This window comes from Peromyscus eremicus, chromosome 12 (genome assembly GCF_949786415.1).
Source record: "Peromyscus eremicus chromosome 12, PerEre_H2_v1, whole genome shotgun sequence".
NCBI lineage: Eukaryota > Metazoa > Chordata > Mammalia > Rodentia > Cricetidae > Peromyscus > Peromyscus eremicus.
Genome location: NC_081428.1, coordinates 56,951,734 through 57,055,070, shown reverse-complemented (window position 1 = coordinate 57,055,070; position 103,337 = coordinate 56,951,734). Strand labels below are relative to the sequence as shown.

General features: G+C 42.1%; 2 protein-coding genes across 2 annotated transcripts; one reads left to right on the top strand and one right to left on the bottom strand.

Annotated features, from left to right (window-relative positions):
* Positions 1-1,322: 1,322 nt before the first annotated feature.
* On the bottom strand, positions 1,323-33,476 carry Gtf2e1 (general transcription factor IIE subunit 1). Its single transcript, XM_059276845.1, has 5 exons — positions 33,339-33,476; positions 28,590-29,062; positions 11,139-11,340; positions 4,516-4,757; positions 1,323-3,318 (listed from the first exon to the last, which is right to left on the bottom strand). Exons 2-5 carry the CDS (start codon positions 29,035-29,037, stop codon positions 2,894-2,896), a joined length of 1,317 nt encoding a protein of 438 aa, XP_059132828.1. The 5' UTR covers positions 29,038-29,062; positions 33,339-33,476; the 3' UTR covers positions 1,323-2,893.
* Positions 33,477-33,533: 57 nt separating this feature from the next.
* Positions 33,534-67,752, top strand: Rabl3 (RAB, member of RAS oncogene family like 3). The gene is made up of 8 exons (XM_059276846.1): positions 33,534-33,643; positions 37,413-37,504; positions 51,926-52,055; positions 55,045-55,159; positions 57,549-57,699; positions 61,934-62,005; positions 65,407-65,445; positions 65,993-67,752. The coding sequence occupies exons 1-8, from the start codon at positions 33,598-33,600 to the stop codon at positions 66,056-66,058; spliced, it is 711 nt and encodes a 236-aa protein (XP_059132829.1). The 5' UTR covers positions 33,534-33,597; the 3' UTR covers positions 66,059-67,752.
* The last annotated feature ends 35,585 nt before the right edge of the window (positions 67,753-103,337 follow it).

The window sequence follows — 103,337 nt, the reverse complement described above, 5'->3', positions numbered from 1 at the left end:
TGTGGGGGGGGAAACTTGAAGAAAAAAAAGAAAACACAGTTAACCTCCCATGCTGGTTCCTACATTAGGGAGCCATCTTGATAGGCCTCTTTGGGTGTTACAGATGCTTTAAAGGCAACCATTTGAAAGGAACAGGAATAACTTAAACACATGAAAACTTTCTCGGGCCTTTGGGAAAATGGATGATGTGGAAAGAAAAAAGAAAGCTGAAACTTTAGTCAAACTTGATGGCAGAACCTCTGAGAATGGCTGAGAGATTCTTAAAGAAACGGACATAAGCCCCTCCCCTCTTCCTGATTCCTCCCGCCTCCATCCTCCAGTGAAGATTCGCTACAACACAGCCTGATGTTAATGGAACCCAGGAGTAGTATAGATGGAGAAACCAGGGTAGCAGAGAGGTAGGGACAAAGAACAGAAGCCCCTTGCTTCCCTCCCCTCAAAGGAGAGGTGGTTTCCCAAAGAAATGATACTAGAAGTAGTCTTCCATGTTAAGAGTTCCGTGAGCATCTTAAGGGCAACGGAAAGGTCAGGCTACATGGACGGCTCACATGAGCATAATGATAAGATAGCCAAGCGCATTCAGAGAAATTGTGTTCCTGCCTATCCTTCACCATATGCCGCGGGTGGCAATAATTCCTAATATCCTGGGGTCCCTCTTTACTACATGTTACTACATGTATTTGCCACCTATGGGGCTAGCTTCGCCCTCACTAGAGGTTCAGTTGGCAGCACTCCCATTTTTGGTGTTCTGTCACTAACTGGCTTCTCTTAACAAGTTACTGAGCAGCTTGAGACAAACATGCCTGTCTGACAAAATAAGAGCAGGCTCTCCTGAGGTTACACACGTTATTGAAATACAGAGGCAATAGTCAAAAATTTACATGTTAAATTATATTCTTATTCTTTTAATTTGATTAATCTGGGCTTTAAATGAGAAAAAGAATGCACCTAAAAATCTTAGCATTCACACAGAATTTGCCTTTGTCATTCCACTATTTCTGCATATAATCCATTATCCATGTGCTATTTTCTAAAATGGAAATCTCTCTACTGTGTAGCACACTGAGATTACTGCAAATCCCATTCCCAGTATTTTCACTCACACACACCATCCCTGACTCATGTTTGTTCCAAATGCTCAGTCAAATAAAACAGCTAAGAAAGTGTCTTGCAAACAGTACCAGAAAATGTGAATCCTTTTACATGAAACTCAATATGGATGGATACCTTTTCTTCCTAATGCCTTCTTAGAAATGACTGTATTTTCCTTGGAAAATATTTAGTTCCTGGTTAACGCACATTTAGTGAGTACAAGCCATCTCTCTAGTCTAATTCAAACACTGCTTTAATGAGTTTTATTAATACATTTTTCCACAATAGAAAAGCACACTCATACACATACTCATATAAAATGCAACAAAGAACAGATTTTAAACATTAATCATGTTTTAAAAAGTAACATCTTTCTAGAACCATGAAAGTTTAAAAAAAATTAAAAGCTGAACAATTCATGTGTTTAAAAGATAAACACATAAAAGGTATTTTAGGGTAATTCATTGCCCCCCCCCAAAAGTTTAGTTGGCATCCAATTGTACCTATGATATTAGATGATGGCCAGAAGTCTCTGACATCTTTAAATGGGAAGAGTATACATTCTAGTTATGCTCCAAGATGTTAGAGCTAGAAATTAACAAATTTTAAACAATAATAAGTAGACTGTTAATATTCAGTCATCCAACAACCAGGTAAAGGAATTATCACTTTATACAAGGCTCAGATACTCTACAATGCTCTTTGTTTCACACATAGACTACAAAATGATAATTAAAAGTCACAATGGAAGAGAAAATACTGCAAAATGTAATGGTTGTAGACCTTAGATGAAAGCCCTTTATCTTTAAAGTTCTGCCTTCAGGGATAACACCATGCTCCATGACTACGATCCTTGAGGTACGATGCTCAACAACACAGGGGAGGCACTAGAATACAATGTCTGACAAAGGGCTCTGATGTGTTTAGAAGACCAGAGGGAGAGTGGAGCCATCAACAATTCTCTACTGCGTTCTACTGGAAGGGCTCCGTAATTGAGAGCACTGGCAAGAGGCCTCTAGACCAGGAGGGAAGTGCGACCAGGCTCAGCTTTACATGGCAGGTTTACAGAACACACTGGGGCAGTTCTAAGGCACTGTCCCCACGCTCTCAGTTCTTCAGTCCTGGACACAGACTCTTCGCCCTTGTGGGTGCTCTCCTCTCATTTCTTCATGAGGGTCTTCTACACAGCCTGCTCTGCTGTCTGTAAACCTGGGCACATGTGGGTGCTCTCCTCTCATTTCTTCATGAGGGTCTACACAGCCTGCTCTGCTATCTGTAAACCTGGGCACATGGGCGTGCTCTCCTCTCCTTTCTCTCTGTCTCCTGCACTCTCTCTCCTTTACAGGTTGTCCCCAAACTCAATTTGGAGGAAAGATGAAGTGTTTGGGGTTCCCCTAACCAGTCATCTGCTTCTTGGTAAACTGCTTTGGTTGGCAAGACAAGGAATTTTTTCAGATGCTTGACCTGAAAACACTTATACTAGGGTAAGTTCATCCTAGGGTCTGTAGGTAAACAGTGAGAGAAATAGGTCTTCAGAATGAAGGGAAAAATTAGATAAGGAATTACAGAAAAATATTAATACTTTAGTAAAAAGAAGGAAGGGAATACTTATAGCCCACCTACCTTTCTTGAAAGTTTCTGATATTAAAAAACAAACAAAAAAGCCAACTTTCTCTCCTATTATGCTTTTGTACTAGATTACTAGGTGCTTTCCATCAAGAGGGCAGGAAGCCACTTAAGCACTTGGTGGGGAGTTTCTCTCTGAAATGAGCTAACAGGATGAGGAGAGAGCAAGGAGAGCTCACTCAAAGAGGTCCTCAAACATTCGCTGCCCCATGGCTATGTACGCTTCCTTCTCCTCTGGTGTCATCTGGGCTACCAGCTCTGGCCGTTGGCTAACTTCACTGTAGGAGAATGGGCAGCCAGCCACCATAACAACGGGGTCATCTGCTACTTCCTCAAACTCACCGTCTTCCTCATCCTCGTCCCGATGATGGCTAGCCAGAGCTGCCGGCCGGGGCGGGGAGTCCTCATCCGACTCACTGGTCTCACTCTCCGAATCGCTGCCATTGGCAGCCGTCACCGGGGCGGCTGCTCCCACCGAGACAGCTGCCGCAGAAGACGTCTTTTTCTCATGAATGAGTAGAGCCCGCATGACCTCCTCGTTGTCATCGGGCCCTGCACGGGCCTCCTCACGCTCCTGAAATGTGTCCATATCGATGCCACCTGGAAGTCAAACCCAGAAAGTCACGATCCTTAAACACAAAGAGCATTCACCTGTAACTAGTGAAAAACAGACTTTTAATGTGGTATGTTTCAACGGATAAATAACATAACACAGACTTCACTGGTTCCATTTTCTGAGCTGCTGTTTTTCTACAGAATATCTAAAATGTTTCTTAAAAACTAAAGCTTACGTAGCACAATGACTAAGAACATGGAATTTACAGGTTTACTAAGTTCACATGGATGTGAATTCTCTCCCTCCCCCACACAAGCTGTACTATTTTGAGCAAATTTTTCAATTTCTAAATTTGAGGAGGCTGACAAAAGGTGTACCTTCTAAGACTCTGGGTAAGATTGTGTGGGATAATGCCAAGAGGACCAAGTATGGTAGCTGCTATAACAGGGAATGAGGTCACGGCCCTTCACCTGGCCCAGAGTAAAAGCTAGAAATGGCCTCTAATGTGCTCCCTCCTCCAGGCCATCTTCCTCTGACCCGTCCCTCCCGCCCTTACCCACGGCTCCAGCTACAGTTGGTGTTCCTCGTAAACACAAGGCGCACACTCCCTCGGGGGGTGTGTGTGTGTGTGTGTGTGTGTGTGTGTGTGTGTACTGCCTGTTGGCCCTGACGGGGTTCTGCTTTCTCACTTCCCTGTGTCCTTTATGTCTTTACCAACTGCCGCTTCACCAAGGCTCTGTCTTCCCCACAGCACTCATTTTATACCACGATGACTTAGGCTACTGCCTCTGTCACTGTCTAAGGATAAAGACTGTCACAACAAACTTCTCTTTCTTATTCACTGTGACCCCAGGCACTGGGACAACACCTGCCACCTATTAGGCACTGAGTAAGAATTTACTGAATGAATCAACAAATGGTAGTTTCATTTTCCTGAAGCAAATTACACCAACTTTAAACTCATTAAAAAAGGTGCATGTAGGACCCGTATGTATCTACAAGCAAGCACTAACACACATAAAAACAAATAAATCTTTTAAAAAGCAGATTTAAAACCCTATTTATTGTTTTCACTAAACCGAAAGACAGTGTAACATGTTGGCTGCTTTTAATGCTTATTGCTCAATTTCATACAATGAATTTTCATTAAAACCAGAATTATTCAGGCCTTCTCCTTCCAAGCAGATTTAATTTTCTACCAAATCCAGGACATACCCATCTTACTGACTTCTCACTCTTACCTTCCTTCATGTCTTCAGAACTGTATGCCCCTTGGACAGTGCTCTCTCTCAACCAAATGGGCCTTTCTTTGGCAGATTTCCCCTCCAGTGAGGTGCGATGAACGTCATCTTGGTCATCCATATTAATGACAACATTCTGAGTATATAAGTCCTCATAAGAGGGGCCTTTGCTGGTCCAGGCTTCCCGGTGGTGCCCACCTGCCAGACCAGCAGCTCCAGTAGCAGTTGCGGCTCGGTCCTTGCTGTAGAAAAAAATTAGAGAGGAACAAGAAGAAGAAAAGTTACGGTCTGGGCATTGGACATGAAGGACAGCTAGAGAGAGGGTTAATGCGGCAGTCATGTGAACAAAAGCTACCTAACAATCCAGCAGGCCTGCATCAAGAACTCTCAGAAAGCTCTTCTCTAACCCAGGGTGACAGCTGGATGGATTCCATCATACTTGAGTTCTGCAAACCCTGTACCCTCTCACATACACGAAGAACCAACGTTTCAGAGACTGTTACATGTCCATTAATTTGTATGGGGAGGAGAAGGAGAGTGAAAGTTACTAAAGACACCAGTTTGGCCATACAGCTCCCAGTCATACCTTCCATGAAGAGTTTGTTTAAAACTAAACAAAATCAAGATTGTATCTTAAAAAGATTTTCTGCAGTTTAACTTTAATCTAGGGTGGTTTTGTGTGACCATGGGCAAAGTTAGGCAATTACTCTACAGAGCCAGACCTCAACGTAGAATTAACAATCTCCCCCTGCCACTCAGTGAACAGAACACTCTTCAGAATGCAGTCCCTTTTCTATCCAGCTGCATCTTTCTATTTCTACACCTACACTGATGATCTGCCCAGCCGTGTTCCCCCACCAGGGGCTCTCATCTGTTTCCTGGTCTGGTTTGCTCTATGGCCTTCCTGGCCTGACAGAAGGTTCCTTCTTTCTCCAGTCACCCGGCTGCCCCATTTCTATGAGCTAAGCCAAGTTTGCCTTCTCCCTTCTGCTTCCTATTCTCCCTGCTTTCAAGTTTTCACTCTCGATCTACAGAGATCTGTCTCTAACGTGCCTGCTTAGAGGTTTCACCCCACAAGCCATCACGTTTCCTGAACTACCTGCTCATTCCATACCTTCTGTGAGGTTTTTCCAGTGCCCACACTGGACCTTATGATTTCCCTCGACTTCTCCCAGTTCTCTAAATCATTTTCCTGCATTCTGTTATCCTTTTGGAAACCAGCCCATCCTAAATCTGACCAACATTTCATTAATCTTCCTCCCTCATGAGCCACTAGGAACCACTGTCCTTGTTCTGCTAAGTTGTTCTCTCTCTCTCTCTCTCTCTCTCTCTCTCTCTCTCTCTCTCTCTCTCTCTCTCTCTCTCTCTCTCTCTCTGTCTCTCTCTCACCACTTCAAAGCTCCTTGGACTGTCCGTCACATGCTGAGCTGAGGTTCCTCTGATGTGTCTGTGTCCAAGAATCTGACTGGCTGGCTACACGTCTCTTACAACACCGTGTTTCTGACCATTCTCTAGAGGTAGTCTCAGGCTTGTCTCATCCCTCCTGCCCTGCTTCTGTACTAGACTTTTGAAACCAAGTACCAAGCTCCTTCCAGTTATTTAATGCACACTTTCCAGCTACTGCCTCCACATTCTTTTCATTATCCTGCCTGCACCCAGGGATACTCTCTACCATTCTTGCCCACAGCCTTTCTTCCTGGTTCTATGTGGTCTCAATACTTTTAACTCCTCCCTGTTGTCTCCTTACTCCCACTCTGGATCCGACCAAATACATCCACTCCATCTTTCCATCTCGCTTTCTTTGGTGTCTCATGCTACAGATGCAAGCACTTGTACCTTCTTCCTTCTGTTCCTTTCTGCATTCAATGACGGTACTTTTTGCATGGTTTACCACTCGTCTCAATTCGGCCGTATCTGTCACTAGACACTCTCCCTCCCTGATCGTGAAGCCGCCTTTACTGCGATCTGACTGTCTCCCTTAGCAATCACGTTCCTTTCGTTTTCCCATCCTGCTCCAGTTCTGGTTTCGTGCTTACGAACATGCTGAGTTCCCCCTGCCCATCTTGCTGTCTCCCCACCTCCTTTCAGTGCTGTGTCTAACCTCAGCCAACATCTTCATCCCGCTGTATGCAGCCTGCTTTTTCTACCTGCCTCCAAATGTTGCTTCCAGAGTCAGCTAAGTCCAGTCGGGAGAGAGAAGAAAGGCACACTGCTCTAGCGTGGACCTGTCTTTACTTTATTATCGTTATTATCTTTCTTTATCAACTCTCGGACACTGTTTCTCTTTATACGTACTCCTGAACACAGCATCATAGGACTAACTTTGAAGACTATCTCATGCAGTCAAAAGAGGTACTTTGAAGAAAGAAAGACAAGAAAAATAGAAATAATAACCAGAATGAAGACGACCACCCTTAAAATCTTATTTTTCAGTGTTTTTGTTTTTTTTTTTTAATAGAAATTCAAGGTAGATTTTATTTGGGGCATCAACTAAATAACAGGAAGTGTCTACACCTCATCAATGGGTTAACTTACTGAATTAAATATGAAATGCCTGTGATGTGGATGGTAATGTTTCCCTACTAATCTCGATTTTTGTTTATCATTGTTATTTAAATATTAATGGCTAGTTGCTCCAAAGAACTTGGAACTTCCCCAATCAAAGTAAAATTTAGCTGGTTTGAGTACCAATCACAAAATTTCATCCCCCTTACCAGATATTGGTTTAAAATAAATATACAAAGTAATTCTAGCCAGTAAGACATTGGGGAACAGCTAAGATGAAGGGTGTTTTCCAGGAATGTTTCTTTAGTCCTATTTTAAAATAAGACACAAGGAAAGAATGCCATCTTCTCTGCACTTGGATACTTTCATCTGCAGGTAATCAGAACACATGGCTGCCTTAGGGGAGTTCCCCCCCTCATAGTCCTAAGAGAGCAACAGGGGAGAACAGAGATGGAGAAAGAAATCTAGACCCTCAGTGTGCGACTGAGTTATGAACTGTACTAAGTCAGAGCCTCTGGTCACAGAAGACAAGTTAGCACGGCAAAGGCATCCTAACTGACACATGGGGTTAGGTTAGCCCACAATAACTGATAAAGTTACAGAATTCTCCGGACAACTGGAAGGAAGAAACGCAATTAGCTCATGACTCACTATTTAACAGTAAATAACAGAATTAAAAAAGAAAAAAGAAGAAGCTCCACTAGAAAAAAATCATGCTGAGGCAGGCAACCCAACCCAGACCCAAAGGACAACCATGGTATGTGTTCGCTTCTATGTGGGTGTTAACTGTTAGGTCTTCGGTAAGCAGCCTGCAATGACATAACCATGGAAGTTAGGGACAGAGTAGGGGACCGGAGGGTGGGGAGTACGAGCTCCCTAGGAAGAGGAAAGAGAACAGACAGTAATGGATGGACAGGGGAGTGGGGGTGGACTGAAGAGGGAGGACCAAACGGGGAGGGCAAGAGAAGGAGTGAGAAGAAAATACAGAGGGACAACTAAAACTAAGAGCCATTTGAGGGGTTGTATAGAAACCTAATACAGTTTCTCTCTCTCTCTCTCTCTCTCTCTCTCTCTCTCTCTCTCTCTCTCTCTCTTTTCTTTTTGAGATTTAGTTTCTCTGTGTAGCCCTGGGCTGTCCTATAACTCACTCTGTAGACCAGGCTGGCCTCAAACTCACAGAGATCCACCTGCCTCTGCCTCCTGAGTGCTGGGATTAAAGACGTGCGCCACCACCCCCTGGTAGCTTCTTAAAATATATCCATATATGAAAGAAGTCTAAATGGAGTCACCAAGTAACAGGGAGACAAAGCTCCAACTAGACATTCCTTGCCACCAAATGAAACTTTAGAGCTGAGAACAGGTTATATCTAATTGAGTTGACCAAAGGGGTCCCATGGGAACCCTCCCCCCAAACCTAGGCTACTGCCAACCCAGATTTAGGTTGCTCTCCACAAACTGACAATAAGGCTTTACTGCTGAAGACAATGTCTACAGAACTCACTGAACACAGAGGAGTCAAACTGGTACTTATCTAGAGCCTTGGTCACTACTGACTAGTGTTGATGGTGCTGGAAGGGACTCTGCACATCACCAGAGGAGAAAGGTAAACACCAACCCAGCTACAAAACCTGAAATCTACAACGGTGACAGCCTGCAAGATGCACTGGTGCAATAGTGGTACCTGAGCTGTGGAAGTAACCAACCACTACCTGATTGGATTGAAGGCCCACTCCATGAGATGGAGCAAATGACCAACACTGCCCTGATGGCCAAGGATCTGAGACTAGATAGGTCATGAGTCTAGCAGAAAACCAAATACTACTGCTCTGCTAAAGGACCGTAACAATAAAATGACTCCTAATGTCATTCTGCTATACTCAGAGATAAGTGTCTTGCTCAGTCATCATCAGAGAAGCTTCCTCCTGCAGCAGATGGGAACAAATATAGAGACCCACAGCTGGATAAAGTGCAGAGAGTGAGAGATCTTGGAACACTCAGTCCTAGATAGGTTGTCTTCATTAAACCCCTCCCCTCAGTGATGAGGGAACTCTGTAGAAGATGAGGCAGAAAAACTGTAAGAGTTGATGGGGATGAAAGACATCAAGAAAACAGGCCTTCTAAACACAGCAATACCAACTCACATGTGAACTCACTGAGACTGTGGCAGCATTCACAGGGCCAAGCCAGATGGGGTCTTAGTGCTGAGATGGGAAGTGGACACATGCCCCCATCTTTAATCCAGAAACTATCTCCAATTGATAATCACTCACAAAGGGAAAATTAGTTTTCTCCAATGGAATCTGTTTTTGTTTTTTGTTTTCCTGATAATGCTTTCTCTGGGCTTTCCCCCTACCCTCTTTTCCCTTTGCTTATATATCATGGTTTCCAATTTTGTTTTATGAATTTTCTATGTGTGAATATGTGTGTCTCAGCATCTGTATGTATTTCTTGTGCCTTTTCTTTGGCTCTTTTTTATGTTTGTTTTGTCCTATTCTGGTTTATCTGTTCTTCTATTATTATTATTATTATTATTATTATTATTATTATTATTATTATTATTTAGATGCCTATGTTTTCTACTGAGAAAAAGAAACTGTGGATTTGTGTGAGTGAGGAAGTGGGAAGGACTTAGAGGAGTTGGAGGAGGGGAAACCAGATCAGAATATAAGTATGAATGAAAATCTATTTTCAATTAAAAAAAAAAGATAGAACAAAAGCTCGAGAACCCCACACAAACACAAGAGCAGGTCGGTGGGTCTGAATTCACCTCGGTATCGGAAAGAAGGAAACAAGGACAGAGCAGAACAAGAGAACACTCCCTGACATCAACTCTCACTTAGGCATCTCGAAAAGTAATACAGTAACTCCTGTGGGCTAGAGAGAAGGCTCACAGGTTAAGGGTGGCTCACAACTATCTGCAATTTCAGTTCCAGGGGATCTGACACCTTTTTCTGTCCTCTGTGGGCACCAGCCACTGATGCAGACAAAATACTCACACATAAGCTAAAAGTAAATAAATCTTAAAATATAATGACTTTTCATGACATGGAAGAACTAAGCCTGCCTAGCAATTCAAACACTAAAGCACACTGAAGAAAGAGGAAGCAGCCACTGTTAGCAGCATTAGCTCATGGGTAACTATACCGTCACAAAGGCGCAGTAAAACTGAGTAAGACAAGAAGAGTGTGTTCAAAATGTTTCAGAAGAATAAAACAACATGCTCCATGTTCTCACTCATACATAAACCCTAGCTTTTAAGTCATGCATGTGTGCATGTGAGGGTATACATGTGGGTGCAGGTCATGGAATCAGAGAGAACAAAGCTAGGAAAGGGGAAAGGTTTTGAGGCATGAGTGGTGTGTGTCTGGGACACAAGTGGTGTGTGTCTGGGGTAGCAGAGAATGAAATAACTGTGACATCCAAGTGGGAACAGGACAAGGGACTGCGTGGGATGCCACGGTGTAAGGGGGGCTGGGAGTGGAGGCAGGGGGTATGGGGGAGAAATCAGGGAGGAGGACCAACAAACAAAAACAAAGTATGTATGCAAAGGCTATCACAAAATATACATGCTAATAAAAAAGCAAACAAAAATCTATAGGAAACTGTTGTACTCCTGAAAGAATTTTGGCCTTTAAAAGTTGACTACAAGCCAGGCAGTGGTGGTGCACACCTTTAATCCTGGCACTTGGGAGGCAGAAGCAGGTGGATCTATGAGTTTGAGGCCAGCCTGGTTCCAGGACAGACAGAACTACACAGTGAAACCCTATCTTGAAGAACCAAAAGAATTATGAAAAAATTAAAAAAAAAAAAAGATGACTAGGAAAACTCAAATATTCCCAAAAGGCACAACTAATTTCAGATTAGCTACCAATTGGCTGAGTGCTGCAGGCCCAACCAGGAGTAGCTGAGGTGAAATCTGACTACTTAAAGATTTTTGCCACAGGCCTACATTCTACTGCATTCAGTCCCAACAAATCTGATTATGGCACAAGTTAATAAGAGAAGCATGGCAGAACTTAGAACCTCTGTCTTTAGTCTCTAGAGTATTCACTTTAGCCCTTCAAAAGGAAACCAATGCAAAGGGTAAAAGATCAAGCAAGGCCCAGGCTTCCACTCACCTCTGCTTCAGGGCTGGGATTTCTGTGGGTTCTGGTTCAAGTATCTCATAGGCCAAGTTGACATCCTCTGTCTCTCGAAGCAATGCATAAATGGGCTCAATTTGTTCATTAAATCTCGCCAAAAGTGTGCGAGCATCTTTTTTGGGCATTGCTGACTCATCTTCTTCTACCTCTGCGTGGCAAAAGGTACAGTGGAAAGTTCCTACAGAAAACGTCAAGTCTCAGGTCAGAAGAGGGAAATCGTCCAGATAAGCCTCCACCAATGTTATAGTAAAACTTGCACACACACAAATCTACAATTTTCTGTCACATTTACCACAGATCTGTCCATCTTTATATATGCTCATCATTTCATACATTTCAAAATTTCATCCCTAATAGCAGTTTTTGAAAATCACAACATTTCTAATATAGTTATATTTATTTTAACTTACAGCTAATTATTTACACAAGTTAGTACTGAATTTGTACCCTTTTCCAAAACCTTTCTTCATACATTACACATTTGGATTATTATTTTAGAAATGGCAAAATAAATACCTAAAACTAAAAGCTTTTCAGGGTCCTGGGCATTGTCAAAGGGCTATTTCTTTATTTGGTTTTTTTTTTTTTTTTGAAGTTATTTTTTAATTGTGTGTTTGTGTGTGCACACATACATGTGGATGTGCAGGTGCCTGCAAGGTCAGAAAACAGTAAGGAATCCCTGAAGTAACAGGAGGCTGTGAGCTGCCTGATGGAGGTACTGGAAACTAAACTCTGACCCTCCAACACAGGCATCGAGTGCTCTCAACCAATGGCTACCTCTTTAAGGACTATAGTTTCATGTTTATAAATCAGTTATATTTAAAGATACCTATTCAAGTCAATCTCAAAAAAAAGTCCAAGAAACTTATTTTTGTTTTCATATCCCTTACTGTCAACATAGAACTGCAGTGATTTCAAAACGTCCACCTTTTCATCACTGCTGTCATTTTACTAAGTGTGGCCCCCACTGGAGCTTACAACAGCCTTTATAAGCATGCTTTTTTGATCTCTAGGCTCTCCTCCCCTCCAAGTCCCAGTACCACACTAGTTATTACCCTATCCTCCTGGTCTAAAGTCTATTTGATAGCCCAATCTATAACACCTGCAAAATAATATCAAGACACCGTAAAATTTGGTCCCAAAATATTATAATCCAGTCATAAACACCTGTGATTAACAATTACTTTATTTACACAGTGCTGCTTTTAAAATACTCCCTTGCCTTTTTTGATCTATACCCTAATTCTGGAAAGAGCTAGCAGAACTATGGCTTTCAAGGAATTCAAAATTTGTCCAAAGTCAGACAGCTAACACAAGAAAGTAACAGTATCTTTAACTGTTGTACCTTGAGTGTTTACTAAGTACTATGTAGCATCAAGGTCATCCAACTAGCTGGGGTAATGGGGAGGAATCAAATCAGGTCAACTATGATGTTAAACTAATGTCTTATTACATAAAGTCTACCAGATGTGCATTTCCAGTTTGGCCTTACTCCCAGACATGCATTCTTCCTTTCCTACAGAACTTACCTGAGGGATTAAGGACGATAATTAAGTACTAGTGCAGAGCACATAACAAGGACTATCCCCTCCTCCCCTCTCTTCCCCGGTAACAGAATAAACAAACTAGGCATTTCTATTTCAGTATGACATCAAATCCTCCAGACATGTTCCCAATTGAATACGTTTCCATGCCTCCCACCTCCATGGCCAAGAATAAGTGAATGCTTTGATCACATATCACTTCTAGAACATTACTCGTCCCAATTTTCTAGGGTAAGACAGCCTCTCAAAGCTAGGAGGCAGCCCAATGCTCAGAGCTAGGCTGGCTTGTTTGTCAGAAAGAATCTCACATCCCATGTAACTATCACATAAGTGAGTCAGAGCCAAGCTCTGCAGAAGCCTGCCTCATTGATAGGCATGGCCTCTGCAGAACCATGAACAATTTCCAGTGAACCTAAGCTACTACTAACTCTTTACCAATCAGTTTACCCTTTTGCTAGTCTAGTCATATATGTAAGATTTATTAAAACACCCAATCAGAACTACCCCCACTTTTCTTTAACATTTTAAGTGAGATTTACTCTAGTGTGTGAGTGTGTGTGTGTGTGTGTGTATGTGTGTGTATACAATCACATGTAAACACACACATACATAGTGTAAGTGTACAATAGTCAGCTTTCTCTTCCAACCCTGAGTGTAGGTCCCACGGGTCAAACTCAGGTTCTCAGGCTTGGACATAGGTGCCTTTACCCACTGGCCAGCCAACAAACATATAAGACCATTTTTTGAATCCTCTAGAAAATTGCCAAAGTTTCTCTATAGTAGAACAGGCCCATAGCATCAAGGAAATTGGCTCAGACCAGTAGCCAAGGCATGTACACAATGTACTCCTTTAAGAGCCAACCTGGAGTCTGCCTGAGGGCCTAGCAACAGGAGCTGTCAAGAGTTCCTGGTCAATGTCAGAGTTCCTGATCTTGCAGAGTCTGCCTGAAGGCCTAGCAACAGTCGCTGTCAGAGTTCCTAGTAGGTGCCGGAGTTCCTGATCATGCCCAGTCTACCTGAGGACCTAGCAACAGTCACTGTCAGAGTTCCTGATCATGCCTAGACAATGAGGGATGACCACACAGACTGGGTGCTGGGAGGAGGGTATATAAGGCCTTCCCTGTTGTTGAATAAATGAGTTCATTATTTGCTTTCAACAGACTCCCAGTGTCTGTGTTGTTGACACCTCACCTTCTCACCCCCTCCCCCGAGGGCGCCATTAGAATCCAAGCAACATCTCTCAAACACCATGCCACTAAAACAGTTAATCACACCTCTTGACATGTAGTTCCTCTTGCTATAGAAAGCATGCATAAATTGAACTGTCTGCTAAATGTACTTCTGAGTAGAGAGCAGCACAAAGATTCTGGAATAATCAGGGCTAGTAGGACAGCTCAGACAATAGGCAAAGTGCTTACATTGAAAACATGAGGACGTGAGCTCAACCCCATAACCCAGGTTTAGAAAAGAAAAAGAAGGGCGTGTAGCATGTACTTATAATTCCAGTACTGGGGAGAAAGGCAGATCCCTGAGGCTCAATGACCAGGCTGCCTAGCCTACTAGGCAAGTGCCAGGCCAGGGAGACACTGTGACTTTAAAATAAAATAAAAAGGACAGCATCTGAGGAACCAACACTACAGGTTGCATGCTCCTGCATACAAACCAACAAGTACACACAAAAGACATTAGAATAATCAACTGGACAAGGCTATCATTTAGCAACGTTAAAAAAATGAGTAATTTTCTTTTTCTTTTTAGATAAAGAAAATTGGTTGCTTTTGGATATTTGAATACATGCTATTCATTAGCTGTGAAAACAGATTATGTTTTAGAAGCCCACTTATTACAACGACTGAAAGCACAAGAGAGGCGATGATCAGACTAGAAAATTAGACGTGAGAGTACAAAACACAGGAGTGGTAACTAATGCCCAAGTAGATCACAGTATTCAAAGAGATTCAGGAGAGCAAGTATAAGAATCAAGGTACAAACTCAAGGCAAGAAAGATCCTTAAAACAAGAGATGGCAACTTCATATGGAAAAAACAAAACAAAACAAACAAACAAACAAACAAAACGCAGGATAACTAAAACAATCCTGTAACAATAAAAGAACTTCGGGAGGTATCACCATCCTGATTTCAAGCTCTATTGCAGAGCTAGAGTAATAAAAACCACTGGTGGCATAAAAACAAACAGGTGGATCAATGGAATCAAAGACCCAGAAGTAAATCTCCACACCTATGGACACTTGATTTTCAACAAAGAGGCCAAAGTTATACAAAGGAAAAAAGAAAGCATCTTCAACAAATGCGGCTGGTATAACTGGATGTCAACATGTAGAAGAACGCAAATAGATCCATATCTATCACCATGCAAAACTCAAGTCCAAGTGGATAAAAGAACTCAACACAAATCCAGATACACTGAGCCTGACAGAAGAGAAACTGGGAAATAGCCTTGAATACATTTGCACAGGAGATAACTTCCTGACAGATTACCAATAATGCAGACACTAAGATCAACAATTAATAAATGGGACCTCATAAAACAAAAGTTTCTGCAAGGCAAACGATACCATCAATAGGACAAAATGGTAGCCTACAGAATGGGAAACTATTTTCACCAACTCCACATCTAACAAAGGGCTAATATCCAAAATATATAAAGAACTCAAGAAACTTGACATCAACAAACCAAATAATCCAAAATTTAAAAAGGGGTACAGACCTAAACAGAGAATTTTCAACAGAGCAATCTCAAATGGTCAAGAAGCACTTAAAGAGGGAGGGGAAACTGAGGGCAGGATGTAAAATGAACAAACAAACAAACAAACAATTAAATAAATAAAAACAAGAGACGATAAAAGCAGAGGGCAGGCTGGTGTCTCAAGAAAATAATATAGGACCAATTTTTCAAAGTCAACCAGAACTGAAAAGCAGACTGCTAACAAAAGACAAGGACTTCAGAGGTTCTTGATGGTGTACCAGCTTTGATTACTAATTGTTCCCAGCTGTCTCCCCTCTCCACAAAAACATAATATATGCAAGATGTGTGAGGAGCTCAAGAATAAGCCATGCAAAGTAAAGTCATATACAGCGTCCAAATACCTGCTGAACTAAGAACACACACACCAACGCAGGCCTGAAGTTGACAGGTGGAATATGGTCATCTAGAGACTATCAAAGAGAACCAAAAGTGCTTTGGGAAGAAGTCATCTAGTTTAATAGTTTATAGAACTTTGCTTTAAAGGAAGGCATCTTACTCCTTACATGTTAACACAACAGCAAGAGGCACTGGTAGAATCTGGCAATGAAACAGCTAACAACCTCCTAACATATGACAGCTCTTTCCTATAGTCACTGCATCCCAGAAGGCTCTCCCTCGGCAACGTTACCTAAAATCTCAACACAGCCCTGTCTTTTCACTGACCTTGAGAGTGTCACTGCACAATATACAATTTTTATTATCAACTTACGTTTATTAGCTTACTTATCTTTAAAAATGTCATACCTAAATTGAAATAGAACTGTCCTCTCAAATCCTCCCATTTCTTTATTGAAGGCAACATATATTCAGATTCAAGTAGATAAATCAATATGCTTGCTAATGTAGCTCCTATAATAAAATTATGGGTTACTTCTGGGGGAAAAGAACATGCCTGCAAGCATGTGTGCAAACACACTGTTCACATCACCATTTTGTAAGAGAACCACAGGGTACCAGTCCATTAACTTGAAATAAATTGATTTTCATGAAAAAAAAAAGGAAAAGAATGATATATATATATATTATATATATATACAATATATATATATGAAAATCTGAATTCTAGCTAACCTCATCCAGATTTTGCAAGAGTTACTTAAAGAATGGCCATTTTGTAGTTTGAAAAGGGTGGTTTTTACATTACTGTCAAGAACTATGAAGAATTTGAGAGTTTACTCAATTTGTAAGCTAACAAGCTATTCGATAGTTTCATGGAAGCTGGCTTTTTTGAAGCCTTCAAAGGCAGAGATAGTTTCTGTTTGGAATGAAACTGCCCAGTATATATAAAAAAACAAAAAACAAAACAAAACAAAAAAAACACCTCTATGTTTATATGTTTATTTAATATCCAATATTGTAAAGATAACATCATCTCCCAGAACAAAAGATGGACATATTTAAGCCCATCATAAAAACTATAGTTTCTTTTGAAGTTTAAGGATTTCGTTTATTTGTTTGAGATAGGGTCTCATGCCACCCAGGCTGGCCTCTAACTCAGTACGTAAGCCAAGGCGGGCACTGAACTCCTGATCTTCCTGCCTCCACTTCTCAAGAGTGGAGATTACAGGGGAGCACCATCAGGCCTGGCTTTAGGGTTTCTTTCTTATTCACATACCCAGTGTATGCAGTTACCACCTGACCCTCTTGTATCACTGAAAGGAAACTGGAGTTTAGGAACTGGCTTAAGTACAGATACTAGCTAATATTACTTCCATGAATAATAATTACTTAGGATAGTTCCTTGAGCCTCAGTTCCTACATCGTTATAAGAGGACCAGGTGAAAATTGTACATGTAGTTGGTTTGTTACAGGAAAAGAAACCCTAAAGTTAAAAGGAACCCAGATCTTTTATAAAGAGTATAAGCATGCTCTTTATAAAGCTACTAAATCACCAAATACTGAGTATTCAATAAGCAAGCTCTAGAGAAAGATAATATTTTTATTATACTAAGTAAGCACTTTTTGCTCTAGAAACAATGATCTCTTATTACCTAAGTCTGCTTCTATATAACCATTCTTGAAAAAGGATTTTTAAAAGATCAGTCAATACCTCTACTTCTAAGACAGAGTGAACAAGAGAATCCTAGGGGAAACTGTCCCCTTTAACCATATCTGGCAAACATTTCCAGAGAAAGTTAGGCTGACGTCTGAGTCCTGTGTTACCACAAAAGCACAAGTTGTAAATAAGGAGCAGCCTGTCAAAAGCCAAATGTATAAATGTGACATTTTATGGAAAATGATGTCACACTAGTTTACCATACCATCATCATTTTTATGAATTTTACTATACATTATGAAGATGCAAATCAGCTTTTCCAAAATCAGAAGGGATGGTAGACTATGAGAGAGGGACCACGGAAATTCAGCACAAACTAAGAGCGGTGGTGAGATATTCACAAAGAACCTGTCACCAATAAGCTTAAGGTTTAACACAGAAGCAAGTTACCTGGAGATGGAAATGATCAGGGCCAATGCAAGAAGAAATTAAACACACTAGTGTTTTAGAGTCCAAAGAAGCTATGTGACTTCTGGCTGAGGCCTGAGAAGGCTTATCAGAAGGCCATGAAAAGCTCTGCTTTTCTGAGATAAGACTTATAAGATAGAAGTTTATTCCAGAGGACAAGGAAATATGGGGAAGGAAACAGGCTGTCCCAGATCATCATCAGTAGGTAGTAAGCTGCAGTTTCAGTCTGGTAGGAATGCAGTTATCAAAGAGAATGGTGGCCCTGGGTTTTATAAGACAAATGGGATCATAGCAAGAGTTCCTTAAACAGTAAGCTTTACTCTGACTTCAGTCACCGAAAGGTTTGGGAAAGAACATAGGGCATCGAAACTACTATTTTAAAATGTTGATCTGTTCTAGCAGCAGAAATACCCAAGCCCTATCCAGGAACACTGATCCAACAGGTCTGGAGTGGGGAACAGGAACATGAATTTTCAAAGTTCCACAAGGAATTCAATATACGGTTGGTGGAGAACTGCGATTAGGTCATTAATGACAACTCTTCATGTGACTAAATCACTCGGTACTAAGGTGTAAGGACAGACTGCCAAGTACAGGAGAAGACACTGGAATTGAAAACCCAGTGCACATTCCATCTTTCCCACAGGAAAGACAAGAATAAACCAACCAACCAACCAAACAAACAAACAAAAACAGGGCAAAAATACTGAAACCAAGCCGTGTTAGAGAGAATATGCAAGCCAGATCTTACAGTGTGGGAGCAGAGGGAACATGCAAGCCACACCAATTCCTTGGGCAAAGTTTGACAATGACAGGACTGACAAGCAAAGGGGTTATCTGGTCTCACAAACCATCAACGAAGAAAGCTACTTTATAAATACTCCCATGCACTCATCAGAGGCAAGTCTGAATAATAATATTGTCCAAGTTTAACACATATGAGAATAAAGGCTTAGAGACACTAAGTTTACTGGATTACATCTTGAAAACAAAAACCACTAAACCTGGATTCAAAACACAAATTTGTCTGATTCAAAAGACTAAACTCACTGTACCAATCCGAATCACACAACCTACTCCAACTTATCATCTCTGCCAACTCTGATCTATCAAACTTGCTTAAGTCCTCTTCTTAAGAAGGGCTAGAGAAAGGAAGAAATTGTATCAAAGAATTGAACAAGCATTAAGTGCTCATCACATGGCTGGCATTTACTTAGCTGACCATCAACCTATTGTGTTTGCTAGAAGGATCAAAGTAAATCCAGCTGCAAATAGGCATTTGAAGTAGGGAGAAAAAGATACTTTTACAAAGAGGCATTTCAGAACAATTTTAGGGCCATCTACTTGATAGTACAGCAATGTCCTCGCTCTGTAATGAAGGCAAGTCACACTTCAAAGAAAACGGGAAAGGAATTTCTACACCATGTTCACTTTCCAAATATAAGAAAAGGACAAAACTGAATTCAGAGTGGAGAAGGTGGGAGATAAGGACCTGAAAGAAAGGGGTAAAAGAAAAACAACAAAAAGGTCAAAAAAGCCAGGAAACAGAAGAAAATGTAAGTGCTGATTATGCTGGGCAAGGCCTGCACCTTGCCTGCCTCTCACAAGTTAACTTGCTTTAACTAATGCTACCCAGTTGAGTATTCAGTCAAGGAAATATTAAGCACAAACAAAACCAAAGTGAAAAGCCTGGTTAGCATCCTCGTTTGACAATGGAGTGCTTGGGACATTCATAACCAAGAAAAGGGGCAGAGATAGCAACTGATAACACTCAGGGACAGAAGGCCACAAGAGTCAAATCCCCAGACAATTAATTACGGAAGACCGCATGCCTCTCTCCTCCTTCAATGACAGGCAATCAAAGGGCTACAGACCGCTGTCCATGACTCGCTGTCAAAGATCTAGCAAAGGTGTCCATCAGACTGACATAGCATTTAGCCACTTTTCCTTCACTTTTTTAAAAATTTTTTAATTTAAATTTTTAAAAACAAACTACAAAGGTTAAATTTAAAAATCAAAATAGATCAGATCCAACTACTTTGATAAAGTGCAATGCTGCAATGAGTCACGATGCAGCCCACATCCTCAGGGCTGGACAGGGAGAAAGGAAGATCACATGACTACTGCACAGAAGCCTCTACCAGAAACAGTAGGTCTGATGTCCCACGGCTTTTCCACTTTATGCTTTCCTAAATCCAGCCCATCCTATTCTGAGCTATCTTCCTGATGCTCTTATTCACTGGCAGGTAGTCAAGATGAAATAAATAATAAATAAACAACATCGACTATGGACAAGTATCAGGAAAAAAGGGAAAGATAGACAGAAGAAACCGTGGAAGAAGGGGATACTGCTTCATTTCTTACACGAGGAATTCAAGGGAGTCATCTCTGATACCACAGTAACATGAGTGGATACTCCACAGGGGAAGGGAAGCCCCACAGGCACTTGGACAGTGATCCCTGCTGCTCACAAGATACAAGTAAGATGGCTGCTGTGAATGGGCGACGGGGCAAAAACAGTCCCCAATCTGAAAGACCTTATCAAGTCTGGCGCTCTGACCTTCCTGAGTATAGAGGTTTGGGGGCATTCCGAAGGAACAATTGCCAGGACCTGGTGTACTCTTTAGGAGTGGCTGGCTACTACTTACTTCTTCAAAACACTGTCCATTACTTTGTTACAAGCTTTAAGAGTTCATTTAGGGGGATACATATATCAAAATATTAAGTCAAATATTGATATCTCAAAAAGTCACTTATAATTCTGTCCGATTTTCAAACTACTTTCCTAACGCAAATGGCTTCAGTTTAATTGGATATGGGAAAGTAGATGAAAAAAAAATAATCACTATTATCTAACACACATGACAGGAACATAATTAGTGTACCTATTATAAAAATAAATTAATCCATCCCTTAACAAACAGGAACTGCAAAAATAAATGTGTACATAAAAGGCCAAAATACGGTAGGTTTAGCATTTTTTGAAACTGAGATCTTAAATGTACTGATGATGTACAAAATATAATCCCTCCCCCTAAACTGAATTTATCAAGGGAGCTAGCTGGCTTTTATCTGCCCACAAATGGACATTTAGCTAGTTTAACCATCAACTATTCCTAGGTTCTGGAACTCATCATAAAGAGGGGGGAATGTAGCATGGCTGGGGGCGGGGGAAAGAATAAAAAAATGGCACACTAACTACAGTACATAGATGACTACTAAAGCTTGCAATACATTTTCTAAACCAGGCTTCAATCAAGTTCATCTCAAAATACGGTGGACAGGCAAGAAGTCTGAGGTTTTGACATATTTGAAAGACAATAATCAACTGAATATTATGCCAGAATCAAAACTAAAAAGCAACTCTTCACATGTAAGTTAGTTCTTATGTCAGCATTAACACACAAAAATAAATTTTAAAAGTAGAGCTCTCAGTGCTGGAGAGATGGCTCAGTGGTTAAGAGCACTGGCTACTCTTCCAGAGGTCCTGAGTTCAATTCCCAGCAACCATATGGTAGCTCACAACCATCTGTAATAGGATCTGACACCCTCTTTTCTGGCATGCAAGTATACATGCAGAGCATTCATACATAAAATATAAATTTTAAAAAAAAAAAAGCTCTCAAACTGTCAAAATCAAAAGCCAGGCGTGATCACAAATCCAGGCATGATTATGAATGACTTAAATCTCAGCTCTCAAGAGGTAGAGGCAGGGCTGGTCTACATAGCAAGCTCCAGGCCAGCCAAGGCTACATAGTGAAACCCTGTCTCAAAACAAACAAGCAAACAAAAGACCAAAAGTATCAGAATTTGGGGGCTAAAGCTATAGTTCAGAGGTTCAGAGCAGTTACTGCTCTTGCAGAGGCTGAATTTGCTGTTAGCTTCCACACCACTGGGTGGCTTACAACCCCCTGTAACTCTAACTCCAGGGTTGCTGACACCCTCTTCTGGCTTCCTCAAGTACTGTACTTATGTGCACATACCCCACCTCCTACACACACACAGACACATATACACATAATTAAAAATAAAGTAAATCATTTAAAAAGTAGCAGAATTTTAAAATAAAAACTCTAAATCTTTGAGATTTCCCTAACTTTTGTGTGCGTGTATGTGGTGTATCTATATGTGTGCATGTACAGGTGGACACGCCCATGTGCACAAGCCCACATTCACACTGATGGGAGGACAGGTCATTGGATAGTCTACTCTGTCTACTCCTTATCCCCTTGAGGCACTCTCACTGAACCGAAAGTTTGCTGTTTGGGCTATGCTGGATAGCCTGTGAGTTCTCTGGATCTTCCTTCATCCTGCAATACTGGGTGGGTTGCAGACATGCATGACCAGCCCCAGCTTTTACCAGGGTACCTGGGATCTGAACCTAAGTCCTTGGACTTGAGCAGCAAATGCTCTCACCCATTTCTCTCATTCTTCCACTCTGTAGCTTTTTGGCATAATTTTCTAATTAATGCATCTTGCACACAATTCCTAAGACTGAGAACTCAGCAATTGAGCAAACAATCCTAGATTTCTTCTGAGTTTGTGCTTTTGAGTACTTCGGCAACTGCAAACATTGCTTATAAGACATCTCCTGCTCTAAGCAGTAAGAGATGAAGACAGGAAAAAGCAGTTTGTCCTATCAAGGCAAACATTGACAAAAGTTTCACAAATGTTGGACCCTAGTTTAGATGTCAAGTTTACCAGAATATTCTAAATTACTCCTAACTCATCAATAAAGGAGGTCTATTCCCATTGCTGCCTTTGAGACAGAATCTCACTCTTCAGCTTAGGATGGCCTGGAACCTACTAGTTTAGGCTGGCCTTGAACTCGTGGCACTCATCCTATCTTGGCCTCCTGAGGGCCCAGATTACAGGTGTGAACCACTATGCTCAGTTCCTGTCAGCTATCTTTGAGTTATTTAACTAAAGATTTTATTTAGCTAGTAAACATTTTTTTTATGCTAGTCCTAAAACTGACTATATCTTTTCCAGGGAACCAGAGAAAATAAGCTAAATCCCCATAAAGACTCCTATACACCTCCCTGATATTCTTTGCAGAGCATCCTAGCAGCCTTTACATCCCTAGACTTGTGCCATTACTGTAGAGCTTCTAAATCCAAGAGTACAACATAGGCATGTGGGTATGGCCCCCATACATACAGTATTTGATGACTTAACTACATCATCTCTAAATGTCGATGTTAAGATTTTATTAAGTAAATGTATCCCTTTAAGAATTTCTAATTACACCCTCACAAAGTTTATTTAAAATGAGTTTCTGAGGTCTCTAGGTAATCCATAATAAAGGCTTCCAATGTATTTCTAATCCCAACATTTGAGAATTTTATTCTACTTACAATAAAACCACAGTGCCACATAAGCATTTATAGAAGTCACAAAAACCACGTTCTTTTGGCATATTCTTACTACTGAGAAAAAAATTTAGCAAGAATAAAATGCAATATATACAAGAGAATACAAAGCATCTTATTTAAAACAGAGGGCAAAAAAACAAAGTACTCATGCTATGGCAGGGAAAACTAGACCTATTAACTATACTTTGAATACTATAAAATACTACATTAAGCAGTCAAAAGACCAAAAATATTCTTGGCTACAATTATAAATATAGGTAAAATATAAAAAGGCCGGTGGTTTGGGTGATTTCTTTTTTTTCTTCTTGAAAATTTTCTCTGAAATTATGGGTGCATATTTTTAAATTAAAAATGGAAAACAGCTATTTCCATTCCATCTAACCCTAACATATAAAAAGAGAATAACACATGTTGCTAAACTTAACTCAGAAGTGCCATTAACTACATCACATGTGGCTGAGAGTGCTAAGATAGAAATACTAAGTCTATTTACATTGTTAGAAAGCTTGCTAAATCTTAAAGCATGCACTCAGGAACCACGAGATGTTATTCTGCTCATCTGAGGGATTTCATGTCATGTCTGTTTTAATTATATAACCTCCCCATATTTCTGGAACTGAAACAGCTATTTTTGTCTGATTAAACTTCTGAAGCCCAGAACTGGTGGGCAAAGACTACCAGGCTTGTCCAACCTGCAGCCCACTAGCCATATGCTAACTATGAATGCAGTCCAATAAAAAAAAATCATACATTTACTTAAAACATCTTTAGGATTTTTTCTTTTTTCTTTTCAACTGTATTGCACAGTTCTCAAGCATGAACTGTGTGGATGACCAGGCTGTGTTGCTTGCTAAGTGCTGGTCACACTGAAAACTACTCAAAAGGGGAGTGGAAGAAGAGAAAGGATCTACATACACCAAACATTTACAGTTAGACCCAGGATGATCAAAGGTAAAGCATGAATGACAGATACGAAGAAAATCTACAGGGGTTGGGGATTTAGCTCAGTGGTAGAGTGCTTGCCTAACAAGTGCAAGGCTCTGGGTTCGGTCCTCAGCTCCGGAAAGAAAACAAAAGAACATCTACAAACCTGTAGGAAAAGGAGAGAGGGGTAAGGAAAAACTATACTAGAGTAGGAGCTCACTGGCCTATACATGAATTAACAGTGAAATAATACTTACTCATTAAATACAGAATCCCCTGCTCCTGAGGAGTTCATCTAGGAGTTATTCCTTTTGTTCAGTGGCAAAGAGCTGCCCACATTTGAGTTAAGAACTTTTACCAAAACTATCAAAGTCTGGGAGGCTCCAAATCCAATTACTGAATGTTCCCTGATGGCTAAAATAAACCACAGCTCAACCTAAAATTGCGGAGGAAGAAATAGAAAAAGGGAAGCTCTCTGGTCCATCAAATAGCTAGTGGATGACAGGTCTATATTCCTAGCACCTAGAAGGTAGAGGCAGAAGGATCAGGAATCAGGTCACCCTCAGTTACATAGTAAGTTCAGTCGGGGCTACCCGAGTCCCTTTCTCAAAACCTAACCAACCGAACGAAAGAAGCCCTTTAGTCATCTCCATCCTTAGACCAGAGACACCATTAATCTCTAGTATCGACTTGTGAGGAGTGTAGAGGACTGAGGTCAGACTGAAATCTACTGTGTACAAATTGAAAAGGTGCATAACTATTATCAGAGTAAAGACCAGCCTGCACCCCTGCCTCGTGTATGTTTACTTCCCATTTTCTCCACAGGAAGGTAGGAGAGATCAAAACTAAACAAAACAAGAAGGAAGCAAAGGATTCTAAAGAGGATGTGCAAATAAAGGAAGAATATCAAGGTATTAGTAGTTTAAGAATTAAAGTGCACACAAATGCTTATTACCTCTGAATTAACACACAGAATGGGGCCTAACATCAACCAATCAGCACATTTTGTTCGTCCATAAAGCCCAATAAAAGCCACATTATTATCAGGTGGCAAGTACATTCGAGAACAAGAGTCCTTAACTGTTTACAGATTTTCAGTTATATTAAGTCAGGTTACACCACAAGCAAAAAGTCACCAACTAAGCTTTAGTACAAGCTTCTGAGAGTGCTCTATTCTGAGTGACATCAAGAGTTAAGTGGCTTTTCTTGCTCTCCCACACCCCGTCTCCCTACATTCATGTTGACTATTGACCTCATACTGAAAATACAGTACAAAACACTCACCTCAGCTTTAGTTTTCTTTCAGAAAAATCTTTTCATGCCTTTATCCTATATCAAGTCATTTACGCTAACAACTCCAGCTATACTTTGTAAATCAAGACAACTTTTCCAAAGGCTATCTGTTGACTGCTGTGGGATGTCCTGTATGCTGTGAATATATGTTGCTATGATTGATAAATAAAACGCTGATTGGCCAGTAGCCAGGCAGGAAGTATAGTGTAGGCGGGACAAAGAGAGAAGAAGGCTGGGGAGAAGAAGGCTGAGTCAGGAGACACTGCCAGCCTCCACGAGGAGAAGCATGATGTAAGATACCGGTAAGCCACGAGCCACATGGCAAGGTATAGATGTATAGAAATGGGTTAATTTAAGATATAAGAACAGATAGCAAGCAGCCTGCCACGGCCATACAGTTTATAAGTAATATAAGTCTCCATGTGTTCACTTGGGGGACTCGAGTGGGAGAGATATGTCCCGATTGCTGGCAAGCTGGGACACAGGAAAACTTCAGCTACAGTTGATCACTAGTTTCATTCACACTAATCATGAGTGAAATTCAAAAAGCAGTATGAATCAATTGCCTCAATGACTTTTTAGAAAGCTTCACAAAAATTAAATAAGACTCAAATGATGAATAAGTGTAGAAGCATATTACTACAGATTATCTTTCTGAGGAACCAGATCACCTTTCACTGACATCCAGTACGATAAGACAAGACCACGGCAATATCAACAACAACAAAATCCATGAAACCAGAACCCCAAGCTTCTGTAAGAAATTAAATTTCTGTAATAAATTTCTATTAGAGTAAATGGCAAAAATCCCAAGACATAGGTAACCTATTTATGAAGAGTTCTAGATAAATTCTAGAATTTCCCCTGGTATACTCAAACAATGCTTATACCCAGGATAGATAGTAAGAGTTTCTTATGATCAAGATCCATAGCCAAGCATTGTGCCTCATACCTATAATCCCAGTTTTAAGGGGCCTGAGGCAGGATTACCAAGAGTTCAAGGCCAGACTGAGGGACATAGTGGGCTCCTGGTCATCTCTGGCTAGAGTGTAAACTCTTTCTTGAAAAAAACAATAAGCGAGAAAGAGTTCTAGTTAGGTGTGGACCTTTGAATAAAAAAACACCTCCCACAGGCTCAAGTATTTGAATACTTGACCTCCTACTGATGGTACTGTTTGGGGAAGGTAACCATTAAGAGGTGGACCCCTGCCAGAGGAAGTGTGTCACTGGGGCCAGACTCGGGCCCACTTACAGTTAGCTCCCTCTGCTTCCTGCATGTAAATAAAGACATACTATCTTAGCCTTGCTGCTCCAACCACCTGCCACCATGCCTTGGCCACCATTACGACTCTCCCTCTGAAACCCTCCCTCTGAAACCGTAAACCAAAATAAACTCTTTCTTCCAGAAGTCAGTTTGGGGCATGCTGCTTTATCACAGTAACAAAAAGCAACTAATGCACGAGGCATGGTGGTGGGGGTCTATGATGCCAACACTTGGGAGACGGAGGCAGAAGGGTCAACAGGAGTTCAAGGTCAACATAGTGACTTCCAGCCTGAGCATATAGGGAGATCTTGTCTCAAATAACAAATGATAATCAAAACAAAAAAACACAAAACCCTCTCCTAGATAAAATAAGCCCACTGCAAGGTAATAAGACAAAACTGTTCCAAGTATTTGATAAAAACTGTCCCATACCTAGTTTAATTTAAAAACAACCACTGAACCCAGCACGTCAATGTTTCTCATGTTAATGCCAGACATACTCTATTTTTGGAAAACACAGTTCATAAGTTGTGCTAATGAAAGTTCTTCAAAGTAAAATATCTGATTAAATGAGGCAAATCATGTATGATGTTAACAATTCTCTTCCATGAGTTGATCTAAATTATTGATCCATTTTTTAAATTACGAAAGGTTCCCCTCTGACTTGATCGGGCTAATTCTCACCTACTCTTTTAGGTCTCAGCTACTCCTCCCTCTAGGGCCTTCCCTCAGATGCAGATCACAGGCCTAGTCACACACTCCTACTGGTACAATGCACATCCACTAGCAAAGCATCTATGCATACTGTCATATGTGAAGGGACTCTGGCCAGCTCAGGCCTGGCAAACATGGCTCTGGCAGGCCTTGCTCTTCTCTCCCATCCCCTCTGCCTTGCTAAAAACCATTAGATTACATTCTAAAGCTAGTACCATGGTATATTCCCTTATGTGGCCTCCTGGGGCTGACTACCAAGGTTAAGCTATCAAAAGCCCCCTTTGGCTCACCTAATTAACACACCTAACTAAAATTAAGCACCTCATCCTAACACAGGGTTTCGGCCTTTACCTTTATAAACTGCCATTTTCCTATGTGCCACGCCTGTCTCCTCTCTATCCAGAGGCAGTCTTTGTCCCTCTGGGACAAATACCCCTACCCCCTTTCCCTTCTCCCTGGTCCCCTACCTCCTTTACCACTGCATCCTAGCCCATTCTAACACAGAATGGGCTTTTTTCTCCTCTTAAAAATTACACCAAGGTCATTTGCTGCTGTTTTCTGCCTGAGTCAGAAAGCAGTCACTTTAACTTTTCTTTTCTGCTTAATAAAGGATCTCTCTGTGAAAACAGGTGTTTGGGTGTGGTTTGTGCTTAATCTGGGGTCCAAGAGGGAGTCCCTGCGTCTCCTTCAATATACTTATAAGCTTGTTTGAAAGTGACAGACATAAACAGACATTAATTTGCTGAAGAATGAGGTCACATGTAAAGTCAGACTAGCCCCAGAGTGGTAGAGAATCAATCCTGAGATCAAGCTACAGCAGGAAACAAGGGGTGGAGGGCGGGGCTTCAGAAGAGCCATCAGTGGGAAAACTCCACGGATAAGTACACTTGCTTGTGAAGAAAAAAGGCAGTACAAAAACCTCTCAAAGTTATATGTCAGCCAGCCAAGACAGCAGGGCTGTATGCTGATTCACACTGTCTATTTACTCCTACAAAGCCTATGACTTAGAACAACTAAAAAATAATAATAATAATGAGTACACATCTTATTTTACTTGATTCATAAACTGGTTAAGTCTCACCTGTCATAGGTTCAAACAGCTGATTAGCTTCTAGGTCAGTGAAAGTACTGGAACAGACAGGACATTTGAAGGAGGCCCGATTGGTGGAGTTCCTCTCATCCGTTTCAATCCGCCTTCTCATGTGGTCCAGTTTATATTTTACTACGTTAACCAGAGTGCGATAATTGATGAAGTAGTAGTTATGGCGCGTGGTTTTCCCATCGGCAGCAGTCTCTACCCTCATTCTGCATTTGATGAACTTGTCTCCCTTTAAATTATTTAAAACAGATCGAAGTTGCTTCCGATCAAACTTGAGCAGCTCCAGCATGTCCTCTTCTTTTACACAGGGGTTGCGGATCAAGATGTCCAAAGCCAACACGTGCTCAATGCCGTAAAAGCCCCGGATTACATACTTGGCTAACCGCTTCAATGCTGCTGGAACCTCGGTGAGGACATCAGGGTCTGCCATCTTCAACAGCAAGCTTCAACTTCAACTATATGGATGGGGGGGGGGGGTTAGTAGGCATGAGGACATGATAATCATTTTAATCTACAACTACCTCTTACTGGTAGCTATCATTATTCTTAAAGTGCCACAAAAGCATTCAGACATTGCTTTTAAAGATCTCTAACACTTAAATATTTAACAGAAAGCCAGATGCAGATCACAGATCAAAAGACTACACCTAAAAAGTTTAACATAATCCTTAAATAGTTACTTTTATGATTAACAGTGTGCTCGACTCCAAAACATTATCTATTATTTCTGACAATGATATATTACATCAACTCCATTTTATTTCAAAAAGAGAAACAAAAAATCCCTTGAGAGTGCTCCCTATTCTTAATAGCATGCTCTCTAGGAACGGCTAGAAATCCAGAGATTGCTAGCAGTTACCCTAGATTTTATTTCTTTTCAGTAAAACTTCCCTGCTAAGATTCAAGAATGTTTTACATAGTCACACTTTCATGATGAAATCACAAAAAAAACTCCCCAAACAATAAACACGTAAGTAGCTGCCAGTTGGGATGACAAAGTTAAGGACTGTCATAACTGAAGGAAATCACTGCTAAAACAAAAGTGCTTTAGCAGCTTTGGGAGTTAAATCTGATCATTAAGTAAACACCTTCTAGATCTTAAAAGCTGGAGGGAGGGGGAGACGGGGGAAACAGATACCCTTTACTACCAGGTCCCTTCAAGAGCAAAGCAGAGCTGCCAGTGTCTAACTTCTCAGCCATAGCCCAGCAAGCTGATCTCTCCAAGTCTGACTTGTGACGTCACCTGGCTGCATTTTGGTTGCTGTATGAGCCTGATCAAAGCCTTAGATAAACTCAAGCCCTGCTTTACTCTCAGAAGGAAAATGAGGTACTGTGATGAATGAAAATGCTAAGTGGTACCTAAGAGGGCTTATTAACTAGGCCAGCTTCCACATAACTTCACTATGACCAAACTGAAACTAGCCAGCCCAGCCACAGACTACACCTGGAATTTCTGGATGATAGATGATTTTTTTTTTTTTTTTTTGGTTTTTCAAGACAGGGTTTCTCTGTGTAGCTTTGCGCCTTTCCTGGAACTCACTCTGTAGCCCAGGCTGGCCTTGAACTCACAGAGATCCGCCTGGCTCTGCCTCCCAGTGCTGGGATTAAAGGCGTGTGCCGCCGCTGCTGCCGCCACCACCCAGCTTAGAAAAAATTTTAATAGACGTCCTGCTGAACTATTTCTATGAGCAGTCATATTGTTATTAATACCATTTTCAATTGAATCTTTAATTTGAACCTGAAGAAACCAACCCTATTAATGCTTCTTTCTGTAAGAAATACTATCTGCAGCACTATACTATTAAGTCCTAGATAACCAATGTTCACACTTTTTACGGGGTGGGGGGTTGGGTGGGGAGGTGAAGGGGGTTAAGGCCATATCTACAATAAAGGAAAAATAAAGTTACAATATATATTTTAATCCACAGTACTCAGCATAACCATTACACACGTGAAGATAACAAAGGAGCATCTGGACTCACTAGGTCCAAACTGAAGTCTGAGAGCCTCTCTGTCACCCTAGATGTTTAAGAATGCCTGGGTTCACTACCAACTCAGAATCACAGCACAGAATCAGATACATTTTGATCTCCTTTCCAATTTTGTACTTAACCAGATTTTGCTTTTTGTTTTACATGCCCAGTTGCTGACAAAACATATGGGATCAGAAGCATTTGAAAGACTGAAGGTGCCGGGCGGTGGTGGCACACGCCTTTAATCCCAGCACTTGGGAGGCAGAGGCAGGTGGATCTCTGTGAGTTCGAGGCCAGTCTGGGCTACCAAGCGAGTTCCAGGAAAGGCGCAAAGCTACACAGAGAAACCCTGTCTCGAAAAACAAACAAACAAAAAAAGACTGAAGGCCAGACAAATGTCAGCATAGCCTATCATTTTCTGTCTTACCTTTCATTACTCTCCTCTGTCCCCATCCTCATACACTCTAAGATTCAGACCACTGACTGGGTCTCAACCCTGACTGTAAAGCAGAATCCTCCAGACAGCATTTTAAGCATACTAACTAACCCTGGGCCCCATTCCCAGCAGCTTTGTTTCAGCTAATACAGAAGGGCCAGATTAGGAATGCCCCTAATTTTAAAATCCCTTTAGATTAATCTAATATGCAACAAAGTCCCTGATCATCGCTCCAATCTGTCCCACGGCTATTTTGTGTACAGGAAATGAACATCCTGTATGGAGAGGCCCCTGTACTACTTGCTGTTCAGCCTGTTTCCTTTGTCTGATATACCTCTGGGGTCTTGATCAGTGCAAAGGAGTGACATCAAAACTTTTCTAGTCAATAGTTTAAAGCTTGAAAATCCCAGGTCAATTTCTTAATGTTGGCTCCAGAAAATCCACAACCTCAGTTTCTTCACATATGAAATTAAAGTGCCTTCCTCATACAGTTAATGTATGAATTAAATCAGATAATTAATATAACATGTTCTGCTTCTGGGCTGGTATATGGGTTCAACTGAACTATTGGCGTTAAGAACAAAACCCCCCATTTAACTGATTCTTATGCCAGGGAGTTGATATGAAGGTGGTGGCATTGTGGTTGTACCAGGAACTGTAGTAATAAAACCTAAACTTAGGAAGAAATGCAAGGACATGATAAATTAAATTTACCACAGAAACAAAATCAAAAGGACCCAACAATATACGAGGAAAAGATGGTAATAGCTGTTTTGAGCCATTGTAAGGAGGGAAAGTACCAGAAGCCCGTCTTTGATGAAATATCATGCTATTCCTCTGAAGACATACACAAGGTAGCTGAACTAATGAAAGCTCAGGTGGGCGACGTGGTTCAAAACTCTGCAATTTTAAATCCTCCTTCCTGACCAGGGCCTTCACCCCTTCACCACTTCCCCAGTCAAGATGAATCAAGATTGTTCGATCTCTGGATTTAAGCTACTTAGATCAAGTTCTGAAACTGGCAGCCAATGAAATGTTTTGAACATTTTATGAATTGGTTGTCAACATTTAAACATCTTGAGTGCATGTAAATTTCAACTTTCCACTCCTCTTGAAAACTGGAAGTCAGTGAAAAAAAGTGAGTCCACATTTCTACATTAGTTAGTTTCTATAGCAGCTGATACTTAGAAAGGAACTTCTCTGGTCTGTTAAGCCTTTTCGGTGTAATAGCTAATGGTCTTCACTCTTTCTCTGTTCACAGTAAGCAGGCATCTCCCAACTTCACCCTACCCAGTCCAGACCTGTACTCTAACTGGACAAACATTTAAGGACTACTGTGCCCCAGATGTGGAGTTGGGAGAAACAAGTAGAAATCACTCTGCTTTTGCCATAGTTAGCCTCATGTCCACACACCGTTTCCCTCGGCCCTCAAAGCTAAGCGCAAACCTTTCTCCTAACGTCCTCAGGCTTTGGGTGATGCTTCCTGGCCTTCCCAAATTCCCAACAGTAGCATCTAATACTCTCCTCCTTCACATTTCCTCATAATTTGTACAGTTTCTACCTACATCTCTAAGGTCGGAAACTTCATCTTGTTCACCAACACTAGTACCTAGCATAAGCTACTCAAGTACTTAAACCAAACTTTCAATGCATCTTCTGGGCACGTGTTCTTGTAGCACAGACATCCTTCCAGCTTCCACAGAATTAATTCACTTGTTTCACACCTGCATCCACAATAATGGCAGCAATAAGCCATCCTTTTCTTTTTAAACCTGTAACTGCTTTAAGCAAGGAGTTACGAGATTAAATTTGTGATTTTTAAAAAAGACTACGCTGGATGAAGAGTGGAGGATAAAAGAACAAAGTGGGTGCAGGACGCCCGGTTAGTTAAGACTACTTCCAAATACTACTTCCCAAGTTCTAGGAGAACTTGGATTCTACACAGCTTCTACAGTTTTTCTGTTACTGTACTTCAGGAACTCTCCATCTCTTCGTACTGTAAGGGGCCCACGACGGAGGAAGCTCCGGACCCTGGTGCCCTCCACCAGCTGTGCTCAGGGGTGTCCAGACCCCGAGACCCCACAGACCCTCAGACGCGCCCAGGGGGCTCCCGGGCCACAGTCGACGCCGCCGAGCCCGTCCTACCCGAGGTCTCACATGGGCCGCTCCCGGGCAAGGGTTCTTTGGAAGACTAAGAAGAGGACCAAGGCAAGAGGGTGGTCGACGAGAGGGGACTAGAGAAGGCGGGGGCGGACAGGAGAAACCATGAAATCAGACGCCAGGTCAGAAAACCGGGAACAAAGATCAGGGAATAAGGTTTACCCAAGCGGACGCTCGAACACTCCCACTACAGCTGCCTCAACTACCGGCTTCAGCCAGCCCACGCCACTCGCGAGACGCGGACACACGCCTAATTCCTGCGACCAGTTTGGAAACCGCCCGTTCCTCCGCACGGCGAAGCTTTCAATCAAACCAGTCATGCTCTGACCGACCAATGAGATGCTAGGCCCTGCCCTCAACCCCTGCGCTGATTGGCTGAGGATCCAGGAACGGGCGTTACCCTTAAGGAAATCGTGGCAAGATGGCGTCCCTGGATCGGGTGAAGGTTCTGGTGTTGGGAGACTCAGGTGAGCCGCTTAACCCACGTCTGGGACTCCCGACACGCCCGAGCTACCCGATACCCCTCACTCTTCGCTCTTTTACCCCAAAACTTCCTAGCGTTTGGGTTCATGGCCGAAGTCCTTTTCAAGACCTTAAAACTACACTTCCCAGAGGACTTTGCTCCTTTTGACGACGTGGTGGCGTGGCGGGAGGTGGGGGGCGCGGAGCCCGGGTCTTTCTCTGCCTTTGCTTTTCATTACGTCGGTCTCCCAGGCGACCCCAGCCGAGAGGATATTGTCCATTCCTTTATGGCTCTCGTTAGGCATACATAAGTTGATAAAACCGCGCCTTCAGGAAACTCTGTTCATTAAGTCAAATATACACTAAGAATACACTGACATGTATTAATTCCTTTAATTCTAGAATCAGACCTTTAACCCCATTCTACAGATGATAAAAAGTGAGGCGAGCTGGTTCGAACCCAGAGTCGTAAGCTGTAGCATGCAAAGTGGTGTTAGATGGTAGTCATGATTTCCTTTTTAACTTCCTTGTTCTCATCTAATAGTTGACTGCCTATTAGGTTTCGAGATGTACGAAATAAAGTTTTATAAGGGCCACAATCTGAAGCAGCTTAATGCTAAGCACAGTTTAATTTAGTGTCAAAATCTGTTCTCTACCTTGAACATTTTAGAACTGCTATTGAAGTCTTTATTCCGCTCTCCTGCCTCGTTATCCTTCTCCTTCCCATTTCCAGCTCTTAAGAACTTCAGTGTACCCTGGCCATGCATTGTGTAGATGCGCTTTTCTGGAGATGACAGTTTGTGCTCTAAACAGACATTTTGCTGGGTGCTTGGAAGTAGAGAGGACATACACCCCAAATAGCTGACTTATTTCATTCTAAGACTGAAATCAGTCGTAACTTCCCAAAATCCCCCCCCACTGCTTTTTTTGACATTTCACCCCTTTTATAATTTTTTTTCTGATTTTGTTTATTTTTGAGATTATAATTTTTTTTCTGAGGTAGAGTTTCTCTATGTAGTTTTGGTGCCTGTCCTGGATCTCGTGCTGTAGACCAGGTTAGCCTCGAACTCAGAGATCTGCCTGGCTCTGCCTCCCGGGTGCTGGGATTAAAGGCGTGCGCCACCACTGCCCGGCTGAGATTATAATTTAATTAGAATGTTTCTCCCTAACCTTTCTTTTCCTCTAAACCTTTAAATTTACCCCTCCCACTTTTCTTCAAATCCATGGCCTCTTTTTTTATTATTATTAACTGTTATTGCGTGCTTATCTGTATTTGCATATACATGTATATTCCTAAATATAACCTGTTAAGTCCATAGAATGCTACTTGTTTATATGTTTTCAGGACTGATTATTTGGCACTGGACCAACAACTGGTGTGTCCTGGGTAGGACATCCTCTCCCGTTCTCAGTTTTACTTAGTTGTCTGGTGTATGAGTGAGGCCTCATGGGTTTCCTCCCCCTCTCCCATCCAGTGTGGTGTGTTCATTGGTGTCGTCCTTGTTCAGCTCATGTTTGGGCAGTCATGTTGGTGAGACTTCATGGGTGTAGCTTCTGATGTTACTAGGAGACACAATCTCACAACAAACTCCCTGATCCTCTGAGTCTTACAGTCTTGCCTCCCCTTCTTCTGTAACGTTCCCTGAACATTATTATGGTGCAAGAGTGTCTTATAGATGTAGCCATTGGGACCGGCTCCATAGCTCTGCATTTTGATTGGTTGTGGTTTCTGTCTGTTGCACCATGAAGTTTCCTTGATGAGGAGTGAAGACTACACTTATCTGTGGGTGAAAGGACATCTGTTTATAGATTGATGTTAATGTTTCAAAATTCTTAAAGAAATGGATAGTTAACCACTTGCTGTTCCCTAGGATGTCATCTGTTCTTACTGCTGAGAGCTTTGTTTCCTTTTGGCTAACACACCCAAAGCATTTAGTTCACAGAGAGCTAAATAAACTATGTAATATTAATACATAGAGATGCTGATCCTTATATAGTTAAGCCAACTTTGGGCTTAAGCATGTATCAAGATGATAACTAGCCAGGCGGTGGTGGCACATGCCTTTAATCTCAGCACTCGGAGGCAGAGCCAGGCGGATCTCCGTGAGTTCAAGGCCAGCCTAGGCTACAGAGTGAGTTCCAGGAAAGGCACAAAGCTACACAGAGAAACCCTGTCTGGGGGGGGGGGATGATAACTAAAGCCCTAGGTAGCCTCCAACAGAAACTTACCTGTAAACCCAAAAATCAACAATATACTCTGAAGATGACAGGCACTATGCAGTAAGTGTAATGACAAAGATGATTTTGAGTGCCCTCAAATCTTAAAGTTCATATGTAAAAGGATATAATGGGAACCTGAGAAAATGTTTGCTTCAATTACATGAGATGTTTAATTTCTTTTAATATGTAAAGAGGTCCTATAGGGCTGAATGTTTCTCCACAGTAGAGCACTTCCGAAGCATGAGCAAGAACGTGTATTCAATACCCAGTATCTCAGTATGACACAAAAGGTCATGTAAGTTAATAACACTAAAACCCATTATTAGCTAAATGGGCGGAGTGCATCAGCAGAAAATTCATAAGAATGAGAAAAATTAATTTGCAAACATGATCATAATGTATATCATTGTGGACTTTTAATTACTTTCCACATAGCTGAGAACGGAAGCCAAGGCTCCTCAGTAAAAGCAACAAATGCTCTTAATGGCTGGACCATCTCTCCACCTCTTCCATCTTGTATTGCTCTTGTTGTTTGGGGGTGGAAGTGTTTGAGACATGGTCTCACTATGTAGCCCTGGCTAGTGTAGAACAAGGCTGGCCTAGAACTCACTACATAAACCAGGCAAGCCTAGAGCTCAGAGATTCACCTGTCCCTGCCCTCAACCTTCTTTTTACGACGACGACGACGACGACGATGACGACGTCTCCCCTTGGCCCAGAGCCCCTAAGCTAAGGCTGTCGGGCTAGCAAACCGGAGGGATTGCTGGTCTCTTCCTCCTCAACACCGGCATTACAAGCATGCTCCTCTGTGCCTGGCTGTGGTGTGTCGTTTTGTGGATGCAGCTCTGGTTCTCAGGCTTGTAGGGCAAGAACTGAGCCTCAGCCAGTTTTTACAGTTTCTAAGTAACTATGTATATGGTCACAATAACAACATGTTCGTAGAAAACCCCATATGGTTAGCAATAGTGGTCTAAGGTGATTTTTTCATTTTTATACTTTCTTAGTTGTTAGAAATACAGCTTTCATAATTAAAAGTAAACATGAGTTATAGGCCTATATATAATATCGCACACAGCGAGATTTCCTGAATCTTTCATACAATTAACAGTTCATAGCCAGTTAAAATGAATGAGTGACTCCACACCAGGATGTAAATAGATGGTTCATCCCTTTCCTCTCCACCTAGATCTTCAAGAGGTGCCCTTTAGTGTTAGTGACAAGATTGCCTGAGCACAAGAGATCTAGAAAGAGATAAAATACCGCTTCAAAATAAAAGGCCACAATGAAGAAAAGAGAGTAGAATAATAATAATAATTATTATTATTATTATTATTATTATTCAAAGGATAAATCTGGGGTGAAGTGGTTAGCTGCTTTTTAAAAACCTATGTGTGAGAACTAAAGTCCTTTGAGTATGGATCATGACGTCGTGAGTCCCGTCACTGATGGAATTCAAACAATTTTGTGACATGTTCCCTGGCTTACAGGCAGTGGTGTGGCTGTCCCATTTAAGGCTGTGTATTCAGCTGACTAGAGCCCTTGTATCTTCCACAGGTGTTGGGAAATCCTCGCTGGTCCATCTTCTATGCCACAATCAAGTTCTGGGAAATCCATCATGGACTGTGGGCTGCTCGGTGGATATCAGAGTATGTGTTCTTATTTCAGTTTTTTGTTAGTTATATTAAATTACAGGATTTACTTAAAATTAAGTAATAGTGATAACTGGGATTGATTTAGCTCCTACTGTGCATCAATACTGTCATTCCTTATTTAATCTTAAGTCATGAGAAAGTAAAAAATGACCAAATTCCTTCAACTCATAAAGCAAATCAACTCATGAACCCAGTTGTCTGATTGTACAGGCTTTTATTTTAATCACTATATTTTGAGAATTCAGTTAGTATTCTCCATAAATAATTCTGCCTAAACCTATAGCTCTAAGGCTGCAAACTTGTGCCCGGAAGTACAGTGTAAAAGCAGAAGCTTCCAGAGCCTCATGTAGATCACCTGTTTTGTGTCACATTTAGGTATTCAGTGCAGTTTCCCTGAATTAAGTGTTAATGTTTAATTCTGGGCAAGTCTGTCATCTGTTGGCACGTCTTCTTACCATTGAATTAAGAACAAATATGGGGCCTGATTAGAACAGCTCAGCAGGGCAAGGCCCTTGCCATCAAGGCTAAGGACCTGAATTCAGTTGCTACCAGATCACATGGTGGAAGGAGAGAACTGACTCCAGCAAGGTGTTTTCTGGCCTCCATATGTGCACCCTGTCACCCCGCAAACATACACAGAGGGAATGAATAAACATAAAAGAAAATGGGAGGAAATAGGAAGAAATGGTAGTTATAGTAATAGCTATTTTCTTCTGTTCTTTGGAGCTGTGGTGTAGGCTCTGACATGTCAATTAAAAATCTTCCATCCAGTTAGTTATTATTCCGTCTTAAGGAAATTGATTTTCTCCAGCTGCTTTTTAAAGACTTTTTGTCTGGTGTTTTGCAGTAATGCTACCTAACCTACATCTTAGTCCACCTCAGTCACACCCACTACCCTATCAGAAGACGTACTGCTCATATTTCATTTCTCAAATGATCCTTCTTCTGTTTGTCTCTCTTCATCCCTCTATTCCTTCCTTTTGAATTTCTAACGCATTGGCTGTTTATATCTTCATCCCCATATATCCTTTTTTTCCCCTCATTTTTCCTAGCTGCCTTCTGGAAGATGCATTCATCTCTGCCTTCCAATTGACTAAAACTTCTCAATTATACCTAATATAATGTTAATATATTCATTCTGTTTTTCAAGTAATATAATTTTTAACTTCTTGAAGTGTCTATTCATTCTTTAAATGTCAAGTTTTTCAAAAATCTTTTTTCATTGTGGATTTTATTTTTAGTTAACTTATTTTCTACATAGTCATTTTGTAGTTTATTTTGGATTATAGTTTTTTTTGTTTTTTGTTTTTTTTTCAAGACAGGGTTTCTCTGTGTAACAGCTCTAGCTGTCCTGGAACTCACTCTGTAGACCAGGCTGGCCTCGAATTCACTGAGATCCACCTGCCTCTGCCTCCCGAGTGCTGGGATTAAAGGTATGTGCCACCACTACCTGGCTGGATTATAGAAATTTTTAAGGTGAAGTGAACATCCTACTTGTTATATATGTTTTCCTACTTTACAGAACAAATCTTGTATGATTTGTAATTCTTGGAAAATGTTCTATCTTTTAGAGATTTTTCCTTGTTTATGTACATCAGTGTTTGCTTAAATGTACATCTGTGTACCACATGTGTGCAGTGCCTACAGAGGCCAGAAGAAGGCATTGTATCTCCGAGACTATTGTTACAAATAGATGTGAGCTGCCGTGTGGGTGCTGGGAATAAAACCCAGGTCCTCCAAAAGAGTAGCCAGTGCTCTTAATCCCTGAGCCATTTTTCCAGCTCCATGTTCATACTTTTCTTTAAAAAAAAAAAAAAAAAACCACAAAAAAAGTCCCACACCTTGTTAGGGAAGCCCTGTGTGCTATGTTGTGAAAAAATCCCGATTTGCTTTGTTTCTGTTGTTGCCAGGGACCTAGCAAGTTCAGTGGTGCTCAGAATTGCTATCTCAGACTTCCTGTGCCATCTAAATATCATGATTCCCCCACCACCTGATTGGCCACAGGCCTGAGGTTTGCATTTCATGTGTATCTTTTATGTATTCAATGGCAGCCCACCTACAGTCCCTGACAGGATTCCTTAATCGATGGACAGTTCTTTTGGCTGCCTCCTCCCCTGACTGAGGAGCTCATCCAGGGTTCACATTTCAAGATGGGGATGGCAATCTATTCCTTATCACTCACCCACACATGCTTTTTCCTTAAAAGCTGGAAAAGGAGTCCATCATTCCTGGTTTCCCACTGACATCCCGGGCACCAGTCCTTAAGCTGTGTCTGAGTCTGTGGCATTTCCCTCACCTTTAATTTTAAGGTTTTTCTTCGTTTCCAGCATCTATGAATATCTTTTCCTTTCTCTTCCTTGATCACTAGTTTATGTTCTCTGTCTTTCCCTCTCTACTTTCTGCCCTTCAAATATTTTTATAGCATTTCTTTGAGTTTGAAGTAGAAAAGGACTATAATCATTTCAACCTAATATGTGCTTATATTCTTAGCTATGTAAGAAAACAAGCTGGGCGGTGGTGACGCACACCTTTAATCCCAGCACTCCAGGAGGCAGAGGCAGGCAGATCTCTGTGAGTTCGAGGCCAGCCTGGGCTACAGAGTGAGTTCCAGGACAGGCTCCAAAGCTACACAGAGAAACCCTGTCTCAGAAAAAAAAGAAAAGAAAGAAAGAAAAAGAAAACTAGGTTCTGGGTAATGAATTCAATAGCAATTTTATCTAGGTTTGGGAGACCCAGTAACATATTCTTGACAAAATTTCCTTTAGACTTTTCTAACTCTCTTCCTGAGATGATCATAGCACATTAAAAAGAAACTTAGACCCTGGATCAATTGCCTTTTCTACTTAAAGAGTTACCTTAAACTAATCAATATACCTCCTGAGGCCTAGTTATATCATTTATAAGAGGGAAGAAAATTACATAGTTTCTGACTTGTGCACAATTTTCTGCCTCTCCTTTTATCCTTAGCCCATCCTTCATTTCCGTCCCCACCCAGGACCAAGGAGGCTCATGTTATCATTTTTTGTCTTGTGTGTTTTCCCCTCTGTCTTATTAAAGTGGCTAAAATCCACTGCATTTTAGAATGGGCATGCCTGTAATAATTATCTCTGTTTCGTTCCCAATCCCAGAGGAAGTATACCACATTAAGTACAGTGTTTGCATAGGAGTTATATTTATATATGGTGTTGGGGATTTGACCTAGAGCTTTGTGCACACCAAGCATGCACTTTACCACTAAGCTATATCCTCAGCCCCAGTATATGTACAGAATAATATAGATTTGTACGTACATATTATTTTAAAAGTTTCCTGTACTGGTTTATTGATGAGAGTTTGTATCCTGAATGGTCATTGAATTTTATTCATTCTGTCTTAATATTGATCATTATTTTCCTGCTTTATTCTGTTTATTAATTTTTAAACACTAAACACACCTTGCCATCCTGGACTAAATCCAAACACACACACACACGCACGCACGCACGCAACTTTACCTTTATTTTTATTTGTACAGGTGTTTTACCTGTATGTTACAGATGTGTACCACATGTTTGCAGTGCCCTCAGAGGCCAGAAAAGGGTGTAGGATCCTCTGTAACTGGAGTTTGTGCTGATATATTGTGTCTCCCAATATATTGTGCATTCTAATAAACTTTTCTGGGGTCAGAGGACAGAACAGCCACTAGATAGACATAGAGGCCAGAAAATGGTGGCACACACGCCTTTAATCCTATCACTTGGGAGGCAGAGAGCTGTCTGGATCTCTGTGAGTTCAAAGCCACACTGGAAACAGCCAGGCATGGTGACTCACTCCTTTAATCCCAGGAAGTGATGGCAGAAAGCAGAAACGCATATAAGGCATGAAAACCAGGAACTAGAGCTGGTTAAGCTTTTAGGCTTTTAGCAGCAGTTCAGCTGAGATTCATTCTGGATGAGGACTCAGAGACTTCCAGTCTGAGGAAACAGGATCAGCTGAGGAATTGGCAAGGTGAAGTGGCTGTGGCTTTTCTGCTTCTCTGATCTTCCAGCGTTGACCCCAGTACCTGGCTCCAGGTTTGTTTTTATTAAAAGACCTTTTAAGATTTGTGCTACAGGAGTTACAGACTGCTGGGTGGATGCTGAGAACCGAACCCCCGTCCTCTGGAGAAGCAGCTGGTGAGCTCTTAACCTTGAGCCATCTCTCCAACCCTGCCCTCTCCAAGCTTGACATGTTAGTCTAGACAGTTTTCTAGGATCTAGACTCAGTTATCTAGTATGTTTTTCAGACATTGCACCTAATTTCATGAGAAGTATTAGCCTATTTACTAATTTCATTGTGGGGTTTTGATACTGTGCTAACCTGTTCTTCAGAAGGACTTTGTAAGATTGATGCTATTTATCCTTTGAATTTACAAGTGAAACTAACTGTGATTTTCTATGTGGGAAGTTTTTTGTTTGGTTTGGTGTTTTTTTTTTGTTTTGTTTTTTTGAGACAGGGTTTCTCTGTGTAACAGCCCTGGTTATCCTGGAACTCACTCTGTAGACCAGGCTGGCCTCGAACTCACTGAGATCTGCCTGCCTCTGCCTCCCAAGTGCACCAACACCATCCAGTGGGAAGTTTTTAAGTTCAGTAAAGAAAAACAAGAAAATGATTGCATTTATTCCCTTGTTGATTTTGGAGATTTGTGTTTGAAAAAGAATTTGTTCATATCAAACAAATTGTTAAACATTGTTTCTCTGTCTTAATTTCTCTTAATAAGACAATTGAACAATACAACCATTACTGCAAATCCTATAGATTTTTTTTTTATTTTCTATTTTTTTAAAATTCTGATAGGAGTAATTTATAGCTTTTCTTTTAAAAAGTGGGTAGGGACCCGTATGTAGCATGGCACACATGCAGTGGGCAGAGGACCACTTGCACGAGTGTTTTCTTCTTCTACCTATAAGGTCTGGGAATGGGATTCAGGTTGTTGGGGTTGGAGGCAAGCCCATTACTCAATGAATGATCTTGCCAGCCTGGGCTCTCATTTCTTGATCAGTCTCGCCAATGGTCTAGCTAAGACACATTTCTGTTTTGGTTGCTTTTCTATATGTTTTGGCTTTGTGGGCAAGGTGGAGTGGGGAGTAATATGTGCATACCCGTGCAGGTGCAGGTGCAAGCGGGTATGGGTACCTGTGGAAGCCAGAAGTTAGCACTGAGTGTCGTTCCTCAGGAACCACCCATCTTGTCTTTTGAGACAGGGTCTCATCAAACTGGAACTCACCAAGGAGGCCAGGCTGTGTGGCCAGCAAGCCCCAGGAATCTACCAGCCTCTCCCTTCCCAGCTTTGGGATTATGAGCGCATGATACCAAACCTAGATTTTTTAAAACATGGGTGCTAGGCAGGGAACTCAGGCCCTCATGCTTGCCCATCAAGGACTTCACCAGCTGAGCAATCTCCCCGTCCCTATTTGTTTTGAATCTCACTGTGGTGTCCATACCTCTCTGGTTTTAATTTGCTCTTTTTCAAGCTTCTTGAAATGAGTAGTTACTTCATTGATTTCTTTCAGGCTTCTTACAGAGCTCTGAGACACGGAAATTTCTGTCTAAACACAGCTTTAGCTGCCTCGTTATCATTCAGTTCAAAACACTGTCTAATTTCCATTGTGATTTCTCCTCTGGCTCATTTGTTATTTGAAATGTGCTCCTTAATTTCCAAACATTTGACAGTGTTGACGATCTTATAATTACTGGTTTCTAACTTATTTTCACTGTGCTCAGAGAATATGTACTATATAATTTCATCCTTTAAAATTGCCGGAGATTTGCTTCATGTCTTGTTTTATGGTCAGTTTTGTTAAGTAATTGTTAAGTATTTCATATCTAGGTCAGAAAGAATGCACAGATGCATATTTTGTCATTGCTGTGTGCAGTCTTCTGTCTATTAAGTCAAGCTTGTTAATTGTCTCTGCTGGTTTGCTTTTCTTATCAGTTTGATCATTTTAAGGAGTTAATGTTGTAACCTTTCACTATATTTGTGAAAAGCTTGTCACCATCTTCTTCCTCCTCCTCTTCTGCTGTATTTGCCTGTTTTGAGATTATACACTAGTTTGAGATTGTTTCAATTGCTTGAAGGATTTCCCGGAATTGAATTCAGGTTTTTAGGCCTGTGCAGCAAGCACATTTACCCACTGAGCAGTCTGACTGGCCCCTGGGTTTAACATTTTATCACTGTACGTTTTATCACTGTAATATGTCCCTTTCCTGGTTGGCAATGTATTGTGCCTTGAAGTGTGTCTTCTCTGGTCCTGAAATAGTTTAAAGGAGTTCTTTGTAGTGTTTCTGTAGTGTGTCTTATTCCCGTCTTTCACTGAGCTGTTACATGCCATGTCTTTCTGGTGTGTCTCCTGTTAAGTAGGAAATAGACAAAGTTTATTTTAATGGTCAGTCTGATAGATTCTGTCCTTTAATTTGGTTATGGATCTTGCTCCAGATATTCCAATTTAGAGATTTATGTGGCACCCAGGAATCTGCATTTTAAGAAACATCTAAGGCGATTAAGTAGAGATGAATGGGATGTTGAATCAGTTTTCCAGATAAATGTAGGTCATCAGTGGCTAGTCCGGATGCTCACAGAAAATTGTTAGGGACTGCAGTAAGAACAGAGAGAAGGGAGTATAAACGATGGTCCAGACTCCAAACAACACTAGTCTCTAGGGTAATGGTAATTAATTGAATGGAACTTTGGGGACAAGCAAGGCATTTCATAGTTTTCAACACAAAAACAAGAGTGTTGAAGAATAAATAGCATCAGAAAGGGCATACCAAGTTGTGTGTTAGGGATAGAGATGGTTTTTGTTACTACAGAAAGGCGAGGCTAAGATGTAACAGGATTTTGTAATCATAGGGTAAGGCTCTATAGGGAAAGTAGAAATTCTTGGAGGAAGGAAATAACTGAGGTCAAATGATAAATAGTTTGAGGACCAGAATTCCAAAGTTCCAACAGAGCCCCTCCCTCATGTGTGTTCAGTGAGGAAAACAAGCGTATGAATGTCCTGAGTGTAGCTGGCAGCAAAGACTCCAAGCCACACTTTGTCTCTGCAGGCCCCCCCCCCCCCCCCCCCCCCGCAAAGGAGGCTTGATCATTTCTGCAGTTAATGCTTTCGTGTAAGTCCTAGAGAACACGTCAGCCAAACTAGATAATTCTTAAAGATCTGACATGCTGAAGTACCAGCAATTCCTTGAGAAAATCTCTGCTTTGGGGATTACCAAGTTAAGAGTTTCCTTGAAGTCCTGCAGGGCTGTAGGGGTGGTGGTTGTTGTTGTTCCCATTACAGAGTTCTAAGAACACTGTGTAGCATGAAACTGCCCCAAGGGAAACTGGAATACACGCTGGAGGAGGAAAGGGTCCCGAGAGCAGGCTAAACAGCCCCGGCTGTCTGCATGCAGAGGACCTATTCCTGGGAAGCCTGCTCTTTTCTGAAGGGAAACTGAGCAGCAGGAATGGGGGAGAGGGGAGGGGAGGGGTGACTGGGAGGAGTGGAGGGAGGGAAGGCTGCCATGGGGATGTATTGTGTGAGAGAAGAAGAAATGAAAAGAAAGGAGAGGGGAAAGTTATAGTAGACAGAGCTCATGGAATGGTGTGGCTGGTCTTAGTGGAACCAGTGTGGTGCTAGATGATTGATTCCCTTGAAGCCAGGCTGACAGAGTGACTCTGTCGAGGACTAAGGCATGTGGGCTGAAAGGGGCCTAGCTTTATTACCGCTCCTTGTTGATCTCTGGCTTCCTTCTCCGAGAAGCATGTGTCTCATGAGTGGTGACATAAGGAAAAGGCGTTTTGAAAGTATAATCTAAAGTTGTCATAGAAACGTAAATCACGACTATTATAATAAAATGAGCAGTTGTTCCCTGTAGAGAAATGATGTAAGTGTATAACGGCCTTAGGAATGTCTCAGAACAGTGAGTCCTGGAGCTTTCCCGGTACAATCATTGCCTCGTCTGTGGTGTTGGGCCTGCAGGAGGGAACTCTAGGACTAGATTCGAAATACCCACTCTTCAGAACTCTCGGACACAGTTGCCCCACTGAACTCACTTTGGGTATGTTAAGTAAGAGGCAGCTAAAAATAGAGATGGTGAAGGTGATAATGTGATTGTTTCAAGTGTCGCATGAAGTTAATGAATTTACTCAGCCATTATAACATTCTGGATCCTTCTTCTGTACAGAGGCCCCTAACTGAATTGAACAGGGAGTTTTATTTTGTGGTATTCTTCACTCCTGGTGTCTGACTTTGTTACCTCAAATCTAATGGACTAATAAGCACATGGCTACTTCTAATAATGACAACAAGATGTTTAGAGCTCAATCCCTTCACAGATTATAAATAAGGAAATTGATTTGTCGTTTCTAGTTCACTTTAATGGGATTTTAACTCTCTAACTTGTACATTGCATGCAATCAATACTTATTGAATTTCTCTTTGGGTAACGAAACAATGTGCAGGCACGAGGGGAAAATAAAAAGGCATCGTTTGTATCCTCACTAGGGATATGAGTGGGTTTACTTGGTTTATATATAGTCGTCGTTAATGTGACAGTGATAATGACGGCTGATGTTCTTCAGTGCTTGCTCTCGTTAGGAACCCATGTCCATAGTAGTTCATTGATTTCCCACAACTCTGTGAGGTGGGTATTGTTGGTGCCACGTTCAGCACGGGGAGCAATTGAGGCACAGAGGCATTGTGTGATTTGTCAAGGTCGTGTTGCTAGCGAGTGACAGAATTGGGATTCAAGTCCAGACAGCCTGCTCCAGAAGCCTGTGGTTCTTAATCACTTTACTGCCTCTTATTCCAGAACAATGTAAGGAAATCAGTACGCTCAATGTGGTAACAGCTAGCTTCATGTGGCAACAAGTTTGAATTGACTAAAATGAAAAAATTAGTTCAGAGTTGAATGAGCCATATCTGGATGGTTTGGTTCCATGTTGCTGGCAGTTAGTCCTGGACATGCGCGTCACTGAAGACAGTACCACAGGGCAGTACTAGTGAACAAGATGATCGCAATCTGAGAGAACATGAGTGATGTATAGAAGATGCTGATGATTGGGTGCTGATGATGGCCTGAGTTACTGGGTAGGCAGACTTAACCCTCCTCCCAAAGGCTTATACCATAGGGAAGAGAAAAGGAAATCAGAAGAAATGCAGTTCTAAACATGGTAAAGGATGCATCTTTGAGCTGTCTGATCATCTGAAGTTGATCAGAAAGCGTTTGATAACAAGATAGTAAAGTTCGGGGTAATTTGGAATTGTAATCATGTATATAGAAATCATCCTAAATCGTGGTAATCAATGAGTTCAAAAAGATGAAGGAAAACCTTGGGGTGTATTTAAAGAGTTGACGTTCCTAAAAGAGGGGTCATAGAAAAATGATCAAAGTAGAATATAGCTAAAAGGGTGGACTACTACATGAGCAAACCTGGGAAGTCCTGAAGGGAGCGGCATTGGACTTTACTATAAAATGCCCGAGCTACAAGGTGGGAAGAAAGAACAAACATCGGGAAGTTAGCACTGACCTCTGGACGTGTCATTACATACTAGTGGCAGAAACCAAATGGAGTGACTGGGCCACCAGGAAATAGACAGAGGTGTCCCATGAAGGTTAGAGCTGAAGAAAGAAAAGAATGGTATAGGACAGAGGGGGAAGATCTTTTTTAAATAGATAAAATGAGCTTGACTGAAGGCAATTGAGAAGTTACTAGAAAAAATGCAGTTGGCAGTAGCCTCTATCCCATTAATTCAAACATCCAGGACAGTTGTTGCATCTCTAGTTGCCCTGATTGTCCCACTTTTCTTTTTCTCCCAACACTCACCTAAGAATAATTCTATATATAGGCACAGTTACTAAATTGAACTTGTTAGCATCTGTTCTTTCTTGATATGTATCACTTCCTTTATTGAATTTATTTCCCTTTAAAGGTTACATTGAAGTCCTCAAGTGAACTGAACCCATGTGTGGTGGTTGTTTGTTGTTCAGGAGACATGTGAGAGGGGGTGGCACTGAGGAGTGTTGCTCATTGTTGATGACTCCCATCTAGTCCTGCTTCCTGTTGAGAAAGCCCAACTGTATTCTCATAAAGCACTGAATGTCTTTAAGTATCAGATCCTTGAGGATTTAGTTTAAATAAAAGTTTTTTAAAAGCATCTTATAGTTAAGCATTACTCTGCCTGTCATGTTAGACTCTTAATAGAACGGCAGATCCCACTTACTTGTCAAGAGCCATGCTTAGTATACTGTTAACTTTCTTGTAACCTACAGTTTTAAAGTCTTAGGACTCACTGCATATGGATTCATTTAGCTGAGTATTAATTAAGCAATTGGGAAGGAAGAAAGACACCTCTTCTAATTCTAGAAGGGAATTTGAAAACTGATTGGGAAGGTATTTGTGGTAGAGGAGAGTAGAGATGAGTCATCAGAGTGACTTAGGAGTATGTGTACCCAAAGTGACAGGCTAACAGGCTAGTGCATTACACGGCTAAGAAGGCGTGATCTGTAGGAGTTGTGTTACAAATATACAGAGTTTGATCCTGTCTCAGAAGCTTCAGGGATGGTCCAGGAGTCTATGTTTTTTTACCAAGTTCTTATTCCAATTTACTTCATCTCATAACTATACCTAAGAAAAACAGAAATTTAGTAAGCAAACTAAATATAATAAAACCTTGAAGGGTAACATGACACAAATATATTAACTTAACAAGCATGTTGTGGGTATTGAACTATTTTCTAGGGATTCAGAGATGAATAGCACGTGACCCCTGCTCTCTCAAGCTCACACTGTGAGAGAAGAGACCGTGGGTGTTCAGTAAGACAGAGCGAACAGTGAGATGACAGCAGCGTAGAGAGGGATACAAACATACATGAAGAGAACCTAACACGCCCTGGCTTGGGGTGTGAGAGAAGGCAAGCTCATGAGGGGTTTGTGGACGGGGCCAAGCTTTTTCATAGCAGATCACTCACTCCCTATTTAAATAGTTTTGCCTAGAATCTTTGTAAAATATGTCATATATTTCCTCACTTTCTTAACCTTTTTTTGTTTGGATGATTTGGAGTAGTTATGTGTTATCAGTTATTTATGTCACATAGCAAAATAGCAGTGCTTTTTATTGCAATTTGTAACATTAATTTTCATTCTCTAAAACAGTGTCTAACGTCGGTGAGTTTGCTGTCATCATTTTCCATCTTGTTGTCTTTGTCTGTTCCTTATCTCCTTAATGTCAATGTGACTATCTATAGAGTACCACATGTACGCAAACGCTTTTCTGGCCAAAGGATTTCAAACTAAACAAATGAATTCAGCAAAATACAAAACGTTCTGTTGAGTATAGTATGTGAAGTTTAGTGGATTTTATGACATCTTTTAAACAGTTAAGTTGTCTTTTTGTCATTATTATTTTAAAGCCAGTAGATGCTTTAGAGATGCATAATGTGTCTCTTTCCTCAAGAGGCTCAGCAATACCAAGGCTGGTTCATAGCAGAGATCTAAGCCTAAGACCAGAATAGTTCCATTCTGTAAAAACAGCAGCTCTCCAGTAGAGAGTTATAGCAGAATCATTTGGAGATGTATATGCCTAGGCCTCACCCCCAAAGAACCTGATTCTGCTAGCTTAGCATGCCTAGTTGTCTTTTTTGGAAGGGAGGAAAAGAATATGGAGATGTAGAGAGTCAAAGTCCCACAGTATAGCCAAGGCCAATTTCAAATGCATAATCCTCCTGCCTCAACCTCTCAAGTGCTGAGATTACAAGTATACAACCCACCTGGCTCTATATATTTATTTTTAAGTTCCTTTGAAAAGTCTGATGTCTATTCTACCCTTGAATTATCATACATCTGATTATTGTATATCAGAATTTGTTCCCAAATAGTTATATATTTGAATAGTTAAATAGGCAATCAAAACCTAGATCATGGGGGATAAAAAGAGATTGACATTTATTGTTACTGAGAAAACCATTGGACTTTTGTAAGTATAGGGTTGAGATGATCTCACTTGGATTTTAAAATAATCTCTCTAACCACTTTGTGAAAAACAAATAGGTGGGGACTGCTTCTAGTAGGCAGACTGGCTAAGAGGCCATGTTAGTTAGTTCAGGCAAAGAAGTAAATGGAGCCATCTCCCTAACGATAATATTGAGGTGGTGATCAAAGGAACAGAATTTGCTAACAGAGCAGTTGTGGAGTGGGCAAGGAGGCAAAGTTCACTCCTAAGGTTTTGACTCAGCTTATTGGAAAGATATCAAAGCTTTGTCAACAGAAGGATTGCCTTTTGTTAAGACTGTGAAAACTGGAAGAGGAATGGGTTTGGGAAGAAGGCAAGGATATCACTTTTTTTGATAGATTAACTCTGAAGTGCCTATTAGACATTCCTAGTGGTAGCCTGGTTAATGTGGTAGTCGAAAATTCCCAGGATTTATATCAATGTTTGATTCATCGACATACATAAAATCCTAAGAGTAGATGAACTTGCCGAAGAGCAGAAATTGACAGAAGAAATAGATTAGGACACTCCAGCAGTAGGAGTGAGAGAGTGAGAAGAACCTAAGTGCACTGTAAAAGACTATCCAGTGAGACGGGGGACCCACAGAGTGGGTGTCACAGGCACAAGGTGAAGACAGACTGCAAAGCACAGGAGGCGACTAAGTGGTGGAGTGCAGTGAAAACTCTCTGGACCACTGACATTAGCAATGTGGAGATCATTGGGAATCTTGATCAGAAATAGTTTGAGAGAGATTGTGCAAAGGCCATAGAGAGGGGAGTTTTAAAGAGAATGTGATGCCAGGGGATAGGATGCCCTCTTCTGACTTCTGTGGGTATCAGACATGTACATGGTACACATACATACATGCAGGTGAAACCCTAGGGCACATAAAATAAAAATCAGTAAATATTTGAAAAAAGGAGTGTGCGGGCCAGGAAGATCGCACAGCATGAAGAGGTGCTTGCTGCCAGGCTTGATGGCTGAGTTTCATCTCTGGAACCCACTCTGTGGAGGAGAGAACTGCTTACACAAGTTGTTCTCTGGCGGCCACATGTGCATCATGGTATGTGCCTCCCAAATAATAATCATTATTATATACATATGCTTGAAAAAGTATAGCACCTTCTAGTCATAAGCTGCACCGTGAAATCTCAACAGTATGTTACCTAAACAAGACCTACATAAAGATACTACCAGTTGACATGCCAATGTGGATGGAGGAAATTTCACAAGGTCCCACCCCTGGATGAAGAGCTACAGGTAATCAATGGCTGCTAAGAAAGAGAATCCCTGGTAGAATATCCAATCCCAAGTTGTCAACCCTAAACATATCTGCATACAGGAACACTAAACAGATTCAGTAGATGTACGTGTATACACACACATATACATACACAGTAATAATTGAAGTCGTGAATTGAGGAGTTGTAGGGTCAGAGGGCAGACACAGTAGGAATTGGAGAAGAGGAGAAATAGAAATGTTGTAAATACAGTACTCATGTATTGAATTCTCAAAAAAATTTACGTTTAAAAAAGTGAGGAAAAATTGAGCTGGAAATAGGTAACTTTCTGGAGCCTTCTATGAAAATGAACAGAAAAGCATGGTAGCTGAAAGAAGACAAGGCATATCTGTATGTTGTTGAGAATATCCAGCAGAGGAGGAAATGCCATGCTGGAGAGCGGGAATGGTAACTGCATCTTTACAGGATGAAATGGGATGGGATTTACTGCACAGAGGATTCAGACCAGCCTTAGGGGCACAGACAGCCTAAGGTAATAGCAGAGGCAAGTAATCCTATGGGCATACATTCAAGGAGGCAGAAAGAACGGGTAGAGGAAGTTCTTTTATTATTATTCAGTCCTAGGTGATAAAAGTTACCTCTTCTTGGGTCTAGAGAAGAGATACTGGAAATTTCAAAAAGAAGCGAAAGTATGAAATTATTATCAGGGAAAGGAAAGTGGACAGCAGAATTGATGGGAGGCTGACTCCGGGGGGCACACTGGAATTAGAAAAGAACTCAGTCTGCTAGGATGTAGTTTTCTGAGCTACACATTCAGGAAGCTGAATTTCAGGGGCAGAATCGAGGAAAAAGAGGCTCTTCCCAGGATTGGAGTTTTGTCAGATGAATGAGGCTTAAGAAAGACAGATAGTGACAGAGTGGAAGAGTGGGTCATGGGACTTGTGCTTAGTGGAAGGAACTAAAGCCTTGAGAGCAGGAAGGGAGTTGTCCGAAGATGTTCATGTCAAATATAGGGTCAAATAGGACGAAAGATTGGAGTTGAACTAGTAAAGAGCAAGCGTGACAGAGAGGAGGTGATAATCAGAAGGGGCAGGGTGCTGATAGGAATGTCCACTGCTTTCAACTGAATGAGGTGCTCACCAGTTTGTGTGGCGGCTTAATGACTGTCTTCATTAACCCCTTAGGTTCATGACTACAAAGAAGGAACCCCAGAAGAGAAGACCTACTATATAGAATTATGGGATGTTGGAGGCTCTGTGGGCAGTGCCAGCAGTGTGAAAAGCACAAGAGCAGTGTTCTACAACTCTGTAAATGGTAAACACTTTCATTTCTGCCATATTTTAATGGTCTGGAAGTATTATTGTCTGATATGAAGTGCCGTGACCTGCTGGGCTTATCTTACTGTGAGGAAGCTGATGTGCTTAAACTCTTGATTTAAATCTGCATGTCACAGTCTAATCTGTTAGCCTCTGGTGTCTAGCCAGGGCATTGGTGCCTTGCTATAGGCTACTCCATTTTTACTCTTTTATGTATATATTATACACTCATTTTAGAAGCTCAACAGTAGTAGTTTTTCATATATCTTTTTCAAAGGGTATTTAGTGATATTTATTTATCCCTCTCCATACTCCTTCCTCAATTCTGCTCTTCCACCGCATCCCAAGCTTAACCCTTCCTGTTCCATTCTTCCCTTTTAACTCTTAATACAAGTTCATTCTATCTCACCTCCCTTTGAACCCCCTCCCCACAACCCCTTAGTAATTCCCCGGCCTCTGTAAGTATTCCAGATGAAACATATCTGAAAATAAGTACGCTTTCTTTTCTTCCCACCTTGATGAACCAGGCTGCTGATCTCAGCAGAAAGCCTATGAAGTGTCTCTGACCCCTTAAGTTAGAATATATTCCCATCAGATGTCAGTCAAGTTAGCCCCAACTTGACTTTTCGAGCTCATATTCTATAAAACAAATACCTCAGCCTAAATGAAGAAAAAAGACTTAGAAAAGAATGCTCAAGTATTCTTAAGAGTGTAAAAGTTTCCCCTAAAGATCCTCAAAAGATAAAATTCTAAAGTTGTTTTTGTTTTGGTTTGGTTTGGTTTTTGTCCATCTAATAGCCAACCTAGGCGAAAGTATCTCATTCTTATGCCCCAGTGAGATTTTATTCTGCTTTTCCATAATCTTTTGCCATCAGAACACTTGACTACAGATTCGTGTTACCTCAAAAATACACTCACCTGAACAAGACCCGCACAACAGCACCAGTGGGTGTGCCAGCGTGGATGGAATAAGTTTCACCAGGCCCCGTCTCCAGGTGGAGAGCTACAGGGCAATTAATGGCTGCTGAAGAGTCAGTCCGTGAGGGACGATCCCCTGATAGGTGGTTCAGCCTCTGGTGGTCGGCCCTAAACACAGAAACAGGCAGCAATACCAGATGCACTCAGCAGGCAGTGTTTATAAATGCATACAGATGTAACAGTCGTTAAAGGGGACATGAATTTGAGAAGGAATGGGGGACACAAGAAGTTGGGGGAGACGGCAGGAAGGGTGGAAATTAGGTAAATGTACTCATGTATGAAATTCTAAAAACATAATTGTAATTTGAAAAAAGAGTGTAGAAATCTATGGTCCTTGTATCACAAGATGAATTCCAACAGGCATTGAAGATTTTTCTTTTATCTCCATTTTATCACAATAATTACCTTTGCTTTTTCCGTCCAGGACTTTAGTTGATCTATTTACTTGTATTTCTGAGCCATGTTACATTTTGTTATTTTCTTCAGTCTCAAAAAATCCATGTCTTTTCTACAATTCATACTTCTTTTTTAACATTTATTTCTAATTTTTAAAATTTTTATATAGATCTTTATTATTTTATGTTTATTGATGTTTTGCCTGCATGTATGTCTGTGTACCATGTTGAAGCTTGGTGCCTGCAGAGGCCAGATGAGGGCATCTGATCCCCTGAAACTAGAGTTAGAGACAGGCGTGAGCAGCCATGTGGGTGCTGGGAATTGAATCTGGGTCCTCTGGAAGAACAGTCAGCCACTGAGCCATCTCTCCAGCCCACATCCATACTTGACTACGTCCTCTTACTCTTGTCTAGTTGTGTGTTTCTTTTGCTAATTGAGAAGAGGCTGGGCATATTCACAGTGGTAATGGCTGTAGACTCCTGTTCTTTTACCTAAGTTAGTTCATTCTTCCTCCCTTCTTGTCCCCCGTTTTCCTTTCCCCTCGTTTGCCTTTTAAGGCAGGGTCTTGCTGTGTTGCCTTGGCTGGCCCCAAACTGAAGTTCTGCCTCAGTTTACCAAGTGCAGGGTTATAAGCATGTGTCACTATAGTGGACTCAACCAGATCTCTTAAAGTAATGAGCTTCCAAAGCTAGCAGTGAACTCAAAGAACAACGAGATTAAACTGTTGAGTTGATGAGATTCAAAAGCTCAACAGTTCAATATTTGTTTCTTAAAGAATAACAACTGAGGGGCTGGAGAGATGGCTCAGCAGTTAAGAGCACTGGCTGCTCTGGGAGAGGACCCAGCTCTGATTCCCAGCACCCCCATGGCAGCTCACAGCTGTCTGTAATCTCAGCTCCAGGAGATCCACAGTCCTCTTCTACCTCCACAGGCACCTGCACACACGTGTGTGCACAGACAGACACACATACATACACATAGATAGAAATGAATATTTAAGAACAGAAGATTAGCAGTTGAGCTGAAAGTGTGGCACAGACCTGTGTCTCGGATCTGAAAGGAAGAGGCAGGAGTCTGAAGAATTGCAGGTCAGGCTGGGCTGCACAGTAAGCCAAGCCAGTATCCTAGGTGAAGAAGACCCTGGGTTTTTGTTTTTTTAAGGAAAAATAGCAGTTGTAACAATTAAAGCAATGCTATTTTAATACAGTTTACCAGTGCAGAAACCGTATAATTTTTGAATGACTGTAATCCGTTAATAAATAATGTTCTTCATTGGTGAAGTGCTTCTATAAGCAGGTCCAAGCATGAAGTTGGCACTCAGGGACTACTGGATGAGAGTATCAAAAGGCATTCTGAATATTTTATGACATTCTGCTAGTCTTTGGGAAAGAAAAAGAAAACACTTTTAAAAGTATATTAGTGGCAAAGCTTTATAGTTAGTTTTTTGAAAATGTTTAGAAAGGACATTTTGAAATACTTGTCTGATTTTGTTAGTCATACTTGAATACTAGATCACTAAGCCCCTGAGATTTGTACTTACTAAGCTTGTCCTTGTTGCTTGTAAAGTAAGAGGCGCTGATGAGTACTGACATCATTTTACTGGTTTATTTTAGGTATTATTTTAGTACATGACTTAACAAATAAGAAGTCATCTCAAAACTTATATCGCTGGTCATTGGAAGTTCTCAATAGAGATTTGGTCCCATCTGGAGTCCTGGTGACAAACGGGTAAGCCTGGAATTACTTTACAGTTGGTTTTAAATATGTCTGCAACCCTGAGGATTCACTTTACAAAATAAAACTTGGTACGACGTGTGATTGGTTCTATATTGTAGCCTATACATGGTCTTTCCATTATCTGAATGGCATCTCTGGTGGCAGTGGTTTTTATTTTGATAAAATCTAATCACTTAGTTTTCCTACTCTGGATTTGGCTCTAAGAACTTTGTTTAATCTCAGATTATACGGATTTTCTTCTGTGTTTTTTCTTAAGTTTTATAATTTGGGGTTTATATTCAATTTATGATCTGCTTTAATTTTATATAGTATGTGTGATTTGGGCTTCAGTTAGTTTTAGATTTGCATGTCACTTGTTCTAGCATCGTTTGTTAAAAAGATTATCCTATGTCCACTGAGTCGCCTTTATTGCTTTGACAAAGTCAGTTGACCATATCTGTACAGGTCGACTTCCAGACTCTGTTCTATTGGCGTGTGTGTCTACTCCCTTTGAAAGCGTGAGCCTGTGTGACTAGTTCCTCCCTAGAGTTCTGACTCTGTAGCTCAGTACAGCCATACTCTAGCATGCATGAAGTCCTAGGTTCAATCCCTAGCACCACTTTAAAGAATAAAACAGCAAAATCGAAAGCCCGATTGTGTCTTTTAAGTATATTTCTTGGCTCTTAAATCTTATTTCAATGATAGTTATAGTGTTGAAAAGATGCATAATTGGTTTTGTTTTTCAAAGGGTTATTGTGTATATAAAACAATACAGATTTCTGGGGAAGTGCTAGCCATATCTGTCCATAATAAAATTCTCCATCAGTTTTTTATATAATGATTTTAAAATGATTTCAAGATCTAATTTCAATTGGATGGTGGTTTTTATGAAAGAAGTGATAAGGAAAACCAAAATCAATGTGGTATAATTTTCTTTTAAAATTAATATTTAAGTGATGAATCATTGTATGCACTTGTAGTTCAGTAACTATAGTTCTTGATAGAATGAAAAGCTAACAAGAAAAAGAAGAGAGCAGGTATATATACTTACATGTAATCTACAAGAGATTATATAAGATTTCAAATAGCAGAGTGTGTCGAAGATGGTATTTGGTAGAAAACACAAATTTTTCCACGAGAGGATTTGTGAATATAAGAAAAAGAAATAATTCTGAAGGAAAGTACCCCAAAAACTTCATCCTCTAGTAATTCAAATTTCGGTTCAAACCATGTCTCCTAAGTCAGGCATGTGTAGGTAAGAAGGTGCTGGTTCATAGGCCTTGAACTTGAGCTAGTATTGGCTTTAGTGCAAATAAAACAGATGATGATGTTTAGATGAGGTGGGTTACGTAGTTCAAGCCAGCTGTGTTCTGAGGTGGAACTACAGCTGAGGCTCTGTAAGCTCATTGTAAAGGATAGAGAGATGTAGTAGCCCTCTCCTCCCACCCCAGCTTAGATTGCTCAAAGAGAAAGACAAGAGAGAAGAGAAGCTGTGCTCCAGTGGCTTTTATTGATTGAATTATGCAGTACTGATTGTTCAAAAGCAGATTTTGCTGACTGTTGTAAATAGAGCTTATAACATGTCAGAGATCTAGCGCTACTTTGCTTCTAACAGGTGAATAGAATTTCAATTAATTAACAACAGTGGACTTTATGTTCCTTTCAGTAATGAGAAATATCATTCGTATTGTTACTTAGCCCCTTGGGTAAAATTGGAAATAAAATGAATTATAATAGACCCCCTTCTGTCCCTGAGAGATTCTGATGGTTGGTCCTTTGTCTCCCGTGGCTGTCATGTTAGGATAATTATTTGGTTCTAATTCGTCTGCCTTTTATTATTATGTTTAACATTTCAGCTGTTTCTTTCCACTCCCATTCCAAGCTCTGTCTCACTTAGGCTCTCTTTACTCCAGCCTGCAGCTGCCCTACTTCTTTTCACTCTGAAAAGATTGTTTTTTAACTACTCATAGCCAGGAATACATACGCAAGTTAGAGAATTTGTGCAGGGAGTACCTGCACTGCATGCTAGGCCCTTGGGCTTTCCACACACCGAGCTTTAGACCCCCTTTCTGCTTCTACACTGAAAAATGTTGAAGCTGGCACCTGTTGAGACAGCGTTGTGGACAGTTAAGTCACATTAGGCCCTCAATGATCCAAGTTATCTGTTAGAAAGACACACAGGAACAGCAGTTGAGTAATAAGATGGATAATTGGAATTCAATGGATGATGGGTTGATAATGAATAAGCACATGGAAGAAATTAGGGGGGAAAAGATTGCTAGGTGATGAGGAGGAATTAGTGAATTATCACCAAAATTGTGTAAGCATCTTGCATTTAAATACTACACATCTTCATTGGAAAGGTAAATTCTATTCACCTCTTCATGGTTATTTATCACAGGGATTATGACCGAGAACAATTTGCTGATAACCAAATCCCACTGTTGGTAATAGGGACTAAACTGGACCAGATTCATGAAACCAAGCGCCATGAAGTTTTAATTAGGACTGCTTTCTTGGCTGAGGACTTCAATGCTGAAGAGATTAATTTGGTATGTGTTTTCAACAATATGTGTCTGCATTATATTCTAGTCAAAGAGGCTTTATACTCAAAGCAGAGGCTCATCACACACAAAGCAGACCAGAATCAGCATCTAGAATGTCACATGAGGATCTCTTTCACTTTGAACTTGCACATTGATCTGTGGAATCCTCAAACTGTATTCTGTGAATAGTACAAATCATAGACTCTTTCTTGAGAAAACTTAAAAAGCATACCAAGTTCAAAAGAATCGTATCGATTAAGGTGACACTATATGTTGGTTATTGTTGCTTTTGAAAAAGTCTTTTAGTCCCAGCACTCAGGAGGCAGAGGCAGGCAGATCTCTGTGAGTTTGAAGCCAGCCTGGACTACAGAGTGAGTTCCAGGACAGCCAGAGCTACACAGAGAAACCCTGTCTCGAAGACCAAAAGAAAGAAAGATCGAGCCTCTCAACAGCTCACAACACAGAATTATCTTAAGGGCACACAAACAGATGTATGAGAAAGTTACAAACTGTAAACAAGAGTGCATCCTAAAGATTAATTTATATAAAGTTTTGCATCTAGAACCTCACTGTGATAGCTAGTTTAGTTAGAACAGAGGGCTAGCGAGGCTAGGAAACAGAGCTCACACAAACCAGTTCACATTCCCCAGTAAAGACCTCCCCTGCAGCTTCAGTGATGCCTACACGACATCGTTGTTCATAAGCAGGGTTGCCGCATCATCCGTCAGCACTGTCCTTCAGGTGTGCAGTGTTAACTGGGTAGTACGAGTGGCCAGCGCTCTTAGAGCGGTTATTCACCAGCTGCTGTTTGAAGGCCTTACAGCTGTCACGTCACATGTACCATCTCCACATCAACCTTTGAACTTGACACTGACCTCCATTTTAAAGATGAAGACAAGAGAAACATGTAATCAAGCCAAATAAGGCACTCTGACTGTCAAGCCTGGGTTCTACGGTTACCCCTAATTCCCACCTGAGTATCCTTCAACTAAGATTTAAAATGTTGGCCCTAAAAGAACTCTGAAATCATCTATACCCACAGTTACCCTAAGCTCGCTGCCCATTATTACCAACAGTGCCTAGGAACGTCTTTAGTGACTGTCCTTCAAGTTAGAGCTTTGTGTCCACAGTGCTGGCAGGGGCAGTACTCTGCTGATGGTTTCGGTAATGTGGTGCTGGCCTCATCCATAAGAAACATGCACTTTCCCACGGACTTACCACCTCTGCACTACTGTCACTTTACAGATTACTCAGGTGAGTCTGGTCTCTTTTGCTCAGTGAATCAGCATCTATAAATACTGCCTCTACCCCATGCCTGACTCACTCACTTCTGCCTGCATCCATTGTTTTTTATTGTGCAGTGGAATGTGTCCCCCTTTTTTGTAGCTGCCACCATGGAATGCTCAGTGTAAATGCTCAGTGTAAACATCCTGAGTAGTCAACGTTGGGCCGTAGTATTCCAGAGGATCCCTACCACATAAATTATATAAATATGGTATCTCTGTCGAATCGGTGCTGCTGTTACTTTATTTGCACATTATTTTCAAAGAGAAATTTGCCATTAAATGCACACAGTTTGTTCCAATAGTAACTTTATGTGCTTCTGAATATGTCTTTGTCTAGTGCCTCCTGGTTTCTGTAACAGCCAGCTAAAAGCATATCATTCCTCCTTAGCTTACAAAAGCTAGGCCAGCTTCAGTTGTTAGCAAAACAAAAAGATAAACAACAGGACTTGAGCACTTATAGTTTCCCAAGAGTTTAAGTTTAACATGCCTTTAGTTTTTCAGTGTATCCTTCAAGTCCACAACAGAAATAGTATAGAAGTGGGTAATGGGGATACAAGGAATTATAGTGCAGGAGAGCAGCTGAGTATGGGAGTTTCAAATAGAACTTTAACAAGTAACTATAAAACCTCAGACTGGGGTAATATGGCAGCATTAGTGCTGGCTCACTGTTTCTTGTATGAATTTCCTAAACCTGTGGAGGATTAGCATGATTAATATATCGGAAATGAAGTCAGACTTTCCTTCTGTGGATGCAAATGCAAATTATTTGAATAAAAATGGATGCTGGGGTTATTGTATATGGTACTTTTTCTCATGTGTGTCTATTTAGTTTATAGTCATTTGCCATATTTAGACAAGCTATTTAGAGCTATTAGTTTTCAGGCTTTCCCTCAGCCATGATCAATGATAGATGACCCTTTCAACTCCAAAAACTCTTTTTTTTGGTTTTTTGAGACAGGGTTTCTCTGTGTAGCTTTGGAGCCTTTCCTGGAACTCACTCTGTAGTCCAGACTGGCCTTGAACTCACAGAGATTTGCCTGGCTCTGCCTCCTGAGTGCTGGGATTAAAGGCATGCGCCACCAGCACCCACTTCCAATTCCAAAATTTTTACCCTAAAACACATGGAGTTTCAGATTTCCTGCTCAGCTTGAATTGTGGAGCCCAATAGTTGATTTTTATGGGGAAGATGGGAACTTGTTTTTTGCTATTCGATTTAGGGGTTTTTTTATTTAGTAATTTTAACTCTTATTTAGAGTCATTATTTAACATTCTGATGATGAAATAATCAATACTCATTTTGCAAAAACATCTAATACAGGTCCAAGGTTGATTTCTTATCTGTCCCAATTGGTACAGAAATGTGTTCAAACATTATTGCAAATACAGCAGAGTGCATAGTGATATACCAAGGTATTCAATCCACATGTGGGGTTACCTGTATTATATTAAATGATTTGGTACTTAAAAATTCAATCTGATAGCATTTTCTTACAATGAAGAAGAGAATTGATATTCCATTGTCTGCTATGTGACGGGCATGCAGTATCTCATTGAATCTCACAAAACTAAGTAGAATCGTCCCCATTTCACAAATGAGTAAGCCCAACTTTAGATGACTTAAGCAGGTTACACAATCTGGAAATGTTGGCACAGATATTTGAATACAGAGATTACTGGCTTCCAAGATTCCTGATTTCCCTAGTATTTTATAATTATAGTCGGCCAGCCTCCCCCTTCCCCTCCTACCCCTCCCTTTCTCTTTGTGTGTGGGGGGGTGGATAGAGAACTATTACAGTTTCTGGCCATTGTTTAAAGTGTGATCCTTGAAATGCTGTGGATGAACAAAATAGGAAATGGCTTTTAAATGTATTAGAATGAAACATGTGAGCCTGGCTGTTACAAAAACATCATTATATCATTAAATATAGCAAGAGTAATTTCAGAAATTTCTCAAGGGGCACAGAGGGCCCACAGATGCATACAAGACACTTCTCTTCACAAAAGAGCATGAGTGGTATCCGCACAGTTTGGTCTTGGTGGCATTTGAGGTAAACATCAAAGCCTACTCCATCTCTTGAGAGGGCCGGCACTGGTAACAGGCTATGATGGTGTAAGGCTGGCATTTGCCAGCTGTTGTGATGACTTCGTGTCCCAGATTGTTTCCCTCCTCCGAGCTCCATGTTCCTATTTAAAGAATCTTACTGAATACTAATACTGAATTCTATTACTGAATATTAATTATATTAATAATAATATATCTCTTGCTTATTATGATCAAAACCTGCATGTCTTTGCAGTATATGAAGAAATGGAAAAATCTTTGCCAACTGTTTGTTCTTTGGCCCACTAAACCTTTTTTTTTTTTTTTTTGGTTTTGTTTGTTTGTTTTGGGGTTTTTTGTTTTTTGTTTTTTTCGAGACAGGGTTTCTCTGTGTAGCTTTGTGCCTTTCCTGGAACTCACTCTATACCCCAGGTGGGCCTCGAACTCACAGAGATCCGCCTGGCTCTGCTCCCAAGTGCTGGGTTTAAAGGTGTGCGCCACCACCCGGCAGTCCCACTAAATCTTATTTTCATATTTCCAGCCATTATGCAGCCTGCGGAGTACTTCATTAGTTAAACACTTAGTTCCTGGCCTTAAGTGTGTCCTGTTTGTAATGACAAAGTAAACATAGGTCACCTGATCAGTCCCTTTGTTCTGCTAATAAACTGCTAGTAATTCTGCTTCCTTCAGGAATTATTTGATGATGATGTTGGCTCAGTCTCCTCCAATATTGCTCAAATGGCAAAGCCTAAATGGCTTTCCCTTCTTTGGTGTTTTCCTGTTCGTGCATCACAATCTGATCATCGCTTTGTGTTTTATGAGAGTTGTGATGATTTGGTATGAGGAGGGCACAGTGGGGACGGTGGTACTGGCTTCCCTTCCTGGCTCTTCTGTATGCGTCTTTGTTTTCCAGGATTGCACAAACCCACGGTCCTCAGCTGCAGGCTCCTCCAATGCTGTCAAGCTCAGTAGATTTTTTGATAAGGTAATGGCTTCAATTAAGTTATTTTTAAACTTAACATATGATAGCTTAAACTCTTTGTAGAATGCTGTGGCCTTTTGTTCCTTTGCCCAAAACTTCACAGCCTGAACACCTGTTTTGATCTCTCTTATCTGTTGGAATAATTGCTCAAGGCCTGCTGACGTATTTATTCCATCACTAACATTCTCTAAGCAAAGAGTAAAGGCTATTGGATTCAATTCGGGTTCTTAAAACAATATCAGAGCCCTCCTTAAAACATTTATAGTTACCCATTTTTTTTAGCTCTTTGTGTAATTATTCACTATTCCATATCACAAAAGACACTGAACAGAGATTAAAGTCTTTTGTTCTCTTAGCTGTTAATATTTTCCATGTAAATATTACTATTATTTTATAAATTACACTGTCTCCTTGAGTCTCTGTTGTTGCCCTGTGAGAAGCACTCACATTTCTTGTGTAGCACCCTCTTGCACTGGACTAGAATGAGAACGTGGTGTGGCTCACACACTGTAAGTTAGAGCACTGCTCATCTTCATCTCGGGGCTGTGCAGCTGCCTTGCATGGTGCTGATTTTGTATAGCAAAGTAAAGGACTTTTTTCAGTATTCATTACAGAAAAAGATTAATTTCTGTATTAGATCTATTTTAAGTGTGGTTCTTAAGAAAAATACTTTTTAGTGCTGGAGAAATTGCTCAGTGGTTAAGACAGTTGCTACTCCTACAGAGGACCCCGATTCAGGTCCCAGAACCCACATCGAGTTGCTCATAACCACCTGTAACTCCAGCACCAGCGAATCCAATACTCTCTTCTGGCCTCTGGGTTATACATACAATCAAGCAGGTACACACACACACACACACACACACACACACACACACACACAACACATATACATATAAATAAAATAAAATAAGTTTTAAAATTTAAGAAAGACCCTCCCCTTCTTACAGATCTTCCATTCAGGTCATTTTTCTTTTAACTATTTGAGTCTCCAATATTTGGCCCCCTTTCCAATATGTTACCGTGAGGTTCAATCCCCTATGTGTCCAATAGGAAAATGTTATCTCACTCACAGCTTATTATCTGGGGTGTGGCAAGAGGGACAGACGAACACAGACACTGATTCTCACAGTTCTCAGAATAGCCAACCCTTCAAGCTAGGGGCTAGGAGATTAACAGCTTCTGATCACTGCCCGGTGCTGCATAGACATTAGCACTTTTTTTGGAAGTGGTGCAAGGAATTATATTTCCTCTCCATATTTTTTTCAAACCTAAAATGTTGCAGCATTTGCTTGATTTAGATCCAAGTCCCCATCTAATACAAAATCCTATCCATAAGAATAACATTCTATAGATCTGTGTTTGATCTGGAAAGGTTTCAGATCTGGACCTTTGGAAAGTATACTTTTAGATGTTTTGTTTTGCTTTAATTTGATTTGGTTTATCAAGACAGGGTAGCCGTGGCTTTCCTGGAACTCTGTGTGTAGACCAAGCTGGTCTCGAACTCTACCTCTGCCTTCCAAGTGCTGGGATTAAAGGTGTGCACCACCACCCCCCCAGCTTGTTTTAAGTGTTTTCTAATATAAAAACTCTAAGTCCCATCCTAGAGAAATAATGGATTTTAGACCGTCATGACCAAAGCTGTCAGCAGTGCTTTATTTTAAATAAATAAATAGTACTTTGATTAGATTTAAGAAAGGAGCAATATGTGTAAGAGAGGCCCTTGTGAGTTGGGGGTGAAGGATTCTCAGCAAAAGAGAAAGCTCCCTTTGTTGTCTAGATCTCATGGAGTTGGTCATTAAGGAGACTGCCTGGTCTGCACGACATGTACTGATATGAAACCAAAGCACCTGCCAATGCAGTTTGCCCTTTTTCTGTGGATTAAACCTTCCAGAATGCCGGGACTTGTTCTACAGAGGGGCCCAAGTCCCCTGGATTCTCTCAGCAGGTGGTAGTTCTGTGCCAGAATGATAAGGTTTTCCTGTCCCGCTGAGAACCAGGAAAGACTCAGTCCTTTGGGGCTTGGTGTTTCAGGGTATATACTAACCAGAAACCAGCTTTTCTGCCTCAAATGCCAATGAATGCATCTTTGCCCTGGGTCTCTTGTGGCTTAAATACTAACCCAAACATAGTCTTCAAGAGAGAAAGCACCTGAATAATTTGTATTTTAGTCTATTGTGAGCAAGCTGTCCCAGGCCAGAAAGGACAGGCCATGCTCTCGGTCAGCTTCCTGAACGTCATCACTCCAGATGTGAATGCCTTAGTCTATCTACACCTCATCTGTAATCACAGCAGCACCTCCAGGGCCAGAATGGGATTAGTATTTTATATAATACTCTCCACTGCCTGAAAGCATGATCGTTAAGCCCACTGGGTTAGGACATGTTTTGTGAACTTTTTACCAGCTGCAAGTTTTATGAAGATGTCTCCGCTGCTTCAGCCTGCTCCTCCTGCCAACAAGTGCAGCGAGCTCTGAAACTATTGAGTAAGGATGCCATTGAAGCCCATAAGGGAAGCTCACTGACAGCTTGATGTCATTCCGTCATCCACATGCAGGATGCACAGAATTCCTCACTGCCTCCCACAGTCCCCTCTTGAGAATAGATGCACTGCTGTAGTGATTTGTGTGGTCTTGTGGATCCTTTGGACCTGACTGCTAGGAAACTTGGCCCAATTGCTGCAATACTCTAGGAACCTGTTGGGACATCATCATGTCCTTAATTAGTTTTTGTGTGTTATTTATTTGTGAGTTTTGTTTACTTTTGAAGCAGGGCCTTACTATATAATCCAGATCGTCTGAAACTCACTAAGTTGCCCAGGCTTGCCTGGAACTCCTGATCCTCCTGCCTCTGCTTCCTGCGTATTGGGATTGATTACAGAGTCTCACAGTTATAGCATGTGGCACTGTATCCTGCTCATTGGTTGTTTAGTGTATCATTCCTTCCTTTTGGAATGAGTAGGCATTCGTGGAAATAATCTCAGTTTCAATCCCATTAGCACCAGATTTTACAGGGGTGTGTGTGTGTGTGTGTGTGTGTGTGTGTGTGTGTGTGTGTGTGTGTGTGTGTATCTCTGTCTCTGTGTATGTTTGAGTGTGTAGATACCTGCAGAAGCCGGAAGGTGCTGTGGGATTCCTTGGAGCTGGTTGCAGGTGGTTGTGAGCTGCCCAGTGTGGGTGGTGAGAACCGAATTCCAGTCCTCTCAGAAAGAACAAGTGCCCACCTGCTGAGCCATTCCTCCAACCCCAGCACCAGATTTTTAGCTCACTCTATTAAATGTCTGTAGATGTTGAAAAGATTTTTAATTTGGCAATATTTCCTATAGTTACATTAATGACCATTATAATTTGTCACTTTTCCCGGGTAAATATGCTAAGCCCTAAAGTCTTTGCTTGTTTCTCACAGGTCATAGAGAAGAGGTACTTTTTTAGAGAAGGTAATCAGGTTGGTATCTATCTTTCCTTGATAAAATGGATTCTTAAATTTTGAAAGAGATGGTTTCCAGTGTTTTTCCCAGAAGGGATTTTTTTTTTTTAAGTTAGGAGAAGCTCTCTGTAGGTATAGGCAACTTACTTTCTCCTGGCCTCACCTAAGCCGAGGTGAGTAAGAAGCTGCACTACCAGAAGAGTCCAGGGATGAGGTGGCCCTGTAACATAAGGACAGAAGATAGTTTGCTCCAGTCTTCAAAGGGGTTTGTGGAGAGTCTTGCACAGCACAGACCATTTGTGTTCAAGTCCAGTCGGTGAGTTCAGGAGATCTGTCCTTTCTGACTCCAGACGACACGGCCACCAGTTTGCTGGCAAATGTTTTCCGTATTTGGAGAGTTTCTTTTTATTATTTATCATTCTATGGTTTTCTGAGTGAAATCCTAGAGAGCTGGTTTTGTGATGAGCAACAGGCTGGCCTGCGAGAACCTGAAACAGGAGACAGTTCAGTTTTAACATTTGAATCTTTCTGCCTGAAGCCTGACAGGACTCTTTCTTGCCTCCAGATTCCAGGCTTTCCTGATCGAAAGCGGTTTGGAGGAGGAGCGTTCAAGAACTTCCATTATGACTGAGTCGCACTCACCCTTTGGAAGAGCGAGCCGTGGCAGTCTGCACAGCTCTCCTCTGCCTGTGGCAGGCTATTAACTTCTCAGGCTTTGATGAAAACATCTCAAAACGCTACCTCACCCTCTCATGGAAGATTGAAAGACAGCAACGATGTGGAGCTCCTGCTTGGTCCCTGTTCTCTGTGTTGCTCACCTCCCTGTCCCTGCTGATAGCTTATGTAAAAGCCTCATGAGGACATGAGATATTGTCAGACCAGCGCAGTAAAGGAGCGGTGACGAGGACTGCAGAGAAGACTGACTCTTGCTCGGAACCAGAGGGCGTTTTAGGTCCACGATTTTCCCACACTCGCTGCTGAAGGCTTAATTAAGTACTTCAGAAACATACCTGAGTTGTTATACCTTTTTGTGGGGAAAGGTCATGTTAACCACCCCTGAGTTATCCACCCCAAGCCATCTCTGTCATTTTTAAAGATGCCAACTGGTGTTATTTCATTTTCTCCGGCCTCATTACACACAGGGATGCCTAAGAATAGCAACCCTGTCTCCTCATCCCTGGAAAAGGCTTGGTGTCTGGGAGAGACGAACCAATAGCAGGACTTAATAGAAATACAAATTAATAATATATGGAGACTAGACCAGAAAAGAAGGCTTCTGTGAGCCATTGACGGCTTCTCCGCTCCTTAGGGTGCGGCTTTCCAAGTGTCTCCGCTTTCTGTTTGGAAATGGGGTGAAATCTGAGAGCAGCACACAGCAGTAAGAGACTTATTGCCTCTTTGGTGTTTGTTGTTTTTCTGGTTTGGGTTTTAGTTTTTAGAGGAAATTCAGCTTTAATGCCCTTTAATATGATGAACAGTAAACTAAGAATATTATCCTTGAGTTAACACTGTATTTAAGTAAGTTCCAGAGTAATGCATTCACATAAATTATGAACCACTGTTTGGGGTTTCATAATCACGCCACAGCTTTTTAGCAATGATATGTATGTGTTTGCATAATTGTTCATCAGTATTTCCTAGCCCATCTTTTTTGCCAGTTTAATTCTCTCAGCCCAGTTCTTCCTTAGTTTATAAAATTGGTTGCAAAAAAGGGACTATAATTGGCTACTGCGTTCAACACCTTATTATCCAGATTCTGCTCTGCTGAAGCTCTCTGCTCCCTAGTTTTGCACCAAATTAAAAAATAGTATTATAAATGCACAGTTGCAGTTCTTTTAAAACCAGGTAAGAACTACTAAGTTCATCTTCCGTTCATTTGGACTAAATTTCAGAAGGACTCGGGAAGGCAGGGTATGCTGGGAAGGAGTATGAGCAGCTCAGAAAGGCGGTCCTTGGATTGGAAGAGCACTTCTCCCGAGCTGGGCTGTTCTGTCTTTACCTCCTCACTGGCAAGACCAAGGCCAGTTTTGGCTTCTTTGCTGGCTTGATTGTTCTCTGATATAATTGTGTTATACAAATTATGATCTGTGTGTGGAATTTGGCACAAGTATGTTGTGGCAGAGGCTGTAAAGTTGAGAAAGTAGAAACCAAATGCTACACGAAGTCCTATCTAAACTATCTAAAACTCTTCATATTTCTTTTAAAAGTTAAATCAAGGGGCATGAACTGCAACTCAACAGTAGAGCATTTACATAGCATGTGCAAGGCATTAGATTTGTTTCCAATATCAAAAATTTTAATAAAAAGTAACTAAGTTAAAACCCATTCCTTTTTCTCTCCTTTCTTCTTAATTAAGAAACCCATTCCAATTTCTATCATATCTTTCCTATTAAGAAATAAAAGAGCTGGGCATTGGTGCATTCCTTTAATCCCAGCACTCCAGAGGCAGAGGCAGAGGCAGGTGGATCTCTGAGTTCTAGGTCAGCTTGGTCTACAGAGAGAGTTCCAGGACAGCCAGAACCGAAGTACTCCTGTAGAAGAGAGAGGAGGCAGGGAAGTGGGGGGCGGGGGAGACTGGAGCAAAGGGTCAGTGGTTAAGAGTACTTGCTGCTCTTGCAGAGAACCTGGATTTGGTTACCAGCACCCACATGGGCAGTTTACAACTCACTTCCAGGGGATCCAGCACCTTCTTCAAACCTCTGTAAGCACTCTGCATACATGTAAAATAAAAATAAATAAATCTTTTTTTTTTTTTTTTTAAGGATGAGGGGATAAAATTAACCCATCAGCAATGGCTATGGGATCAGACTTGATATGTTAATAATCTTCAATTCCATTTCTTCTGCCAGCTTGATTCTTTGAACTATAGTTTTTCTTTATAATTTTATGAACTTTTTTGTTTAAAAAAAAAAACTTGTAAATAAAATAAACATCACACACTCAAGTTAACCTGACCCAAAGTCTATAGATCTCAGTGAGCGTCTGTACGGTTAGAGCAGCCATTATGAAGCTGGCGAGCTTCCCAGTGAAGTTTACACTTTTACTGTCAACTATATACATTTTTGCACTTAGTTTTGAGCTATAGTTTTCTAAGAAAAAATACATTTTAATCTAATCATCTGAAGTAAATTTGTTACAAGTGTATGTAGCAGCAAATAAAGCTGTTTACCAAATGAGTGTTATTTGCCCGACATCCTCAAAAGAATGTTCTTGGAGCATGACTGTTGGCATTCTGACCCGCCCCTTGGGGATCTGCCCTGCATCCTGATGTAAATCCTTTAAGGAAAAACCCCTGCCTTCTTCTTCCTCTTCCCCTTCCTCCCTTCCTCATCATGAGGTATGCACACCTCTCCTTTCCCTCCCTTTCTCTTTCCTCCTCTCTCCGTCTTTCCTTCTCTTTGTCTCTCGTCTTTCTAATTCAGTAAACTCCATGCGGACATGTGCCTGCATGGTATGAGTGACTTTCCACTGGGACAGCGCCCCAGCCCAGCAGCCCCTCTGCATGGCGTGTCTCCCCGACCCACCAGGGCACCGTGGCCCAACCCACCAAGGTCTCCTGCACGCTTTATCATTACAATGACTTTTAAAAACTTAAATATACTACTTGTAAACAATGATTTAATATAATACAAAAAATAAATTATTGTAACTGCCAGAATTATCTTTTGATATATTCAATCTTAATTATCTTCTTGATAACACAAGTTGCTAGTAATAGCTCTTATCATTGCCGTTTTTCTCCCTGAATAACTCCAGAGCTCTTGACCAGTATTCTCATTCAGTGTAGAGGCAACCAGATATAAAAACATGGAGGCATTCATCCGCCCCTTGGGTGGACAGGACCCTTACTTGGAACCTAACTGAAGATTTAGGTGGTCTCTCTACCTCAGTGCTACTGGGGTGCAGACACACTACTCTATCATACAATACCTGGGCATCTTAGAAAATAGCTAAAAAAAAATAAAAATAAAAAAGTGAGGGTGCTCACGCCCCTCCTTATTCCTTCTCCCCTAAAGCGGGTTGTAAAACCAGCTGCCTCTTCCATGAACTTGCTCACAAAAACCTTTATTCTACATGTCTGCTATTCATCCTGGGAGGAAGGAGCATCGTTGTCCTCAAAGATGGAGATACAAGCAGAATCTGAGAAGTATGCCTTACTATCAGGCACACCCAGCTTGTTTGAGGTTCAAACCATCTGTGTGCTTTTCTCTTGTTAATCTACCTGTTGCTGGCGCCTCCACCATGAATGAGAAAAGAAAATGTCTTCCCTTACCTGGGGTGTCCATCTATATAGTCACTTACTTTTCTGTCCATTTCGAAGTGGACTTCTTAGAACTGATGTGCTGGGCCATCAGACTGGCATGAGGTAGGTGTTCCTGATTGCTGCCATGTCCCTCATCTCCACGGTGTATGTGTGTTAGAACACTTAACAGGTAGAGCTGTGGGTAGATACTTAATACATAGTGGTTTCATTGTAGTTTTTAAAGTACAGGTAACATCTTGTTTTAAGTAACCTGATGGTTTCAGTGGAATTTCAACATTGATTTAATGCCTTAAAATTCAGAAGACACTGAGGGAAAACAGGAGGAGAAACGAGAAATGCATTTCTTCATAGTTGAAAGACAGCTCAATCCCTGCACAGGGAAAAGAGGGGTGCCAGGAAGTCTAACCCTGGGCCTCAACTCTCCCATTGGACGTTTGCCAGTGCACAGCATACAGTTTGCCAGGGCTCTTCCATAGGATTAAAAACTATGCACCTTCCAGTTACAACTAATCCGCACCTCTGCAGTAGAACTCCAATCAGTTGCTTTCAAACTTGGAATTGTATAAAAATCTCTTTTAATGCTGGATTTAAATTCAGATTCTAAGGTTTTATCTGTTTTCTTTCACATCCGTTAATTCTATGTTATGCAATAAGATAATAATTTTATATTTTGGACATTTTTAGTTTTCTCATGTGTGAGGGTGGGGGTGGGGAAGCATGCCTGCAGAGGCCAGAAGACAGCATTGGATCCCTGGAGCTGGCATTACAGGCCGTTGTAAGCTGCCTGATGTGGGTGTTCTCACCTGCTAAGCATCTCTCCAGCCCCTAGATTATATATATTTAACAGACAAACCAAGTGACCCCACCAATGCAGGAAGTGAGACTCTAGTCTTTCTGAAAGACAGGCGAACTAAGAAATACAGAATACATAGATTGTAAATCGTGTACTTTATGAGTAACATTTTAACAAAGTTTACCAACATTCAACTTTAATCTCTACTTAGTGATCTGGTCAATTTCTCTCCCTCTCAAAGCCATGCCACCTACTGGTAAACCAGGAGATATTTATCTTTGGTATATGGCTATCATTCTTGGGGATGCCATTTCCTTACAGGTATCTATTAGCTATTTCTAATCAGTGCTCTGCTGGCTGTCCTAACACACCGCTTCTGTTGACCGGGTTTTGTTTTGTCAACTAACTAACTGTGATTCTCATTACGCCAACTTCCTGAAGTTTTCCATTTTCTTGGGAGTGGAAAGGGGGCACCAATGGTCTTAAAATGGATTAGCACAAGTATCAATAGGCATGTAGGCACAGATCATTTTAGGGGACCCATTTTGCCATTTTCGGTGGACTTCTGCGTGTTTACCTTTAACAGAATTGAGCTGCTTATGAACGCAGCCCATTGCTGGTTCTTTCTTCCTGCCTCAGCTCACCGTCACTTTAGTCCTTGTCGGCAAAGGAACAGCTCACTTGTACAGTAGGGCTGTGGTAGCCTTCCCCAAGGTGCGCATGTCTTCCAGATGCCAACAAAAGGACAACTCTAAATAGTTATTCACTTAAGGACTTTGCCTGTACCCATCCCCACCATTATTTTTAAGTAGACCTGTCTTAGGTGTCTTCATCACTGTTCTACTGCTGTGAAGAGACACCATGACCAAGGCAGCAATGCCTATAAAAGGAAGCATTTTATTAGGGGCTTGCTTACACTCCCAGAGGCTTAGTTCATTATCATCACAGTGCGGGGGCAGGGCAGCAGACATGGCAGACATGATGCCAGAGATGGACCTGAAAGCTACATCCTGATCCTCAGGCAGAGCAAGAACCTGGGCTTCTGAAACCTCAAAACCCGCTCACTCCCAGTGACACACTTCCTCCAACAAGGCCACACCTCCTCATCCTTCTAATCTTATCAAAGAGTCCCACTCCCTACTAAGCATTGAAATTTATTAGCCTATAGGGGGGACATCTTATTCCTACCACAATACCTAATAGGCATGTGTGAAAATGTCACATTGAAACCCATTATATTGTACAATTGATAGATACTAGTAAAAAGCAGAAACAACCAAAACTAAGATCTGAAAATATTAAATGATTGTCAACAATTTTTTTTAAATTTGGAAATCTTGAAAACATTGCAACAAGGAAGTTTGAAAATAAGTAACTGTCAACAGTTTCCTTTGAAACAACATTTTTTTAAAAAAATGTGGAATTCCTGAAAACAAAGCAAAGAAAGCTGTAGTGAGAAAGAGCCAACCCAGGGCTGCTTGCTATTGGTTGCTCAGAACCTATTTCTGAGGATGCCGCCTGCACGCCTTGGTCACGATACAGAGAAATCAAGCTGGAATACTTGTTCCCTGCTGGCTAGTGCCCAAAGATGCTCTGCAGATGCCGGGCGAGATTGCCATCACCAGTCTTCTCAGCCTTGGACCATGTGTACAACAATATCAACTAGCTAGAGTCCAGCATGACAACAATACCGGGTCTGTCACTGGGGAGCCAGCCACTATCTGGTTGGATTTGATACCCACTGCACGGGAAGGATTTTGTGTCTGGTACTGTAAGCCCCAAGAGCCCATCGCTCAGATATAGCCCCTAGTGGAGGAGCGGTTGCTGGTTTCCTACATAGACATGGCTTGCCCATCAAATTGCCTTCTAAACTAACTACTGTCAGCTTTGTTCAGAGAACCTTCTTCTGGTAGTAGTTGCAGTTACTGCCGGGACTCCTCACTGGACAAAGGACTGAGAATAAATGACAATCGGATGCACAACCATAAGTGAAATGTTTGTATCATGCCCTCCAAAGCTCAGAGAACATTGTAGAAGGAATAGAAAGAGATGGAGAAGGCTCAGGTGGTGGCAGATGCTGGCTTCTAAGCATACCGTGACTGTTGCACTCTTGAAAACTCACCTGCTGTGATTGCCTACACAATTGGATCCATCCCTGTCCTCATGGAGGAAGACTCCATGCCCCCACCAAGGATTTTTATACAGTTAATGGTTGATGGGGAGGGAGAGACATTCAGGAAGCAGGCAGAGAGGGAAAGAGGGACATAAATGAGAAGGATGGCATACTTCTGGCTTCTTCACCCAGGACAAAGATCTGGCAGGCTTCACCCGCTGCCCTTGGTAATTCCCTTTCGACTGACCTGTCTAAACTCCATATGTCCTAGGCAGGTCCAGACATGGGCTGGGTGCCAGCCAGCCCACTCTTCTTTGACTAAGCTGGCTTTGACAAAATGAGAGATAGGAGACCCCTCCTCGGCCACTGTTAAAACCCCCAGCCCTCTAAAAGAAAAACAGATTTCAGCGTCTGGCTCCCCTTTCCACTTGTGGAAAGTAGCCTGTCTCTTTAGTGGGGTGGGACACATGCACTTTACTTTCAATAAAACTCATGTGTTTGCTGTGACTGGTTTATTTCCTGCCATTTCAATCTTTACTTGACAAAGAAAACAAACCTGACCCAGGATTCTTAAGACAGTAACAGCACCACTAGTAAATGCCCCCAAACCTATAAACAGACCCTCACCTGTGTTCCCTTAGGCAACTGACATGTTCACTGGAGCACCAGAAACCAGAACTCATGAAAGTAGAAGTGGGGTGTTGTGGAAGAGAATATTTGTCTAACTATGTAAATAAGTTTTACATTTGTTTGTATTGCAAAATATTTGTTTAACCATGAAAAGATGTATTGATTTTGCTTATGCTGCATTTGTTTTAACTATATAAAGATGTGTTGCTGTTTTACCTTGCCTGCCTAAGGTGCCTAATTAGTCTAATAAAAAGCTGAGCAGCCAATAGCTAGGCAGAGGAGGGATAGGTGGGGCTGGCAGGCAGAGAGGAAAGGGGGAAGAAGAAGTGTGTGGTGGGGGAAGAGAGAAAAGGCAAGGGGTGAATGTGATTGGGATATACTGTATTCATGTATGAAGATGTCATAAGGAAGCCCATTATTATGTATAATTAATTTATGTCAATACAAAGGAAAATAAGCCAAGGCCTTGTCACATCCTTCCATGACAAAGCTTCTCTTTAGCCTTTCAAAGTAAGAAACAGGATAAAAAATGTTATAAAAATTAACTTTTTTATTTCCCCAGTCCTTTCTGAGTAAACAGGTTAGACAAAATGTAATATTCAGTTAAAGTAAATGGTCCCAGTAGCTGGGAAATGAAGACTTTTTCAATCAGGCTTCCAATTATCCCCTTTCAACACACACAAAAAAACCTAAGTAAGGTGTTGAATTATAGATCATTAGAAGTAATACTTAATAGTAAATGACTGGCTTTTGATACTGAATTTAGAAGTGAGTAAAAAAAAATCTCATTCATTCATATCTATTTTTATGTGAACAAATTTTCTCAAATGTAAAACCATAAAAAGCAGGATTAAATGATACAATCTTGCTATTTCAGATGTATGGGTTATTCATTCATAAATACACAAAGGAGGGGGGAGAGAGAAGGAGAGAGAGAGAGAGAGAGAGAGAGAGAGAGAGAGAGAGAGAGAGAGAGAGAGATTTTCAGGGCTGGTAAGATGGCTCAGCAGGTGAAGGATCCTGCTACTGAACCTGACAACAGAATTTGATCCCAAGACCCGCACGGTGGAAGAAGACAACCAATCCCTTACGTCAGTGGTTCTCAACCTTCCTAGTGCTACGATCCCAACCATAAAATTGTTTTATGTTTTACTCATAACTGTAATTTTGCTACCGTTATGAATTGTAATGTAAATATCTTAAAAGAGTTTGACACGCTCAGGGTCGTGACCCACAGGTTGAGAACCACAGTCTTAGGTTGCCCTCTGACTCCATAGGTGCACTGTGATGTGTGCAACACCCCCTACCCCACAAAAAAATAAAGTACATTGAAAATTTCCAGAAAATTTGTATCCCACATTTAATACAAAGTTATCTAACCATATCATATTTCAGGCCGCTGATCTAAAGAGTGGAATACATGCTATAAAAGTCCTGAAAGTGCAGTAGGGGGGCAGGAGGGAAAGCTGGGGCTTGGGGGTTTGATTTTTATTGTTTTACTGAGACAGGGCACACTATGTTGCCCAAGCTGGCCTCTGATCCCCTAGGCTAAAGTGAACCTTGCCACCTACCTGCCTCAGCCTCCGAAGTACCCGGGATCACAGGCATGCATCACCACTTACGACACTTGGTTTTGATCCTTTCCCCAACTTGGGGGTTTCTGAGCATTTAGACCTGTTCCCCGGGAGCTTCTGCAGAGAGTGAAGTTCCTATCTGCCAGATCAGAAAGCAGCAATCACCTGCAGGCTTCAGGTCTTGCGTTTCTGTTCACTGTTCCACACATGGCCAACATTGGCTCATCAAACCCCCTCCTCACTCCAGAGTTTTAACAACATTGTTTTTTGTTGCTTGCTGCGTAGGTATTGTCCCTCTGCTCTGGTCCAGTACTCCTTTGGCTTACCCCCGACAGTGACAGTCTCATCCTCCCGCTGGGTGTCTTTTTAAATGTGGCTCCCCTAGCCAGGTCACTTGTGTTTCCTCAGCTTCGAAAGTCTGCCCAAGCACTCTGTTCTTGGAAGGCTTCTCAATAGGACCTCCCACTGACCCCTAATTTCAGTCACCCAGCCCCCAACACAGTGTACTTCACTGCCACTTCTCTGTCCACACATGCTGTTCCCTCTGCTCAAGCCCTTTCTAACTCTTACCCTAGGAGACCTGGTTCAGAATATCTCCACCAGGAGGCTTTCCCTGGCCCTCCTAGTCTGGGCTTGGGGCCTGTCTAAGCCCTCCAGTAATACCCTGGACCAGGAGTCACTAGTTTAGCACGTAACATACACTGTTGAAATGGTCCTCAAGAAAAATGAGTGAATGACTATGGGCTTACGTTAGTTAAAATAGGAAGCCATTAGGCAAAGACTCAAGGCTACCCGTACCTGAGGATTTGTAGTCTCATTCCCCGGATGTGTGCCTCACAGTACCTGGCATAGTAACTCCAAAGCAAATACTTGATTTATTGAATCATTGTTATAAAAATAGAAAAGGCAGGAAAAAAAGTTCACCCACATAGGAGGAATTCCTAAAGCCTATTAATAGGTTAATTCTGACTTAAATAATTTCAGGGCCCTAAAGAAAATTTCATCCAACCAGGAATCCCTCATCACTTTCTTACTCCTTCAGTCTCTCACGTAGTGAAACACTTTTTTTTTTTTTTTTTTTTTGAGACAGGGTCTCTCTCTACATATCCCTGGCTGTCCTAGAACTCACTCTGTAGACCAGGCTGGCCTCAGACTCCCAGAGATCCACCTGCCTCTGGCTCCCATGTGCTGAGATTAGAGATGTGCGCTCCACACCCAGCCGTGAAACGCTTCTCAAGCCTGTCTCTGAAGCTGGCTCCATAGAAAAGTGAAGCAGCGGAGCCTTCCCTTTGTCTTGTCTTGGCTCTGCTGTATTGTTTTCTAACCACCAAAGCAAGTGAGTTAGTAATGAAGCGCCAAGGTACTCAGAAACTCAGAATTGAATAGGATTTCCTTCCTCTTTCCAGTCTGCATACTGTCTCATTAGCCTCAATAATACAGGGGTCTCCATACACTTCCAAGTTTGCATATTACTTCCAGAGTCTGTATACCTTCTAATGTCATTTGTCTACGCTCTAACATGCTGAGATTCCCTGGAAGCTGCCTGCCAGAAATTAGTCCACAAGTTTGTACCAACATCCTTTTTTTTTCAACTAACGTGGCCCCTAAGACTGGCCCTCCGTGTGGAACAGCTCATACACAGACAAATCATTTCACTGCAACCTCAGTATGCCACAGTCCTGAGCTCTGAAGGGTGCTTAGTCCCATCATCTAAAGGCAGGATCAGATTGGCAGCCTGGATCCATTTTAGACCTGAACACGTGATTTTTAGCTATATGGTTAAATTATCTGTCACTGTTAACCAACCACTCCCAAACTTACCCGTGTAAAATATGCCGTTCTGTTCACTCACAAGTCTTTCAGCCGACAATCTAGGCTCGGTTTAGCTAACGGTTTGTTCTCACCTGGGATTGCTTACATGTCTGCAGTAAGATTGCCTCATCCACATGTGTGGCGGTTAGTGTAGGCTATGGAGCTGCCGCCTGGCCCCTGGAAGCTAGTTCTACCTCTTCACACGTTCGTCTGAGACCATTGGAAATATACAAGTATCTATGGCCAATTTTTCAAGCCACTGTTTTCTCACATCATGTTTACCAAGATCCAGAGAAGAAAAAGACTCCATCTCTTGGCTTGTTTTTGTATAGAGTCCCACTGTGTTGTCCAGGCTGGCCATGAACGCAAAATCCTCTTGCCTCAACCTCCCAAGCGCTAGGGTGGCAGCTGTATGCCACCATGCCTAGCTAAAGACTTTCTTGGTGGAAGGAACAGTAAAGTCACATTCAAGGGGCACACAGAAACGTGGGGAAGAAGCTCGGTAACGCCTGCAACTTGCTATAATGGTTTCTTTTCACCCGCTTCTTTCCTCCTCTCCTTCCTTTCTTCCTCCCTCCCTCCCTTCCTCCTTTTCCTCCTTCCTTCCTTCTTCCTCCTTCCTTCCTTCCTTCCTTCCTTCCTTCCTTCCTTCCTCCTCCTTTCCCTCCATTCTGAGATGTCCCATATTAAGTTACATGCCAGTCAGTAGAGGAGTAGCGAGGTAAGAGAAGACCATTTAAACTCACAACTCGAGGTTAATGAGCAAAGGAAAACTCTTCCATACCCCTCTTCTGTGTGCTGAGGATCACTCCTCAGGGCCACACTGCATTCTGATTTTGGAACCAAGCAAGCAAGCAGTAGCAAGACTTCTCTTTGTGCACTGACCTAGGCCCCCATGGCCCTGTGTGTCCCGCCCGTCTTCTCTGTAACCAGTACAGGTTCCATGGAAATGCTTTTTATTTCTTTTCTCACAAATTGTATTATAAAACACCCCAGCCCTTGGGTTGGGTGGCCATGTTCTAGGTGTTCTCTAGTCCTGTCATTCTTGTATTAGGGACTGTGGTCCTTTACCTTTTAGCTAGTGTCTACACAGCCCAATAAACCCTTTCCTGTCAGAAGCCTCTAGCTGCAGAAGTTTGACTTAGCATTCACTTCTTTTTGCCAGCATTTCAAGATTAGAATTTCTCTTCTGGAAAATCACCTTGCCTGATCGACTCAGCCATTTTTCCTTCCCGTGCTGTTGCATCTGAGTTTGCAATAGTAAATCCTACTTTACAAAATTGTTCTTGTAAAATGAAGTGAGGTAACGTCTGTGGGAAAAATCTGGCCCAGGCCAGCCTCAGTATATGTTTCCTCCCTGAACACCCCCAGTCATGAGGTCTCTACCTTCCAGTGACCGCAACCAGTGGCCAAGATGGAGGACAAGGGAGTCCAGGAGAAGGAGGCTGGAGGGTGGTCGACTCTCAAGGACTAAAGGCATTGTTAGGAAGCAAATGACTAAAGAATTTATAAACGTCCTAAATGTATTTTCAGAAATTAAGGTGAATGACAGTTAAACATCCCAGCTTGCTTTAAGTGCAAGACTCAAGGCTCTCGACAGTTCCAACCCTGGGAGCTGAGCTCATCCGTGGGAGGCAGCGGCAGGGAGCATCCAGTCCTGGTCCCCTCCTTCCCGCAGCTCTTCCACTTGGGGCAAAGCACATTGCGTTTTCTCCATAGGCACTGATTACAGGCCCTGCTCCTTCCCGACTTGAGTCAGGACTGAGAGAGAATTCTGTCACATCTGGCAGGTGCTAACTCCCACAGTTCCTTTCTCAGTTAGCATTACATTCTCTGCCTTTAGGGGGAAAAAAAAGTCTTCCTTAAAATGGAACAAATAATTGGTCAATATTTACCTCCGGAGAAAGGAACCAGTTCTCTACAAATGCCCTCAGAAATGACCTGGGGTTAATAATACAAAAAAAAAAAAAAAAAAAAAAAAAAAAAAAAAAAAAGTTGTGCAAGAATTTTAGATGCAAGCACGTTGGACTTTCTGCCTCATGTGTCCGTTAAGCAACTCTGCCTTGAGTGACGTGCTGACCAAGGAGACACGGTGAACTGGTGAAACCCAGAACGTTCCGAGAGAGGTTTCAAAGCGAGACAGAGGCGCTGGTGTCTCGTAGACTCCCTGGCCCCGGTTAAAATGGCAGAGTTAAAGGTAAGGACCCTTCCGGCTGGATTTGGATTAAGATGGGAGGATCTACCTAGGGGTGTCACTTACACAGGACAGTGGGCACTTAGCGTGTGTCAAAGCCCCAACACTAGAAAAAGAACTGAGATAGAGAGAACGTGAGAGAGGAGAGAAGAGCAAGAGTGAAAAGATAACTAACAGGTTTATCATGCCTTCCTCAGCAAGAATGTATGGAGATTTCTGGTGTCAGAGGTGAAGAAGGCTTGGGGTGGGGGTTGTAGAAAGGGCTTAGTAGTAGCGAGCACTCGATGCTCCTCCAGAGGACCCGAGTTCAGTTCCCAGAACCTGTTCAGCAGCTCACAACTCTGGCTCCAGAGGCTCTGAGACTCCTTTCTAGCCTTTGTAGGCTCATGTGCATACACACACACACACACACACACACACACACACACACACACACGCACACGCACACGCACACGCACACGCACACGCACACGCACACTTGAAGGGGCCGGACCTTAGGCCCTGTGTTCAGATGCTGCATCGCAGTGTTGGTGGGTGATGACGCTGATTGAGCTGAGGACACACGGGAGAAGGAACGGAAGAAGGCAATTGTATCCTTGCCTTTGCTAATTTCTGATATGGTCTTGTGGATCAGTGGGCGTGTTGAGAGCTCCCATTCTAAATGGACACTGTGCATTTCTCTCTGTGTCTCCTGCATTCTGTCATCCTTGTGGCTGCAACTTCCTGAACTGCTTCAAGGCCAGCCAGTTCAATGTGCTCAGTCTGCTTTAATCGTTTGGTAGCTCAGACTTGGCTGTGGACAGTACTTTTTTATTTAACGTGCCTTTGAGAAGAATGAGTGGGCCACGTGCTAGAGGTGCTGTATGAGTTAGCACCCTTCACAGTAACCCTGCGGTGTAGGTGCCCTTTTTTTCTATTTTAAACCAATAAGGAAAACAAGGTTCGTAGAGACTAAGGCACTATCCAAAGTCCCTGCTGGTAAATGATGGAGACCACAGTAGAACGTGGGTTTCTTGGAGTTCAAATTTCAGACCCCCAAGAGAGGGTTGGGGGCACCTGCTAGACTGGTACCTTTGGGCCAGGGAGAAGAGTGTGTTCCCAGTGTCTAAAGCTCACTGCATGCAACCAGAACTAGAGCACCCTGGCACATGGGCTCAAGCTGAGTGACACAGACTACCTGGGCCTCTTCCTGGGATTAGGGATTGAATGTTGCCAGGATGCTTTTCAATCAAAGCTGGGATGGTAAATCAAGCAGCTCTCTAATTAATGGGCACCTTAAAGGCCCTTAGCACCACAGCAAAAGAGTTTTTCTTCTTTATCGTCCCACCAGATTTAGAGTTAGCTCTCATTCGGTGCTAGTTCATGACATAGCCATTGATGCATGATGGGAATTTTGGAGAAGCTTCTGGAAGGAAGCTGTTCCTAGGTGAAGCGACAGGGGACTAGGCCAGAGGACATACCATGTGTGAAGGTGCAAAATATGCAGGATGATCTGTGCATCCTGGGAACCGAGTGTTTCAGCTAAAGTGGAGCTGCTGCATGAATAGGGGTGCCCAGGAGGGGACCCCAGGAGGGGACCCATGTGCAGATCTGAACCGAAGGGGAGTGGGCACAGATAATGGAGATCGTTAGCCAGTGGTTCAGTTGAAGATGTGGAGGAAGGGGCATTCCTCAGAGCTTTGTTTTCTGATAGAAATCCTATGAGGAAGCTCATCAAGGCATCCTTACCATTTATAAATAAATCATATCCAAAATCCTGTCCTGCCGCAATGTTTAAGCAACTTATTATGCATGTAAATGGCACCCTGGCCTTTGTTCTCAGTTTCAAAGGCTTGCCCGGCCTGCTGTCTAATCTCCAGAAGGAAAGGGCATCTCCAGAGGTCAGGAATCTTACCACAGAGAGCCAGACTGAAGCGCACCCATCCCAATCAATAAACATTATAAAACCTACTTTAAAATGTTCCTCGTGTTTCCTCCATCATTTCAACGGCTGTGTCAACACCAAACCCGGAATGAAGTCACATTTACATAAAAGCACGGCTAGAGGAAGAAAATTCAAAAGCTTAAGTGATGGCACGAGGTTTAAGGTGGAGCCACCACATGCTTGAGGATGTCACTTCAGTTCTGCCGTTTCACAGATGCACAGCTGGTTTCATACGCAGACTTGGGGCCCCACCAGCGGACACTAGACTCGCTGGCTTTGGGTCTGAAATGATTCTTAGGGTTAGTAAGAAGGGGGATCCACTGGCCTACGGTTTCCTATTGGGCTACACCAAATTACTATAGATTTACTAGCGTAAGACAACACATGCATTCTCCTGCACTTCTGGAGAGAGGATATCTGAAATCAGTCCCACTGGACCAACATCAAAGGGTCAGCATGGTTGAGCTCGCCTGGAGGCCCTAAAGAAGAATATTTCTCTGGCTTCAGTTTCTAGAGAGGCCGCATTCCTTGGCTCACAGCCCCTCCCTTATCTTCAAAGTGTATTACTCAGATCTCTGCTTCCTCTTTTTCAGCTAAATTACCTTTTACTCTGTCCTAACAGAACACATGTGATTTCACTTAGAGTGCCTCAAATAATCGGGAATCTCCCTATCCCCAAAGCTGATTACTTAATCACATCCGCAGATGTGTATCTGCTCACGTTTCCAAGTTCATTCTAAATTACCTTGGGGCAGCCGGAAAATTACCTCAGGCTGTGGGTGAGGCAGCCAGAGGTTAGGGAGACCTTCCTTAGACTCCTTCCCAGATAAAGGATGGAGACCAGAGGAGACAGCGAGTAATAAGGTGACAGAGACCAGTGTGAACAACCGACTGCCTCTCCTCAGGTTTTTATTAAGATGAGCATGAAAACTGCAATTTGCTCCCATGACTTGAGAGGTGGAAAACCTCTGCTGTCCTTCCTCAGGCCAATTCAGGAAGTCAGAGTTAATCTGTGTTAGGATACATTTGTTTTTTAACTTTGCAGTCAAAGGCAGTTCTTTGAACTGTATTTTTCAAATACCTTTGAAAGGTATTTGAGAGAAAAGATGGCTAACTCCATCTCTGGCCATGGGTTTACCTTTTAGCCTTTGTTTGCTTTGGGACAGGAAGAAATAACAACTTGTTTTTGGCTGTCATTAATTTATCTCTTAGCTTTATAGCCAGTTTAAGCTCTGCAGTGGTTCCTTTACCCAACAGTTATGAAGCCCAAATTGCTTCTCTGGTTCATTGGTCTGTTTTGTTTCATTTTTGTCTTTCATTTCTTCCAGTCAGGGTCTTGGGTAGCCCAGGATGGCTTTGAACTCACTATGCAGAAAGGGATGACCTTGAACTCCCAATCTTCTTCTTCTGCTTCACGAGAGAGATCATAGGCTGGGCCACCACCCGAGGCTTCTGGTTCATCATTAACTAAGCCATACCAAGCACTTTGAGGGCTGTTTCCCAGAGGGTTGGGATTTCAAAGTCCTAAGCTGTCTGTTTAAAAGCCTGCCTCTTAGTCTCAGGCCATAAGAAGTAAGACACAATGATGATTCCAGACCATTGTTCAGTCTGCAGCAGCAACCTGCGTGTTTGCTTAACAACCTAGAGTCTATGATTCTGTTAAGGTTAGCCAAGAGAACTGGATCCTTCCATAGGGAAAAATAATCATCATCATCATCATCATCATAATAATAATAATAATAATAATAGAAGAGCCCTGGGCCTGTCCCTACTTCTATAGGCCCCAGCACAAGGAGACAAGGTGTACCATCTGCTCCCCACATCAGGTGTTACCCCTCCAAATGACTTACAAGTAAATCACATCCTGGGGGCCAGGCAAGAATTGAAAAACTGGATGCCAGTGAGCTGCCAAAGAAGCGACTCTACCCAAGTCACGCGGGCCCCAGAAATGTATTCTTTCATTTAACAAGTATGCATGTATTTCTCTTGGAGAGAAAGAAAATCATATTTTTGTATAGCAGCAAATTATTCCCGAAATCTGAGCTGAAAGAAACATAAACACACTCGCCTAATGTCAGGTTTTTATTTCACTTTTTGCAGAAGGTGCATCTTTATATAATCCCAGAGGCAGCTGGAACTGGAGTGCCTGGCTTTTCACAGCTGATAGAAGCAGAGGCCGGAGTCTGTCCTTGGACTCAAAGCCTTGAGACAGCAGCTGAGAAACACAGCTCCCTCCTCCCTCCCTTGCGAAGCTTTCGGTGGCAAAAAAAAAAAAAAAAAAAAAAAAAAATCTAACAAACGCCTCTATAATTTTGCTCCTGGAAGGTTAGGAAGACCAATGAGCTAACGGTGACTCAGCGTCTTCCGGCCGCCTCTTAAGCCACTTCCATGAGGTGGGAAAAAAAATATATATATAAAATTGCTACCTCCCTCCCCCTTCTCTCCCTCCCTCCCTCCCTTCCTCCTTCCCTCTTTCCCTCAGAGCTCTGGGTGGCTCCCTCCTAAACCAACAATTGTTCTTTCCCTTCTACCTTAGAGCACAGCCTTCATCAAATGCTTCAGAATCACTGACTCCCTTTTTTTCCCCTTGTTCGGAATACACTTAGAACCTTTGTCCTGAGGCCAGCGGTCGCAAAGACCAGGGAAGGTTAATCGGTGAATCCACCGCTGCCTGCCAGAAAGCTCAGCTGGACAGGGCAGGTCTCAAACCTCCCCTCCTCCCCGCAGACAGGAACAAGGCCACAGCCCCACAAAGAGAGGCAGGCCTCTGTCGTCCTCAGTGGCTTCTGTCACAGGCTGATCTACAATCCTGTTTCACAGAATGGAAGATAATTGGAGGTCATTACTGATTCTCAGCAGCTCAAATTCAGGCCTGTTGGTGGTGAGCAGGAGGTTCGTTCTGAGAGAAGAAAATTGTTTCTCCGTGGAGGTTGGGGATGGTGGATAGACTCTGCCGCTTCCCCAAAGCTATAATTCCAAACTGCATGCGGCTTGGAACAAATCTCATTAGAATAGAACTTGGCTGGGGGTGGGGGTGGAGGGGAGATTCTGATACATTTTCAAAGAGATTTTTAAAAACTGGGGGGGGGGGGTGTTGAGAGGTATAGCTCAGTGGTAAAGCGCATATGCATGAGGCCTCAAGTTCAATCCCCAGAAACACCTTCCCCCCGCCCCCCCCCCAAAAAAACCCTGTGTCTGAAGGCAAATGAATAATTTCACTGCCATTGCTTTCTAGGTCATAACATTTCCCATTTCATATTCCTTCCAAATATAGACACTGCTGGCCTGATCATCGCTCACATATCCAGGCGTGTTACATCTAACTCATTCTTCCCAGAGCTGCCAAGAACTTTGTAGGGCCTACCCTCCCTCCACCCACATCCATCCTTCTTATATCTCTTAAAGAACTGTGCTCAGATGGCAGCATTTCACTCACCCAGTAAGGCTGCACTCTTTTTACCCTAGGCTAAAATCAACTCGTGTTTGAGTTAGCGCAAAGGGAGTTCAAATCCTACTCACCACAGCAATCATGCTCTGAATAGCTTCCATGGGCCAAGACACAAGGTGCACAGAGGTAAATAAAACTGGCATAGTCCCAACCTTCAGGAAACATGGAACAGCAAAGAAGCCAGGCAGTGACAGACCTAAACCAGGTGCACTAAACACTGCAAGAGTGAGTCTTGGCTCACAATGGATGAGCAGTAAGTGAGCCAAGCTGTTGCAGAATCTGCTGTTCTTCCTCAAATTGACCAAGAGATCATAAGCATGATTTCACGCAACCATTTTGTAAATAAATTTCAAGAGAGGGGAATTGAGCTGTGTTCAGGGGGCTAATGAAATTCCAATGGAGCTGAAGTTCGGGGTAGCGGAGGCTTCCTGTATAGATCCGCCACAGCTCTCACAGTTTGTGGACCAGCGTATGACTACGTCAGCTGTGCCCTCATTTTCCAAGAAACAGGACTGACTTCGTTCAAACCAGCAGTTCCTTGGTCCTAGCTCAGCTGTCTGTGGATAACTGAGATATTCTTTGAGGATCAGTATTTATTGACTTTACCAACTACCATCAAGAAAGCAGTCTTTACCATTGAGGGGGGTATAAATTTCAGGAGACCCCTGTAAGTTAGCGTGTTGAGAAACTTCATTTTCCCCTCTGTGTTGTGAACCTAAGAGATGGCAGTCGTAGTACGCTCCGTTCCATTGTTTGGAAAAGATTCTTGGCTGGAACATCTCCTAAAAACCATTCTGTCTTTAACCCTTCTTTTCTTGTATTCACACAGATGCAAATACACATCACATCACACACACACACACACACACACACACACACACACACACACACACACATACACACATACAAACAGACACACGATGACCCAGGTAACATTGGCTCCCATGGAAGGTGTTTTCTAACAGACATCTTCCTGTCTCTTTAAAACCACATACCTCTTCCCAGTTTGGGATTTTGGTTTCTTGTCTGTTTGTTTTAGGGTTGTTGCAGGGAAAAGGAGTTGCAATGTAGAGCCAGTAAGTTCCTGCTGGTTTGGAGTTGAAACAGTGCCTGAGCCATCTCCCTCCCAGGAATTTCCAGACAGAACTAAAATTAAAGAGCATGTTCTTGAAATGGGATCATTAAAAGCAAGCTTATAAAATCAGGCAAGAGTGGTTAAGGGCAGAAAAGTCTGTGCAATATCCAGTATTCCTCTCTGGTTAACTGCAAATATTTAAAATGCACAAACACATATTGTATTTCCTAAATGGCTCAGCAGCCAAGACAGAGCAGATATTACAATGCATGGCCTTGTAGTTATCCTTGCCTTTGTAGAATGGCAATGTTGTAAAATGCTCTTTAAATCCTGTTAGGGGCTGGGAATATGGCTCAGCAGGTCGATCACTTACAGCTCAAGTGTGAGGACCAGAGTATGGATCCTCAGAATGCAGCAGCTTAGGAGAGGTGGGGCCCACAGGTCCTGCAGCAAACTGGCTAGCCAGGCTAGCAGTGAGCCTCCAGTTCAGAGAGAGACTTTACCTCAGTCAATAAGGTAGAGAGCAATTGAGGAAGACACTCAATATCAACTGTGATCTTCCACATCCACACATATATTCACCCACACCCATGTAAAAGCATTTGCACACACACACACACACACACACACACACACACACACACACACACAAATACATCCCAGTAACAATGAAATTTGTGTCTTTGTCACATGCAGTACATTTCTGGATTTGGGAATGAGTGTGCTTCAGAGGACCCTCGCTGCCCGGGTTCCCTGCCAGAAGGACAGGTAAGTGTGGAAGGGAATGCTTGGAGACCTCCAAACTGCAGACCTAGAAGACAAGCCTGTTGGCCCAATGGCTCCATCCAACACAGCTCTTCTAATTTGGAAGACAAACTGTCTAGTTTACAAGATCACTAGGACAATGGTGTTGCAGCATAATAGTAACAAGAATATTAAAACTGGATTTAAATTGGTGATTAGCTACAGCAAAGGAACCAACCCAAATTAATGAAGTTAACTACAGAACTTCCAGGATATGCCCCAAAGTCCAAGAATGGAGGAACTTCCTGGGAGCCCCCTTTGAAGTACATCAGATATGACCATGATGAGAAAAAAGTTACTTGAGAAATATATGCATGACGATGTCCTCACCAATGCTGGTTATAATAGCAAAACTACTGGAAACAGGTTTATTTTCAAACCATTTTGGTGGCTATTTCATGGTATGTAAAGTACTTATAGACTGGGCATAGTGGCATAGCCCCGTAATCCCAGCACTCATGAGGCAAAAGCAGGGGATCTGGAGTTTGCAAGCAGGCTGGGTTACATATCAAGACTTGTCTCAAAACAAAACAAAAGAAAAGCTCATGACACGGTGTGTCCATTTCAAAAGAAAAACTCCTGATTGTTATAGGCTTATATGTCACATAGGATCCTCACTTGGAGGCAAGAACAGAAAGAAATATATGAATATTAATATTGGGCAGCTTTGGTTGGTAAGTTAACGGGTCATCGTATACGTGATGAATTTTCCACAGTAAGCCTGTATCACTCTTCTGATTGGAGGAAGTCACAAAGGTATTCCAAGTGTCCGTGGGTGGGGGATAGTAATGTGCAGTGACCCAGAGCCTTCCCCTTCAGGCCAGGATCTCTCCCCACTGTGCTGGTTGGTGGGAAAGGAGGATGCTTCAGGTAGTGGAATGATGCTGAGTGCTGCCTCCTTTGTTCTAGAATAATCCTCAGGTCTGCCCCTACAATCTCTACGCGGAGCAGCTATCGGGATCAGCCTTCACTTGTTCACGGAGCACCAATAAGAGAAGGTACATGCCGGGATCAAGTCTGACTTACAGTCTGGAGGACCTATATCCCAGCCACAGTCTCCCCACGGTCCTCCTTGTGTGCTGCGTTCTAGGGTAACATCGGGGACATCCAGGCTTGTTCCCAGCGAGTGATTGGCAGAAGAAAGCTAGGGAACAGCTGTACAGAGGCAAAAAAGCACCCAAGTCCAGTCCCATTACAAAGTCTCACTAGAACTCCACGAGAAATGTTTCTCACACTCTGATTTTCCTCTAAGGATTATATAGTTTCAAACTGCAGTCAGAGAAGATTCAGACATCTTTCTCGGCTGACTAGAAGCATTATGTTCTTTGCACGAAAACCGATAATCCAAGCTGAAGTGCTTGAAAGGTCATGTATTATGGCCCCATGTGGTTTGAATTAATAGGGTTTTTTCTCTTCAGAATTTGCCTTTCCCAGAAACCAGCACATTCATTAGCACAGTATGGCATGTTCTATGCTCACTCTAATCCTACAAGTCACCTCAGTGAAGTTGCTTTCTAATCAACGTCTATGGAGCAGGTTGGATGCAGACCTGAAGACCCAGGAGGCAGTTACGTATTGTGGTTTGGATTCATAGTATCTAATTGTAGGGAATTCAGGTCAGGTATGTGTAAAGAATGATGCTGTTGACTTTGGAGATTTGAAGGAGAGTTGGAGTGGTCTTATACTGCCTAGATAGAAAGAGGAGGTGGGTTTGTCTCCACTGAGTCCTCCTGAGAAGCAGATGGGCCAGTGAGCGCAACAGCACAAAGAGCCACATGTATGGTAAATATCACCTCCCTTCATGATGAATAATGTCCACTCTGCAGGTAGGCAGGCAGGCAGGTCCCCTGTGATTAAGTCCTTGCTCCTACTTCTACTGTTGAATGGTGTTGACCAAGCTGTCTACCCGCTCAGATCCTCTACATTTGTACATTGGATCCTGAGAGATAGTGTAGGTGAAGGGATAGGATCTCTTATATTTGTCAAAAATCAAGAATTGAGCTGGGCATTGTAGTGAGCGCCTGTAATCCCAGGACTTGGAAGGCTGAAGTGCGAGAATCAGGAAATTTGAGGCCAACCTGGACTACATACATATCCTGCCTCAATAAACCAAACCAACCTAGCAAACAAAACACAAAACAAAAGCGAACAAGTAATCAGAGGTTGTTTCTATTGTTATTTGGCTATCTCTTCCTCTAGACAAGATAAGGTAACCCACAAACCATATCTGTTCTTATTTATGACTACCTGGCCTCCACGACTGTGTGCTTGACTTCATGGTCTATCTACACTCGGGCCACCCGGTCTCCAGAATCTGCTGCCTGTCCCCATTATTCAGCAATATCTTCAGCCGGCAGGAGCTGAGCTCTGTTCCAGGAGGCTGAAAAGGAGCTCTTGGCATTTCATTAAGAAGCTGGCAACATTCCCTGCATCTGAATTAAATCTCTGTCCAGGGCAACGTAGTGTAGCCTGGGGAGTTTTCTAAACTCAGCTGAAAAATAAGGGACACTAGGCATGGCTCACCCATCTGCTTAGAACTCTCCAAAGGTATGCACAAGTAATGTATGAAAATGCTCAAACCTCCAGAAGGAGAGTATGTCCTTCCCTGTCTATAGATGGGTCGGCTTGGCGTTCTCAGCTAGTTACTACTCACTTAAACACCAAAGCATTAGGAACACCAAAACTATTAGAGGGTCCATCTATCTCTCTGGAAAGCAAATGTGTAAAGTTTAAATTGTGGTAAAAACTCAGATGATTAAGAGAGAGCAATTCAATAATCATCCAGTGAGTGCCTAGGTGAACTTTTAGTGCTTACCATAACCTTAGGAGCTAAAGATGAGGAGGATAGGATCCAGAAAGTTGTTGAATCATACCATCAGGGCTAAGACATACATATGTGCTCAGCCCCACAGACTCCTGGGAGTTGGTAAGGTTTAGTGAGTCCAAGGTCTGACTGATGTCATCTCATCGAGAGCTGGGGAAATCAGATGGGAGTGGAACAAATTGAGCCCACTTATCACCCGGATGCTCAGTGACTAGACAAGCAAACTCCACTCTTGAGTTTGGACTGTCCTGGGGCCTGGTGGGCACAGCAGGTCTTCCACTGTCGGAGAAGGGTCCTTCTCCCTCCTTAGTCAACCCCTGAGAAGACTTACGAGGCAGTGTCCCTCTCATCTTCAAGATTCCCTCAGCAGACACTTTTTCCCCTTCCTTGAGTCAGATCTGATCCTGGAGAAGAGACGGGCTCAGGCCTTGACGTACGCAATGGACAGCGAAACTTAGTAAAGAAAAGGAAAGCAAACAAAACCATAAATACAACTCATTAAAGCCTGGGAGTACACTTTTTATAATTACATAGTAGAGAAGTGAAAATTCTAAAGCTTCTCTCAACTAATGCCAGAAAGACCAAATACAACCCAATTGAAATCAATATGGGACTCGACAAGCAATTCCTAGAAAAGGGACGAAGGACTGATAAATAAGCAAAACGTATTCAACCTTATTCAAAATAAAAGACACATTAAAAATAAGATATTATATTTCACTTTTAAGAGTATAATCATTGGAGCTTGAGAGATGGCTTAGTGGGTAAAAGCATTTGACCCGAGTTCAAATCCCCAGCACCCACATAAAAAGCCAGTATGTCTGCCCTCACCTCTAGCCCCAAAGCTAGAGAGCACCAAGACAGGAGGGTTGTCAGAACTTGCTAGGGGCCAGCCTAATTCTAGGTTTAGTGAGAGACCCTGTCACAAGGGAATAGAAGGGGACTTATAGAACAGGACACCAATGTCTTATTCTGGCTTCTGAATGAACACAGGTATGTGTACCCATGCATACACACACATAAGACCACACATCGTACATATACACCACATTCACACACATAAAAATTAAAGATATATATATGTCTAAAAAGTGCAATTATATAATATCCCAGATTGGGGATGATGTGGGAATGAGTTCTTGCCTGTATTATTAGTGTGTGAAGACAGTAGTCCTACAATTTGCCAATTTTGCTTATATATGCATTGGAGATATCCAAGGAAATATATGAGACAAGTGTTAAGCTCTGCATATCTAAGGAATAGGCATGAAAAAGTTGGAGAAACGCTGATCACCCCCAGGGACTTTTGAATTTATGGAATTATTTCACCATTGTCATAAATCACTTTGTAATTTTAAAGGACTAAGCTGATTTCTATTTTAAGAAATAATGAAGGTAGTCCCTGTATCAGGCTATCGAGAATCCTTGTCCTGACTTGAAAGGCAAGAATTAACGTCTTATGTTGCTTTTCTGTGGATTTCCGTGTGCATATTCCCCATAGTGCTTCCTTTTCCCTTACAGTTGTTGGGAAAGGCAATACTTCATTTTTTGGCAGTATGTGAATAGGTAGGAGCCAGAGCCTCAACCTGACGAGGATGGGTGTCATGGAAAGAGTGAAAGGCCAGAGTAATGAGCAGGAGATGGCTATTGAGAAATGATGAGTCGCTGCTTCTCACCTCAAAACCCACAGATGGTTGCTGGTTGAGTGTCTTCTTGACAGCACCTCCAGAGCCAATCTGTGTCCCCTCAGAACATTACCAAAAACCGTGTCTTTCTGTTTTTCTTCTTTCCCTTAGCTGGCTGTATAGGATTCTCCCTTCAGTTTCTCACAAGCCCTTTGAGTCCATTGACCAAGGCCATGTCACTCACAACTGGGATGAAGTTGGTCCTGATCCTAACCAGGTAACCTGACCCCATGAACTGAAACACATCATGTATCTACAGCCTTGAACAGAAATGCCCAAATCTGGGCTGAAGTCATTGAAAACTTAGACTGCTTTTTAAAGTAAGTGCTGGCATGTCTGTTTGTGACTCATATTTGAGTGGGGATCTTGAAACGGATTGATTGATTGTGCGTGTGGGGGGGGGAATAGGGGAAGTAAGCATGTCTTTTTGGTTTAATGCCATGTAGATAGGCAGGGGCATGGTTCAGACTTAGGTATGATCAAACTATCTGCACACACATAGGTCTTTATTGTTGACCTCCACTTATCACGGAATATAGGAAACACCTTCAATACTGACATCCCTACAGAGAGACTTCTGAAGTCTGGTATAGGATGAGAGAATTGCCTTGTGGTGCTGACAGACTGTTATCACGTTCTCTTCCACCTCAGGTACATCCTTTTGTTTTTATTTTTTTGGTCCAGGAAGTTTCCCCTAATGACCAGCACTATTCATATCCTCAGCCTGCAGCAATGACCCAATACTATACCAGACAGAACTCTTTAAAGCCAAGGAAGTCTGAGACAACTCCTTTGTCTCTGCGTTTAGGTACAGGTCTCTGCTTCCCCCCCCCCCCCCCCCCCCGGTGTGATATCCTGCAGAGAAAAACAGACCTGGGTTTGCATCCATCCCTCGGCCCCAATGCTTACCAGCTGCCCTTGAGCCGTGATGCCTCACTTATAAAATGTGCTGACAGCACTGGCCTTGAGGTGCTGTGGTGAAGATTACACACGAGAGAGTAGGTGTGAACGTGTTTGCATGGTGCCTGACAGGTAATAGGCAAGAACCCTGATTGGGATACAGCCATCCTGATGCAGTCACTTACAGGCTGTGGTAGTCCCTGTAAGCCTCAGGATTTATATTCAGGTCAATTTAGCTCTTAGTTAGATTTTTTTTTTTTTTCATTCTGAGGACTCTGTCTGCACTTTGGTCTCATTTCTCTCCCAAGTCCAAGGAAACCTCTTGTTTCTCCTTCTTGACCCATGATAGTTCATCGATTCCTGAAAATGTCTGCAAATGTACCTCCTCTAAATGCTTAGCATTCGTTTTGTAAGGCAAAAGCCAGAAAATTTCAGTCCTTTTGTTTCCTGCCTTGCTGTTTTTCTTCCCATGATTACAGGAACTCAGAGGACTGAGTAGTTTGAAGGCTAAATACTTTCTCCAGTAAGGACAGAAATGGAAGCATTTGGAGTGGTCAAAAATGTATCTTAAAATATTGTCTACTTCAGTCATTTTTCAACAGGGATATTTTTTCTAAATAATTGACCTTTAACCTTGTGTGACTTTCTCTTTTCTGCTACCGAGGATTGAACCTAGGAGTTTACGGGTGCTAGGCAAACACTCCAACACTAACTAAGCTGTCTCCTCTCTTTTTACTTTTTATTTCATAACAGTCTCACTAAGTTGCCTAGGGTGGCCTTGAACTCACTCTGTAGCCTGGGCATATCTTGAACTTGGAATCTTCCTGCACCAGCCTGCTGAGTAGCTAGAACTGAGGACCTGAGCCATAAGCCTGGCTTTTGGGGAAGTTTAATGGTCTAGCAGATGCTCTCCCTGGTCCCTCCTGTGTATCTCTTTTCAGCCTAGCAGGGGAAAAGACATCGCCCTGCCTCAGCTCTAACCCAAACTCCACAGATGCAGTCCCCACCTAAGTAAGGACTGTAGGCTTTCACCCCTGTCTCAACATTTAGGAATTAGCATGGCAGAGCTTCCTCACTTTACCACCTTCCACTTATCTCACAAGGGCCATAAAAATCTGTGCTCATTCTCTGAGTTCCTGTTCGACCTCTAAATGCATGACATGGACAAAGTGAAGGCACGACCTGGCAACAGACAGAGGTCAGGAGAAAGAGAAGCAAGTATATCAGCGTTTTGTGTGGAGGAGGGAGTCAGGGCAGAACGGTTACCTAACAACCAACAGGTTCCAATGCTTAGAAACTGTCATCACGAGCTGCCAACAGTATGAGCCTCGGAACTTCACCGTGTACAGAGATTCTATCCTGTAGATAAACACGCCCAGGTAACCTCGGGGTGCTAAATCAGAACAATAGATGACTACTGTCTGGGTTGTGTCACGCCAGTGGCTTTTAGTTTCTTCTCTTTCTCCACAGTTAACCTTTCCTTGGGTGAGACTGCTAGGCAGGGAGTTCATGACAATTGCATTCCTTGTGGAAGATGGTTTCCCAGTCAGATAAGGACATTCCGGGCCCTCCCCCGGGGAGGAAGCTGCAGACCTGAGTCTGACCTTGACTCCCAGACAGCTTCTTCGTCTCATCATGCCCAACTGTCACTTTGGGGGTTTCTCTTCCTGAGCCTCTAGAGTTAAATTTCAGAATTTCTGAGTTCTCTCCCAAAGTTGCCCGTCTGCTTAGCAACAGGACTCTATTTTCACCAGAAAAAATAGGAAGCGTGGCACCTATGGGTTTTATAAATGCCAATGCGATGCTTATTATATGCCAGTGTGGGAGGATTGAGAGGGCATTTGGACCACAGAGAGTTTTCCAGCTCTTTATTCAGGTGGCACAGGAAATCCTCAATTATAGTTCTCTCTAATAGAGCCAAATCTCCTATCACACAAAGGAACAAAGAGACTGTAAAATGACCAAACATGAAGAAATTAGGTACAAACGACATTATCTCTGAAAAATCTCTTAATCGACCCTAAAGTATAGGCTATATGATCCTGTACAGGCTACCCACAGAAGGAAATTCCTTGGTAAACTAAATCGAGAACAACTGAGCTAGACTAAATGAATGCTTACAGGGCAAGTTTCCTAGGCAGATTGGAGGAATGCGTCGGTGGAGATCACATTACTCATGTTAAGTGGGGAGGGGCAAAAGATCCAGTGTCCTGTACACATCATTCCCAGCAGCTGCCTCAACATCCAAACTTCAGTCTTGTCCATAGTTGTGTGAGCGACAGTGAAGCCATTACTTCTTTCAAATGATTTTATTAGGGGCAGGGTAGGTTTTAAATCTAACCTTTAAGGAAAATATATAACAAAACCTTCTGCAAGTATGAGGTGTAAGGTCCTTGGGAATAGGCTTTTATTACCTGTTGTTTCCATGACTACCGTGCTGAGCTTTGTTTCATGTGATTACATCTCTTCTTAAGGTCATTTGGAGGTACAGGTTCCATTTCATAGCATCTGTAAAATCACAAAGTGTAGAGACCAGCAGATCTCCGAAATAAACTGTTTACTGATTCATAACAGGTGCTAGCCATAAAATGAGAGACAAGGTTCTGGGACAAGTTCCCATAGTCACCTACAACCTGGGTAGTAGTTAGCAGATGTCTGTCAGACCAGAGCTAAGGGTGTCCCTTGATAAACATAGGGGAAAGAAATGTACTACACTGGCTATGGATGTGAGCGGTCAAATATGATACCGAAGGAGAAAGTCTGTAGACAGAAGGGCAGTCCTTGAGGAAAGCTGTGGTCACGTCTGGATTGATTGAGGTTACAACAATTAATATGTAAAATAGGATTCTGTGGTCCTGGTCATCACTGCAACTAGATTTAAGTCAGAGTTTCAATATAAACCGATATTTTATTGGTTTTGAATTAAATTCTGATTAATTTCTATTTCTTATCACTTTGGCCTCCGTCATTAAATTTGGGACACATCAGAATTATAAAGTTAACCTTAGGTCAAATACAATTCTTCTAGTTTGAATCTCTTTTTCTCTCTCCACCTCCCTACTGTGTTTATGTGTGCATGTGAGTGTGTGTGTGTGTGTGTGTGTGTGTGTGTGTGTGTGTGTGTGTGTTTCTCAGGATGGCTTCAAACTCATGATCCTCATGCCCCTGCCTCTCTAATGCTAAGAGTGTAGGCAGGTACCACCACATCCAGCCTTGCCTTCTTGTAAAAGTATCTAATTTCTAAAACCTCAAATGCTGTAGGAATTAATAATGTAGAAAGTGGAACCCTCTCACCCTAGGCAAGAGTCACACGAATTTCAGTTGTGTATGCTAAATCATTATGTCACAACTAGTCAACATACATTTTGCAAAGAAGTTCCTGACACTGTGTTTAAAAGCTTGAGTCAATGGCAAGAAACCAAAACAGCTGTGTTGGAATTGATAGCTGCTTTCTAGTCAATCCCTAATTCACTGACTACCCCCTTTCCTGGGTTTTCCATTCTAACAGCGCATTGGGGTTTATCCTTTATTCTTTTTTGTTTTGTTTTGGTTTTCAAGACAGGGTTTCTCTGTGTAGTCCTGGTTGCCTTGGAACTCACCATGTAGACAGGGTGGCCTCTTACTCAGAGATCTGCCTGCCTCTGCCTCCCGAGTGCTGGGGTTAAAGGCATGCGCCACCACACTTGGCTTGACATTGTGCCTTTTTCTTCTTGGACTTGTTACCTTAGCCTTATTTCAAATTCCTTGAACACTTTGTATATGGCAGTGACCAAACATCTTTTCCCCCTAGTGTCTCCTCTGCTCACATACTAGGAGAGACGTGCCTCAAAACTCCTCAGTACCTTCGTGCCAGCAGTGTTGTAGAAATAGCAGCCAACGATCTTCTTGACCTGTGATCTGCGTCACCTGCCATCGGCTCCCCTTGCCTGATAGACACTCTGGCTATTCTTGTACACATCTATCCTTTTGTCTTCATTTACTCCTTGACAAGTTAATATCTCTTTCCAATTTCATGCTTCATTAATTAACCACAGCATTCTGCGTTCATCACTTCCCCCTTCATAACCTTTTCCAAATATGGACTCCAGGCTCTCATGACAGAAGTCTGAGGAAATTATATTTAGGCTCCTATCTGACAGGCCTTCCTGGCAGAAGCCTGTATGGTAGGTGTGTCTTTACCTGTCAAAGCCCGATTCTAATACTCAATAGCTGCACCAAGTACCCACGTTAAAGGTCGCTGAGACTCTGAAGATTCAAGGCTTGCTTAATACTTCCTCTAATCTAACCTCAGTCCTACAAAGATCACCACCCACCAATAGGCTGTTGTGACGATCATCCTTGATGCCTTCCCAGAAACCTGGGGACAGTCCCACTACAGCCTTCATCTTCTTTAGTTTATATTGGATCCACATCTGAGAATTAATGGAAGCTCTTGAGTGTTCTTAAATCCAGCTTTTGGAGGTTAGTTCAGTCTGTTAATATCTCATCTAAGAAGCATGCCTAATTCTCTTTATCAGATCTCTTCCCCTAACTTGTGGAAGCTCAGAATTGAATGAGCAAATCTAAATCCAATTCAAGTTTACAGATTCCAGCTCACATTCTGAGTCAGCAATCTTTTCTAGAGGCCTGTCTTCTAGAGCTTGTTTTTATTATAATCCCTAATGTTTGATGGTTGACAATCAGACCCTTGACACAGCTAAAGCCTAGACTACGGAAATTACCACTTGGGTTTCAACTAGTATGATTTGAACCATGTGGGAATTATTTCAGAATTAATTAAAGGTCATTATCATAGAATTCCTTCTGTCCCAGAACACGCAACTTATCAAAAATGCTGCCAAACAATCCATCCTTCCAGAATGTTTTCTAGTGAACTTATCCAACTCTCCAGATCTTGCCATGCTGACAGACTCTTTCCTCCAAAATACCTTAGGCCTTCCTGCCTTCCTTATCCAAGTCTCTCTCAGCTGCTGCTGCCTCCCATCCCCCACCCCTCCTCCTCCTCTACTCTCCCTCCTTCTCTGGGCAGAGAACTGAATATGAATAATTAAAAAACATTATTTGCATGTGTCTACTATAATTAGCTCATGATGTAATAGTTTCATTTAAAAAAAAAAACTTATTTTGTACCTTTTCCCATGTCTTATACTCCTGTTGGTAGATTTTTGTTGTTGTTTGATTTTTTGTTGTTTTTTCCAATACAGGGCTTCTTTGTGTAGCCCTGGCTGTCCTGGATCTTGCTCTGTAGACGAGGATGGCCTGGAACTCACAGAGATCCTCCTGTCTCTGCCTCCCAAGTGCTGGGACTAAAGGTGTGCCACCACTGCCTGGCATTACTTTTTTAAAATTAATTAAATTTATTTAGTGTATGTGTGTGTTATATACACAAATGCCTGTGAGTGCATGTGTATACACACACACACACACACACACACACACACACACACACACACACACTGCAGCACTGGTGTGGTAGAGAAGTCAGAGTTTCAGTATCTCCTGCCATGGGGCCCCAGGCATTTATCTCAGATCTTCAGGCTTGGTGACAAGCACTTTGGTGACCATCTGTAATGCTGTATTATAACCTATGTTGGTAAATGGATTCTACTGTCACATTCTCATACTTTCCATTTTCACTGTCATAAATCATCTGTGGTGATTTCAGTCCTTGTCTCCCCAGCGCTCCAAAGTATGAACGCTGACTTGCCTTTTTTTTTTTTTTTTTTTCTTTCTGAACCTCAGCCCTTCCCTGGGTACCAGGGCATTGCAGTAACTCAAAATCCACAAAATCAAATCAGAGCTCTCCAGGTCCTGAACTAGACTATCACCTCCCCCTTGTGGCCATCTCCCTCCGGAAACTGGGGCACTCCTCACTCCCTTTCCTCTTTGCCAAGGACGCCACAACAAAACCAAAACAGAACTTGAGGCATCACCTTCTCAAAGCTCTGCTTCCTGAGACTGAGGCGGCTTGCTTCTGCGGTCTTGCTCCCCTGTCTTCTCACCTCTCCCTTCTGTTTCGTGCCTGTTCTTGCAAGGGCTCACATCCTATTTAGTTACCAACCTCTCCCCTATGTATGCGGTCAAGAGTCTACCCCAGCTGCTCACAGTGATACATGCCTACAAGCCCAGAGTTCAGGAGACAGAGTCAAGAGGATCATGAGTTTGAAGCCAGCCTTGTGAGTCCCTGCCTCAAAAACAAACAAACAAACAAACAAGCGTTTCTATCACATTCTGGGGATAAGGATATATAAATGGGGGGGGGGTCCAGACCATAATACTCTTTCTCACCCTTTCCTTCTAAATATCAACTGACGAAATTCCCCTTTGTTGGATTCTCTTTACCGCACGTACAAAGGGATAGTTATTGATGAAAAATGCCTGGGTGAGATGAACCAATAGGAAGAATTCCTTGAACAACTGAGGAATTTTCCACCTCACTTCAAAAAATTAAAGTGTGGACCACACTTTAAGAAATTTTGCAGCATTTACTTCTGAGATATCTCTAATTTTTCTCCTGCTTTTCCTTAACTCTAGATAACACAGAACTTATTTCCATTTACCTGGATGATGATAACAACCTCATAACTGCTCCAATATGGCCTCCTCATCCTATGCCTGACTCAGCTTATTCTTGTCTAAAAGTCTTCAAATCCTGCAAATACCCCTTGGTCCCACTGCCCAGGCTGTCAAGCGCAGGCTCCTCCACCAGAGAGGAAGAGCCTCATGCACTGCCATGAGTTTTTAAAACCTCTAATTCAGTAGTTCTCAACCTGCCTAATGCAGTTCCTCCTTTTGTGGTGACCCCCAACCATAAAATTATTTTCGTTGCCACCTCATAACTGTCATTTTGCTACTGTTGTGAATCAAAATGTAAACTTTTTTGGAGACAGATGTTTGTCAGAGGGGTTGCGACCCACAGGTTGAGAAGCACTGCTCTACTTCCTGCCACGTCCCCCGCTTGCCGGCCACACTTGGACCATCCCCATTCCAGGAAAATGCGCTAAATGGTTCTGCCTTGATGCTTTTTGTTTTTCTGTCTTCCTGGAATTTTTCTCTTCCCTAATAAACATCTATCTGTCAAAATCCCACGAATAACTTAAAGCTGGTCCTAAATATAAATACTGCTTTCTTCCATTGAACTGGAGCATTTTTTAGGGTGTCTGAGAAGAGCTCAGGTCTCCATTGTCTCTTTCTGGTCTGAAACACCTAGCACATACCTATTTCCAAAAATCGCAAATATTAGTTGAACGGATTCTCCGGTAGCTCGGCTCTCACCAGCCTATAAATAGACAGGATTGCATTTCTCTAAATGCATCTTCTGGCACTGGCCAGCACTGCAGTGCATACTGCCTTGGGCAGCCTTTTTGGACAGCTTGCTAGCTCTTTTGTGTAGTTCATCTCTATCACCTTACATTTCACTCCCTGGAAAGATACTGGAGCTGTCTGCAGACCAAATGATTTCATGTATACAGATGTCAGATAGGCCTTGTGCCAGGACATATTCCTGAAGGAATGCTTCTATTTATGCATCTCTTCCAAAGCCATTTCCACTATCTGTTTACTTTCCTACTTGGGAAATCTTCACGTGTTGGGGTCTTGTGTAATGTTCTCAGAGTGGCACTGATGGGCAGTGGTAGGACTTTTAGGCAATGAAGCCTTTAGGTCAGTGTGGTTACAGTCTCAAAGGGGAGTACAGAAACCCACTCTCTTCTCTCTTTCACTACCTGACTCAGAGGTGAACGATTTACCTCCCTCATAACATTCCACCCTCATCAGAGGCCCAAAGCCTGGGGCTTCTCACTCTTCTACTAGAATCTCCAAAACTATGAATAAACCTTTTCTTTTTATAAGTTAACTGACTCTGGCATTTCATTATCATAATGGAGGGCTGACTAGCACATTTAAACCATAACACTGGATAATGAATATAAAATCCTCAGCTTTGCATTCAAGAGCAAAGTCACATTGAGAATCTATGATGACTCTTTTTTTTTTTTTTTTTTTAAAGTCCCATGAAAGACTTTAGGAAGTCTAAACAAATTACTGTGACTTGGGTCCTCTTTACCTGTCTGTCACCCACCACCTCAGCCTTTCTCTCCTTTTGGCTGGAGAGCTACTGAAGACTTTGGGAAACTCCACAGCAGCCCATTACTCCAAAGGTCTCCAGCAGATCAAGCAAAGCCTGATCTCTCTCCGCATAAATTATACTTCCTCTTCTCCCGAGACTGATAGATTTGCTGAAGTGAGTCACTCTCTATTTCATCCACCCCCTCTTCCCTCCTTGGTCTAAAAGTCAACATTACTGATTGTCTTGAACCTCCTCCAATCATAGCTGCTGCTGGCTCTGGCTTAAGCATTACGGCTAAGGTTTTCTCCACAAGTTACTTCCAAGTTCTTGGATGATGTCACCAGCTTGGAATAACATGTCTGCCTCTAGTCAACCAATGTGAAGAGAATCCAGGTCACCCAGGGTGGTTGAGTCCGTGGCAGTTTTGGATGGAGTCAGTGAATCAAGGACTCTCAGTATTGAAAGGGATCTTCATGTCATCCAGCCCAACTTGAGTCCTCCAACTTCAGACACATTGAGGCTTCTTCTCTCTTGTTTCCTTTTCATCTCCAGGTATGAATTTCGAATCTCCTTCATTAAATGTTAACAGGGATTCTCTCATCCCCCTCCTTTGGAAATAAATGCTAAAGAATTTTTCATTCAAACATCGAACACCCTTGGAAATGCTTTTCAAACTCTTTTAGCACCTCAGTTTTAGTGAATAGAAGTTTATTCTCCAAAAGAATTTGCAAAAATGAGAAGCCAACTATGTGACACACTGACAGCCCTGAAAGAAAAAGTCGTGGTCAGGACTTCAACATCCCTCTTTCAGTAGTTGACACACTCACCGGACAGAAAAAGAGAGCAACTTTATACACGTGTGAGGAACTGATTTACACGTTGGAAGTAATATTTGAACTTTTATAAACAATGTTCTCCATGCTTATATTTATTAATCTCTTCAATCATTCAATAAGCATATATTCATACATACTATAGTCTAGATATTAGATACTATAATCTATGCCATTGTTTTTGAAAGACTTAATTAAATTTCATATGGGAGGAGCTATTCAGTGGTTATATATAGTATGAAAAATAAATGGTTATGAAACTGTAGCATTATATTATACCATGGCTTGCCCACTTAAATAACAGGAACAGTACCCTCAAGGGTTGGAGACTGGGAGTCTAATAACAAGGTCTACAAAGGGTTGATGGCTGGTAATGGCTTTCTTTTTTGCTTTTTTACTTTTTTGGGGGGTTTTGTTTGGGTTTTTTTGTTTTGTTTTTGAGACAGGGTTTCTTTGTGTAGCCCTGGCTGTCCTAGAACTCACTCTGTAGATCACGGTGGCCTTGAACTCAGAGATCCACCTGCCTCTGTCTCCCGAGTTCTGGGATTTAAGGCATGCGCCACCTCCGCCCGGCTAGTACTCTGGGTTTTATTTTATTATTATTATTGGACAAGACCTTTATATATATATATCCCAGGCTGTAAAACCTTCAGTTCTCCTGCCTCAGTTTCCCAAGTACCTGGATCTAATTCTTCTTAGGCTATCACTCCTAAATTGTATTATTTAATTTGACCTTATCTACCACTGAAAGGCCTTACCTCCCAGGCAGTCTCAATGGAGGTTAGAGCTTCAATATATAAACTGGTGTTGGAGGGGGAGATGGGTGTCAGTCCATATCAAAGAGTTTTATCAGTCACAAAGTGTCCTTTTACTGTCAGATGCTCTTCTATAGGAGCTCGTGGAATTATAGTCTCTTCCATTACCCCATTGTTACCTATAAGGAAAGCAATCCAAATAGGGAAAATAATTTGCCCACAGAGGCAATGGCAGACGCCAAATCTTCTGGTTTGCCCCATGCATGGTCTTATTGGCCTGGGCTTACCACAGTGACTGCTCTGCAGCAAATGCATTAGGCTGAGCTTCCGGCCTCAGCAGGGAAGCTTCTGTTCTGCGCTCCAAGGACAATTTCTGTTCACCCCTCTTCACATTCACCAAAACATCACATCAGGGCTCCTGACCAAAATCTCTTGCCTGATGATCCAAAGTTGAATTCCTCTTGTGGTCCAGGCCTTATCAGAAGCACATCAGGATCTTTATTATTCCTCACGATATAGGCTCTGTACCATCTACTGCCATCAGACCCAACAGATGCATTAATTTTCTCCCTGTACCATCTGTCGTTTGAAGATGACCATTTTTACATTGGTGAAGAAAGGCTTGTTGGGGCTTCCTTCCTCTGGAATGTGGGTCCTGTTGACACCGGGCTTCCTACATCAGCACACGTGGCTGCATTTTCACCCACCACCTCAGCCTTTCTCTCCTTGTGGCTGGAGAGCTGGAGTGCTACCAAAGACTTTGGAAAACTCCACAGCAGACCTTGCCAACCCATCAGGCCTCGGGCTCAGTCTTTCCCACTCACAGAAGAACCTCTTTTCTGTGAGGTGGGGCTTCATTTCTACCCACAACAGATATCCCACCTTTAGGCAGATTACACAGGTGTCCTAGTACACCAGCCAGGTAGCCAGCAGCAATTCACTTGCTACTAGGCTGTCTTCCTGGCCCTCCCCATGCTCTCTCTTTTCCCTCTCTCTCTCTCTCTCTCTCTCTCTCTCTCTCTTTCTCTTTAGTATATATATACATATATACTATATATAATATTATATACATATATAGTCTTATATATTTTTATAGTACATATTTATAAACATATTTATATATTACATATAAATATTAATGTATATGATATGTCTATATAATATATAATTACACATATACATATATAAAATGTCTCTCCCTCTTTCATATCCCTTGCCCATCTCTCTTTTTTCCTTGGATTTGCTAACTCTTAAGCGTGTATTATTTAAACATCGCTGCTCTCTGGAAGCTGGCATTGCCACCACCACATCTGGCTTGAGATGCCATGGTTTATTTGGTTCAGCTGGATGGCTTATCGCTTGATTGACTGGGTAGATTTTTCTAAGCATGATGTTTAGCTCAGCAATGCAGTAGTCACCGAATCTCTGAGTGCTGGTTGGCTGCACATAGCGGAACGTTTATAAAATGCTGATGCCTAGGTCCCACTTCCAGAGGTTCTGATTTAATTTGGCTGTGGTTTCAAAGGCTGTCCAATTGATTCTCATGGGTATCCAGGGTTGAGAATCTCTGGTTAGCGCTGAATGGTTGCCAGGGCAACGATTGATCTGATACTTAAATATCTTCCTCTGGGAAATCTATGGTGATGACTCTTTTTCAGGTGATTTTCCTCCACTGCTACCAGAGAGAGAGGCAGTAAGCAATGGTTAGTCGTAGACCATGGCCACTACTTAAAGCTGCAGCAGTACTTGGGTGGGGGTGTTGCTCCATGGGAGAGCATGTGTTGCGTATTTACAGAGTTCAGAATTTGGGCCCCAGCACATACACACCATCCTACATGTACAGTACTCAGCTATGGCCCTTCCTGAGGTCAAGGGAATTTTCCTCTAGGTCTGTAGTTCTCAGCAGGATATTTGACTCGGAGGGGTGTTTTGACAATGGGGGTATTTTGGATCGCTACGACTTGGAGGAATGCAACTGGTATCTTGCGGGCAGGGGCAAGGGGCGGTGCTGAGCGTCTCTCTATGAACAGCGCAGCTCTGCAACGAAGAATTACCCAGCACAAAATGTCTCACATGCCAGTGGTTGAAAGCCCTTTCTAGATCCTTGCTCTTTGGGATCCCCCTGTGTCCCAAGAACTATGATCGTGAATGGAATCAGTCCTGAAGTATTCCTGCATTCTAATTCTAATTCGAGCACAGTTTCAATAGTCTTTT

What these genes read in the sequence shown, in the direction of transcription:
- Gtf2e1 (XM_059276845.1), bottom strand. Translation starts at nt 29,037, where the DNA reads ATGGCAGACCCTGATGTCCTCACCGAGGTTCCAGCAGCATTGAAGCGG. An exon ending in GCTGTTTGAACCTATGACAG is followed by an intron (nt 11,341 to 28,589) that starts GTGAGACTTAAC and finishes CGTTTTCTGTAG; the next exon opens with GAACTTTCCACTGTACCTTT. An exon ending in TTCTGAAGACATGAAGGAAG is followed by an intron (nt 3,319 to 4,515) that starts GTAAGAGTGAGA and finishes TTTGACTTCCAG; the next exon opens with GTGGCATCGATATGGACACA.
- Rabl3 (XM_059276846.1), top strand. Translation starts at nt 33,598, where the DNA reads ATGGCGTCCCTGGATCGGGTGAAGGTTCTGGTGTTGGGAGACTCAG. An exon ending in TCTGGTGTTGGGAGACTCAG is followed by an intron (nt 33,644 to 37,412) that starts GTGAGCCGCTTA and finishes TATCTTCCACAG; the next exon opens with GTGTTGGGAAATCCTCGCTG. An exon ending in TTTTTAGAGAAGGTAATCAG is followed by an intron (nt 65,446 to 65,992) that starts GTTGGTATCTAT and finishes TCTTGCCTCCAG; the next exon opens with ATTCCAGGCTTTCCTGATCG.